Here is a 125,507-nt window from a genome sequence, read left to right as displayed (position 1 = left end):
AATCCATTTCAGGACTTTTAAAAGAATGACACTTAGCCATTGATTCTTGAAGAATATAACTGATGCATGAGCTTAGAACAACTGTGGTAACCCATCAGAACCCCAAATATAAGCTTGTTTTGTTTACTTCATTGATGGCAAACAATGTTCTTGTAAACAAATGCTGTATAGCCTCCAAACAACATATCATTTTTATCTCATGGATGGTCAGTCTCTGCATCCATAGCTCTGTTAATCAATTTGAGAGTGTTTACCAAAACAGGTGGCAGGGTTTCTGCTTTCTTTTTCTTTGAATACTTGCTCTAAAATCTGGATAAACTGACTAGATTGGTATGTGTCTGAAGAGATGTACAGGACAATATTTTCCTAAAGTGTTAGATGATTTTATGTAACTCATTTATAGTATTTTTAAATAGTTGTCCCACATTCGTCATTTTAAAAATAGGAGAGGACAGAATTAGACCAACATCTTGTCAGAATTTTAACTTTACAACATGAAACCAATACAGCCAAAAGGATGGAAGACCACCTATGTTTAAATGTAATTTAAGAAGAGATGTTACTATGCAGTGAGAGAGGTAAAAGAGACTGAGTGGAGTGTCTGACACCATCCCCCTTTGACTGATCTTACATTTAATAGCCTGTAAACACAGCCATGAAGTTTACAGTGTGAATTAAATGTAAAATATTGCTACACTTAATTTTACTGTCCCTATTAATCCGATTTTTTTTTTTTACTGTGTGACATAATTACCTAATAAATACTCGTGAGCTGTATTTTGGATTCTTTGGAATTTGAAACATACTCTACATTTTCAAAGTGAAAGAAAATGATATTTTCCAAATTATATTTTCTAAATTAATACATAAAAAAAAAAATGTCTTACACCTTGTAATGCAGCCATTACGGCTGTGAATAATTTTGAATACGATTCTACCGACTTTTAGGGCAACGTAACCCCCTCGTGTCGGCCCATGTTGACTCCAATGATTCCCGCAGTTGTGTCAAGTTCACCTAGTCAGTCTATAAAGTGTTCAATAGGATTTATTGGACTCCTCTGAGGTTGAACGGAATAGGTTTGACAGAATCCAACCAACGCTGGAGATGTCAGTCAGTTACAGGTGATGGGATCCATATGTTCTCTGACTGTCCCAGCTTGCGTACCTTTTGGCAGAAGGAAATGGAAAATATTGGGGATATTCCAGGTACCACAATACTTGGAAATCCTGAATATCAGGATAGTGATAGACTGAGAAGCTTGTGTTTAAACTGGCTAAAGGTTGCTCTAACCACAGCCAAAAGAGTCATATTGAGACATTGGAGGGAGAAGAACCCTCCCTCGTATAAGGAATAACCTTAGCAGAAACGGTTTCATATGAAAGATAGCCTTAGCAGAAACGGCTTCATATGAAAGATAGCCTTAGCAGAAACGGTTTCATATGAAAGATAGCCTTAGCAGAAACGGTTTCATATGAAAGATAGCAGAAACGGTTTCATATGAAAGATAGCCTTAGCAGAAACGGCTTCATATGGAAGATAGCCTTAGCAGAAACGGTTTCATATGAAAGATAGCCTTAGCAGAAACGGCTTCATATGAAAGATAGCCTTAGCAGAAACGGCTTCATATGAAAGATAGCCTTAGCAGAAACGGCTTCATATGAAAGATAGCCTTAGCAGAAACGGTTTCATATGAAAGATAGCCTTAGCAGAAACGGTTTCATATGAAAGATAGCCTTAGCAGAAACGGTTTCATATGAAAGATAGCCTTAGCAGAAACGGTTTCATATGAAAGATAGCCTTAGCAGAAACGGCTTCATATGAGAGATTGATTTATAAAATTCACGGCAAACTCAATCACTTTTCTGACATCTGGGGACATTTTCTCTCCGAGATAGAAAGAGAAAACAATATGTAATGGCCTGGTAGTGTCACGCCCTGGTCTATATTTATTATGTTATCTTCATTTATTGGGTCAGGCCAGGGTGTGACATGGGTTTATTTGTAGTGTGTTTCGGCTTGGGGTTGTGTGGGGTGTATAGATTAGTCTATGGCTGCCTGAGGCGGTTCTCAATCAGAGTCAGGTGATTATCGTTGTCTCTGATTGGGAACCATATTTAGGTAGCCTGGGTTTCACTGTGTGTTTGTGGGTGATTGTTCCTGTCTCTGTGTTTGTTGCACCAGTCAGGGCTGTTTCAATTTTCGGCGTTTGTTGTTTTGTATTGTTCGTGTTCTTCATCATTAAAGATGTATCGAACGAACCACGTTGCATTTTGGTCCGATCCTTGTTCCACCTCTTCGTCAGAGGAGGAGTTGGAAGAAACCCGTTACAGGTAGACTACAGACATACTGTACATAGATGACTGGTAGGGGTAGGGTCTTTTAATTAAAAGGAAAAAAGAAAAAAATGAAAACAAAAATCATTTTGTTGTAATAGCTGTTATGGAGATGGGGAGGGGGTTGTGGGTGATCAATTTAAAGTTTGTTTCCTTTTCTAGCTTCTTTATTGTATTTATAGTCACGTCTGTCAAGTTATTGCTTAGTGTTAAATGTAATTCAATTGCTTTGTTATATTGTGAAAGGAAACAATAAAAAGTGTAATTACAACCAACAAAAAAGAACAGGTGTTCGTAATGTTTTGTAAACTCAGTGTATATCCTTTTTTTGTCAAAATTGCTCAGGCTCAGTAAATTTGGTTGGGAATCAATTGCGGACAGCGATATTCAAACCTGGTCCCAGATTTTCAAGAACACTCAACACCTCTTGGAAAGCCATTCTGGTGTGTCTTTATTCATTTGTGTAGTTGTACACTGAAATATAAAACTTGATCCCAGGGTTAGGTTTCCAGAAGACTGAGGTGGGTTTTCATCTAACTTTTTACCTGGGCTTTGCTCCTTTTATATATTTTTTTATCTGGACAAACTCCCCAGTTTCTGCCAATGACAAGCATACCCATAACTCTGTATTGTGTTAAATTTGACCCAAACCTGTAGTTTGGGTCAAATTGTCTTGCAGTATTGCCTTATTGCAAACAGAACAGATGATTTGGAGTGGATTGTTTTTTAAATCAGGCTTCCTCCCTGTTACTTTTTCATACAGGCCTGTAATGTGGAATGAAGGCAATGTTGTTGATCATTTTTGGGGGTAGAAATCCCCCCCCCCAAATGTGTATTTTGAGGGATTTAGGCAGCAAAATGTGAAGACTGTGCAAGGGGTGTGTAGATTTTCACTAGTGACTAAGTATCGGGTATCTATTGTTACCACACAATGCTATGGTAAATGTCAGGTGAGTACTGTGTGAGAAACATTTTTTTTTTAAAGACACCAACAGTATTGTTGTGTTGCATTGGTATCCAAATCACTGCAATGAAAATGTAGGTACGTCAGTGACTCCACGTCAGTGATTCTTAAAAACCTCTTAAGGATCGGACACGTTCTTCGAATTTTCGCCTACAATGACATAGCCAAATCTAACTGCCTGTGGCTTAGGAACTGAAGCAAATATATGCATATTCTTGATACCATTTGAAAGGAAACACTTTGAAGTTTGTGGAAATGGGAAATGAATGTAGGAGAATATAACACATGAGACCTGGTAAAAGATACATTTTGGTATTTTTCCATCTTTGAAATGCAAGAGAAAGGTCACAATGTATTATTATTGGTTAATTGATACATTTTCAAGTTCATAACTGTGCACTCTCCTCAAACAATAGCATGGTACTATTTTACTGGAATAGATTTAAATTGGACAGTGCAGTTAGATTAACAACAATGTAAGCTTTCTGCCCATGCAGATACGTCTATGTCCTGGGAAATGTTGTTGTTACTTACAATCTCATGCTAATCGCATTAGATCAACCGTCCTGCAGGGCGGCCACCGATCCTGTAGAGGTTTTAACCAAACCTAATAGATTCTGGTCTTATTCTTCGTAGTTTCCAGTCTAACTAGTCACCTAATCAGGTTTCAGGTATAACCCAGATGCAGACAGTGTCGAAGAAACAAACGTTTATTTCTAGTACAGGGGCAGACAAATGCCAGGTCAAAGACCGGCTGAGGTCAGTAATCCAGAGGGGGTGCCGAAGTTCCAGAATTGCAGGCAGTCTCAGGGTCAGGTCAGGCAGGGGTCAACATTCCAGTGAGGTGGGGCAAAGTATAGAAAGGCAGGCTTAGGGTCAGGGCAGGCAGAACGGTCAAAACCGGAAAGGACTAGAAAACAGAAGCAAGAACAGACAGGCGCATGGGAACAAACGCTGGTAGGTTTCGCAAAACAAAACAAACTGGCAACAGGCAGAGAACACAGGTATAAATACACAGGGGATAATGGGGAAGATGGGCGACGCCTGGAGTGGGGTGGAGACTAGCACAAAGACAGGTGAAACAGATCAGGGTGTGACACACATACACATGTACAATCTCAAAATATGGTTAAATGGTTTACGTCCTGCACATTCCCATCCACCTTATGCTTCAATACCAATTTTCCAGTTGCATAAAGTACCAGCCAAACGTTTGGCCACACCTACTCTTTATTTTTACTGTTTTCTACACTGTGGAATAATAGAAAAGACACCAAAACTATGAAATAACACATATGGAATCATGTAGTAACCAAGAAAAGTGTTAAACAAATCTTTATTCAAAGTAGTCACCCTTTGCCTTGATGACAGCTTTGCACACTCTTGGCATTATCTCAACCAGCTTCATGAGGTAGTCACCTGGAATGCTTTTCAAATAACAGCTGTGCCTTGTTAAAAGTTCGTTTGTGGAATTTCTTTCCTTCTTAATGCGTTTGAGCCAATCAGTTGTGTTGTGACAAGGTAGGGGTGGTATACAGAAGATAGCCCTATTTTGTGAAATGCCAAGTCCATATTACTCTAAGACATAGTCAGTCAATACGGAACATTTCAAGAACTTTTAAAGTTTCTTCAAGTGCAGTCGCAAAAACCATCAAGCGCTATGATGAAACTGGCTCTCATGCGGACTGCCACAGGAAAGAAAGAGTTACCTCTGCTGCAGAGGATAAGTTCATTAGAGAGTTACCAGCCTCAGAAATTGCAGCCCAATAAATGCTTCACAGAGTTCAAGTAACAGACACATCTGAACATCAACTGTTCAGAGGAGACTACGTGAATCAGGCCTTCATGGTCAATTTGCTGCAAAGAAACCACCACTAAAGGACACCAATAAGAAGTGACTTGCTAGGGCCAAGAAACACGAGCAATGGACATTAAACCGGTGGAAATCTGTCCTTTGGTCTGATGAGTCTAAATTTGAGATTTTTAGTAACAACCACCGTGTCTTTGTGAGATGTCGAGTAGCCATCCCATCTGGTTTGCGCTGAGTCAGACTATCATTCGTTTTTCAACAGGACAATGACCCAAAACACACCTCCAGCCTGTGTAAGGGCTATTTGACCAAGGAGAGTAATGGAGTGCTGCATCAGATGACCTGGCCTCCACAATCACCTGACCTCAACCCAATTGAGATGGTTTGGGATGAGTTGGACCACAGAGTGAAGGAAAAGCAGCCAACAAGTGCTTGGCATTTGTTGGAACTCCTTCAAGACTGTAGGAAAAGCATTCCGCATGAAGCTGGTATGAGAGAATGCCAAGAGTGTTCAAAGCTGTCATCAAGGCAAAGGGTGGCTACTTTGAAGAATCTCAAATCAAAATGCTTTCTTGGTTACTACATGATTCCATACGTGTTATTTCATAGTTTTGATGTCTTCACTGTTATTCTACAATGTAGAAAATGGTAAAAATAAAGAAAAACACTTGAATGAGTAGGTGTGTCCAAACTTTTGACAAGTGACATTAATAAGGGATCCTGGCTTTCACCTGGATTCACCTGGTCAGTCTATGTCATGGAAAGAGCAGATGTTCCTAATGTTTTGTATTCTCAGCGTATATGTACCATACAGGCTCATTGAAGACCACATTTTTAATTAACGTCCATAGTGTATGTTTCATGAAAACACATTTAAAGACTGATGCCTATTTAGAAATGTTGAGGACAGCATTTTCAGAACGCTTTATTTTCTAACGTTTTCAGAGTCCTGTTCCAGACACAATGCTCTGTCCCACTGTATCATATTGCTCCGAGACTCTTTTCCATCTTCAAACATCCACAACGTTGACTATGTTGATGTCGTTGTTGATTAAGCTGCTGACAGGGAAGCCACGTTCCCGAAACATACTAATATTCTGTTCCAGTTCCATAGTATCTCTTTTATTCTAACCATCTCCGTCATCAATCCCCTTCTCCTCTAACTCTCTTTCCTTTCACCTCTGTCTGAGCTGGTTACTGGGTCTTACTCCAGTTCACCCCTCTCTGAAATTCCAATCTATTTCCCAAAGGTTTTAATGGAAGTGCAAAGTCTTGCTCTGGTGTGGTTACTGAAACAAAAAGGGCTTGAACTGAACAGGTCCCACAGGTCCCATAACTGTATCTGGTTATAAGACTTAGTATCAAGTACTGTTAAGTTAAAGTGGTTACCTATGCTCAGACCATCCATGGAAAGGTGTCTTTCAAACAAGTCATCAACGTAGGTCAAGTTCCTCAGGCTCATGGAGGTCAACGCTTGACTTAACCTCTCTGGTACAAGTGGGACGCAACCGTCCGACCTCGACAACAGCCAGTGAAATTGCAGGGCGACAAATTCAAAACAACAGAAATCCCGTAATTAAAATTCCTCAAACATACAAGTATTTTACACCATGTTAAAGATAAACTTCTTGTAAAATCCAGTCACAGTGTACAATTTCAAATAGGCTTTACCGCGAAAGATCACCAAACGATTATGTTAGGTCAGCACCTAGTCACAGAAAACCATACAGCAATTTTCCAGCCAAGGCTAGGGCTCACAAACGTCAGAAATAGCGATTAAATTAATCACTAACCTTTGATGATCTTCATCAGATGGCACTCACAGGACTTCATGTTACACAATAAATGTGTGTTTTGTTTGATGAAGTTAATTTTTATGTCCAAAAACCTCATTTGAAATTAGTGTGTTATATCCAGAAATGCATTGTCTCAAAAAAACATCCGGTGAAAGTGCAGACAGCCACATCAAATAACAGAAATTCTCATCATAAACATTGATAAAAGATACAAGTGTTAAACATACGAATACAGAACTTCTCCTTAATGCAACCGCTGTGTCAGATTTCAAAAAGGGTTTACGGCGAAAGCACACTTTGCGATTGTTAGGTCAGCTCCAAGCCACAGAGACCCATACAGCCTTTTCCAACCAAGGAGAGGGATCACTAAAGTCAGAAATAGCATTAAAATGAATCACTTACCTTTGATGATGTTCATCTGGTGGCACTCCCAGGTCTCCATGTTAGACAACAAATGTTTGTTCGATAAAGTTAATCTTTATGTCCAAATACCTCCGTTTTGTTGGTGCGTTTAGTTCAGAAATCCAAAGGCACAAAGCGTGCTCTCAACACCAAGATGAAAAGTCAAAAAAGTACAATTAAAGATGGTAGAAACATGTCAAACGATGTTTAAAATCAAGCCTCAGGTTGTTTCTGTCATAAACAATCAATAATATTTCAACCGGACAAAAGCTTCGTCAATGGAAAAGGTAAACAAGAAATGCGTGCTCTCGATCACATGCTTGGTTCATGTCTGGAAATTTCCATTGTCCTCTCATTGAATTTGGTGTATCTCCCTCATTTTTCAGATTAAAAGCCTGAAACAATGCCTAAAGGTCACATGTTGAGGAAGTGAACTGGGTCCTAAGTCTTTGTATGGTGGATAGGCTTTCAATGGAAAAACAGCCTTTCAAAATAATAGTACCTCCTGGTTGAATTTTCCTCGGGTTTTCGCCTGCCATATCAGTTCTGTTATACTCACAGACATCATTTTAACAGTTTTGGAACATTTAGAGTAATTTTTATCTAAATCTGTATCCAAATCTACTAATTATATGCATAACCTAGCTTATGGGCCTGAGTAGCAGGCAGTTTAATTTGGGCAAGCTTTTCATCCGGAGGTGAAAATACCGCCCCCAGCCCAAGACAGACTAACTGGGTCAATTGGATTAACTTCTTCATGTGGCGTCACCTTACACCTTGGTTGGCAACATTAGATTTTCTGTATGTCTCTTCCCCCCATCCACCAGTAGTGTTGACACATCAGTGTGATGCCCAGCCACTGAATCTCACATTACAAATGTGTACAGGAGTTTCAAATGTCCGAGTTAACCTCATTGTTTCTTTACGTGTTTACCCATAGTTGCCCATGCTCAGACCATGCATGGAAAGTTGTCTTACAAACAAGTCCTCGATGTAGGTAAAGTTCCTCCGGTTCTATACAGCGGCTCTTGGAGGTCAATGCTTGACTTATCACGGACTGGGTCAATTGGATGAACTTTTTCATGTGGTGTCACCTCACACCTTGGTTGGCAACATTTTATGTTCTGTATGTCACTTTCCCACCCATCCACCAGTACTGTTGACACATCAGTGTGACATTACAGAAGTGTCCATGTTATAGCTTTTTTAGAGAGATGCTTTACAGGAGTTTCAAATGTCCTAGCTAACCTCATCCACTCAACTTTCCTTCGATCCAGACACCCCCAAATGCCCCCACCTCTTCTTCTCCAAGGGTGTAAAAGTCTACCCCCTTAAGGGCATGTAGCATCTATTCCTCAATGCCAGAAACACATAAAATAGTAACTTAGAGCACCCCAAGAAAACCTCCCCAAATTACAAACTCTTAAATAAATTATAAATACTGTAATATTGTTCTAAAAGTTTGGTTTGAGGTTTTCTTCAAATCAGCTCTAACTTCGGGAAAACAATCCCACAATGCCCCATAATCAGCATCACACAGTGAGGAAATATAAATACATGCTCACCCTTCATATACTCAAAAAAAACAAAAACAAATCTTGTTGGTTAGTAGTATGGAGCTAGCTAGCAATTGCATTTGTATTCATCAAGAAGGCCAAGCTTTGTGTGATAGTAGGATGTAGCAACACTTGTTATACAAATGTGAGTATGCCTATATGGTCATGCAAATCAAACACTTCATAAAAAGTGAGATACACTTGTGAGGAAGAGGTGGGAAAATTGGGCAATCTGCGGGGCACATTTCATCCTTGAGAACTTCCACGGCTATCAACAACAAAAGGAGGGCTTCAGCAAAACACTGCTGTCCATACCAACAACGTGGCTTATAAAGTATCACAAACAGCCAGCAGAGACAAAGCATTATCAGGGCCTCGCCGGGTAAGAGAAAAGAGCTAGCTTACTACCTCTATGCTAATGTTAGCTAGCTATAGAGCTACCACATTTAGCTCAAGGCCTTCCATCTAAATAACACGGATTGAAGCTGAAGTAGCACACGCATCGGCCATGTATTTGATTGTGGATCTGCTGGCATTTTGGAGAAAGTAGCCAGGTGTTAATAATTAAGAGGGGGGGTGGATTTTGCTCAATGGGATAGTTGATTTCGGGAGCTTGCCGCATGAGTTGTGTTTTGGGAGCCGCTGGCTGTCTGCGCACTCTCTGTGTGTGGATCGGCTCCCGAGGGAGTTTTCTATAGAGCGGCGTTTCTTAATGTATGGGTCGGACCTATTGATGGTGGGTCGCGACGTAAATGTAGAATTATTTCATTAATTACTGGAATTGATTTGGCCAAGCTGCAACTGAGAACTCGGTTGAGTGCGCTCTCTGCTCAGTTTGGCAGCTGCGTGGGAGGGAGATAGCCATGTGCTTTACGGTTTTACAGGATCTTTTTTTCCCCTGCTGTTTAGTTGAAGATCACTCCGCCACCCACACGCTGCCGCGCTGTCGTTCAAACCACTGACTTGTTATCCCCACTCGCCATCATGAACTGGACTCATTCTAGCCACGAGTTCCGACAGAGCTCCGTCATCATGAACCTCCAAATACACTGGTGACTTTCTGTCTCTGTCTTACAAACTCTGAGAAATAATGAGGAGCCCCTACCACGTGTAACTGTGTTGTATGTGTCGAACTGCTGTGCTTTATCTTGGCCAGGTCGCAGTTGTAAATGAGAACTTGTCCTCAACTGGCCTACCTGGTTAAATAAAGGTGAAATAAAATAAATAAAAATGTGTTTTGTGTGGTGAAGTGCTTAGTAATGAGTCTCTCAAAGTGAACACGTTAATAAAACGACACGTCCTGATCAAACAGCCAGGCACAACATGACGGTAAACCCAGGGAGTTCTTTCAGAACAGGGCAGAATGCTTCAGGAAACAGTGCTTCGAAAATGGGAAAGTAAGTCAACTAACAAGGCATTGTTGTCATTTTATAACAGGTGATGAAAAGCAGAAATAAGGGAGTACTAGTACTTTCTCTTTCAAACAATCCCCATGGCCTTGTAACGTTACACAGCTAATAACTAACGTTAGCAACCCTAAGAAACGGCACAGATGAAGATGAAAAGTGATCAGGCCAACTGTACATTTTACTGTAGAAATGATTGTTGAAAACAAGTCTAGGTTGGAACTGTTGCTGTTACAAGTAAAACTTTATTTTATCCTGAACTGGAATAAACTGATTGACGCAAGATAATTTTTGACGCAAACACTCACACAGTTCTGGGTTGCTCATCTGCAGCAGGAAGCGGTCTGCCTGACTGAGAAAGCAGTAGATGTTCTGATCCAGTTTGGCACCACATAACTATGCAAGTCAGGGTTCTCAAGTACAGAAACAGTGTCAATGCTGAGCATGACCTCAGCGTTGCACTGTTAAAAACGGAGCCCAGAATAGACATGCTTGTTGAAAACTTCAACCAGCCACACACCTCTCACTGTGTGTATGTGTGTGTTTTCTTGTCTACATCTGTGTGATGTGATCAATCAGTTTATTCCAATTCAGAATACAAAAATGGTATTTTAACAGCAACAGTTCCAACCTAGACTTTCTATCAACAACAATTTATACAATATTTTTTATCTGTACTATTAGGGTTGAACGATCAAAAAGCCTGTGTGTGTGTGTGTGTGTGTGTGTGTGTGTGTGTGTGTGTTCAGTCATACATCTGTGCGAGGTGATCAATACATTTATTTCAGTTCAGAATGAAATTATTTATTATATTTTAACAGCAACAGTTCCAACCTAGACAGGTATGTCAGAGTGTTGTTAATGGGGAAAAATAAACATGAAAAGATATTTATGGGTATTTCATTATTTGTGTTTGTCTATACTGCATTTTTTTAGGCATAAGGGCAATGAAATGTATTGACATTTACAAATAGTTGCATATTTTCCTACGCTTGGGTCCCAGGAAAACACAGAATTTCTCATTTGGGTACCAGGCAGAAAAATTGCAAGAGCCCCTGATATAGAGCCTTCCTGCGGGCTAAATTGAAATGTAACACTTTGGTCATGGATCTGATGACAGATCTGTGGTCATTTTGGAGAAGTCCTGGAGACAGGCTTTATTTGGAGGGTTGGATTGTGGATGTTGTTAATTGGGAAAGTATATATTATTAAAAAAATAATCTTAGAATCAATGTTGTTAAAGAGGTATCAGCTAACGCTAGCTTGCTATAGCTAGCTATCCTCTTCCCCCGTTTCTGAATTAATTTGTGGCTGTTACTTTCTAGCTGGTAAAATGAGGGAGCTAGATTTTGTTTGTGTACTGCCATATGTCGAAAACATGGCCGAGTTTGTCACTGGTATGGAATATTAAATATGAGATAAAACCAGGGCGAGAGGCAGGAGAGAATTCACTTTCTGTTTCATTTGCTGCTGGCTTGATCATATTCACTCAAATACTTTTTTCCCACGTGTACACTGAACAAAAATATAAACCCAACATGCAACAATTTCAACGATTTTACTGAGTTACAGTTCAAATCAGTACATTTAAAATAAAATTCATTAGGCCCTACTCTATGGATTTCACATGACTGGGAATACAGATGTGTATCTTTTGGTCACAGATACCTTAAGAAAAAGGATCAGTGGATCAGAAAACCAGTCAGTATCTAGTGTGACCACCATTTGCTTCATGCAACGGAACACATCTCCTTCACATAGATTTGATCAGGCTGTTGATTGTGGCCATTGGAATGTTGTCCCACTCCTTTTTAATGTCTGCAAAGTTGCTGGATATTGGTGTGAACTGTAACATGCTGTCGTAAGCGTCGATCCCGAGCATCCCAAACATGCTCATTGACTGACGTCTGGTGAGTACGCAGGCCGTTGAAGAACTGGGACATTTTCAGCTTCCAGGAATTGTGTACAGATTCTTGCAACATAGGGACATGCATAATCATGCTGAAACATGAGGTGATGGCAGTGGATGAATGGCATGACAATGAGCCTCAGCATCTTGTCTCTGTGCATTCAAATTGCCGTTGATAAAATACAATTGTGTTCGTTGTCCGTAGCTTATGCCTGCCCATACCATAACCCCACCGCCACCATGGGACACTCTGTTCACAACGTACCATCAGCAAACCACTCACCCACATGACACCATACACACTGTCTGCCATCTGCCAGGCACAGTTGAAACTGAGATTCATCCGTGAAGAGCACACTTCTCCAGCGTGCCAGTGGCCTCAAAGTTGAGCATTCCCCGAACTGCCGTCAGGTCAAGACCCTTGTGATAGCGACGAGCATGCAGAGACGGTTTCTGACAGCTTGTGCCAAAATTCTTCGGTTGTGCAAATGCACAGTTTCATCAGCTGTCTGGATAGCTGGTTCCAGACGATCCTGCAGGTTAAGGAGCTGGATGTGGAGGTGATGGGCTGGGCTGGCGTGGTTACACGTGGTCTGCGGTTGTGAGGACAGTTGGACATACTGCCAAATTCTCTAAAACAACATTGGAGGCGGCTTATGGTAGAGAAATTAACATTAAATTCTTTGGCAACCGCTCTGGTGGACATTCTGGCAATCAGCATGCCAATTACAAGGTGCACCTTGTTCTGTAATGAGCAAGCTGTTTAATCAGCTTCTTGATATGCCAGGGCTTGGGGGTAGAAGAAGCTGTTTAGAAGCCTCTTGGACCTAGACTTGGCGCTCCGGTACCGCTTGCAGTGTTGTAGCAGAGAGAACCGTCTATGACCAGTGTGGCTGCAGTCTTTGACAATTTTTAGGGCCTTCCTCTGACACCGCCTGGTATAGAGGTCCTGGATGGCAGGTAGCTTTGCCCCAGTGATGTACTGGGCCGTACGCATTACTCTCTGTAGTGCCTTGCGGTTGGAGGCCGAGCAGTTGCCATACCAGGCAGTGATGCAACCAGTCAGGATGCTCTCGATGGTGCAGCTGTAGGATCTGAGGACCCATGCCAAATCTTTTCAGTCTCCTGAGGGGAATAGGTTTTGTCATGCCCTCTTCAAATCAGTCTCTATTTGTGTCCTTGGTCATAGCCTAACATATGGAATGTTCTTATAAAAGTTTCCTAGACATGAAGTTACCAAGTGTCCATATTTTATTCCTTTACCCTCATCTTTACAGTTAGGAAAACAACTAAATCTGGCAAGACTGCAAAGAAACAAGCAAGTAAAGGACACAATACAGAAATTAAGCCATGCTCTAAAAATGCTGTGTTAAAAACAACCTAAATATAGGACAGAACACATGCTGGGTTATCTTGACCCAGTTGGGTTGTTAGAATTACCCAAACACGGGTAAATTTAAGCATTAGTTGTTGTTTTTATAACCATCAGTTTGGTTGAGCCAGCATCTGGATATTTTTGTTATGAAATCCATTGGTTAATTTCAGGTGTGGCTCATTAGGGTTTTTAAAAATGTATTTTATGAAACCTTTATTTAACTAGGCAAGTCAGTTAAGAACAATTTATTATTTACAATGACGGCCTACCACAAGGAAAAAGACCTCCTGTGGGGACAGGGGCTGGGATTATTATTATTATTATTTTGAAATAAATAACGTGTAAATATAGGACAAAACACACATTAAAACCAGAGAGACAACACTACTTAAAGAGAGACCTAATGGTAGCAACAAAACATGGTAGCAGCACAAAACATGGTACAAACACTATTGGGCACAGACAACAGCACAAAGGGCAAGGAGGTAGAGACAACAATACATCACGCAAAGCAGCCACAACTGTCAGTAAGAGTGTCCATGATTGAGTCTTTGAATGGAGAGAAAAAACTGTCCAGTTTGAGTGTTTGTTGCAGCTCTTTCCAGTCGCTAGCTGCAGCGAACTGAAAAGACGAGCGACCCAGAGATGTATGTGCCTTGGGGACCCTTAACAGAATGTGACTGGCAGAACGGGTGTTGTATGTGGAGGATGAGGGCTGCAGTAGATATCTCAGATAGGGGGAGTGAGGCCTAAGAGGGATTTGTGAGTAAGCATTAACCAGTTGTGTGGCTTTGAGAATTATTTTTGGCCACCCACAATGTCATTCCTGTTCATCATGTTAAGTTTGTACGCGGCAAAGTTACATTTTCCTTTAATATTTTTTCACATTAGAATATATACATCTATAACATTATTATTTACTAATCCCAACATTGAGCTATGCATAGGCTCTTGAGAAACTCATACACTTGTGTAAGCCTCATTAAAGTTTCAATAGTGTCAGTGTTCAACCATAACATGTGCTAACAACAGAACAGATGAACCGGAATTACATTTACACTCACGGGTGGTCAAAAAGAACGATCTGAAAGCCACGCCCCTACTAAGCTACACCTCCAGTTTTATCATCTGACCTGCTGGGTCATATGTCAATAACCCAGCACCCAGCATCAATAACCCAGCACCCAGCATCAATAACCAAGCAGTTTTTAAGAAAACAACCCAACTAAGTGACCCCCCAAACCAGCGTTTATTAGAGTGTAGAACAGATATTGATTTGTATAATGAGTAAATGTGTTGCACATTGATGCCAAATTCCTCTTGTTCCCGTTTGACACTTTCTCTTCCCTCTCCCTCGAGTCACAGAGAAAGCACCCGTCTATGACACCCAATGTTCCAGAGCCAACATGCCGCGCGTCTAAAACATAAGGATGTGCGTGCACCTTTTTCAGCAAATGTTTTCAAATATGGAATAATATGAATGCATTTGCCCCATTTTTCTTTCATCTAGACTGGATCAACCTGTCTCTGAATGACGAGACAGCCAATAGGATGCTGTGGATTTCTGAGGACGGGGCCAAGGTGTCTCGTAGGGGAGATGATACCATGTGAACCGTCCTGAACAGTCCAAAAAGATATGAATACTCCCCTCAGGTAACTCCTTCTTCCTATTTATTATACCTTTATTTAACTAGGCAAGTCAGTTAAGAACAAATTCTTATTTTCAATGACAGCCTAGGAACAGTGGGTTAACTGCCTGTTCAGGGGCAGAACGACAGATTTGTACCTTGTCAGCTCGGGGTTTGAACTTGCAACCTTCCAGTTACTTGTCCAACACTCTAACCACTAGGCTACCCTGCTGCTCCTAAAGCACAGGGGTTTCCTCACAATGCTCGCGCTGCAGTATAATGCACATATTATAGCACATGAATACACGTTTGCATAGTGTTATTTTTATATTACCCTTATCACGAACAGCACTGTTGTCTTATCTATCATCGTATCTAACTTCCTCTCTTAGAGGGGATTTGGGGCTTTAGGGGCTACTGGGAGGTGGAGTACACATGATGGGTGGTCATCGGCACCACATATGAAGGAGCAGGGAGGCGAGGAGGGTCAATGCTGGGACGCCCAGTGGCCTGGGGAAGAATGAGGAATTCTGGCGCTTGGGTTAGTCCGGCTCCTGCTACCAGGTGTGGTTCAAAGCGAGGATCAAGGACACCTGGGACATCCCACAGTGCTCCACCTTTGGTGTGTATGTCGACCTGCTTGCCGGCGTCGTGAGCTTCTACCTCGTGGAAGAAGGCGAAAGAGGAGAAGGAGGTGAAGCTGCTTAATAGACATGAGGGCCCTATTAAGGCGAAGATTCTGCCAGAGTTCTGGGTTGGGGTGCAGTCTTCCTGCATGACACTGAAGAAACCAGAATCATTTTCTGAGGGGGAAGTTCATTATTAATACGTTTAAAAAAATGTTTTGTAAAATGACAGGGGGTAGTCACGACAAATGTTTGTGATATCTTGTATTACACAGGTGAAAGGTTTAAACAAAGAAAGAGAGAATATAAGGTGTTTTGAAAAGACCCTAAACTCTAGAAAAGGGACATAAAAGCTATGGGAAAACAAGGATTGGAGGATGAGCTTGTACAGGAGAAGAAAAGCTGGTCTTGAGTTAGATTTGTAGTCACGAATTGGGGAATACCTTTGCTCAGCATTTCCCAACTCGGTCGTCGTGACCCCAAGGGGTGTACATTTAGGTTTTTGCTCTAGCCCTACACAGCTAAATAATTAACTCATCAAGTTTAGATTATTTGAATCAGCTGTATAGTGCTTGGGCAAAAACCAAAACGTGCAGCCCTTGGGGTCCCCAGGACGGAGTTTGGGAAATGCTGCCTTAGCTAATGGTTGAGACAAAAACATCATGACGCGTGTTGTGCATGAAGAATTTAAACTCCTGCAAAGGCCTCTGAGCTTAAATAGCTTCTAGCCTAGTTTTTATAGCTTCTCGGCTATTTTTGGTCTCTTACTGTATCCGTACGACACTGTTGCACCATTTTCTATGTGAATATATTTATGAATGTGGTGATTGTTCTCAATTTATTTCTGTATAAAGTGTTCATTTCTATGATTGCAATGCTTTTTTATCCTGGTTAATGTGAGTCTTGATACAACAAAACATGGTGTGTGTCCATAAGTTAAGCATAAGTTCAAATAAGGTACTTGTAAATTGCTGATCACTCAAATACATTGAATTTTGTTATATAATTATTGTATGTCAATTTCTGAAAAGTCTATCAAATGAACTACTCATATTTCATGATGAAACCAAAGCTAATTAGCAACTTATATGCACATAGTTAAATCTTTAAAAGTGGACACTTAAAATAGTCACCAAACTTTCAGCCAGAGAGTACAAATTATCTCAAATTATCACAAGAAGGGTACTTAAATCAGACATACAATACAACACATTTGACGGAATTTTACACAATACCTGCTAGTCTTTATTCTGTCTCTGCACTGCACTCATCCACATCAGTGATTGATTGTACAGACTCACCTGGATATCCCTAGCCCCAAAAGAAATGACTATTTCTTAATGAGGAAAACTTATGTGACCTACAGTATGAGAACTCGGGGTCCTCACGCCTGAGAAACCCTCTGAAACAGGAATGGGCAACTTTGAAAATCTGAACTCATTGTAAAATTGGCCTCGTGGGGTTGTGTACCTTTTTCTATAAAGCCCCACAGTGGAGGTGTCATAATACCCATAAAACCTAGCAGTCAAACGGAAGTGTTCCAATCGTTTTTCCGCCATTTATTTTCACCACAGGGGATTTTAGATACACTTGAAATTAGGGCCGTGTAGGCTTACCCTGGCGTGACATTTTGATCACTATGTCAATCAGTCTTGGACAAGGTGACTTTTATCAATATATTCGGCTCTATTTAATCTCAGATTTGGAAATGCTAAACAGCGTCAAAGTAGACAATCATGCAAGACGACAAATCCCTGCAAGCTCCTGCATGTCATCTCTAGCTGACAATTTTGCTAACAGGTCTTCTGTCAATCAATTTAAAACTTGCACAAGAAAGTCCACAGAATTGTCCATTTAAAGAAATATTGACAATTTATTCATGACTATACTTAGTTAACATTTTAGTTCATTCAGAGATTCTCACCTTTGCCCCGACTCGTCAAGTCTCGTATAGATCATCATGGCATTTGTAGATCTTTATGATAGCCGCATTAGCAGCTGATGAGCATTTTTTTTGGGGGGGGGGGGGGTAAGCCTACACGAAACAAAGCCCTTATTTTAAGTGTTATACCCCTTGACTTATTCCACATTTTTTTTGTGTTACAGCATGAATTCCAATAGATTAAATTGATTTTGTTCCCCACTCATGCACACACAATACTCCGTATTGCCATGTTTTAGAAATGTATGCAAATGTGTTGAATATGAAATGCAGCAATATGTCATTTTTATAAGTATTCACACCCCCAGAGTCCAGACTTTGTAGAAGCAGCTTTGGTGGTGATTACAGCTTTGAGTCATCTTGGGTATGATTGTCAGCTTTTCACATCTGAACAATTTTTTGGGCGGTGAACAGCAAGTTCCAAGACTTTCCACAGATTTTTTAATGGGATTCAAGTCTGGGCTTTGGCTGGGTCACTCAAGGACTTTCACATTCTTTGTTCTGAAGCCATTCCAGCGTTGCTTTGGCTGTATGCTTGGGGTCATTGTCCTGTTGGAATGTAAATCTTCCTCCACTCTAAGGTTATTTGCACTCTGAAACAGGTTTTCATCAAGGATTTGCCTGTATTTGTCTCCTTTCATTGTTCCCTCTATCCTTACCAGTCTCCCAGTCCGCACCAATGAAAAGCATTCCCCATAGCATGATGCTGCCACCACGCTTCACGGTAGGGATGGTGTTAGATGGGTGATGAGCTGTGCCTGGTTTTCTCCAGACATAGCGCTTTGCATTCCGACCAAAGAGCTACATTTTTGTCTCACCAGACCACAGAATCTTTTGCCTTATGCTCTCAGAGTCTTTCACGTGCCTTCTTACAAACTCCAGACATGCTGTCATGAGCCTTTTTTTCCAGGACTGGCTTCCGTCTGGCCACTCTCCCATAAAGACCGGAACCGTGTTGTAATTCTGGCAGGTTCTCCCATCTTAGCCAAGGAACCTTCTGTCAGAGTGGTCATTGGGTTCTTGGTCAACTCTCTGACCAAGGTCCTTCTTGCCCGGTTGCTCAGTTTGGTCAGATGGCCAGATCTAGGCAGAGTCTGGGTAGTTCCACATTTCTTCCATTTCCCAACGATGGAGAACACTGTGCTCTTGGAAACTTTCAACACACTAGAAATGATTTCATACCCTACCCCAGATATACATATGCCTCATCACAATTTTATCTTGTGGATCTATGGACAGTTCCTCAGACTTCATGGGATAGTTTCTGCTCTGACATGCACTGTCAACTGTGGAACCTTATATAGACAGGTGTGTTTCTTTCTAAATCACATCCAAACAATTGAATTGGCCACAGGTGGACTCCAATCAAGTTGTAGTGCCGTCTCAAGGATGATCAAAGGAAATTGGATGCACCTGAGCTCAATTTGCAGTGTAATTGCAAAGGAGTGTGAATACTTATGTAAATGAGATATTTCTGTATTCCATTTTCAATAAATTTGCAAAAATGTCTGAAAACATATTTTTACTTTGTCATTATGGGGTATTGTGTGTAGATGGGTGAGAAAAACAATATATGTAAACAATTTTAAATACAGGGTGCAACACAGCAAAATGTCAAGGGGTATGAATACTTTCTGAAGGCACTGTATGTCAAGTGTGACTGTTATTTACCGGTAATAAAGTGAATAGTGTCTTGGTTGAGCAGTTTAACAAATAGTACAGTAGTTGTTACTGTGTGTGTGTGTGTGTGTGTGTGTGTGTGTGTGTGTGTGTGTGTGTGTGTGTGTGTGTGTGTGTGTGTGTGTGTGTGTGTGTGTGTGTGTGTGTGTGTGTGTGTGTGCGTGTGCGTGTGCGTGCGTGTGCGCGCGTGGGTATTCTTGTGTGTGTGTTTGTGTGAATGTATGTGTATGTAGGGTTGGATGTGTGGAGAGTCAATGCAAATAGTCTCTAAGGTGCAGATAACTAGCAGATCTGAGCAGGTAGACTGCTAAGTTTAGCTGTTCAACAGTGTAGTAGAAGCTGTCTCGGAGGCTGTTTCTCCGGTACCGTCTGCCAGATGGTAATGGGGTGAACAGTCTGTTGCTCGAGTGACTGAAGTCCTTAATGATCTTCCAGGCCTTCCTCAGACATCTCCTGGCGTAAACGTCCTGAAGGGCTGGCAGCTTGTCCCCCACTGATGTACTGGGCCATCCACACCACCCTCTGTAGAGCCTTGTGGTTGAGTGCGCTTTGCAAATGCCATATCAGACCATGATGCAGCCAGACAAGATGCTCTCAATGGTGAATCTGTAAAAGTTATTGGGGATCTGAGGGGCCATGTCACATTTCTTCAGTTGCCTGAGGTAGAAGAGGCACTGTTCAACCTTCTTTAACAGTGTCTGTTTGATGGGTCCATATCAGGTCTCCGGTAATGTGCTTGCGGAGGAACGTTAAGTTTGTGACCCTCTCCACTGAAGCCCTGTCGATGTGAATGGTTGATTTGACTGTGTTGTTATTGTTGTTGTTGATTACACTAAGCAGGAAGTCACCCGCTGTGTATGATGGTGTCCTATAACTGACTCTACCTTTAAGGAACATCACTGTTCACCCAGTAATGCCTAATCCGCTCACCAAGCGCTAACTAACTGCAAAGAACCCATCGTGAGATGCACACTGCATATAAACAGCTTTATAACACTTAGTTTAGTAAAAGTTATTTGGATCAGTGGGTTGGAGTTGTGTTCCCCAAGACTACAGAATTATCCAATCCAACACATCACAAATAATACAGTCCAAATAATACAGTCCAAATAATAGTACAACAGTGGTGTGTGCAGAACTGCATCTCGGAGCGCACAACTCGTCGGTCCTTGTCACAGATGGGCTGTTGCAGCAGACGACCACACCGGGTTCCACTCCTATCAGCTCAAAACAAGAAGAAGTGGCTCCAGTGGGCACACAATCACCAAAAATGGATGATTGAGGTGTAGAAAAACATTGCCTGGTCCGACGAATCGCGGTTCCTGTTGCGTCATGCTGATGGCAGAGTCAGGATTTGGCGTAAACAGAATGAGTCCACGGCCCTAACCTGCCTGGTGTCAACGGTACAGGCAGGTGGCGGTGGTGGAATGGTGTGGGGAATGTTTTCCTGGCACACAGTTCCATTGATACCATTTGAGGAACGTTTCTGTGCCCCAAAGTATTCCGTCTGTTCTGGAGGCAATGGCAGGTCCGACCTGGTACTTGACTGGTATACCTAATAAACTGACCACGGAGTGTACATACTGTATGTGCAATTAACACCTACTTAAATATATAGAGGTGAGCCATACAGTAGTCCCGTTATAATGAGATTTAGAATACTATGTGCTGTATGTTAGTGTGACAGTACCACCCTTATGACAGGGACAACAACATTGTTGATCTAAGAATAAGGGCTCATTAATTCCAGAGCCGTACATATGTGTGCCTGTATGTGTGAGCGTGTTTTAGTGGTAACTCAAAGCCCATGCATTGATAGGTAACACGTATGACATGAAACTCAGCCCTGGAAGCTCATAAATATTCCATGCATTCGGAAAGTATTTTGAGTATTTTATAGCCTTATTCTAAAATGGATTAAATAAAAAACATGTCCTCATCAATCTACACACAATACCTCATAATGACAAAGCAAACCCAGGTTTTTAGAAATTTTTACACAAAAACAAAACAAAACAATGAAATACCTTATTTACATAAGTATTCAGACCCTTTGCTATGAGACTCGAAATTGAGCTCAGGTGTATCCTGTTTCCATTTATCATCCTTGAGATGTTTCTACGACTTGATTGGAGTCCACCTGTGGTAAATTCAATTCATTGGACATGATTTGGAAAGGCACACACCTGTCTATATAAGGTCCCACAGTTCACAGTGCATGTCAGAGCAAAAGCCAAGCTACGAGGTTGAAGGAATTGTCCGTAGAGATCTGAGACAAGATTGTGTCGATGCACAGATCTGGGGAAGGGTACTTAAACATGTCTGCAGTTTTGAATGTCCCCAAGAACACGGTGGTCTCCATCATTCTTAAATGGAAGAAGTTTGGAACCACCAAGACTCTTCCTAGAGCTGGCCGCCCGGCGAAACCGAGCATTCGGGGGAGAAGGGCCTTGGTCAGGGAGGTGACCAAGAACCCAATAGTCACTCTGACAGAGCTTCAGAGTTCCTCTGTAGAGATGGGAGAACCTTCCAGAAGGACAACCATCTCTGCAGCACTCCACCAATCCGGCCTTCATGGTAGAGTGGCCAGACGGAAGCCACTCCTCAGTAAAAGGAAAATGACAGCCCGCTTGGAGTTTGCCAAAAGGCACCTAAAGGACTCTCTGGTCTGATAAAACCAAGATTTAACTATTTGGCCTGAATGCCAAGTGTCACATCTGGAGGAAACCTAGCCCCAACCCTATGGTGAAGCATGGTGGTGGCAGCATCATGCTGTGGGGGATGTTATTCAGGAGCAGGGACTGGGAGACTAATCAGGATCGAGGCAAAGATGAACAAAGCAAAGTACAGAGAGATCCTTGATGAAAACCTGCTCCAGAGCGCTCAGGACCTCAGACTGGGGCAAAGATTCACCTTCAAACAGGACAACGACCCTAAGCACAGAGCCAAAACAATGCAGGAGTGGTTTCGGGACAAGTCTCTGAATGTCCTTGAGTGGCCCAGCCAGAGCCCGGACTTGAACCCGATCGAACATCTCTGGAGAGACCTGAAAACACTCCCCATCCAACCTGACAGAACTTGAGAGGATCTGCAGAGAGGAATGGGAGGAACTCCACAAATACTGGTGTGCCGAGCTTGTAACATCATACCCAAGAAGACTCGAGGCTGTAATCGCTGCCAAAGGTGCTTCAACAAAGCACTTTGTAAAGGGTCTGAGTACTTATGGAAGTGTGATGTTTCAGTACATTTATTTTAAAATTTGCACAAAAAAATGGGGTATTGTGTGTAGATTGAAGAGGGGAAAACGATTTAGTATGTTCTAGAATAAGGCTGTAACGTAACAAAATGTGGAAAAAGTCAAGGGGTCGGAATACTTTCCAAATGCACTATACATTGCACATCATTGACTACATCTCAGCGTTCAACACCATAGTACCCTCAAAGCTCATCACTAAGCTAAAGATCCTGGGGCGAAACACCTCCCTCTGCAACTGGATCCTGGACTTCCTGACGGGCCACCCCCAGGTGGTGAGGGTAGGTAGCAACACATCTGCCACGCTGATCCTCAGCGCTGAGGCCCCCAGGGGTGCGTGCTCAGTCCCCTCCTGTACTCCCTGGTCACCCACGACTGCATGGCCAGGCATGACTCCAACACCATCATTAAGTTTGCAGACGACACAACAGTGGTAGGCCTGATCACCGACAATGACGAGACAGCCTGTAAGGAGGAGGTCAGAACCTGGCTGTGTGGTGCCAGAATAACAACCTGTCCCTCAACGTAACCAAGACTAAGGAGATGATTGTGGACTACAGGAAAAGGATGACCGAGCACGCCCCCATTCTCATCGATGGGGCTGTATTGGAGCAGGTTGAGAGCTTCAAGTTCCTTGGTGTCCACATCACCAACAAACTAGAATGGTCCAAACACACCAAGACATTCGTGAAGAGGTCACGACAAAGCCTATTCCCCCTCAGGAAACGAAAAAGATCTGGCATGGGTCGTGAGATCCTCAAAAGATTCTACAGTTGCAACATCGAGAGCACCCTGACTGGTTGCATCACTGCCTGGTATGGCAATTGCTCGGCCTCCGACCGCAAAGCACCACAGAGGGTAGTGGGTATGGCCCAGTACATCACTGGAGCTAAGCTGCCTGCCATCCAGGACCTCTACACCAGGCGGTGTCAGATGAAGGCCCTAAAATTTGTCAAAGACCTCAGCCACCCCAGTCATAGACTGTTCTCTCTACTACCGCATGGCAAGCGGTACCGGAGTGCCAAGTCTTGGACAAAAAGGCTTCTCAACAGTTTTTACCCCCAAGCCATAAGACTCCTGAACAGGTAATCAAATGGTTACCCAGACAATTTGCATAGTGTCCCCCCCCCAACCCCTATTTTACGCTGCTGCTACTCTGTCACGTTCTGACCATCGTTCGTGTGTGTTTTCCTTGTTTTAGTGTTGGTCAGGACGTGAGCTGGGTGGGCATTCTATGTTGTTTGTCTGGTTTGTCCATTTCTATGTTAGGCCTGATATGGTTCTCAATCAGAGGCAGGTGTTAGTCATTGTCTCTGATTGGGAACCATATTTAGGTAGCCTGTTTTGTGTTGGGTTTTGTGGGTGATTGTTCCTGTCTTTGTGTTTGTGGCACCAGATAGGACTGTTTTGGTTTTTGCACGTTTCTTGTTTTGTAGATTGTAGTACTTTCATCTTTATTAAAGATGCACAAAACTAACCACGCTGCATTTTGGTCCGCCTCTCTTTCCCCACAAGAAAACCATTACATACTCTCTGTTTATCATACAGTATATGCATAGTCACTTTAACTATACATTCATGTACATATGTACATACTACCTCAATTGGCCCGATCAGCCAGTGCTCCCGCACGTTGGCTAACCGGGACATCTGCATTGTGTCCCTGTTCATCATATACGCATAGTCACTTTAACCATATGTACATACTACCTCAATCAGCGTGACTAACCGGTGTCTGTATGTAGCCTCGCTACTTTTATAGCCTCGCTACTGTATATATCCTCGCTACTATATAGCCTGTCTTTTCACAGTTGTTTTATTTCTTTACTTACCTATTGTTCACCTAACACCTTTTTTGCACTATTGGTTAGAGCCTGTAAGTAAGCATTTCACTGTAGGGTCTACTACACCTGTTGTATCCGGCGCACGTGACAAATCAACTTTGATTTGATTTGACATTGAAAAAGGTTGAAGGGATAATGAATGGCATGGGGAGAGCACTATGACGTACCACTGTGCTTACTGCGCTAACGTGTCCGTGTTTCTGACCATGACATAGCTCATGAGCTGCTGCTCAACAACAGGTCCACAGCTGACCTTGAGAATGCACTCTCTTATTTATGAGGCTGTGCATGCACTCTATAGTAGCCAAGTGTGCCCAATGTTATACCCAAGGTTATTCGCTCCGCCGTCACAAATGTATGTTGTCAGTTGACTAAAACTTACACGGGAATGATTCCAGGGCAGCGTTGTAAATTCCGTAGTTCTTACCACGGTTTATTCTGTTTTCCAAGAAAATACAAAATGTGAGAGGAAAAAGGGAGGGATAAATATTGAACATGTGCTTGCACTTACTAGCTCATTACAAGGTAACACATGTTAATGGTAGTTACACTGGTACAGGCTTAGCGATGTAAAATGTGCTCTCCTGTTGTGCCTATGGCCCGTTAGGACGAGGTTGGACAATAGCCTAATGTCCACTCACTCTCAACACACCAAGTTCATTTACACTTCTACATTTTTTTAACCAGGTAAATTGGCTGACAGCAAATTCTCATTTACAGCAACAACCCGGGGAATAGTTACAGGGGAGAGGAGAGGGATTAGGTGGCCATGATGTTATGACAGCCAGATTGGTAATTTCACCAGGACACCGGGATTAACAACCCTACTCTTACGATATGTGCCATGAGATCTTTAGTGACCACAGAGAGTCAGGACACCTGTTTAACATCCCACCTGAAAGATGGCACCTTACACACGGAAATGTTTTTTTGGGGGGGACCAAAGGAAAGACTGCCTCCTACAGGCCCTCCAACACCACTTCCAGTAGCATCTGGTCTCTCATCCAGGACCAATCCTGCTTAGCTTCAGAGGCAAGCCAGCTGTGGGATGCAGGGTGGTATGCTGCTGGCATAATATGCACCCCTCTGTCCCTACACACAATCCTATCACTGATAGGATGGCCATTTATTCTGATACTATTGGTCTCTGTAGACTTACTTCCTAACACTGCTCTATATACATGTGAGTTCCTGTGGTCGACTGAGACTGTTTGTCACCCGTCTCCTACACTGTCTTTTTCCTCTCTCTCTCTCTCTCTCTCTCTCTCTCTCTCTAGGAGGACCATCTCTCTCTCTAGGAAGGACCATCTCTCTCTCTCTCTCTCGAGGAGGACCATCTCTCTCTCTCGGAGGACCATCTCTCTCGGAGGAGGACCATCTCTCTCTCTCTCTATGAGGACCATCTCTCTCTAGGAGGACAATCTCTCTCTCTAGGAAGACCATCTCTCTCTCTAGGAGGACCATCATTCTCTAGCAGGACCATCTCTCTCTCTAGGAAGACCATCTCTCTCTCTAGGAGGACCATTTCTCTCTCTCGGAGGACCATCTCTCTCTCTCTCGCTTTCTCCTTCCCTCTCCCTTACTGGCCACCACACATTCTCTGTGGCTAGCATACACTAAATCAAACACAATTACACATACCAACAAAGGACAGATGGAGGAAACCAGTCTCTCAAGTTGGTTTGGTGTGGACAGTTCATGTGCCCAAGCTGTGGTCAACGACCCCGTTTTTTTTCTCGTAACTTTGTTTGTCTGTCATTATTTTGGCATTTGATGAAAACTTCTAGCAGACAAACAGTTGCTTATCCCCCCCTCCCCAAATGTGCAATACATGTGCACTGTTGTCTTTTGTACTCGTCCAGATATTAAAACAGCACTAGTGAGCTGTATAGTCGAACTCTAATTCATTTATATTCATGTTTAACCTCTCAAAAAGCCTCTTCAAGGTGAAGTGAAATATAATGTGACAAAGATGCGTTGACATGAAAGTGGAATGAATATCTAGAAAGTGGTGCACTACATGCCAAAACTGTTGAAGGACATTGTTGAATGTGTATTGTTTTGTATAATTAAATGTTGAATGTTTATTTGGCGAATTCTAGAAAATGTGCATGTTGCAATCATATCAAATCAGGTAAGGTAAGTACTATCTATGTAAACAGGTAAGTACTAGCTATGTAAACAGGTAAGTACTAGCTATGTAAACATGTAAGTACTAGCTATGTAAACAGGTAAGTACTAGCTATGTAAACATGTAAGTACTAGCTATGTAAACAGATAAGTACTAGCTATGTAAACAGGTAAGTACTAGCTATGTAAGCAGGTAAGTACTAGCTATGTAAACAGGTAAGTACTAGCTATGTAAACAGATAAGTACTAGCTATGTAAACAGGTAAGTACTAGCTATGTAAACAGATAAGTACTAGCTATGTAAACAGGTAAGTACTAGCTAAAAATGTGTACCTACACTGTGTAAAAATGTGTACCTACACTGTAATTACTCTGTACCCGACTCACTATCTACTGAGCAAGAGCAATGGTACATAGTTGGTGTTGTATGGACATTGGCTTTCCAATCCTCTGTCAAGACAACAGCCTCATCTACTGTTAAGACGATGTATAACAACTTTGCAGGACAAGGATTATGTCATTCGGCTGGGTGCTGGATCGGGTCTTCATATCAGGGGAATGGCTCCTTTTGCTGGTCTATGGTTTTCCGTAAATGGACCCCAGGTTCACCTCCAATAGCTGAATGTGACATGTGATTCTTCTTCCTCCTCAGCTGCTAATCAAAGGGAAATTCTTTTACCTTCAAAATTCTCCCGAGTGGCACAGTGGTCTAAGACACGGCATCTCAATGCTAGAGGCATCACTACAGACCTGGTTTGATTCCAGGCTGTATCAAAACCGTCCGTGAATGGGAGTCCCATAGGGCGCCGCACAATTGGCCCAGCTTCTTCTGGGTTAGGCCTTGGCCAGGGTAGGCCGCCATTGTAAATAAGAATTTGTTCTTAACTGACTTGCCGAGTTAAATAAAGCTTAAATAAAAATACAAATGTTTATCTGATATTTTTTAACATGTATCAAACCCAAAGCTTTTAATCCATAGCAGAGAGCTAATTCAATAGCAGAGTGCTAAAGCTAAAGCTTTTTAAGTTGTAAATCTGAACGAATTCTCTAGAATCCATACCCCAGAATGGGTAGAGGTGAGCAATGTAACTTTGGGACATCGTTCTTTTGGGCATTGATGTCCAGTATTATGCAAGGTATTCCAAACATACACTACCTGTCAGACGTAGGTGTATAGGTGGCAGGGAAGTCAGGCGCAGGAGAGTCAAAAGGAGTGTAAAATGGAGTCTTTTAATAAAGTCCACGTAGTATGCTCCATCACACAAAAATGTACACATACAAACAAACATGGGTACGAGGACCCGACGCGCACCTATACAAATAAGCAACTACACTGACAATAGAACAATCTCTGACAAAGACATGAGGGGAAACAGAGGGTTAAATACACAACAGGTAATGAATGGGATTGAAAACAGGTGTGTGGGAAGACAAGACAAAACCAATGGAAAATGAAAAAAGGATCAATGATGGCTAGAAGACCGGTGACGTCGAACGCCGAGCACCGCCCGAACAAGGAGAGGCAACGACTTCGGCAGAAGTCGTGACACTACCATTCAAAAGTTTGGGGTCACTTAGAAATGTCCTTGTTTTTGAAAGAAAAGCACATTTTTCATCCATTAAAATAGCATCAAATTGATCAGTAATACAGTGTAGACATTGTTCATGTAAATGACTATTGTAGCTGGAAACCGGCTGATTTTTAATGCAATATCTACGTAGGCGTACAGAGGCCCATCATCAGCAACCATCACTCCTGTGTTCCAATGGCACGTTGTGTTAGCTAATCCAAGTTTATCATTTTAAAAGGCTAAATGATCATTAGAAGGCCCTTTTGCAATTACCTTAGCACAGCTGAAAACTGTTGTCCTGATGATGGAAGCAATAAAACTGGTCTTCTTTAGACTAGTTGAGTGTCTGAGCATCAGCATTTGTGGGTTCGATTACAGGCTCAAAATGGCCAGAAACAAAGAACTTTCTTCTGAAACTCATCAGTCTATTCTTGTTCTGAGAAAGGAAGGTTGTTCAATGCGAGAAATTGCCAAGAAACTGAAGATCTGGTACAACGCTGTGTACTACTCCCTTCACAGAACAGCGCAAACTGTCTCTAACCAGAATAGAAAGAGGAGTGGGAGGCCCTTGTGCACAACTGAGCAAGAGGACAAGTACATTTGAGTGTCTAGTTTGAGAAACAGACACCTCACAAGTCCTCAACTGGCAGCATCATTAAATAGTACCCGCAAAACACCAGTCTCAACTTCAACAGTGAAGAGGCGACTCGGGGATGCTGGCCTTCTAGGCAGAGTTGCGAAGAAAATGCCATATCTCAGACTGGCCAATAAAAAGAAAAGTTTAAGATGGGCAAAAATGGGCAAAAGAACAGACACTGGACAGAGGAACTCTGCCTAGAAGGCCAGCATCCCAACATTTCTAATTGACCCCAAACTTTTCAACGGTAGTGCTTGTGTCCTCCCGACTATTTGAAATATTGCAGTTGTTTGTGTTAAGATTTCCTGACATTATCACTACGTGCATGTACAGTAAACATTTGCGAACTATAGTGATTATCACAGAAGTCTACTTTTCCCTTTCTGCTACAGGCAAATGTTTAGGGACATTACATAGGTAACAGGAGACTATAAGTAGTTTTAAGCAGCTATCCATCAAAGAGACTGATTTGGGTGGTAGTGTACTGTCTAGTTGTACAATGTTAAAAGGGAAGGATTGCAAATGGCAGGAAGAGGACTGATTGCCTTCCTTTGCTTTGGTCACTATGGACATCTCGGGGGTCCGGCTACAGTACCCAGTCCAGAGCTTCCGGCTACAGTACCCAGTCCAGAGTGTCCAGCAACAGTCTACAGTCCGGATCCTACCACAACGGGTCGCAGTCCGGAACCTACCAGTCCGGATCCGCCAGAGTCTCCCTCCAGTCCGGATCTGCCAGAGTCTCCCTCCAGTCCAGATCCTCCAGAGTCTCCCTCCAGTCCGGATCCCCCAGAGTCCCTCCGGTCCTGAGCCGCCAGAATCTCCCTTCTGTCCTGAGCCGCCAGATTCTCTGGGCTGTCCTGAGCCGCCAGAGTCTCCCGTCTGTCCTGAGCCGCCAGAGTCTCCCGTCTGTCCTGAGCCACCAGAGTCTCCCGTCTGTCCTGAGCCGCCAGAGTCTCCCATCTGTCCTGAGCCGCCAGAACCGCCAATCAGCCAGGAGCCGCCAGAGCCGCCAGTCAGCCAGGAGCCGCCAGAACCGCCAGTCAGCCAGGAGCCGCCAGAGCCGTCAGCCAGCCAGGAGCCGCCAGAGCCGTCAGCCACGCCGGCGACCAGGTCCGGAGCTGCCAGAACCGCCCTCAGTCACGCCAGTGGCGCCCTTTACGATGATCTTCATCTCCGCTCCTGTCCGGAGCATCACCAGAAGACTGAGATAGAGCGCTCCTCCAGTCCAGACCCCCCCTTCTGATTAGGTGCCTCCGCACCTTTGTGGGGGTACTGTCACGTGTGACATGGGTGATGTATGTGTTTTGTACTGTCTAGGGGTTTTGTAGGTTTATGGTGTTGTTTACCATCTTGGTGTTTATGTATGTCTATGGTTGCCTAGATTGGTTCTCAATTAGAGGCAGCTGTTTATCGTTGTCTCTGATTGGGAACCATATTTAGGCAGCCATGTTCTTTGGGTATTTCGTGGGTTATTATCTATGTCTATTTCTAGTTGCCTGTGTCTGCACATTTAGATTATATAGCGTCACGTTGGTTTGTTGTTTTGTAAGTTTGTTTCAGTGTTCTTTCTTCATTAAATATAGAACATGTATTCATATCACACTGCGCCTTGGTCTCCTCACTACGATGACCGTGACAACTACAGACATTCTGGTTCGATTCCTGGCTGTATTACAACCTTTCCGTGATTTGGATGAGTCCTATTAACTTCTTGAAACTCCCCATCCCGGATCGGGTACAAAGCCTCAGGCTCATTTGCATAAGTAAGAATTTGTTTTTAATAAATCTTCTTTTGATGGCTGGGGTATGCAGTATTGAGTAGTTTGGATGAATAAATAAAATCATTTACCTTTGAAGTGCTTCTGATGTTTTCAGATTAAACTGCCTGCTACTCAGGCCCAGTTGCTAATATATGCATAGTAGATATTAGTAGATTTGGATAGAAAACACTCTGAAGTTTCTAAAACTGTTTGAATGATGTCTGTGAGTATAACAGGCAGGCAAAAACCTGAGAAAAAAATCCAACCAGGAAGTGGGAAATCTGAGGTTTGTAGTTTTTCAACTCTTTGCCTATCGAATATACAGTGTCTATGAGGTCATATTGCACTTCCTAAGGCTTCCACTAGATGTCAACAGTCTTTAGAACCTTGTTTGATGCTTCTACTGTGAAGGAGGGGGGAATGGGAGCTGAATGAGTCAGAGGTCTGCCAGAGTGCCATGAGCTGACCACGTGCGTTCACGTGAGAGTTAGCTTGCGTTCCATTGCATTTCTGAAGACAAAGGAATTATCCGGTTGGAACATTATTGAAGATTTATGTTTTTTTAAAATCCTAAAGATTGATTCTATACATCGTTCGACATGTTTCTACGGACTGTAACGGAACTTTTGACTTTTTGTCTGGACCTAGTGATTGCGCCTCATGAATTTGGATTACTGGGCTAAATGCGCTAACAAAAAGGAGGTATTTGGACATAAATTATGGACTTTATCGAACAAATCAAACATTTATTATGGAACTGGGATTCCTGGGAGTGCATTCTGATGAAGATCAACAAAGGTATGTGAATGTTTATAATACTATTTCTGACTTATGTTGACTCCACAACATGGCGGATATCTGTATGGCTCGGTTTGTTGTCTGAGCACTGTACTCAGATTATTGCATGGTGTGCTTTTTCGGTAAAGCTTTTTTTAAATCTGACACAGCAGTTGCATTAAGGAGAAGTTTATCTAAAGTTCCATGCATAACACTTGTATCTCTATAAAATCCCTGGATGTTTTGGAACTACTGAACATAACGCGCCAATGTAAACTCAGATTTTTGTATATAAATATGAACTTTATCGAACAAAACATTAATGTATTTTTTATTTTACCTTTATTTAACTAGGCAAGTCAGTTAAGAACTAATTCTTATTTTCAATGACGGCCTAGGAACAGTGGGTTAACTGCCTGTTCAGGGGCAGAACGACAGATTTGTACCTTGTCAGCTCAGGGGTTTGAACTTGCAACCTTCCGGTTACAAGTCCAACGCTCTAACCACTAGGCCACTAGGCTACGCTGCCGCCCTGTAACATGAAGTCCTATGAGTGTCATCTGATGAAGATCATCAAAGGTTAGTGATTAATTTTATCTCTATTTCTGCTTTTTGTGATTCCTCTCTTTGGCTGGAAAAATGGCTGTGTTTTTCTGTGACTAGATTCTCGCCTAACATAATCGTTTGGTGTGCTTTTGTCGTAAAGCCTTTTTGAAATCGGACATCGGTTTATCTTTAAAATGGTGCAAAAATACTTCTATGTTTGAGGAATTTTAATTATGAGATTTCTGTTGTTTTGAATTTGATGAATTTGATGCGTTAATAAAGACATCCTCCAGTCTCCTTTTCACCTCATTTAACACCTACTTAACAAAAGGCACATCTCAATAGGCGGTCCTCTATTATTCCTGTCAGCAAGTGGGAGGCCGATGACATCACATCAGACCTACTCCTTGATTGCCCTAAGCCTTGAATGCCCTACTCCTTGATTGCCCTACTCCTTGAATTCCCTACTCCAAAACTGTGTAAGCCAACTGAGCTAAATCCTGAGCATTTGCTTGGGGAGCTAATGCAAGTCAGGTTACTCATCCTTCGTGTATGGTCCGTTCCCCGAACCACCTCCGTCAGACCAGGTTAGCAGCCAGACACTGTCTGTTCACTAGGAGGAATATTAGATTTGGTAAGTGTTCCTGTTTTTCTTCTCCTCTTATCGTGGCCTAAAAATACACTCCCTGTTCATGTGTTATTGTATGATAATACCACTGTTCCTGCAGCATCGGTAGTGGTCAGGCTGAAAGGCTCCACTCTTGCTCATTTGACCCTCCCTTCCCTGTCTTGGTCATGATGTCAAGGCAGCAGGTAGCCTAGTGGTTAGAGTGTTGGGCCAGTTACCAAGAGGTTGCTAGATAAAATCCCTGAGCTGACAAGGTAAACATCTGTCTTTCTACCCCTGAACAAGGCAGCTAAACCCACTGTTCCTAGGCTGTCATTGTAAATAAGAATTTGATCTTTAACTGACATTTTTTTTAAAACACACACTTTTTCTCACAACTGAAAGTAAAATAATAGTGTCATATTCCCTTGTTTTAACTCTCTTAAACATCAATTTCCCCAGAGCCCTTTATTACAATGTATTATAATGGAAGGCTCTGGACTCTCCTATGGCCCTCACTGACCTCTCTCTGGAAGGAAATTCTACTTGATAGTATGGGAACCATGAAGTCTAAACTGGATGTTGAGACAGTATTCATTGTATCAATGGGACTGTGCAGTAAAACACCAACTCGATACAATGACAGTGATATTACAAGAGTAACAAGGGTCAAAACCAAGTGCACGGTTAAACTAGAAAGACTCAGAACACCATCATTGTGTAGTGAAACCATGAAAAGTAGTTCACCTAAGCTGAGATATGTGTTTTGGAGGGTGTTTGAACATAAACCCAATGTTTACTGAACTAAAATATAAACACAAAAATTTCAACGATTTTACTAAGTTACAGTTCATAAAAGGAAATCAGTCAATTAAAATAAATTCATTCGGCCCTAATCTATGGATTTCACATGACTGGGCAGGGGCGCAGCCATGGGTGGGCCTGGGTGGGAATAAGTCCACCCACTGGATGGACAGGCCCACCCACTGGGGTGTCAGAACCTGCCAGTCAGAGTTTTTCCTCACAAAAGGGCTTTATTACAGACAGAAATACTCCTCAGTTTCATCAGTCCAGGTGGCTGGTCTCAGACGATCCCGCAGGTGAAGAAGCCAAATGTAGTGGTCCTGGGCTGGTGTGGTTACACGTGGTATGCGGTTGTGAGGGCGGTTGGACGTACTGCCAAATTCTCCAAACATGACGGTAGAGAAATTAACATTTAATTATCTCGCAACACTTCTTGTGGACATTCTTGCAGTCAGCATGCCAATTGCAAGCTCCCTCAACTTGAGACATCTGTGGCATTGTGTTGTGTGACAACTGCACATTTTAGAGTGGCCTTTGAATGTCCCCAGCACAAGGTTCACCTGTGTAATGATCATGCTGTTTAATCAGCTTCTTGATATGCCACACCTGTCAGGTGGATGGATTATCTTGGCAATTTAGAAATGTTTACTAACAGGGATGAAAACCCATTTGTGAATAACATTTGAGAGAAATAAGCTTTTTGTGCGTATGGAACAATTCGGGGATATTTTATTTCAGCTCATGAAACATGACACCAACATGTTTGCATTTATATTTTTGTTCAGTGTACATTAGTGTTAGGATACACAGAATGTACACTGCTCAAAAAAATAAAGGGAACACTTAAACAACACAATGTAACTCACAAATGTGCATGTGTCTGCTCAAACGGTCAGAAACAGACTCCATGAGGGTGGTATGAGGGCCAGACGTCCACAGGTGGGGGTTGTGCTTACAGCCCAACACCGTGCAGGACGTTTGGCATTTGCCAGAGAACACCAAGATTGGCAAATTCGCCACTGGCGCCCTGTGCTCTTCACAGATGAAAGCAGGTTCACACTGAGCACATGTAACAGACGTGACAGAGTCTGGAGACGCCGTGGAGAACGTTCTGCTGCCTGCAACATCCTCCATCATGACCGGTTTGGCGGTGGGTCAGTCATGGTGTGGGGTGGCATTTCTTTGGGGGGGCCGTACAGCCCTCCATGTGCTCGCCAGAGGTAGCTTGACTGCCATTAGGTCACGAGATGAGATCCTCAGACCCCTTGTGAGACCATATGCTGGTGCGGTTGTCCCTGGGTTCCTCCTAATGCAAGACAATGCTAGACCTCATGTGGCTGGAGTGCGTCAGCAGTTCCTGCAAGAGGAAGGCATTGATGCTATGGACTGGCCCGCCCGTTCCCCAGACCTGAATCCATCTGGGACATCATGTCTCGCTCCATCCACCAACGCCACGTTGCACCACAGACTGTCCAGGAGTTGGCGGATGCTTAGTCCAGGTCTGGGAGGAAATCCCTCAGGAGACCATCCGCCACCTCATCAGGAGCATGCCCAGGCGTTGTAGGGAGGTCATACAGGCACGTGGAGGCCACACACACTACTGAGACTCATTTTGACTTGTTTTAATTAAGGACATTACATCAAAGTTGGATCAGCCTGTAGTGTGGTTTTCCACTTTAATTTTGAGTGTGACTCCAAATCCAGACCTCCATGGGTTGATAAATTTGATTTCCATTGATCATTTTTGTGTGATTTTGTTGTCAGCACATTCAACTATGTAAAGAAAAAAGTATTTAATAAGAATATTTCATTCATTCAGATCTAGGATGTGTTATTTTAGTGTTCCCTTTATTTTTTTGAGCAGTGTATTTCAAAACACTATGGGAGTACTGGTGTTTTAAAGAGAATCTTCTGAAAACCATTGTTGTTGTTTCAGTGGATGTAAAAGGCAGGATCAAAACACGAAAAGCTCATTCAGATATGTCTTCATTTCTTGTTCTTTTTTTTACACTTTTGGATTTTGTGTGTATTGTTATTGTATTGCTGGATATGGCTGCACTGATGGAGCTTGAAACATAATCCTGTGTTAACATCTATACAACTGTGTACACAACCGCTAAACCTTGATTTGATGTTTTGGCAGACTGTGTCTCATACAATCAAATGGTTTTGAAATGCCAATGGTTATAACGTAAAAATTGATTTATGATGATTTTCAGAAAACATTTTGATTAAGATTGTTGTACTTTTCCTAGGGTAGACAATGGCATTTATTATAGGCTACAGTTGCCAGGCCCATTGTGAGATGATAAATTATGTTACAATCAAAATGTTTAGGGCTACTGTATATGTAAGTTATAACAGGGCTAACAAGTATAAAAGTTGGCTGGGATGTGTGAAGATGCATGCGAACCTGGGTCTCCTGCTTGCCAAAACACTGATTTAGTCCACCTAGCCAATCTTCAGGATTAAATTACTGTGCTGAACAATCCTTGTTACATTCAGCGCATTGGGCCCGATTCAGACTTGAGATAAGTAGACTTAACATGGGTTCAATAAATCATGGATTTAAATGGGAATGGAAACACTTTAGCAAGTAAATCTAAGCAAACAGATCTATTCAATCCTAACACTAAACATCTCTATATTTAGTATTTTGATCGACAAGGTTTAATTTGGACTCCCAAGTGGTGCAGCGGTCTAAGGCACTGCATCTCAGTGCTAGAGGCATCACTACAGACCCTGGTTTGATTCCTGGCTGTATCACAACCGGCTGTGATTGGGAGTCCCATAGGACGGCGCACAATTGGCCCAGGGTCGTTAGGGTTTGGCCGGGTTAGGCTGTCATTGTAAATGAATTTGTTCTTCACTCTTGTGCCTGGTTAAATATATAAAATAATAATTTGAGCAATTTATTTTGCCATAGTAATGACTGATGCCAGTGCCTCACTGGCAGGAATCATCCAATTGTCTGTGGTATTGAGTTTTCGCGCAGAGAGTGAATCAAAGTGAGGTTAGGTACGGACAACGAAGATACCACCAGGCTGTATGAATTGTCTCCGAAAAAATCCCCTGGTAAGCTACCATCGGCTGCCCAAGGACCCACAACTTGTGGCTCCATGTCCTGAAGAGGAAGGATGTGCCAGCTCGAGCTACAGGATGTGCAGACAGCACTTTGCGGAGGCAGACTTCACGATGAAGGGCACTTTTGATGTGGCAACCGGGAGTTTCCTTATGGAAAAGAGTCATAGGCCTACATTGAAGCCCTCTTCTTGCACATCCGTTTTACATTTTGAGGGTTATAGTGTAGGGGTTACCGACCAACCATCATCAATTATATCATCATCATATAGTATTAAAAGTCTACGTTTGACTCTGCCAACTAGCTGTCCATTGTAGTTACCATTCCTTTCCAATAGATGGAAGCCAAAGCTAATTGAAGTCACTACTCTAGTGACAGGGACACAGGATTAGTGCAGGTTGAAAGTAGTTTTATCTTCAAAGCAAGATTATCTGGTTACACTTGAACCTGTTGTTATAGTGGACAAGCTAACTAATACTATTTTTACATAAGGCGCAGGCATTAGGTCTATGTCTTGAGAAAAATTACAGCAGGCTAGATTTACTAAAGGAACTGTTTTTATTCAAACTCAAACCCTATGAAAAAGCCTTTGCTTCTGGGTATGCGTGCCTTATGGAAGAAATGACAAACGCAGTGATGAGACGCCACACACCTTGTCCAATTCTCCCTTGTGCCCATAGGGCGAACTGATAAACTGCCAGGCTACAGTATATGCTCTGCAAAATAAATCATAAGAAAAGTTAGTCTGATACCGAAAATAAATCACTATGTATTTATAACGAGCACGCCCCATTATTGGTTAGAATGAGATTTCATGGATCATAACACTGTCTGCGATTCGAACTCCAGTCATCTAATCTAAAGCTAAATGTGTTTCCATCATCATAGAGCTGGTGATAAACACTGACTATGTATATTGAGCTCCTACCCACTACTGATATTAACCTTAAACAAATTATAATCAAGCAAAAGGTCACAAATATTTGAACTGGCATATCGGCTGCTGATTGGTCGAGAAAGCTCCTCTGCCAGGAAGTCCTTCATAAGGATTAGTGACACGTCCAATAAATAAATTGCCATCCAGACAGATTGACAGGAACCTCTGACTGGATGTAATACAGCCACCATCTGCCGGGATTTTGTGCTGTATCACCACCATCTCTCTAAAACACACACTCATACTCAAGCCATTATCTGGCATTATTCCCACACCAATTTGTGTTTGGCTAGGCCGACCCTCTAGCTGATGTGTTTCAGGCGGCATGTCTGTGTTGTTACTCCTATGAGAACAAAACTCTTTGATCTGGGGAATTGATCGGCTCAAACATGAACGGCTTCAGTAGGTTTATTGGCTCCCTAACTAACATGATTTAATTCTCTGTAATAAACTCATTCTCAGACTCGGAGCTACTCTGTAAATTCAGCAGTTTTTGGGAGTTCAAAAATGTTCTCTCCTGCCAGTGATGCAACAATGCAAATACAGCAATTTACAGTGACAGTTAGCTGCCGTTCTAAAACCTAGTGTTTCTATTCCTCTTTAAGGTTACATTTTAAAAATAAATCCATGTTAAATCATCTCAAATCCCATCTTTATTTTTTTCAGACAGATTAGAAGCAGGAGAAAGTGGGAAATAAAGAAGCAGGAATCAAACCGAGGGCTGTTACGGTGACCATATTACGACACCGCCGGTCACGAGTCATGATGGCAGTCAAATTCCATGTGACCGACTCGTCACGGTAATTAGGCTTCTCCAAACTCTGATGCTGATGATGGTCATTAGTAGCCTACCAAACTTGCTAACTGCCTGGTACTCTGCACTCTATTGTCCCTCTAATCACTCTGACATCAATGCAAATGTGTTCAAAAATCGAATCAAACACTTGAGCTCATGTTGCACAACATTTCTATAGGCTCTACAATTGAGTGAGACAAAAGAGTGACGGCCTTGTCATAACTCTATCTCCTGTGTGAGGATCATGGGTGCCAGACTAACCCAAACCCCTCTCTCCCATATGAGAGGGGGAAGTTGGTCCGGATTTATGACTTAACAACCGGATCGTAAATACCTTGCAGAAACTCTCCCTTTGGCTCTGCAGTATGGAGTAAAACATCCTTTGCGTGTAGAGAGAGACTCTTGCTAAAAACTCCAACATCAAAATATTGGACTTTGGAACATTAGTTTTGAAATCCAAACATTTGGAATGGTCAGGGGGTATTTAAAGAACAATCCTGTCAAACGTTTATTATTTTGTAATATCAATAACTAAATAACTATCTCTGAATCTCACATTCTAGTTATCAGGTGTGCATCTAATTGTTGTACTATAAATATTTTTATATTTTCAAAATACTTTTGAAAATATAACAATGTGATTTTTGCCTTCTGAATGAGAAAATTGTTTTTCATATAGACTTTTGCTCAGTCAGTAACCACGCCCAAGTGGGCACAGACATTGAGTCACTGTGATGGAACCGCCCTCCAAGGCGAGTGTTTAAAAGGAATCGCTGAAGAATTAACATTAGACCAAAACATGCCGGGTTGCTGCCGGTGTGAAAAGTGTTCCTAGCTGTACCCTGAATAATCAACCATTGAGACCAGTCTACGTGCAACGCAAGCTGAATATGTAACAAAGAGTTTAAAACTACAAGACCAGAAAATGGTAAGACCCTCTGAAACTCTCGACGGGTGAAGAAGTTGAAGACGAGACTACACATTCACAGTCTGCAGCTGTATATGTAAAATAATCTAGGAAATTTGACCAGACATTGTGACCTCTGGTGGACAAACCAGAGTCTTACATCCCTCAAACTAATCGCCAAAGACAGACGAGTGGCTTCAACAGAGCGACGACAGAGAAAGACATCTAAGTGTAAATGTATGTTGCATTTCTAAATCCGAATGAGCGGTTGTTAGGGTGCTAAATATCCATATTTACGATGAGTGTATTTTCCAAATGAATGTATGATAAGTCCACTCTCTTTGTCTCTCCCGCTCTTTCTTTCCAACCACCCCGTTCATTGTGTAATCAAACGGTCATGTTTTTGTTGTCCACTAGGGACTTCTCATTGCCTTATGTACAGTGTGTGTGTTTTATGTATTTCTTTGTGATTATTTAGTTAGTTAGTAAATAAATAATTAAGCCAATCTGTGTATCTCTGAATTATCACTTAGGCTAGTGTTTCTGCAGATTCACAAAGTCCACAACATGAAGCTGATGAGGTAATAACACATTAATAAGTGACTGTTATCTATAGATGTGAATATATCTTATAAGAGTTTAATTCGGGAGATGGTAACTTGTTAAATAAGTTTTCCCGTGGTGCCCCAAGTTACTAATGAGTTAATTGTGACATGATTCATTGAATCATGTGATAATTAAACATAGTTAATTGATTTGATAAAATAACAGTCCTCACATTAATGATAGTCACATCTAGGCAGCCTCTATTGAAAAAAGGATGATCTCATCAGCTTTCTATAGACTATGTCTACTATATCTATTTATCAACCTTCCTAATATTAAGTACATTCATTATAGCCTACCTGGCTGGCATGAAAATTAACCACGGGAAAGGCGTCCTCCATTCACAATTTAAGTGCATAGATGACATGTTTTTTCATGCTGCCCATTCTGAGATAGGTGCATGATAATGGTCCATTCTAAATCAAAACAAATTTCACAAACGTATTATTTAGTATAGGTAAAGACAAGATTAAATCATGAATATTGTGATAGTTGACAATATTAGCCTGAATGATATGTTTACGTTTAAGGCAAACAGTGCATGCTTTTTTGGGAGGGGGACTTTTTCAAATCATAGTTACACAGCTCATGTAACATACCCCATAGGCCTATATGTTTTGATAAGGTTTGTATCACAACTAAAGTGGCCAAATAACTTCTTAAAATGAAGCACATCCATCCACTTTACAAGGGGTTTAGAGCCCAACTGTCAAAATATACGCAGCGCCGTTAAGTTCAAGTTTAGGGAAGATCATTTTCACCATAAAAATGCACCTTTGTAATAAAAGCATTACATGTATAATCACATTTGTGGTCACTTTTGTGAATGGTGTTTTACTGCTAATGGAACATTTGCGCTTCTAGCCTACTGCCGTGTGCGCATTGCTGTGCCTATAATGGGAAGAAATAGCCTACAGTAATAGTTTATCAATATTTTAAGCTAAACATTCTCATCTGTTGTGTCAGGCTCATTGCTTAAAAAAGGTTTATTGATGCCAGTGGTTGTATTAATTTGGGATCTATCGTATCCCACAACTGTCCCAGACTATGTTAGGAATATTTCATTCTCGCACAGAATAGGTAAACTTCTGCACCATGTGGGATAGTAAATTGACATAGGCTTGTGCTCTTGGTGTTCATTAGGCCTTACTCATCTTGTTGGCTGACGAAAAGTAAACGTGGACAGTTCGAATGGTGTAAAGTACTTAAGTAAAAATACTTAGTTGTTTTTTTTAGGGTTTTTGTACTTTATTATTTACACTTTTGACAACGTTTACTTTACTCCACTACATTCCTAAAGAAAATAATATACATTTTACTCCATACATTTTCCCTGACACCCAAAAGTAATTGTTACATTTTGAATGCTTAGCAAACAGGAACATGGTCCAATTCATGCACATATCAAGAGAACATCCCTTGTCATCCCTACTACCTCTGATCTGGCTGACTCACAAAAACACAAATGCTTTGTTTGTAAATTATATCTGCATGTTGTACTGTGACCCTGGCTATCCATAATTTAAAAAACAAGAACATTGTGACATCTGGTTTATTTAATATAAGCTATTTGAAATTATTCATACTTATACTTTTGATACTTAAGTATATTTTTGCAATTACATTTACTTTTGATACTTAATAAGTATATTTAAAACAAAATACTTTCACTCAAGCAGTATTTTACTGGGTGACTTTCACTTTTACTTGAGTCATTTCTATTAAGGTATCTTTACTTTTACTCAAGTATGGCAACTGGGTAATTTTCCCAACACAGTTCTTCCAATATCTTCAGTATGCGCCTCGGAATTAGATAAGGACACGTGCAGTTGCGTCCCCCGATGTGTCTGTCTTCACTTGTAGCCTTGAGAAACACTCAATCACGTGACTGAGAGACATGGGAGTGAGAGGCAAGGAGTGGGGAGAAGGGAATTATAATGATAAAATTCAGCCCAAGGGCATTACGGCTACTGGCAGCAAAATGAGTGTTCTTTTTAGAGGGATTATTTGGCCTCATAAAGGGGATGCAGCCTGGAAATTCGAGGCATTTTCAAGTGCTTGTCAATAATATAAATTAATGCCACGGAATTCGAAGCAAATCTTGTTTGCTAAATTAACTAGTGTAGCCCACAGCCATCAGGGCCTAACACAAGGATAAATCAGAGTACGCTATTCTGTTCTTCTGAAATAGACTACATGTTTTTTAGACCTGTCAAAAATAAATAATGGATTTATTGTGATGGTGTAGAATATTTTACATGGATCTATTAGAATTTTTAAAAGGATGTTCCCAAGGTCTGTGTCAGTGGCTTGTATATGCGTGGTAGACAGGAGACGCTAAATGTGATTATGTAAATTCAGCCATTTGACTGGCAGTTATTTGCTTGACAATCGCCACCTGACAAAATTTAATGACCACCACAGCCATAATTTAACTCCCAACTTTTGGGGCAGTAAGATGGCAAATTTATTTAGAAATTTACCCACTCAACCACACAGCCATGTGAGGAATTTGGGCCCCATATCAGAAGACAAATATGAGATTAAAGGATAAATGTCACCTTCAAACATTTTGCTGCCATATTGTTCAGAATTCCCCCAGTCTGGGCATGGAGGTGGAAAAGGGGCATTGGTATCAGGTGTGCCCTCTTGCAAACTCTATAGTCAAGAATAAAAACAGGCACGTTTGGGGGCGCCTCCCCTGTATTTAGGTCCTTCACCAACTAAGACAGGAAAGAGCTCATCAAACACCCAGGTGAAACTCTAAAGCCAAAAAGTTTGTGTCAATAACAATGTAAATACAAATCGCCACTACATTGAAGAAGGAAACAGAAAAGGAATTCAATCGACAAGAACGTTTGTTTTGTGTAACATTTTGGCTGCTAATGGTCAATGATAATCCAAATCAAACAGCCATTTTGAATAATTGATCCATTTTCTTGATGTTACATGTAGTTGTAAATTGGCACAATGTCAATGTTTGCACCTTTCGTGCACTTGTTTTTTATGCAAATGAAGGCCTGTTTTTCAGTTAACACTGCTGGTTTGTTAGCCTTCTAGTTTTATGAGCTTGATATAGTGTTCAATGGTTGCCCCACATACTAGAGTGCATGACCAAAAGTATGTGGACACCCGCTCGTTGAATATCTCATTCCAAAATCATAGGCATTAATATGGAGTTGGTCCCCCCTTTGCAGCTATAATAGCTTCCACTCTTCTGGGAAGGCTTTCCACTAAATGTAGGAACATTGCTGCAGGGAAAATGCTTCCATTCAGCCACAGTCTGCATTCCAATTCATCCCAAAGGTGGTTGAGGGGTTGAGGTCAGGGCTCTGTGCAGGCCAGTCAAGTTCTTCCACACCAACCTAGACAAGCCATATCTGTATGGACCTCACTTTGTGCACAGGGGTATTATCATGCAGAAACAGGGCCTTACCCAAACTGTTGCCACAAAGTTGGAAGCACAGACTCGTCTAGAATGTCATTGTTTGCTGTACCGTTAAGATTTCCCTTCACTGGAACTAAGGTGCCTAGCCTGAACCATGAAACGCTACCTGCCCCAATGCACTATGCAGTGTTCTCCAGGCATCCGCCAAACCCAGATTCGTCTGTCGGACAGCCAGATGGTGAAGTGTGATTCATCACGCCAGAGAACGTGTTTCCACTGCTCCAGAGTCCAATGGTGGTGAGCTTTACACCACTCCAGCTGACGCTTGGTATTACACATGGTGATATTAGGCTTGTGTGCAGCTGCTCGGCCATGGAAACTAATTCAATGATGCTGCCGACAAACAGTTCTTGTGCTGACGTTGCTTCCAGAGGCAGTTTGGAACTCGGTAGTGAGTGTTGCAACTGAGGACAGACAATGTTTACACGCTGCGTGCTTCAGCACTCGACGGTCCCATTCTGTGAGCTTGTTTTGCCTATCACTTCCCGTCTGAGCCGTTGTTGCTCCTAGACGTTTCCACTTCACAATAACAGCACTTACAGTTGACCGGGGCAGCTCTAGCAGGGCTTTTTCCACATTTTGTGGATTCAATGGATTCAATAAAAATGTTTCCTCATCTCCACACAATACCCCATAATGACAAAGCAAAAACAGGTTTTTAGAAATACCTTATTTACATAAGTATTCAGACCCTTTGCTCTGAGACTCGAAATTGAGCTCAGATGCATCCTGTTTCCATTGACCATCCTTGACTTCATTGGAGTCCACCTGTGGTAAATTAAATTGATTGGACATGATTTGGAAAGGCACACACCTGTCTATAGAAGGTCCCACAGTTGACACTGCATGTCAGAGCAAAAACCACGTCATCAGGTCAAAGGAATTGTCTGTAGAGCTCTGCCAGAATTGTGTCGAGGCACAGATATGGGGAAGGGTCATTGAATGTCCCCAAGAACACAGTGGCCTCCATCATACTTAAATGGGAAAATGTTGGAACCACCAAGACTCTTCTTAGTCCTTTGACTCATACAATCACGTATTTGTGATCATTGTTGAGTGGTCCCTGCAGCGTATGATCTCAAATACGTGATTGGAACAGTATCAACCGAACGTACAACGCAATAAACGGGTCTAAACACCATTGTTTTCTGAACACCATCTAAATATTTTTTTGGTACTGATGGAAAATAAAGGTCTTAAACTTTATTCCTCAATTTGACCTTTTATTGTAAAAGGTAAATGCAAATTTCATCATCCAAGCTTCACACGGAACACATCCACAGCCAAACTCATTCCATAAACCAGTCTAAATAATATGTTGCGCTGACAACAAACAAAACATAAGTTAGCAATGTAACAGCTAGACTAGTTCACAATGTACCACATCTGGTGAGCACAAGAGACTAATGTAATGCTGTTTAGAAAATAAATGAGTCAGCTAAGCTAATAGCAGCTAAATTCTTTATAACGGCAGCCATGGTGGTTTACATTTGACAAGCGAAAACTCCCTAATGCCAGAATGCAATTCATTATAAAAACACAAATAAACAAAGTCAAAGATGACTGCGCTCATTGCCTGAAAAATATTAACTTAGTTTAGCCACTTTCCAGCATATTACAAATCATTGATGTACTTGTTACAGTGTATACAAAAACCGGAGCACATGACTTGACAAGTCGTTTACCGTTTTTGACAATCACAAAGCAAATAAAATGTTTTTACCTCACAGATCATCATATCAAATACAAGCCTTCTCTTGTTCTTTTGTATTTTGTATTCATTAAATCATTATTGATACATGGATACATGGATACATATCACGCTGCGTTTTGGGCCGATCCTTGCAGAAGAGGAGGACGAAAACCCTTACAGAAACACCCACCACCAAAAGACCGAGCAGTGTGGTAACGGGCAGCAGCAGTGATCTCAGGGCTCCTGGTCATGTGAGGTGATTCTGGACGGCAAGAGACCCTGGGCACAGGCTGGGGAATATCTCCGCCCCAAGGCAGAGCTGGAGGCAGCGAAAGCTGAGAGGTATGAGGAGGCAGCACGGCAGCGCGGCTGGAAGCCCGAGAAGCAGCCCCAAAAATGTCTTGGCGGGGGCACACGGGGAGTGTTGGGAAGTCATGTAGGAGACCTGCACCAACTCCCCATGCTTACCGTGGAGAGAGGGACCGGGCAGGCACCGTGTTATGCCGTGAGGCGCACGGTGTCCCCGGTGCGCGTACATAGCTCGGTGCGGTACATTGCAGCGCCTCGTATCGGCCGGGCTAGAGTGGGCATCGAGCCAGGTGCCATGAAGCCAGCTCAGCGCATCTGGTCTCCAGTGAGTCTCCTCGGGCCGGGGTACATTGCACCAGCCTTACGCATGGTGTCCCCAGTTCGCCAGCACAGCCCAGTGCGGGCTATTCCAACCCACCGCACTGGCCTGGCTACGGGGAGCATTCAACTTGGTAAGGCTGGGCAGTCTCGGTGCTCGAGACCTCCAGTGCGCCTTCACGGTCCGGTATATCCGGTGCCACCTCCACGTACCAGCCCTCCGGTGGCAGCCCCCAGCACCAGGCTGTCTCTCCGTCTCCTCCCTACAGGTGCCCAGTGCTGCAAGAGCCTTCCTCCTGCCCAGTGCTGCCGGAGTCTCCCGCCTGTCTGGAGCTGTCGGAGTTTCCCACCTGTCCGGTGCTGCCGGAGTCTCCCGCCACTCTGGCGCTGCCGGAGTCTCCCGCCACTCTGGCGCTGCCGGAGTCTCCCGCCACTCTGGCGCTGCCGGAGTCATCCTTCACTCCGGCGCTGCCGGAGTCATCCTTCACTCTGGCGCTGCCGGAGTCGTCCTTCACGCCGGCGCTGCCGGAATCTCCCGCCTGTCCGCCGCTGCTGGAGTCTCCCGCCTGTCTGGCACTGCCGGAATCTCCCATCCATTCGGGACCCATTGCTATGGTCCCCAGTCCGAGGTCGGCGGCGAGGGTTGCAGCTCGAAAGAGGCCACGAAGGCGGTTGAGGAGGTGGACAAAGACTATGGTGGAGTGGGGTCCACGTCCAGCGCCAGAGCCGCCACCACGGATAGACACCCATCCAGACCCTCCCCTATAGGTTCAGGTTTTGCGGCCGGAGTCCGCACCATTGGTGGGGGTACTGTCACGTTCTGACCTTAGTTCCTTTTTATGTCTTTGTTTTAGTATGGTCAGGGCATTAGTTGGGTGGGTTGTCTATGTTCCGTTTTCTATGTTGTGTTTTTGCATTTGGCCTGGTATGGTTCTCAATCAGAGGCAGGTGTCGTTAGTTGTCTCTGATTGAGAATCATACTTAGGTAGCCTTTTCCCACTTGTGTTTCGTGGGTGTTTACTTTTCTGTTTCAGTGTTTGCACCATTCGGGACTGTTTCGGTTTTCATTTTTGATTCTCTTGTTCTTTTGTATTTTGTATTCATTAAATCATTAAGGATACATACCACGCTGCATTTTGGTCCAATCCTTGCTACTCCTCGTCAGAAGAGGAGGACGAAAATCCTTACAAACACTATATACAGAAAATAAGCCACTTTGATAGGAACGAACACATGACCAAAGTCCAATTTGTAAGTCAAACAACCACGAAGGCAATGTGAGCGCCAGCCAGAAAATGTGCTGTCAGAAAACGTCTGTGCATTGCCTGTTCTGACCAGAGATGCACAATGTCTTCATCCTTGATCTGGGGAAACACTTGGGAAGTGCTTGGGCTCACATTGAAGATAGAAGTTTGTCCGCTCAGTAAAGCCCCAAACATAAATTCTCCACAAGAGTGAAATGGGCTACGTCATATGCGAATTAACAAGGAGGTGGAACACACCTCAATCCAAACAGTTGTTAGAAAATAAAGCTTGTTAGAAAATAATTAGAAATTGACAAGTTGAAACAAAGCCTATTGATAATTTGCAGGCAGCGCGCCTTGGTTTGAGGGCTGCGCGGGTAACTGTTGTGTTAAGTAACAATGTCAGGGTTTTCCTGTGAGGAAGTAGAGGAGGACCAAAACGCAGCGTGGTTATATTGATTCATGTTTTAATAAAAACAGATAAACATGAACACTACAAAACAATAAACGTGGAAAACCAAAAACAGCCCTATCTGGTGCAAAACACAGAGACAGGAACAATCACCCACAAACACACAGTGAAACCCAAGCTACCTAAGTATGATTCTCAATCAGAGACAACTAATGACACCTGCCTCTGATTGAGAACCATACTAGGCCGAAACATAGAAATACCCCAAAACATAGAAAAACAAACATAGACTGCCCACCCAACTCACGCCCTGACCATACTAAATAAATACAAAACAAAGGAAATAAAGGTCAGAACGTGACAAACAATCACATTTTGGAACAGTGAGAGCATCCCGACGTCACGCGCATGGGATGTTTTTTTTTTTTTTTTTTCAGAGGCAGGCACTGTAACACTAGTCAGGATCAAGGGAAAGCAGTACGGATCAAAGTACAGAGAGATCCTTTATGAAAACCTGTTCCAGAGCGCTCAGGACCTCAGACTGGAGAGAAGGTTCACCTTCCAACGGGACAACGACCCTAAGAACACGGCCAAGACAACGCAGGAGTGGCTTCGGGACAAGTCTATGAATGTTGTTGAGTGGCCCAGTCAGAGCACAAACTTTAACCCGATCAAACATCTCTGGAGAGACCTGGAAATAGCTGACAGAGCAAGAGAGGATCTGTAGAGAATAATGGGAGAAACTCCCCAAATACAGGTGTGCCAAGCTTGTAGCGTCATACCCAAGAAGATTCTAGACTGTAATCGCTGCCAACAGTGCTTCATCAAAGTACTGAGTAAAGGGTCTGAATACTTCCACGTATGTAAATGTGATATTTCAGTTGTACATTTTTTTTTACATCTTAAAAAACTATTTTTTTTGCATTGTCATTATGGAGTACGGTGTGTAGATTGACGAGTGGAAAAAAGGATTTAATCCATTTTAGAATGTCCTCGGATGGGGCCACAGTGTCTCCTGACCCCTCCTGTCTCAGCCTTCAATATTTATGCTGCAGTAGTTTCTGTGTCGGGGGGCTAGGGTCAGTTTGTTATATCTGGAGTACTTCTCCTGTCCTATTCGGTGTCCTCTGTGAATTTAAGTGTGCTCTCTCTAATTCTCTCTTTCTCTCTTTCTTTCTCTCTCTCGGAGGACCTGAGCCCTTGGACCATGCCTCAGGACTACCTGACATGATGACTCCTTGCTGTCCCCAGTCCACCTGGCCGTGCTGCTGCTCCAGTTTCAACTGTTCTGCCTTATTATTATTGGACCATGCTGGTCATTAATGAACAGTTGAACATCTTGGCCATGTTCTGTTATAATCTCCACCCGGCACAGCCAGAAGAGGACTGGCCACCCCACATAGCCTGGTTCCTCTCTAGGTTTCTTCCTAGGTTTTGGCCTTTCTAGGGAGTTTTTCCTAGCCACCGTGCTTCTACACCTGCATTGCTTGCTGTTTGGGGTTTTAGGCTGGGTTTCTGTACAGCACTTTGAGATATCAGCTGATGTACGAAGGGCTATATAAATACATTTGATTTGATTTGATTTGAATAAGGCTGTAACATAACCCTGGGTTAGGGTTTGGCTGGGGTAGGCTGTCATTGTAAATAAGAATGTATTCTTAACTGACTTGCCTAGTTAAATAAAAGTAAAAAAAATAAATGTAAAGCAGTAAATTCATCAGGCTTAAGCCATGTTTCAGTCAGGCCAATCACATCAAGCTTATGATCAGTGATTAGTTCATTGACTAAAACTGCCTTGGAAGTGAGAGATCTAACATTAAGTAGCCCTATTTTGAGATGTGAGATATCACAATCTCTTTCAATAATGACAGGAATGGAGGAGGTCTTTATTCCAGTGAGATTGCCAAAGCGAGCACCGCCATGTTTAGTTTTGCCCAATCTAGATCGAGGCACAGACAATGTCTCAATGGGGGATGGCTGAGCTGACTCCACTAAACTGGCAGAACAGCCTGCTGCCTGGCCTGCACCCTGTCTCATTGTGGAGCTAGAGGAGTTAGAGCCCTGTCTATGTTCATAGATAAGATGAGAGCACCCCTCCAGCTAGGAATTAGTCTGTCACTCATCAGCAGGCCAGGCTGGGTCCTGTTTGTGGGTGAGTCTCAGAAAGCGGGCCAGTTATCTACAAATTCTATCTTTGGGATGGACAGAAAACAGTTTTCAACCAGCGATTGAGTGGTGAGACTGCTGTAGAGCTCATCACTCCCCTAACTGGGAGGGGGCCAGAGACTCTGCTGTAGAGCTCATCTCTCCCCCTACCTGGGAGGGGTTCAGAAACAATTACTCGATCTTTGTAGCTGATTTACACGCTGAAGCTATGTTGCGCTTGGTGACCTCTGACTGTTTCATCCTAACATCGTTGGTGCCGACGTGGATAACAATATCCCTATACTCTCTACACTCGCCAGTTTTAGCCTCAGCCAGCAGCATCTTCAGATTAGCCTTAACGTCGGTAGCCCTGCCCCCTGGTAAACAGTGTATGATTGCTGGATGATTCGTTTTAATTCTAATACTGTGGGTAATGGAGTCACCAATGACTAGGGTTTTCAATTTGTCAGAGCTAATGGTGGGAGGCTTCGGCGCTCAGACTCCGTAACGGGTGGAGGAGACCAGAGAAGACTTGGCTTCTAACTACGACTCGTTGCTTAATGGGGAGAACTGGTTGAAAATTTCTGTTGAGCATTCCTACAGCATTTACCCTCCAGAAGCCATGAGAAAGTTGTCCTGCTGCGGGGACCGTGCCAGGGGATTTATACTACTATCTGTACTTACTGGTGGCACAGATGCTGTTTCATCCTTTCCTACACCTACATTACCCTTGCCTAACGATTGCGTCTGAAGCTTGGCTTGCAGCGACGGCAATTAGAAGGCATCATGTTCATGTTACTACTTTGCTCTGGCTGGTGGAGGTCCTGTAGAACCACGTCCAGATAAAGCGCCAAGGGTGAAAAAGTTGAATGAAAAAAGTAGAGTGAGGGAAAAATGTAAATATAAAACGATTATTAAAAATGTAAAAGTAAAAACAAAAACGTCAAGTTGGCAGGTAGCAAAGTAGCAACAAACCGCACGGAAACAAGTCCGGAAGTTGTGCATCTGAACATCTGAACAACCTTCCATGTACCAACGCATCGCATTGAACTCTAGGCTGAATTTTTGTACACGTTTTTCAAGAGTGCTACTGCTAACATTAGCAGTCATTGCCTGTATTTTTTCCCCCAATGAATGTGGAATGTAATGCCATATTAAGGGTGGCAGGTAGCCTAGCAGTTAGGTGCCGGCTAGGTGAAACATCTGTGTATGTGCCCTTGAGCAAGGCACGCAACCCAAATTTCTCCAGGGTCGCTGTCAATAATGGTTGATCCCTGGCCATGAACACACTCTCCGGGGGTGTCTCAGGGGGAAGTGGGATATGCAACAAAAAAAGTCAAATTCACCCTTGTACATGTGTGAAATAGGACAAATGTAAGCACCCACCTAATTATTATTATGTGCCTAGATTTTGAATAATATGAATATGATAAATGCCTTACAGATTTTTGAACCGTCTTACTTTATCAATATAAAAATGGGAAAGCCCTGTCAATGTTTTGTTGTCATTTGATCATTTGCAAAGAAAATATAAAGTATTTGAAAAAGTCATGTCTTGAAAAAGGGATTTTGTATTCATTAATTATTATGCTGGACGAAAGTATAATTTGTGTTTTTACAAAACTGTATTTTCTCGTATCCTTAGTTTGAACATAATATTGTACAATTGAGCTTCTGTAATGACCAATGAGAAGTTTAACAGCACACAATATAAGAGCTTACAGTATTTACAGTATTTGATTACAGTATTACAATACTTACAGTATTTGTAAACTCCAGAAGAAGGAGGTAAAAGGTAAAAATCTGTCCTTCTGCCCCTGAACAAGGCTCTTAACCCACTGTTCCCTGGTTGGCCATCATTGTAAATAATAATTTGTTATTTACTAACTTGCCTAGTTAAAATAAAGGTTAAATAAAATGTTTTTAAAAATAGTGGTGTTACAACACACCATGTCATGTTTCAGAACACCTTGGTGGCAGTTCAGTTGCCACTAGTTTTACTGTTACAAAACACTTCATTTTAACAGTGTGCACATCAGTGTCCCCAGTTCCTTAGCACAAACCTAGATTCTGATCAACTGGGGAATAGCAATAAAATGTCACTGAGGGCAGAGAGGAAGAAAGAGAGAGAACAGCTGTTTAAAAAAAATGCCTAAGTCACAATCCCACACTCAGCGAAAGAGAGAGACTGCCAAGGGCAGGGAGGGAGGGAGGAAAGGAAGGAGGGAGGGAGGAAGAGGGAGCACACAGAGAGCCCACTGTTAGAAGGAAGAAAGGCAGATTGAGTGTCAATGGACAGCGTAGGTAGATTGCCGAACAAATTGTGCAGATAAACCCAGCACAGAAGAACATTTGGGATAGAGATAGAAAGAGAGATTACCACATTAGGATATTGAAGTACAGTAGAGTAGGATAGTGTTGTGACTGAAGGGGCAACAGGCGATTGTGATAGCCAGGACAGAGCAGCCAACCCTGGGAAGATGCTGTGAGGACTCAGGACTAGAGCCAAGTAATGGAGGTTGAGACAGCCAGCAGGCAGACACGATTGGTCAGGTACAGCAATATGGCATCTTTATGATTCATTGAGAAATTAATATGAGATGGTATGTTGAGAACTCTTTTAAGGCTTAATTTGACCAACAACCAAAAAAAAAACAGACTAGTCATATTTAATTCAGTTCAATTTCAAAAGCAGTTGTAAAGTGCTTCTTTACTATAAAAAATAACAACTAAATTACAAACTTAAACTGTACCCAAATGAACTTTTGTTATTATTAATTAACATATTGATATTTTGATCAAAAGTCACAGTGCACAATTCATTGTGGGAAATGAGTAGTTGTAATATCAATAGATAAATGACAAACAGCCGATTAGACAGATAACACCTGTCCTTATTTATTGTGTATCCATTGGTTGACGAAACAGGTCCTCGTGATTTTCACCATTTTCTCAGTAAATCAAGTTGATCTGGTTGATCTACAATGCCCTTATTGTATTGATATTGTGTTACAACACATATCCTACTTGTATTTTCATAAAGTAACCCATACTCTGTATGAATTCCAAGTAAGATCATCTGCATTTTGAAATGTTATATACTGTATATGACCCATTGTTTGTGGTTGAAATTTGTGACCATGGTACCAAACTTATTTTGAGCTAAGCTGAAAAACACTTGATATGTAACAATTGTGTTTAGCCATAAACTAGTTTGTTTGATAGGCTTCAGAGTCATACTACGTCATGCTGTCTATCCAAAGCCATTGTTCCCCCTCTCATTACCAGTAACAAGGTCATTATAAGATCTTCATAAGTCAAGAGGGTCGTCACTAGTGTGTTGAGTGTTGAAGGTCACGATTTTCAGACTTTGATGAACACTGTCAGCATACAAGTGTCTCCGTTAGTGAGATATTGTGTTTAGATGGAAAGAGATGATTTCCTTGTGTGATTTATTCAACATAATCGTTGTCGGCATTCTCACGATGCTCCCGGCTCCTTGAGCGCAAGGCCCACAAAGCCCACTCTGTGTGGCACACAAACACTCTGTTTGTCTTCGCTAGCACTCTTTAGCATTTTCCGTTTCTGTTCCCCAAGCTAGCAAGCGACCCCCACCAGGTCAGAAGGAGATTCTCCAAATATTTCACCACACCCACATAAACTCTGGTTGGCTAGGGCCAACATCCCCTGACAATGGCTTCTTGTTGTCTTCTCTCACTCCATGTCTCGCTTGTTGATAGATTAGATAGTAGATGAATAATGTTACCGTTCGGAATAACCGGGGACTCCCACGACTGTGGCTATGGAGCTTTCTAGCTAGGAACAGGATTCAGTAACAGTGACATAACAAAACGCACACAAAATGGACGGATTTCCAATGACTTCCTGCTTCCTTGCCTTCAACATGTTACCCCATCCCCCATGTCCACCCCTTTTTTAAATATTCCCCTTTCCTGTCCTCCTCAGCAGTGCAGTCTAGTGCTGCCGTCTTGCGCTCCCCTCGCATGTCTCGCATACCATCTTTGCTTCCTGCGCCATATTGATTTTCACACACGACCCAGAACCCCACCTGCTACCATGGCTAAGCAGCTGTCACCTGTCAGTTTCGCCATAGGGCGGCGGGGCCTGCGAGGGCTCAGAATAGAACCCTGTGAGAGAGAGTTGGGGGAAAGGGTTGGGCAAGTACACTCCGGTACCCCCCTCTCATAAGGAACGGATAGCGGATAACAGTTCGGGTATGGATATGTGCTTGTTACATGTCACATTTTGTACTTGGTAGCAAATTACATTGGTTTTTTGAAGGGAATTCATTTGTGGGAGTAACACACTGTTTGGTTTGTACAGTTGTTTAGTTGTATGCAGTAGTGTGTTGGTAATGTTGGTTGTGTCTGGTGAGGCAAGGCCTGTTGAGTACACTCGTTGTTATTGAGAATCAAGTTTAGGCCTACTTATCGCCATTGACTGTTGCTTTTGATTTGTTACTTACCAGTGTTTGTGCTAGCTTGGTGTCTTCTGGTTGGTATTGCCACTGTCAGTTCTTCATAGAAAAGCTGTATAGTACAAACCATTATGGGCCTCTTGCTGTTATGATCACAGTTTGCCTTTTTTTAGGTAGTGAAGAGAACCACATGTACATGTATTGACTATGTAAAATTAGGCATCAACGTATCATTCTTTCATGACAAATCTTTCATACGGACACTGAAGTGCATAAAATTGTTAATCAATGTTTACCTTCCTAATCTCCTCTCCTGTCCCTCATCTCCTATTCCTCTTTTCTTCTCCTCTCTCTCTCTCTCTCTCTGTCTTTTTCTCTTTGTCTCTCTCTCTATCTGTCTTTCTCTCTTTGTCTCTCTCTCTCTCTCTTTGTCTTTCTCTCTTTGTCTCTCTCTCTGTCTCTCTCTCTCTCTCTCTCTCTCTCTGTCTCTGGCTCTCTGTCTTTGTCTCTCTCTCTGTCTCTGTCTCTCTCTCTCTCTCTCTGTCTCTCTCATTCTCTGTCTCTGGCTCTCTCATTCTCTGTCGCTCTCTCTCTCTCTTTGTCTCTCTCTCTGTCTCTCTCTCTCTCTCTCTCTGTCTCTCTCTCTCTCTCTGTCTCTGTCTCTGGCTCTCTGTCTCTCTCTCTGTCTCTGTCTCTCTCTCTCTCTCTGTCTCTTCTCATTCTCTGTCTCTGGCTCTCTCATTCTCTGTCGCTCTCTCTCTCTTTGTCTCTCTGTCTGTCCCTGGCTCTCTCTCTCTCTCTCTTTGTCTCTCTGTCTGTCCCTGGCTCTCTCTCTCTCTTTGTCTCTCTGTCTGTCCCTGGCTCTCTCTCTCTCTCTCTCTGGCTCTCTCTTTGTCTCTCTGTCTGTCCCTGGCTCTCTCTCTCTCTCTGTATCTCTCTCTCTCTCCCTCTCTCTCTCTCTGTATCTCTCTCTCTCTGTATCTCTCTCACAGAATGGAGGACCAGGACAGAATGAGCCATGCCTCAAGTGTGGTCACAATCTCCTCTTTTCCTGTCAGAAGCAAGGTTTGTCTCTCTTGTCCTGAACCACCTCTACCTTAGCTTAGTTTTGTTTAAACAAGCTCAACGCTCATTGACGCCACCGAACGCCACGAAGGCCAACATTTACTGAGGTTATTTCATCAGCAAAGTTATCAAAGGTTCTCTCTCAAACTCTTACAGGACGGCGATGATAGGGTGCAAACGTTTGGGAAGAGATGTAGGGCGGCGAAGAGAGACCCCAACTGCCCCGTGGTGATAAGAGGTTGGCTCAATAAGAAGGTACTGTTCAGTAAACAGAACATCCAAGATCATGTGTTGATCACTAGAAGGTAGCAATGAAACAGGCATTGTATTGAATGGGGATGTAGGACTTTTAGGGGGAACACTATATTGGAACTCATGAATAATCCATTGATGCTTGTTAATGTTTAGTCACGCTCATAGCTGCGTCAGAATGTGTTTCTACTTGTCATTGTAAATCGTATCATTCTTATAAATGTTTTGGCCCATGTAGGACAGCTCTGGGCTGAAACTGTGGAAGAGGAGATGGTTTGTCCTGTCTAACTACTGTTTATTCTACTACAAAGGCAAGCAAAGAATACTGTTGTCGTGTGTGTACCTGACATAAATAGTGCAGTTTTCGTCCAGCTTTTTTTCTCCAGCTTCTCTCATCTCTTTTCCTCTCTCAACTCGTTCTCTTCCAGACAGCAGAGAAGAATCTGTTTTGGGTAGCATCCCACTACCCAGCTACAACATTCTCTTCTGCACACCGCGAGAATGCAAGAACAGAAAAAACACTTTCAAAGTAAGTAACCCCGTATACATTCCACTTTCCACTATGTCGACTGTAGGTTCAGTATCTGTGTGTGCTTATACTGTATACACAGTATATATATGTGTGTGTGTGTGTACACTGTAAAATAATGTATTAACATGACATTAGGTGGTGCACCAGGGAATGCGCTCCTACTTCTTCAGTGCAGACACTCAGGAGGACATGCTGGGCTGGGTCAGAGCACTCAGTCAGTCCGCCTGTATGGAAGCAGACGGCTCCATCAACAGGTACCTGTATAGAGCTCTAATTGGACACTTCTTTATCTTTGGATTTCCTTAAATAAAACCTTTATTTAATAATAACACAGGACTCAGTTAGAACTGTATTGTATTTCATTATAAAGAGGATATAATCCGGTCATTATGCAAAAAAATATTTGCTAAATATTTTATTTTTTATAAATGCGTTATCCTTCATTTTGTCCGTTCTCTCAGGCGTTGCTCAAGTTATCAGGACTTCACGCAGATAGGTGGCAGCAGTGAGTCTGTGGATCTCCCTCATTCCCCCTCTCTCAGTGGTCCCCGGAATGCTGCGCACACCAACACATCACAGAGGAATCCAAGTCAGGTCGCCAGGGGGAGAATGGGGGCACCCCATTCGGAGCCAAGAGGGAGGCGGAGCGTGCGGCGAAGGTAGAACGGGAGGATTTGCAAGCAGCCTCAATGTCTCGACATCTGTCACCTGCCACTGTCTCTGTCACCAAGCACATTTAGAAAGTCGCACGGTTATTCTGTGGGAATTGTCAAAGGGGGAGGAGGTGACTTCTGTGCATTCTGTGCTATTTTGTGTACTTAGCCCATCGCCCAGAACACCCAGTCCAACAGAATTTAGCAGCAGAAGGAGAGACCGGACAGATGAGGATTCCCTCCCCTTCCATTCTGGTCCTAACACACCACCCAAGCCCACAGAATTCATGGGGACAGGTTCTTTGACCCCCAGAGGTCAATTGGGATCGCGACCCCACACACCAGTCGGGCGGGTTGACATTCGACCCCAGGAGGATCCTCCCATGTCGCCACAGACCCTGTGTTACACCCCTGCGTCTCCCAAGATGGAGTTTAAATCCGCCCCCCACACTCCAGGGACTGACAGATGGCACACAATCAACAGGGTGAGGAGGACACAATTTGTTGATTTGTGGTGTTATTCTACACCTGTAAAGGTTTAGATGTCGGGTAGAGACTCAAATAATAGAAGGATTCAATGAGTATGTGGCGTGTTATTGTGACAAGGTAAAGCTAAAGCGTAGACAAGACTACATAATTAAAGAAGAAGATGGTTAAGGTTGGGATTAAGGTTGGGATTAAGGTTGGGATTAAGGTTGGGTTTTTCATTATTTAATTATCTCAATCTCCATGTTGACTTTTTTCCCCCCTAGCCCACGCCTGTATATTCCTCCCTCCACCATACTCCAAGCGGACGAAGAGCTTTCGGAAAGGTACAAACCAGTGTGAATATACACAGAGCATAATCTCTTTATGTACAGTGTACAGTACACAGTGCATTTGAGAACGTATTCAAACCCCTTGACTTTTCCCACATGTTGTTACGTTACAGCCTTATTCTGAAATGGATTGAATCAAAAATAAAATCCTCACCAGTCTACACACAATAACCCATAATGGCAAAGCGAAAACAGATTTTTAGAAATGTTTGCAAATGTAATTCAAAATTAAAAACAGAAATACCTACGGAAGTCTTCAGACCCTTTGCTATGAGACTCGACATTGAGCTCAGGTGCATCCTGTTTCCATTGATCATCCTGGAGATGTTTCTACAACTTGATTGGAGTCCACCTGTAGTAAATTCAATTGATTGGACATGATGTGAAAAAGTACACACCTGTCTATATTACGTCCCACAGTTAACTACCATGAGGTTGAAGGAATTGTCTGTAGAGCACCGAGACAGGATTGTGTTGAGGCACAGATCTGGGGAAGGGTACCAAAACATTTCTGCACCATTGAAGGTCCCCAAGAACCCAGTGGCCTCAATCATTCTAAAATGGAAGAAGTTTGGAACCACCAAGACTCTTCCTAGAGCGGGCCGCCCGGCAAAACTAGGCAATCAGGGGAGAAGGGTCTTGGTCAGGGAGGTGACCAAGAACCCGATGGTCACGCTGGAGATGGGATAATCTTTCAGAAGGACAACCATCTCTGCAGCACTCCACCAATCAGGCCTTTGTGGTAGAGTGGCCAGACGGAAGCCAATCCTCAGTAAAAGGCACATGACAGCCCGCTTGGAAACAAGATTCTCTAGTCTGATGAAACCAAGATTGAACTCTTTGGCCTGAATGCCAAGCATCACGTCTGGAGGAAACCTGGCACCATCCCTATGGTGAAGCATGGTGGTGGCAGTGTCATGCTGTGGGGATGTTTTTCAGGGGCAGGGACTGGGAGACTAGTCAGGGAAAGATGAATTGGAACAAAGTACTGAGAGATCCTTAATGAAAACCTGCTCCAGGGCGCTCAGGACCTCATACTGGGGAGAAGGTTTTACCTTCCAACAGGACAATGACCCTAAGCACACAGCCAAGACAATGCAGGAGTGACTTCGGGACAAGTCTCTGAATGTCCTTGAGTGGCCCAGCCAGAGCCCGGACTTGAACCCGATCGAACATCTCTGGAGAGACCTGGAAATTGCTGTGCAGCGAAGCTCCCCATCCAACCTGACAGAGCTTGAGAGGATCTGCAGAGAGGAATGGGAGAACCCCAAATACATGTCTGCCAAACTTGTAGTGTCATACCCAAGAAGACTCGAGGCTGTAATCGCTGCCAAAGTTGCTTCAACAATTGAGTAAAGTGTCTGAATGCTTATGTAAATGTCATATTTCACTTTTTTACATTTTGAATACACTTGCAAAAATGTCTAAAACATGTTTTTCCTTTGTCATTATGGCGTATTGTGTGTATATTGATGAGAAATAAATTGTATTTAATCCATTTTAGAATAAGGCTGTAACGTAACAAAATTTGGAAAAAGTCAAGGGGTCAGAATACTTTCCGAATGCACTGTACATCAACAAAGAATATACACTGTCTGTGCACAGAGAGTTAATAAATACCTACAGTATGTAATTATGTAATTGTAATAACATTATAATTCATCGTAGTGCATTTATAGGCAAATAATTGTATAGCTTGATTGTAAAAAAGTATTTGTATAACCATCCATATTAGCATGTAGACATTGTATAATAAACCATGTTATTGTATATTGCCTGTATAGCTCTATATTCTTAATTACGTATTGTATTGTATATATTTTTGCCCTGTTTCTCTATTCAGAGCTACTCCACAGGGGGGGAAACAGACTTATTGCCCCCTTTGCCCCCATCTTCAAGAGTTCCCCATGCTCCTCACCCCCCACACCACCACCATCACCACCACCATCACCATCGCAGCCATATGTCTGTCTGTCTGCTACCGCCACCTATGGTACAACCCGTCTGTCTGTGGTCTGTCTGTCTGTGGTCTGTGTTTGACTAGCTTTTTATGTTGTTACTTGTTAATGTTGTGTTTTGTCTGTAGCACTTTAGATGACAATAAGCCATAGACTTGTAATTTAGTACCTGCACTGATGACAAGTTATACCAATAATGACACTTGGCTTGCACGTATTTAGGGGAACACTTTCATGTTCAGTACTATTCAAGAGATAGGTATATATATCCCCCTAGAGTCAGATGAACTAGTGGATACCATTTCTGCGCAGTTGCTAGTTTATGTGAAATGACTGGAGGTCTATGGAACAGCCAGCATCCTAGAGAGATGTTTGCCGTCTGTCCGCCCTGTTGTTGTCTAGCTACTGGCGAGTGTGTCCAATAACCGTAAAACTGTCTTGTCTAGCGATATCCTTTGTGTTCGGTATTTGTCTTTTTTTTTCAATCTCTGTTCGTCACATACGTTGTTTGACAATTATGTTTTATGTTGTTCGTGCCACATGTAGCTAGCTGCAGTTTTGGCAACACGAGGCTGTCGTAGATTCAGTGTGTTCAGATCAATGTGCTGTTGGTGATTGTGAAATGAATTGCCTACTACACTCTGTTGAGGTCAAAGTTTATGTTTCAACACCATTGTATTTCTGCAAAGGAGAATACTGGCAGTAGCCATACAGCCTGTTTTGTCATGCACTATAAAGCATGTGTCAACGACTGTAGAGTTCATGGGCAAACTCATTTCATAATAATTGAACTTAAAGACATACTATATCTGAACGTATATCTTGTCTCAAAAAAATATTTCGATGTTTTGTGTAGCATTACGAGACGATGGCTCTACAAAACACAAAAAGAAAACACTCACTCAAGCAAACTTGATTCAAACCCAAACATGTACACACAAACAAGGATATTCTTTTCCCAAGGTTTCCTTTTACTCTTGCTGGGAGTAAAGGGCATTTGGGGTACACTTTCTAATGTACACACATACATTCCATTATTCATAAGGAAGTCATACGTTGATACCTTGTGTGATTTGGGATTTCATTCGAGTTATAGGAGGAAGTGTGTCAAAATCAGTTATGAAAAACGAATTGGTTAGGTCATGAGCTGTCATGAACTCTCTGCTTACAGTCTTCCAAGTCCGAGATGTTCAAAGAGAAAGAGACGCCGCCACCCGTCAGGCCTCTTGAGAGTGAAACAGACGTAAGAATATTTGTATTTGCGCCCTTTAATGAAATGTAGTCAATATATCCTTCTTATTGTTTCAATGATTTCTATATTGTAGTTTTTCACTAATTGAACCATAGCCTCAGGGAGTAGAGGTGCTGACAAATCTTTAAACAATTATTTTTTTTAAATGGATGCCCGCAAAATGTGTAAACTAGGCCTTTATTACTCCTGTATTAGTGGAGAAAAATACTTGTCAGCACCTCCCCATCCCGTTGTAAAAAAATATTCCTCAGCACTCCCCCCCCTCCATATTGAACTGTGTTTGATTGATGAACTGTTTTTTTTTTGATTGTGTTAGGCTGTGCTGACTAGACTGTGTGGGTGTGACAAGCTTCTCCAGTCTCTCTCTCTAGAGCTGGCCCATCTACAAGTTGACAAGGTCAGTACCTTCAGCTTACAGTTTCCTTTCCATGGCCCACACAATTGTTGTTATTCACTCAACACTTCACACATACTCTGTCTTGACTTGACTGTGTAGTCGATGGTTTCATCTGGTGACATTTTCCATTGTAGCGCCTGTTGTCGCACCGCAAACTTTGACCTTTGGAAGCTTCTACAATCCTTTCCTGTATTGCGATGATGTAGTATGTATTGCGCAAACTTTTTGACCTTTCCCATCTCTCCCTCTCTTCTAGGACAGTGTCCAGTGCGCCTTAGAGATGACCAGGCTGCAACTGGACGAGTGGAGGAACCAAGGACTCCGAGGACAGGAAGGAGCACTCACCCAGAAGGCCTTGCTCCAGGAAGAACTGGTCACTATCCGAGCAAGGATGTGCGATGTCTCATTGGTGATGGAACTGATACCTTTTAAAAAAAAAAGAATTCTTTAGGAATTGTTTATGATTTTTATGATGTACCAGCGTTGAACAAAAATGTTCATTGATATCCACATCAGCAAGATCATATTATGAACCTGAACTTGATTTCTTAACCCCGAATTGACGTACATTTGTTTACTTTTTGGTACAGGAAATGGATAGAGTGTGGAGCCAGTATGAGAGGATGGAGAGCGAGCTGTCTGTGTTCCGATCACACCTGCAGCACGTCTGTAATTTCGGGATGCCACAAGTAAAGACTCCTCAGTTTTGTCACACTTTACAGATTCTCTCGTTCTCTTATAACATTCATATTATTGCAATGTTCTTGAATTGGATTTACAGTATGTACACTGCAACTCATAAAATGTTTCCCATACCCACAATGGTCGGTTTCACCCACACAAGGTATATTCCTGATGGGTCCCCGCGACATTCTGAAATTCAATTTGTATTATTTCACAGTAATACAAAAAGAAGCACCGCCAGCATGCTTTTAAAACCAAACATTTTGGGAAAGATGAAATACACAATGATTGCCTGAGGATCTTCCTTCTGCTTTCCTGAACTTTCCAACACATGCCTGATGCATTCCAGTCCCTTCAAAGCATACGTCATTCAGACTGAAAGTTTGGCACAACCTGATTAGACAGTGTGTTATTTACAAGGCCAGATTGAAAAAGTTTCATCAAATCATTTCTACACATTGTTTCAGATACCCCCCCCCCCTCCCCCGTCCAGAAATAGACAGTACAACAGTGTGACGGTCCATGTTATCACTATCATAAAAACAAATATGTGCTAATAGGGTACTAACATAATACAGAAAATGCGTAGTATTCAGAGGAATGTACTGTACTGCAGCATTGGAAAGATCTGCCACATCTGGCTCTCACCATCCCTAAAAGGTAGTTATCAATCAAAGCCCTAATAAAGGTGCTCGTTGGACCTGATAGATCGACGTCATCACAAAATGCAGGCTAAATCACACGAATCAGCCAAGAACTCCTCCTAAACACATTATTTGATGATAAGCTGAGGGTATGAAACTAGCCTAAAATGTTGTTCTAGGGATAAGGTGTTTTAATGGGTGTTTTTTTATTTTACCTTTATTTAACTAGGCAAGTCAGTTAAGAACAAATTCTTATTTTCAATCACGGCCTAGGAACAGTGGGTGTTTTTGAAGGGACCAAATCAAATGTCATTGTCACTTTTTTTTGTTGAAACTTCTATTTTTCCATGTACCCTGAAAGAAGTCTATGGGGCCAGGAAAGAAGTCTATGGGGCCAGGAGAGAAGTCTATGGGGCCAGGAGAGAAGTCTATGGGGCCAGGAAAGAAGTCTATGGGGCCAGGAAAGAAGTCTATGGGGCCAGGAAAGAAGTCAGGGCCAGGAAAGAAGTCTATGGGGCCAGAGAAGTCTATGGGGCCAGGAAAGAAGTCTATGGGGCCAGGAAAGAAGTCTATGGGGCCAGGAAAGAAGTCTATGGGGCCAGGAAAGAAGTCTATGGGGCCAGGAAAGAAGTCTATGGGGCCAGGAGAGAAGTCTATGGGGCCAGGAAAGAAGTCTATGGGGCCAGGAGAGGGGCCAGGAAAGTCTATGGGGCCAAGAAAGAAGTCTATGGGGCCAGGAAAGAAGTCTATGGGGCCAGGAAAATCTATGAAATGAAGTCTATGGGGCCAGGAGAGAAATCTATGGGGCCAGGAAAGAAGTCTATGGGGCCAGGAAAGAAGTCTATGGGGCCAGGAAAGAAGTCTATGGGGCCAGGAAAGAAGTCTATGGGGCCAGGAAAGAAGTCTATGGGGCCAGGAGAGAAGTCTATGGGGCCAGGAAAGAAGTCTATGGGGCCAGGAGAGAAATCTATGGGGCCAGGAAAGAAGTCTATGGGGCCATCCACGGCTTTGTTTTGTTTCAAAAGCCACGGCTAACTTGGGGACACAAAAATAGATATAGGGGCAAGCTCACCGTGTTCAATGTTGCATGATCAATTCAACTCAAAGACAAGCAATGCAGGTGTAGAAGCACAGTGGCTAGGAAAAACTCCCTAGAAAGGCCAGAACCTAGGAATAAACCTTAATTATTATAAACATGTTTAATAATTATATCTTACCCAGCTTGATGAATGTGGCCATTTTGTTTATTTATGTTGTTCTAAAAAGAACTGGTTAGAAGGGCCATGGGTCATGTTAAATTTTGTAGAAAAAAAACAAAGTTCATCTCACCCCTCCTCAGGAGCAGTCCCAGGCCCAGAGAGAGCTGTGGATGATGGACGACATCCTCTCTGGACTCAGGGTCAACAGGGATAACTTCCGGGTCCTGCTGGGCTTCCAGAGGCACACAGGTAACGGTCAGAAACACTCCTACTTTGTCTGAACATTTCCTCATATTGCTCATGCTTAGGAACAAACAGGGTATGTACACATTGGAAGAGGGAGCAATCAGATGCAGGTATGTAGAGATACAGTGTACAGTATGGCTCTTGTATCAACTTATTCTCTTCACCTTGTGTGTGTGTGTTTTCTCAGTTCCCACAGCAGTATTCCAGAAGTCATCCTCACACCCGGGGACCCCTGGATCTCCAACAGAGAGGATGCCGGGTGAACTGCCAACGGTACAGTACGACGACCATACCACAATACCAGTGCCCTAGTAGGTTATTATAGTGCTGTGGAATGATACCAAGTCAGAGTGGAGTCTCTGCACTCTGTCAATATATCCAAAGGAATATTGGATAAGGCATATGATTCAATGTTCTTATAAGGGCGCTGTTGGTGTAATGATAGCAAACAATGAGCTTTGATTGGTTAATGATGTTTATGATTTTGTCAGGGGGTGGAATCAGAGCCTCCGGCCCGCCCCCCTTTACCCCAGGAGCTCCAAGACACCAATCAGGGAAGAGACCAGGGGCATGTGTGGATGAATCCGAACTACGAGGTGAATATAGAGAGAGACATAGGTTGCATCCTGATTTTCTACCCTTGTCCCGAATTGGGCACTTGCACTCCATTTTGTAGATCTAGCAATAGTGGAAACTCCCTCCGTGATTTCTGTGTATGTACTCCAGGGCATTTACGGTGGCCCAGGAGATCCATTGGACAGAAGAGGAAACAGCCAATCTGATCTCCATGGTGACAGGACACAGAGAGAGACATCAGGTAGCTAGTATGATATGGGGTTTATGACTATGTCTTTGACTATCAAGTACTTGAACTACCTATCTACACTCTTAGGGGGGGGAAGGGTGCTATCTAAGAACCTAAAAAGGGTTCTTCGGCTGTCCCCAATAGGAGAACACCTTTGAAGAACCCTTTTTTGATTCCACGTAGAACCCTTTTCGGTTCTGTGTAGAACCATTTCCACAGAGGGGTGCAACCTGGAACACAAAATGGTTCTACCTGGAACCAAAAATGGGTTATCCTGTGGGGACGAGCCAAAGAACACTTTTTTAATCCTTTTTCTAAGAGTGTACCGTTATGGTATAACTACGGCAAACAGCAGCATAGACTTAATGGTTATTTAATTGCCTTGGAGACAATCGTCCCTTCTGATGGTGGTACATTGTACTGTACTTTCTTGGTCAGGTTTTCTTCATGTTATCAATTACTAATTCTTATACACTCCTTTTCCCTCACTCCCTCGATCTCTGTCACCCACAGAATCTCAGTCTAGTTCAAGATGGTCCACACCAGACATTACAAATAAAGTAAGATGGTCTAATTAATCTACGTCCCCACCGTCTGCACCTTTTCCAAATGCAAATCACTTGATGGAATACGAATACAGTAACTGAAAGGTTAAAAAAAATACATATTCAAAGTCAAATTCAAAAACAAGGTTGACTCTTATTGTCATGAGTTTTGCCCTGGGGGGTAGAGGACTGGGTGGTTTACGCTTGATGGGCCAGCTGCAAAGTCAAAATGGGCTACATCGACCAATTCATGAAAACAAAACTGATCATTACGGTTAGCAGTGTGGTTAAGGTTTACATTTACATGTTTAGTCATTTAGCAGATGTTTTTATCCAGAACGACTTACAGTAGCGAGTGCATACATTTTTCATACTATTTCATGCTGGTCCCCTGTTGGATTCAAACCCTCAACCCTGGCGTTGCAAGCACCATGATTTTAAACCTTGTGGTTAGGGTTAGGTTTAAACTAGGATTGTATGACTTTGCGGCTGTGCCAGCTAGTGACAACTCTGCAGAGCTTCCTTCAGTACGTGAGTCATCTCAGTAAATGCCAAACTGCATTTTTTTATTGTCTTGATCAGGTTCCTTACAATTAGGGCATGTTGCAATACCCCTGACAGTCAACAGAGGGAAGCAGGGACACGCGTCTCTCTCTCTCTCTCTCTCTCCCCTTCTCTCTCTCTCTCTCTCTCTCCTCTCTCTCTCTCTCTCTCTCTCTCTCTCTCTCTCTCTCTCTCTCCCTCTCTCCCTCTCCCTCTCCCTCTCCCTCTCCCTCACACAGTATCACAGATTTTCTATTAGCACTATTACCGATGCGTGCTCGGGCATTCTCAGTCGTTCGCGACAACCAGTCATGACTTCTGTGTATTGGAGTCGTACACGTTGTGCTAGAGCCTCCTTTTTTTCCCCTCAGAAGGGAAGGATGAGTGAAGAGGAGCAGATTGAGAGGATGAGGAGACATCAGGAAAGGGTAGCCAGTCGGAGGAAACCGCCTATGTCCGGTCCCACCAGCCAAACCCAGTATCAAAGTTCAGAACCGAAAGAAGAGGTTGGTTCTATGAGGATTAGTGTGTAATGGATTTATGTATGATCCAATATGTATGTGAACCTATGATCCAACATTGTATGGATATATACAGTGCGCTGAGTATACCAAACATTAAGGAACATCTTCCTCATATTGAGTTGTACTCCCCCCCCCTTTTGCCCTCAGAACAGCCTCAATTCATCTGGGCATGGACTCTACAAGGTGTCGAAAGTGTTCCACAGGGATGCTGGCCCATGTTGACTCTAATACTTCCCACAGTTGTGTGAAGTTGGCTGGATGTCCTTTGAGTGTTGGACCATTCTTGACACACACAGGAAAACTGTTGAGTGGAAAAAACCCAGCAGCGTTGTAGTTCTTGACACAAACCGGTGTGCCTGGCACGTACTATCAGACATCCTTTTCAAAGGCACTACCGTTTTGTCTTGCCCGTTCTCCCTCTGAATGGCGCATGTACACAGTCCATGTCTTTATGGTCTCAACGCTTAAAATCCTTCTTTATTAACCTGCCCCCCACCCTTCTTCATTTACACTGACTCAGGTGGATTTAACAAGGGACATCAATAAGGGATCATAGCTTTCACCTGAATTCACCTGGTCAGTCTGTCATGGAAATAGTGTTCTTAATGTTTTGTATACTCAGTGTACACACTACTGTATGTTAATATGAAGTTTCATTCCAAGACGCTTATTATCCATAGAATTCAAATCAAATCAAATGATCAATAATATGAGATCTGTGTGTAAAACATTTACATTTGACATTTTAGTTATTTTGCAAGACTCTCTTATCCGAAGCGACTTGCAGTTAGGGCATTGATTTTAAGGTAGCTAAGTGAGACAACCACATACAGTGCCTTCAGAAAGTGTTCACACCCCTTGACTTTTCTTTCACATTTTGTAATGTTACAGCCTGAATTTAAAATGTATTACATGTAGATGTGATGTCACTGGCCTACATTCAATTAACCCATAAGTGGAATTGTGTTTTCAGAAATTATTTTATTTTTTATAAAAAATGAAAAGCTAAAATGTCTTGAGTCAAGAAGAACAACTCCCTTGTTATTTTCTATTTATTTATTTATTTCACCTTTATTTAACCAGGTAGGCTAGTTGAGAACAAGTTCTCATTTACAACTGCGACCTGGCCAAGATAAAGCATAGCAGTGTGAACAGACAACAACACAGAGTTACACATGGAGTAAACAATGTGGCAAGCCTAAATAAATTCAGGAGTAAAAATGTGCTTAATTAACAAGTCACATAAGTTGCATGGACTGCATTGTCCCTCAGTCAAGCAGTGAATTTCAAACACAGCTTCAACCACGAAGACCAGGGAGGTTTTCCAATGCCTCGCAAAGAAGGGCACCTATTGGTAGATGGGTAAAAAAAAAAAAAAAAAAGCAGACATTTGATATCTCTTTGAGCATGGTGACGTTATTAATTACACTTAGGATGGTGTATCAACACACCCAGTCACTACAAATATACAGGCGTCCTTCCTGACTTAGTTGCCGGAGAGGACGGAAACCACTCTACGATTTCACCATGAGGCCAATGGTGACATTAAAACAGTTACAGAGTTTAATTGTTGTGATAGGAGAAAACTGAGGATGGATCAACAACAATGTAGTTACTCCACAATACCAACCTAAATGACTGAGTGAAAAGAAGGATGCCTGTACAGAATAATATTACTCCAAAACATGCATTCTGTTTGCAATAAGGCACTAATGGAAAACTGCAAAAAATGTGGCAAAGAAATTAGCTTTATTTCCTGAATATAAAGCGTTATGTTTGGGGCAAATCCAACACAACACATCACTGAGTACCACTCTCCATATTTTCAAGCATGGTGGTGACTGCATCCTGTTATGGGTATGCTTGTCATCGGCTTGGACTAGGGATTTTTTGGGGGGGGATAAAAAAACAAACAGAATGGCCTCCCCCGAGTGGCGCAGCGGTCTACCAATTTGACAGAGCTTGAACAATATTGTACAATCCTGGTATGCAAAGCTTTTAGCTTTTCTTACCTAAAAAGAGTCACAGCTGTAATCGCTGCCAAAGATGATTCTAACACGTATTGACTCAGTGATGTGAATACTTATGTAAATGAGATATTCCATTTTCAATACAATTTAAAACAATTCTAAAAATATGTTTTCCCTTTGTCGTTATGGGGTGTTGTGTATAGATTGGGGAGGGAAAAATGGATTCAATCAATGTTGAATTCAGGCTGTAACACAACAAAATGTGGAATAAATCCAGGTGTATGAACACTTTCTGAAGGCACCGTGTCCAATATACAGTATACAAACATTCCATTCCAGCTAAACAATGGATGTGTAGAGTTTTGCAACAACAAAAAAATGTTTTTATCTACGAATAAAAAAATCTTAGAACAGTAGTATTTTACACACACATGAAGAAAAACTTGTGAATATTATTTGGAAATAAACTTCATATATGCATATATGCAGGCCTAAACATGTGAATGAGTAATTTTTTTGTTTTAGGCCCCCTTTCCTCTGAGGGTGACTAGAGTCCTCACAGCCGTCTTGCCGTCCTCTCTGGTTGCCCGACGCGTTTCTGTCGAGGACCCCCCTCCCGAGTTGGCCACTCCGCTGCCTGAGCAGATTCCTCAGGAAGATTGACAGAGCAAAGCAAGCAAATACCCCAGAAAGCATCTAGAAGGCAGTTATTTGAGATGCCTGATAAAAATTCCAATTGGTCCCAGGCAGAGATGAGAGAGATGAGCCAGGAGCAGCCGCCGGCCAAACGGTTGGCTAGGGCTCTACAGGAGCTAGCTTCAGCGAGGCAAGAGCAGAACTCCTATGGGCTCAATGCAACTAGGGCCCAGCAGAGCCACAATGTCACCACCAGATCCTTCAGAGAGGACCCCTGGAAAGAGGCGTCCAACACAGAGTCTGCTGTGGAGGCCCTGAGGCCCCAGCAGGGTCAAGACTGGGCCGTTGTGGGCAATGGGGGTGTGGCCTCTATTGGAGGCGGGGCATCTGATCCCAGGGTAAGAAAGGAGGATAGGGGTCATGACACTACAAGAGAAGTGTTGGGAGGATGTCAGAGGGAGGAAGAGAAGGTGAGATGAGTACAGTTCATTTCATCTCATCTCTTATTTCAGTTATGAAACACGAGTCACATTCTAATAAAGGCTTTTTACAAACTAATTAGCCAGTGATGGCCAAACAACTGCGACACCACAGGAGGCTGGTGGCACCTTAATTGGAGAGGACGGGCTGGTGGTAATGGCTGGAGCAGAATGGTATCAAATACGTCAAACACATGGTTTCCATGGTTTCCAGGTGTTTGATGCCAGCCCATTCGCTCCGTTCCGGGTCGTTATTATGAGCCGTCCTCCCCTCAGCAGCCTCCTGTGTGTGACATTAGGTCATCCCTAATGACAGTTTCACCTTTTACTATTGTACAGCTAAGCATATCACAAAGCTCAAAGTCACAATTTGGATGATTTCCTTCTGTTCAACTGCAATTTCAAGTAATGATATACACCCATTGATTCCGAAAGAATATAACTTATGAATGATCCATGAAACACAGACAAAGACTCAGGATTGTGGCTTTCATGTCACAGGTTGAGGGACACGCCACTCTCCTAACATCTGCCCCGGACCCTGACCTCACCCCTGAGCAGAGAGAGGCCAAACTGAGACGTGTGGAGAGGATCAGGGAGAGAGTCATCCGGAGGTGGGGTTCATTGTTCATTCAGTGTGTGTGTGTGTGTGCGTGTGTGTGTGTGTGTGTGTGTGTGTGTGTGTGTGCGTGTGTGTGTGTGTGCGTGTGCGTGCGTGTGTGTGTGTGTGTGTGTGCGTGTGTATTTATGCTGGGTTATGATGAATCCCTTCTGTGACAGATCAGTGTGTTTAACTATGTAGAGAGACACTTATTAGAAGGGATATCAATTACTCTATATATTATACTGTACATAGATAGATTGCAGTGGAGGCTGGTGGGGGGAGCTATGGGAGGACGGAGGTCATTGATGACTGGCTGGAATTGAATAAATGTAACGGTATTAAACACATTAAACACATGGAAGCCGCGTTTGACTCTGTTCCATTTACTCCATTCCAGCCATTACAGTGAGCCGGTCCTCCTATAGCTCCTCCCACCAGCCTCCACTGATAGATTGTGTATACCTGTCTCTGTGTTGCTATACGTTCTTGTCATGTGTTTTCTTTATGAGTTTGCATGCATCTACGAATCTAGCTTTAATCTCAGGGGCTTTCCTTCCATCTCCTCTTTTTGTCCCTCCGCCACCCTGTGCCTCTCTCTCTCTCTCTCTCTCTCCCTCTGAATCTCCTCCCCTCTCTCACTTAGTGCAGTCAGAGAGAGTGCCGTGGTGCCCGGACATCCACTGACCAGGATGGAGAGACAGGAGCTCCACAACACCCCTTCTACACAGAAGACCTATGACAAGGCCAGAAAGAGCCGGGAGATGCCAGGTAAGAGAAAGGGGGATATGTAGTCAGTTGTACAACTGAATGCATTCAGCTGAAATGTGTCTTCCGCATTTAACCCCTCTGAATCACTCATAATGTCCTAAGTACAAACACTCATGTTGGCTTGATGTGATATGAGTTATTTTGATAAATGTATGCTGAAAGTTTGCGCTTTCTGCTTTGTTTGCTCTCGGTAATTATACAGTCTATGCTCTTCTACTGTCAGAGAATCACACCAATTCCAGAAATGTTTGTACTTTTCAGTTTCTGGGCCTTGTGAGGATGTCTGCGGAGGCTGGTGTCATGGTGACGGGAGGGCTCTACGTAGTAACAGGACAGTAGAACCTCCGACCCCTGGAGAGAAAACTCTTTATGAAGATGAGGGGAAGGGGCACATTAAAGGTCATGAGGGTCATATTGGGAACAAAACACTGCACAAAGGTCACGGTGACAGAAAGGGTATCATGAAATGTAAAAAAGAAAAGGCACCATCCACTTCCTCCAATAAGATCTCCTCGATGACTGTATACCAAACTGATGGAGGCCTGCAATTCAAGAGGTGTGAAGACAAAGAACAGGAAGAAGACCAAAAGGAACTCTTATCCTATCACGTTGAAAGCAGTTCTCTGTCCACCAATCTGAAAGCAGAATGGTTCCTCTCAACCAATCAGTGGCGAGAGTTCATACCTTTACGAGACCACGGAATAGAGACATTGTGCCAAAAGGAAACCTTGAATGTGGACAATGATCCAACAGCTCATGATGTAGGAACTGATTCCAATGGTGACATGTTTTCTGTCAGTGAAAGTTTAGAGAAAATGTTGGAAAATCATTCACTCTTCTATAAAATCACAAGTGACATCAATCTGTCAGACACGGACATTACAATGACTGATGGGCAATCAGTATCCAATCAAGGAGAAGAGATTGAGGGGGCAACCAATGACATTTCAACAGCAGATGAAGTGACCTATAGGGTGGTAAGACCAACAGACCAACAAATCGAAGGTTGTCACCATTCAGAATCGTCCACAAGTCATGGTATAGCCACAGACGATAGCGGAGACATCACGACAACCAATGAGCCGCAAGATTTAACATCTAAGGACCGGAACGCACCACTATCTGCTAATCAAACATTGTGCGTCTCATCCAAACCAGGACATGACCTATGCATCTATGAAGAGATATCTGACAATGACGCTTTGCCCAAAGCAACAGAGGAACCATCTCAGGAGAGTCAAGGGAAAATCATGCAAAGTCAAGAATGGAGGAGACCTAATCCCGAATCGTGGAATCATCCTGAATCAGAACAGGTCCCCTTTATGCATATGTGTGGAAGGGCAGAAACAGGACAAGAGAATTGTGGAACAGTAGATATGAAGGTAGAACAGGAGGGAACTGGAGAGTTGAAGGTGGCCAATAGCAGTGTAAGTGGAGAGAGAAACCACGCGGTCCAAAATAGACGGAGCCCATCCAAAACCAACTCGCTAGGCCTGTACGAGGAGGAAAGGGCGGATCGAAGTGCCTCATTTGGAAGAGGCAGAGTAACAGTGCTGCGGACAAGTTTATAGAGGGACTACAAAAATGGAGGATGACAAGGAAGATGTAGTACAACAGAGACTGGAGTGAGCTAGATGGGGGGGGTGAAAGTGATAGAGAGAAATAGTGTATTGAGGAGAAGAGAAGAGAGATATCTGGGAAAGGAGAATGATGATGATGTTTCCCAATGAAAACAGTTCAACATCTAAAGTTATTTTAAAGGTTAAGTCCGGAAAAAGCGTGTGATCAGAAAAGAAATCGATAATCAGGATATGCTACCAACAGAAAATGGAATTCACCACAAGACCTGCATGTGCGTATATACTGTGATCATATGAATACAATGTAGGGTACAGTACTAGCAATAAACGCATGCACAGTACATGTCAAACGGCCGAGGTTACACAATTATGCCACCCGGTTTACATATCTAACACTGAGCAAATACACCCCTATGTATCACAGTTGGATGGTTGTTCATTGTTCACCAATAACACGTATTATTGTTCTCACTATATAACATGAATTGTGCTCGCGTTTTGTATCTCAAATGTCCTAATTAATAAACGTATGTCCGGCATTACCATATGTTGCACTAAGGCTGTGTTATTATAACATTACGAATATATATGACATATTTCCTCTCCTTTCATCAATAGCGCTTTCTTTCCTCAACACTGGTCCTTTAGACTGCTACTCCTCTGATTAACTCTTCTCTGACCAGGCCTAACGCAGAATGGAACTGGGTTTTTAATAAGGTCTTTGTCACTTTAAATCCTTGCTGTGTCTCAGTCGATGACATCATTGTCTGAGAACACATTACATCACCTCTTGCCGGGCTTCCTCGCTCTTAAAGACAGCCCTACCTTCTGTTTTCCGACTCAACCCGGCTCATCTGTTTACCTGAGATATGCTATCAATGTCTTCATAAACCTATATATCAAACAATGTCTTGTTTGTTTATTTGTTTTACAGGAACATGCAATGAAATTGAACATAGGCTAGTATACTGTATATACATGGTATATGGTTCTACTCACACGTCAACATATCCATAAAACAACATGGTAACTAAATGTACAAACTGCTCACTTGATGTAATAAACATATAATAGCATTCTTGTCATATTGTATTGCCTGTATTGGTTTTCTTACCATGCTCAGCACGGAATGGATAGTTTCACATACTTTTGTGTCGTGTATGTCTTCAAATAAAATAAAACACTTACTCCTGCATAATATTAGCAACATAAATACGTGTCATCTAATTTCATTGCTATGCAAAGAACTGGCCGGGTCAGATCAAGGCACAAACAACTATTTAGAAATGTACATTCTGCTACATATTCACTCTTGATTGGTGTCGTGAGTGAAAATACAAATATCATGGCCTATGTTCAAAACTAAAAGTGTTGTTTGTACAAGTAGCGTGTAGCTTTTGATTGCACCGCATCTCCTCCTTCCTGCGGCCTAATTCTGATATGGTTACACCATCACAAAAATGACTTATCTGGTGAAGTCAAATCGCGCACATTTGTGACACCAGAACATAGGTGATATGTGTCTCAGAAGGGCTATAAACTATGTGCCAACTCGCCTAATGCACACCAGGTTCACTTTCATTCGTTCTGTTCGTATCATATTGAGGATGTCGCAAGTCTCCATTATGCATGGTGTGGTCCATGTACGATGGTTAAGTTTGTCTGTCTGTCAACATGGCCTAGCTGTCTCTCATAGCCATTTACAGTAGACTATAATTAATCAGGTGTTTGTTTGGCCTGTGTGTGTGTGTGTGTGTGTGTACGTGCGTGTGCGCGCGCGCGTAAATCACAGAGAGATGCGGAGAATGCTGAGAGAATGTTTCTTTAAGACCCATTACCTTCCAATCCGACAGAGGGGGATGCTATGGTAAGGTGGTGTAGCGTTGCTCCCCGCTCCCTTATGCCGTTTGTGGAAAGGAGAGAGACGGGGGGAACCATATATCCGGGTTTTTGAAAGAGGCAAAATCAGCGGAGATGGATCCGAAGAATATTTAACGTCAGATTTGAACAATATGGATGTCGCGTGATGAATGTGGTAAGGATGGAACTTCCACCACTCCTCGCAACCCAATTTTTTATGGCATGAATTGAGAAAATATGCACGCGTTATTGTAACGGTCCAAATGAGTCCGTGAAAATGTGTGCGCGTTTGTGTGTAGCCGATAACGAGTTATGTTTATTGTATTGTCGGAAGGGAGGGGGAAAGCGTTTTGGAGGGAGGGAAATAAATAAAATAAATGATTCAATGCTCGGAATGTCAGGCATTGACAGGTGCGTTAGCAACACACACCGCGATTTATTTAGGGCGCGCGCGCTCGCTCCCTTTTGCGTTTGCATACAGTTAGGTGAGGTGATACCTAGAGAGAGAGAGAGAGATAAATATAATGTTGTCTACATTTAACAGCATATGTAGCCGTTATATGCAGTACCTAGTTTATTATAAGCCTATAATAAACGAATAAATCGTAGCCTATATGCTACCTTTAGGAAGCAACCAATTCCAAGAATATTCTTATCACCATTCTTGTCTCTTGTTTGTCTCTGGACTAAATTGTATCCAAAATGTGTGACATGCAATTTTCGAACCCGTTCTGTGTATTTCTGTTGTCCATATACCGAGTAGTTTATATCCTATGCCATGATGAGAGTTAACCATCGAGATATCTTAATGCAAACTGCGGATGTTTTTATGAACATAGGCATGTCTCAAAATCATGGACAAATACAGGTAGTGCGTCGAGGCTATTCGTTTATACGAATGTAGTAGTAGTTGTCTGGTGCTGTTTGTGTTTCATCAAATCGTCCTTTTTCTTCCATACATTCAGAAATGGAGGTATATCTTTGCCTAGCATGTCCAAACGCGTCATTTTCAGCACTGAAACACCGTCGGGGATGCGATTAAAGGCATGTTTGATTGGTTTCCGTTTCTTTCATTCTGTCTGCCGAGCTGCCAAAAATCAGTTATTGATTCCAATGATGCGTTTCGTGGTATGAGATGGATGGAAAGAGGCTATGTTGTATTCGCTCTTGTGGATAATGTGCCACAGGACAAACAACTGCCATATCAGTCATCATTAATGCGTAAAAATGTAAAATATATAATTGTTCTGTGTGTGGAATTGCTGTGTATATAGACTCAAATGTATGTTGAACAGATCATGCCCCTCTTTCTTCCATTGTCGGCAATAGTGAAAGCCAGGAGCCACACTCATCCCCGCCCCAATGTCTGGTGAACAGTGCTGTTTTTGCTGCCTTGCTCTTTCCTTCCTTCCTCATCTCACTCTCTCTCTCTCGATCATTTTATATTTCCCTTAACCCCCCATTGGTATACAGCTTATATTTTAGTAACCTAATGCGGTTCAAGATTGGGGCCTGCTCCTAATTGGCCATATAGAGAGCAACCATGAGATAACTCACTATTCTCGACTGGGAACAACCACAACCAGCAACGTGAGAGCTGTGGGTTGTTGACAGAGATTATGAGGATGATGAGGATGATGACAATAATGATGATAAATAGTATACAGAGATAATTTAGTAACTCTTTGATGATATTAGTCCACATGACATATTAGTCAGTGTGTCAGGCGCAAAAAGACAAGGTGCTAGATGACCAACTAGCTTTCATAAGCCGAGTATGCCTAAAAGCAGTTGGCCCTATTTGTCCTTTTCTTGCTATAAAAAATGATGGAAATATTATCACAAGCCCAACTGTCTTGGACTCTATATAATAACGTGAGCAGGTTTGTCGCCTTTGTATCCTTGTGTCAGCTATTTGTATTGCCATTAACATGTTTGAATAGCCTACCGCACAAATATAATGAAAGTACTACTACATTAATTTTGGGATGATGTTTTGAGGAGCCTGGCTTGGGACATGTCTAGTACTGGTCCTGAAGTGCAGAGGCTAAAGGGCAAAGGGCAATATGCCTGGTTGTCCAGTCTGTTTGTGCTTTGAGCTTATGGCAGTGTTCTACATTGCTTATCAATGTGTCACTGTTAATATCCATCTCTCTAGTCTGTCTCTCTAGTCCCTTTTACAGGCAGTGCACTGGGCATCACTACGTTCCTCTACCTCAGAGCTGAATCAGGTGTGTCATTGCTGGGCTGGAACAAAAGCCTGCACATCCAGTAGCTCTCCGGGACCAGGGTTTGAGACTACTGCATGAAAGAGGGCCTTGGTGGTCCTCCTCAGCACTTCCGGATGAGATGGAAGAGGCTGATATAGCAGCAGCAGTAACTCAGGTCCAATAGGTGCTGGGTGGGTTACAGTTAGCCAGACATCACCCTCCTGGCAGGTCATGGAGGGAATGCTGGCTAAAGTGGATACCCAGACTGACTCGTGGTTCTGATGGTCTGACTTGCACTATCTCCAATTGGACAGGTGTGAGAAATAAGCTTGAAGTTGTAGTCTGGGAGTTGTAGTCTTCCCGGACAGCCCATTGTTGTTACTGTACCAGTACTAGTTTCTCTCAAAAAGACTACAGAACCAGCATGTGCCGGTGTGCTCCCCGGTCTGGAGAGGCGAGGTTCTGGAACCGCCTTTAGATTACGTTACATAAGTCCGTGTGGTCACAAAAGCCTGAACACTCATTTATTTCATATTTAATGGACTATATTTATTTATTTAAAATCTTAATTTAGATAATTTTGGGATAAAAAAAAAACTGGGGATTAACATCATTACAATACCTTACATCACATTTACATTTCATAATGCAGAAAGATTGAGAATAAATTTAAGGGAATCAAAAGTCAAGAACGTTCAACGGTTCACCCACTACCACATTTCGTTTCAATGGCTCTTCCCCCTTTCAGTTCCAATCAAATTTGTTGAAAGACTATCTCGCTAGAAACCAAAATATTTTTCATTGTCATTTGGCACTGGGTTTTCCATACTTGTGTGTTTATTATACAATGAAACAGAAAAAAAACTCTGCAGCTTTCCAGGACCAGGCTTGGTGACTTCCGGTCTTGTTTTGGCTCAGTTCATCACAGAGAATACACTAATACATATAACACGCACTTCCTTGAGCCTGAGGTGTTTGGGCCATTCCTGCATGTTGTCAATAACAGGGCCATGTTCAGTAGGAAGAAAACATTTTGAAATGGGGAGGTGCCACCTGAACTTGTCCAATAAGAAAACCGTTTGTTTTGTTTTCCATTGCAAAACATTTAAAACATTCGCCCTTGTCACGTCCTGACCTTAGTTCCTTTTTTATGTCTCTGTTTTAGTTTGGTCAGGGCTTGAGTTGGGGTGGGCATTCTATGTTGTGTTTTCTATGTTTGTATCTCTGTGTTTGGCCTGGTATGGTTCCCAATCAGAGGCAGCTGTCGATCGTTGTCTCTGATTGAGAACCATACTTAGGTAACCTGTTTTTCCCATTTTGAGTTGTGGGTGATTGTTTTCTGTTTAGTGTATGTCACCTTACAGAACTGTTTAGTTTCTTCCATTTCACTTTGTTATTTTGTTTTGTGCGTTCAGTCAAATAAATTATGAGGGACACTCACTTGGTCCGATATTTCCTACTCCTCCTCAGACGACGAAGAGATTTGTTACAGAATCACCCACCAAAACGGACCAAGCAGCGTGGTAACCTGGAGCAGAGGGTTCTGGACTCCTGGATTTGGGAGGAGATTTTGGACGTTAAGGGACCCTGAGCACAGGCTGGGGAATATCGCCACCCCAGGGAAGAGCTGGAGGCAGCAAAAGCCGAGCGGCGGCGATATGAGAAGTTAGCATGGCAGCGCAACAGGCACAAGGGGCACATGGGGAGTGTGGCAGAGTCAGGTTGGACACCTGAGCCAACTCCCTGTGCTTACAGTGGCGGGCATCGTACTGGTCAGGCACCGTGTTATGCGGTCAAGCGCACAGTGTCTCCAGTGCGCGTTCTTAGCCCGGTGCGCTACATCCCAGCCCCTCGCAAGTGTCATGCGAGAGTGGGCATCCAGCCAGGGAGTATTGTGCCGGCCCAGAGTGTTTGGTCTCCGGTACGCCGTTTCGGCCCAGGGTATCCTGCGCCGGCGCTACATGCTATGTCCCCGGGGCACTGGGAGGGTGCAGTGCGCCCTATGCCTGACCTCCGCCCGTGCCGGGCGAATGTGGGCATTGAGCCTAAGGGAGAGGTGCGAGTGGTAAGCATCAGATCTCCAGTGCTCACCCACAGCCCGGTTCAACCTGTGCCTGCACTCTGGAGGGTCCGGGCTAAAGTGGTCATCCAGCCTGGAAGAGTGGTGCCAAGGCTGCGCACCAGATCTCCAGTGCTCCTCCCCAGCCCGGTCCATCCGGTGCCTCCTCCACGCACCAGGCCTCCTGTAGGTCTCCCCAGCCTGGTGGGTCCTGTGGCAGCCCCACGCACCAGGCTGTCTCTCCGTCTCCTCCCTCCAGGTTCTCCAGTCTGTCAGGAGCTGCCAGAGCCGCCCGTCTGTCAGGAGCTGCCAGAGCCGCCCGTCAGTCAGGAGCTGCCAAAGCCGCCCTTCACTCCGGAGCTGCCGGAGTCTCCCGCCTGTCCGGCGCTGCCAGAGCCGCCCATCAGTCAGGAGCTGCCAGAGCTGCCCATCAGTCAGGAGCTGCCAGAGCCGCCCTTCACTCCGGAGCTGTCAAAGCCACCCTTCACTCCGGCACCGCTGGAGTCCCCCGCCTGTCCGGCGCTGCCGGAGTCTCCTGTCTATTCGGGGCCCGCTGCAAGGGTCCCCCGTCCGAGGTCGGCGGCGCCACTTCAGTGGGCCAAGACTATGGTGGAGTGCGGCCCACGTCCCGCGCCGGAGCAGCCCCCGCGGACAGATGCCCACCCAGACCATCCCCTATGGGTTTAGGTTTTGCGTCCGGAGTCCGCACCTTTGGGGGGGGGGGGGGTACCTCCTGACCTTAGTTCCTTTTTTATGTCTCTGTTTTAGATTGGTCAGGGGCGTGAGTTGGGGTGGGCATTCTATGTTTGTATTTCTGTGTTTGGCCTGGTACAGTTCCCAATCAGAGGCAGCTGTCGATCGTTGTCTCTGATTGAGAACCATACTTAGGTAGTCTGTTTTTCCCATTTTGAGTTGTGGGTGATTGTTTTCTGTTTAGTGTATGTCACTTTACAGAACTGTTTCGTTTCTTCCATTTCACTTTGTTATTTTGTTTTGTGCGTTCAGTCAAATAAATTATGAGGTACACTTACCACGCTGCATATTGGTCTGATATTTCCTACTCCTCCTCAGATGACGAAGAGATTCGTTACAGCCCTGCTGAATACGACCCATGCCCTGTACATTAAATTGCATATTCCAGGTTATTATCTGTCTACACTTACAAAGAGTTGCAGTACAAGGTTTCTGTTTGTGCCATTGTCTTACAGTAGTAGTAGTATTGGCCTAGCTTCTATTTTGTTGTATACAGTGTGTTAACTAAGGTGGGACTAGTGTGACACTTCGTCTATCTTCATTTCTTTCAGTTATCTCTCCCGGTGCTGTGAAGACCCAACCAGTGGACCGAGTCGGAAGGCGGGCGTTCCTCTCCTGCGGCCCCTCCCCTTCCTCACCCTCAGCCAATCCTATATTCAAACCACAGCCAAGTTTCCCATAGATAATTTCTTACTGCTTTGGTCCTTCAAGATCACATAGTTCCATCATGGTAAACAAAACTCAGACTGTTGCATAGTAAGAAAAAGCTGTGAGAGAGAAAAATCCACTAGGCCTATTTGTTGGTGTTGTTTTGGAGAAAATAATTAAGGCAATAGATAAAATTAGAGAGAGTGAAGAGGAAGCGTTGAACACGACTGGTTGAAAGCTATTTTTGACGAAGAAAAAAAGCAACGATTTCTCTTTTTAACACTGTCATTTCAGTGATGAGATTAACAGGCTCAAACAGAAGCTCGCATGCAAGTGAGGTAACAGATTGACATTCTGTCCACGAATCACACGTACACGCACTTTGACCTACGGAACCCCTGCACACAGGGCTTTTGCGTAAACAAGCACTCCTAACATAGACGTTTTCTCCTGGAGCCCACCACACTCTCTCCAGTCTCATGATGATGTGTGAGGTGATGCCCACCATTTCGGAGGACGGGCGAGGAGGAGGCCCCTCCTCTCCTGGGGTTGGGGCTGGGATTGGAGGCCCTGGTGGGGCCATGGGGGGAGGGGGCTACGGTAGCCGAGGGGAATCCAGGGGCGGGGGTGACGAGGGAGGCAGCACAGGGAACCTGGAATCCCTGATGGTCAACATGCTGACCGAGAGGGAGAGGCTGTTGGAGAGCCTGAGGGAGACCCAAGACAGCCTTGGGACGGCCCAGCTACGCCTCAGAGAGCTGGGCCATGAGAAGGACTCCCTCTCGAGACAGCTGTCCATCGCCCTGCCACAGGTACAGTATAGTGTGTGTGTGTGTGCGTGCGTGTGCGCGTGTGTGTGTGTGTGTGTGTGTGTGTGTGTGTGTGTGTGTGTGTGTGTGTGTGTGTGTGTGTGTGTGTGTGTGTGTGTGTGTGTGTGTGTGTGTGTGTGTGTGTGTGTGTGTGTGTGTGTGGTGCAGTTGTGTTTGGGTGTGTATGGGGTACAGTTGGGCGATAACCAGATTTTCATACCGTCATATTGTTTCTGTACCATGTATTACCGAATTTGCACACAGGGGGACGCTTTAAAAAAAAAATGAAACAAAAAAACATTAGGGATCTTGATCTAGGAGGAGATTGAATCTGCTGTAACCAAGAAGCTTGATCTTGACATCTAGCCACTTAGCTAGCAAGTTAGCAAACCGAATGCATAGCTGGAGGCCTGAGCTGGATATCATTTATTACATCTTTGATTGCTTATATGTATACTTAATTTATAGTTCGAAGCAGAGGCGTAGCACACACCCACCAACCCCGTCAGTATTTTGAAATATCCCGGTATACGGTATAAACGATATATCACCCAGGCCTAGTACAGGGGGTTGTGTATAGTACATCGGTGTATGAGTGTGGGTACTGTCAGTATATGTTCATGTGACAATGTGGGTGTGATTGGCATGTCTAAGTGTGTGTGTGTGTGTGTGTGTGTGTGTGTGTGTGTGTGTGTGTGTGTGTGTGTGTGTGTGTGTGTGTGTGTGTGTGTGTGTGTGTGTGTGTGTGTGTGTGTGTGTGTGTGTGTGTGTGCGTTGTGTGCACGTTGTGTGTGCGTTGTGTGCGCACGTGTGTGTGGTGCGTGCGTGTGTGTGTGTGCGACCGCATGTGTGTGTGAGTGTGTTCGTACGTGCGTGTGTATGTGTCAGTTGCAGAGCCAAGCTGGCTCGAAAGAAGTCCCTGTAGTGACAGATCAGTGTGCTCCATCCACCACGTAGAGAAATAACTATAGGCTGTAGACAGGGACATCAATTCATTCTACTACTGCCTTTTTAGAATAGCCACACTAGTATTGTGCTTACACATGGAGAGGATTTGTGCTTGTGTTCCCTTTTTGTATTTTTGCTCCCTTAGTTGTTTCAGCATTTTCTTTTAGCAATTTTTCATCTCAGAGGGAGGGATTTTTTTGTTTTTTGTTTTTAGCTCGGTAATAACTATACAGTTATTGGCAATAGCTTAATAGGGAATTAGACAGTAGTACCATATTCATATTTTTCATTAGATTGACCTTCATGGCCACCGTAGGTGGAGGGCTAATCTTCTTCAGTGGGTATATTCTCCCTCAAAAAGATCATATTTAAATCAGGTTCGATGAAACTTATCTTTGTTAACCTATCCTCTACCTGGGCACACACACAGCTTATTGTGAAAACTAGATTGTGGAACAGTACCCCAACACCGTTCTGTGATTTGAGATTGGAGCTAATACGTTTCATATATAAGTACACAACACACATTCCGTAGAATAAACAAACAAACGTATGTGAACTGTACAGTATACATAGCACACGACAACCTATTTGGACCATGTGATAAAGGGTAAGTTTGTATGCTACTCTTTCAATATGAGTGCTAATGAATGGAGCCCATGGTCTATCCAATGACCATACAGTCAGAGAGCGAGAATAAGAGAGAGATGGAATAAAAAAGAAATGAGAAGAGATGCCAAGTGAAATTCAGAGCTTTAACCCAAACGAGGACCAATCCCAGAAGGCCGAGCGCCAACGGTCCGACTGTGTCACCATCTGTATACTTCCCCTTCTCTTATCTCCGATTTGCATTTCCAATTCAACTGTTACTGTGGCTTTGTGTTGCAGCGTAACACGTCGCCGTTGCAGTCCTCTAGTCTGAAGGTAGTCAAGTGGTTCTTGTGCCTCAACAACAAAGGTTCTAAACCTTGTGCCTACAAAATGAAGCTGAAGTTGTTGGTGTTTTTTTCCCCCTCCAAGTAATAGAGATCATGTTGTTTTTTTCCCGGGAAGGCTTGTGATCATAAAGAATAATTAAACGATGGTTGCATGTTATATTACCTTGTGATGGCAATACATTTGACTCGCACTGTTGTTGACAGTGTGTTTCCAGTTTTGCACTGTAAGTGACACGTCAATGCTGTGAGCGTCTCTCGCCTCCCCATTGCATTTCAGTGCAGTATCATTGTGTAACACAGTGATATAATCCTTGAAGGCCAGTTCACAGAGGAGGTTACGAGCCTGAGACTGTGTGTGTGTGTGTGTGCGTGTGTGTGTGTGTGTGTGTGTGTGTGTGTGTGTGTGTGTGTGTGTGTGTGTGTGTGTGTGTGTGTGTGTGTGTGTGTGTGTGTGTGTGTGTGTGTGTGTGTGTGTGTGTGTGTGTGTGTGTGTGTGTGTGTGTGTGTGTGTGTGAGTGAGTGTTAACAGAGTTGGTTGCACACCTTGCAGGTCAAAGTATATTTCCTGTCATTTTGCATCTACTTTGATTGTGTGCATGTGAGCATGTTACAGGTCGCCCATATTGTTCATGAATGTTATGTTGCTTGGGGGCTTTGCAGGAGTTTGCTGTGCTGACTAAGGAGCTGAATGTTTGCCGGGAGCAGCTACTGGAGAGGGAAGAGGAGATTGCTGAGCTCAAGGCGGAGAGAAACAACACACGTGTAAGATGTTTATCGGCCATTTTACTGGCTAGCACTCTCACAGCAGTTGTGTTTGTTCTTTCTCACACATCATAGTTGTGGCATCGACTTTGAAATACTCGTTCTTCTCCTCCCTAGTACTCACTTTCACATTTTCTCCTTCCCTCCTTTTTTCTCCACATGTTTCTCCCTCTTCTCTTTCTGCTACATGCTCTTCCAACCCTCTCTGCTCCCTCTAAACAATCGTACTCGGTCTTTCTGCCACCTTTTCTTGTCTCTCTCCCTCTCCTCTCCCCCGCCTCTCTTACCTTCTCTCTCCTCCCTTTTCTTTCTTTTTCCTCTCCTTTCTCTTTCTCCCCTTTTACTTTGCCTCTCTCTCCATCTCTATCCTTGCATCTGTTACTCCTCTGCCTCTCTTTCTTTCTCTCTCTTCTTCTACCTCAATCACTTTATCTCTCTCTCCTCCCGCAGTTGCTACTAGAGCACCTGGAGTGTCTTGTGTCTCGTCATGAGCGCAGTCTGAGGATGACGGTTGTGAAGAGGCAGGCCCAGTCCCCAGCGGGGGTCTCCAGTGAAGTGGAGGTCCTCAAGGCCCTCAAGTCCCTGTTTGAGCACCACAAGGCTTTGGATGAGAAGGTGGGCGACCAGGCTGCCATTTTGGGGTCTTCATCCCAACTCATAAGCAGCTACTGTAGCTTTCTCTCAACAGTCGCTTTTGTTGTTTGTTGCTTTGATGGAAAAGATCTATACAGACGTTTCTCAGTGTTTCTCAGTCATTTCTTGTTTTTCCATAAGGTTCGAGAGCGACTCCGTGTTGCCCTTGAGAGAGTGACCCTTTTGGAGGATCAACTACAAGCATCCGCTCAAGAGGTAAAAGCCATACGGGATACACATGTTTTATTAGAGCACGTTAATGCTCCATTTCACGATAATAAGAAAATGCATTCAATATATTTTGTTCACCATTTACCTCTCTTGCAGGTGATCTCTTTAAGAGACCAAATTAAAAGACGACAACAAGGGTTGGACGGCGGGAAAGACGTAAGGGGGGGTTCATGCACGTCGTTTCCAGTGTTTGTGTTTGTTTGTGTCCTAAAGTTAACAGCAGCACATTAGCAGATAACTGGCGTTATGATGCCGTTTTCTTCTTTAGTCTGTCTCTTTGATCTTCAACCGTCTGATGATGGGTCTAATTCATCTTGTTCCCCATCGCTCTCCTTTCTCGATGCCATCTCCCCGGCGACAACAGCGCCTACCCAATGGACCCTCCTCTGGATTGGACGACGGTGAGATCGACAGACAGAGAGAAACGGAGATAGAGCGGCAGAGAGCCGAGCTCTCCCAGCTGAAAGAAAGATTGGCCCTTATGTGTCGACAGGTTGGTTTGAGAGAGAGAGAGAGAGAGAGAGAGAGAGAGAGAGAGAGAGAGAGGGAGGGGAGAGTGAGAGAGAGAGAGCGAGAACGAGAGTGAGAGAGAGAAAGAGACAGAGCGAAAGAGAGAGAGAGAGAGCAACAGAGAGAGAGCGAGAGATAGAGAGAGAGAGAAAGAGAGAGAGAGTATGTAGCCTGCCCTACATGTATATATATGCATTGCCTAGTTTATAATGAATCATAATCTAGCCTATACCGTTATGAACCATTCCCAAGAATAGTGTGTGTGAGAGAGAGAGAGTGACAAGGGTGAAAAAGAGAGAAGAGAGAGAAGAGCGATAAAGAAAAATAGATTCGGGTTGGGGGTTGTATGAAGATTGTTAAAACCAGTTCCCCTCTTCCCTCTTGTGGATAGTCATAGCATTGCATCTGTTCTGCAAAAACCACACAGTGCATGACAGTCTTTTTCTATGTAGCTAACATAACCCTGCCTCTGCCCAAACCAGTGCTTCACGTCTTCACTCATGAAGGCCCTCTGTTCTGTTATGGTCCCTTATTGTCCCTTAACCATCTTATTGCTCTTCCTTGTGTCACGTCAGGTTGGGGAAATAGAGGAACAGCTTGCAGCCGCCAGGAGGGAAGTGACGAAGTCGGAGGAGGCCAATCAGAAGCTCCAGAGGGATGTGAAGGAGGTATGTCAGGCCAATCTGTTCTTGGCCAAGGCCTTAGATCAGGGGTGGGCAAACCTTTTGGCTAGAGGGCCACATCGGGATTATGAAATTCTACTAGGGGAGGGGGGGAGGGGGGGTTTCTTTGTCAAAATTGATTTGCAGGCCAGAAATAAGGAAGGTATTTACAAAGTAAATACGCCCATTATCATTTCTACATACTCTCTACTTAGTTTTAGATGTTCAAATGTAGCCTGGAGCATTTATTTCATACAAAACAACCATTTCCCCCCCCAAAAAATAAAATAACAATAATTGGCTGGCGTGCCAGATGCGATCCACGGGCAGTAGTTGGCCCACACCTGACTTAGATTCTATCAGCTCCCGGGCCTCTCTGTTCCAGCGACTGTTCCATCCCACTATGTTCATCCAAAGCAAATATCTCAAAGCACAGTGCATTGGAATGCCTAGTATGAATTTAGGGAAAAGAGGCATTTATGAGTCATATTCATCATGGCTATTCATTTCAAAGTCCAAACAAATGGCTGTACCAATCCCAGATTGCTCCTTTAATAGTAAATGGTTTATAATACATAATACAAGGCCTATTTAGCTACTTATATTACACATGTGTGCCTATATTGTGATACCGATACTAAAGTTGTACCTCTTGGATAGAAAACCAAAGAAGAACCGTAAGTGACAAGATAGACAAGAGGACCTGTGCACGTATACAATGACAGAACACACGTGATAATGAATAGTCAATCAGTAGTCAATTCTGAATGTGCACATTCCCCTGTTAGATGTTTAGGTTGCCATTTGATGCTGTTCGGAGTGGTACAGTGTGCCATGTATAATTGATGTGTTTCTTTGGATGTTTTAAACATGCTTCGCTATGTCTCTGCATCATTCAGGCTCTGTGCCAAAGGGAGGATATGGAGGAGAGGATCACTACATTAGAGCGCAGGTAACCCTCTTTTTAACACCGTTTCTAACACCTGGGACTATGGTGCCAAACCACCAGGTGTTTTCCTCGTTATCGGAAAAGTTGTCACCAAGGTGTCACCGACACCTGTACCTCGCAGCTTACCTCTTTATCTCGCCGTTTTATCTCACTGTTTGGGTATTTTCAATTGTCGCAGCGCACTGCAAGAGTTGGCTTCGTGTCTCTACATGCTGTGAAGAGTGGAAGTTCATAACTAATGGTCAGGGATGTAGTGGAGCATAAATGCACTTAAACATCATTTAGGCGCCATTAAATTGGTGAAAAGCATTTACGTTCCATTCGTGCCAAATAGCTTTTGCGTTTACAATGCTCGCTGCCGGTCATCTTGACCGACGTTCATCGTTGGTAATATCTCCCCCCCCCCTGATAACAATGTGTCCATGTCGTTTGTAGGTACCTCAGTGCTCAGAGGGAAGCAACCTCTCTACATGATGTCAAAGACAAGCTGGAGAATGAGCTGGCCAGCAAGGAGTCACTGCACAGACAGGTGATTGGTTAACGAACGACCACGAGCGTGGCTTACATAGATGTACAGTAACCCTGTGCAAATGGATAGGTTATATCCAGAGTAACGTCTTTTAATACTCAGAGCCTGATTCTTATGGCCAATTTCCTGGATCTAGATTTATCTTTGACAGGTAAATCATTCTAAATGGAGAATCTCCATTGAAAGCGTGTGTTAGTCCAAGGCAAGGCTTAATCCAGGTGCAGAAAAACGGCCCTCGGACTCAGACTTGGATTTTAGTACAACGTATCAGAATATCTCAGACTTCATCCGCTCTCTTCCCTCCTCTCTTCCTGTGTGTTGTCAGAGTGAGGAGAAGAACAGGCAGCTCCAGGAGCGTCTGGATGACGCCAAGCAGAAGCTCCAGCAGACCCTGCAGAGGGCCGAGACACTGCCAGAGATAGAGGCCCAGCTCGCCCAGAGAGTGGCTGCCCTCAACAAGGTACTGTCGTGTACGGGATGTCTGCGTTCACGGTCTTGATCCTGTTATCAAGTGTGGATCTGAACTGTCTGTCCGTGGAACTGTTTCTTTTGTCCATCCGTCTCTTTTCCACATTCTACCTGAACGCGTCCGTCTCTGTTTCAGTTTTTGTCGGTCTCCCGTGTTTCCTGTCTGTCCGTCTGTACGATCCGAGTTGTCCTCTTATTGGCAGCCAATCTATCATTCAATGTGTTAGTCTGAGTTTATGTTTGATCCCATGTACAGACACTTCCTCTCGCTTCTCTTTTATAGGCAGAGGAGCGCCATGGGAACTTTGAGGAGCGACTACGACAGATGGAGGCACAACTTGAAGAGAAAAATCAGGCATTGCAGAGGGTAACAATGCTCTGTTTGTTTGTCCACTTGCCTTTTACTGAGTCTCATGCGGGATTCTGACAAGTTGCGACACATTATGCCGCCGATACACCAATTTGTAAGTCGCTCTGGATAAGAGCGTCTGCTAAATGACTTAAATGTAAATGTAAATGATAAGTGGTGAAGTGTTACATTGTGTTCCGTCCCCTCCGTTAAAACCCAATCGTGTCTTTGTGAACTGTTTGAACTCTTATTGCTACTCGAAACCAAAGTTGGTTATTATTTTTCTCCTTCACATCTGTTTTCTGCCTTGACCCCCCCGACTGTGTCCTTTTGTCTACGTTTCAGGCAAGGCAGAGAGAGAAAATGAACGACGAACACAACAAACGCCTCTCGGACACGGTGGACAAGCTACTGTCCGAGTCCAACGAGAGACTGCAGCTTCACCTCAAAGAGAGAATGGCTGCCCTCGAGGAGAAGGTGCTCTAAAGCTTTGTTAACCATACGCTAAGTTAACCTAAAATTACCATTAATGCTCAGTAAGTATTATTTTTTTTAAATCAACGTAATCAACAGCAAACATGTGTCAACTTGGCACAATCACTCCTCCCCTCATTTAGAATTCCCTGTCAGAGGAGCTTGCAAACATGAAGAAAATCCAAGATGATCTGCTAGCGAACAAGGTACATATCTTCCCCTTATTGTAATCCAGTCGGGTCAGGTTTCATTATTTATGTTGTTGCTGCACTTTACATCTGTATATACATGTGATGAGCACATCAGCTGTACTTTACATCTGTATATACATGTGATGAGCACATCAGCTGTTCTTTACATCTGTATATACATGTGATGAGCACATCAGCTGTACTTTACATCTGTATATACATGTGATGAGCACATCAGCTGTACTTTACATCTGTATATACATGTGATGAGCACATCAGCTGTACTTTATACCGATTTAAAACTGTCAGGAAGACTTTGGACTGCATTTTACGGCTATACACTGACTTTTGCAAACCCTTTTTGGAATAATAGGGTAGGTAGTTTATGCTCACTCTAAAAAGAACAAGGCTCCTGGAGTATCCTTTGGGAGTTGTTCAAATTGAAACTGTGGGGGGGACCCCTATAAGTTCTTCCTTTCAATGGATACTCACTGAACCTTTTGAGGAATCTCTTTGGGGTTAATATTTGAACTACCCCCCCCTGTTATTATTAATAATAGAAATAATAATAAATAATTATAAATAATAACAATACGCACAACAATAACACAGTGTTTTAGTTTTCCGCGTTTATTTTGATTTTCGTGGCAAAGCGGAATTCAAATATGAAATATGAGGTAAACTCCCAGCAGAGCCCCAAGTCCAATGGGTATTTCATCTGGCATGTTGATGCTAATGTGTTGATGTTCTCCATATCCATAGCCAGAATGAATTTGCAGTGCATGTTGATCGAACAGGTTTCATGTTGTATTCATCGGAGGTTGAGGGAGGGTGAAGTCTGTGAATCCACAAATGTTGTAATTATACAGATTAACCAAAACATGCAATCGACAGCGTTCGTGCCTTGGTGTTTGTGGTGAATGTGAGCGATGAAAACTGTTCTGATAATGGTTTTCATACCCACACCGTGTCCATAATGTAAAGGCCGATGGGATATTCATTGAAGAGGCAAGGGAGGAGGATGGTAAATGGGATCTGCATGACGTACCAATACCAATTGACATACCTTTGTATGCCGCCTCTTCTACCTGCAGACACAGACACAAACGTGAGCGGTTAGCCACCCAACACAGCTAGCCTCCAACATATTGTTATAGCCTACATATTCATACCTTTTTGCTTGATTGATATCCACTGGATTGTGTCCATTTTAGAAAGATTTGCACAAATATGAAAAAATAAATGGTATCATAGAACAGTATGAGTTGAGATCATAACAAAATGTACCTTAAATTGAGGCGATCTTTACATTTTTTTAGTTAAGTGCCTGCACCTGCTGTCTTTCAAATCCAAATGTTTCAGTTTCCTGCAAGAACCCCCACCAACTAAGGAGGTTCCTCGATGAACCCCGCCTCCTATGGGGTTCATGGAAGAACCTTTTGGGGGCAATCGTCAGTGCCAAGAACCCTAAGGATCTTCGAAGAACGTTGAGGATCTTCGAAGAACCCTTGTTGAACCACCTATTTTTTTGAGTACTCCCTTGTCTCGATATGCAACTTCCTCTTTATCATCGCAAGGGTTTATGTGTTTTGCTGCAAGAACCGGAGACAGATCACACTGCTCTGCACCGACAACAGTGTTTTGAGACCGAGACTTTTGTGATCAATTAGTTCTGTCTGTTCTTTAGTTATTCTTGCCTGCTTCTGTATCCATGCTTTGTTGTGTTCTTTTAATAGGGCAATAGATGCATGTGAAAAAAAGTTGAAATTTTCTTTACTGGAATATTATGTAATCCTGTACTGTACTCTGCTCCTGTCTCTCTCTCCTAGGACCAGCTCATAGCTGAGCTGGAGAGGATTCAGCTGGAGCTGGATCAACTGAGGGGCAGGCCTGGCTCTTCCTATTCCAGGTTAGCCACAATGGAGCTTCAAGGGTATTTATAAATACATTTTTTTTAATAAACGCATCAAATTTAACACATTTGTTCTCTCTTTCGAGGGAAAATGAACATTTACCCTTCGTAAAATAGACTTTCTAAATGTTTTTTCAAAAAATATTTAGCAAAGAGACGAACAGGACGAAGAGTTGATTTTAAGTTTACGTTGTTATTCTCACTTTCTGTCAGTTGATGTAGAATTAGATTTTTTTTCTAATGTAGTGAATGTAACAAATAAACCATTGTTGTGATTAAGGATCAAATGTCATAATAACTCAATTTGTTTGAATATTTGAAAAATATTTTCATTCAAAAAGTTAATTTTATTCAGGAAATGGCGGCATTACATAAAATAAAAAAAAGTGCTATAACGAATAAAGCAATTTTATTTTCTCATCTCATAAAATCTCACAAACTCTGTAGGACGAGCAACGTGAGCTCACTTCCCTCCACCCTTTTTCGAAGATCTCTTCCAGGGAGTGCCTCCGAGCTCCGTTACCCCCAGGGTGGTGGCTCCCTCCCAGCCGGCTACGGCAGCTCCTCCAGTGGCGTGGTGGTCCGGAGGGCACACCGCGGCCGATGGGCTCCCCCTAGGGATGACAGCAACAAGGTGAGGATCTCATCGACTTCCTACAGGACTGTAGCTCCCTGGTGGCCTGGTTCCATACTGCAAGGGCTATAGCCAACCTCCAAAAAGAAAACAAAAGAAATTGCGCACACTTATGGCTCCAATGCAAAAAATATATATAAATACCAACGTTTCGACAGCTATGCTGTCTTCATCAGGGTTTCAACTCCTATATAGAACCAGGCTAGCTACCTGTGTGGTGCCTAATGTGTTTTCATTATTTGTGATTGACTGAGTGACCTGTCACTCCTACACATGGGGGCCATTTTGTTTGTGTTGTGACTTTATATGCAAGGATAAAAGTAGCTAACAGCATTCCAAGTCATGTTGAACTGCCTGTAGGAAAAACATGACGAGGCAACCTTTCATTTAATCATCTCTACTTTTTCCCCTTTCGCTTAATTCTTTCATACTTAATTCTTTCACCCCTCCTCTCTCTCCTCCCCGGTCTCTCGACAGTATGGAGAGTGGGACAGTGGCAACATGCTGGGTCCCGGGTTCGAGGGGGGAGTCGAGGGGGGCTGCTCAGATGACGAGGACGACAGGGAGACCCTGTTTGGCTCGGAGCTGCTCTCGCCCAGCGGACAGACGGACGTGCAGACCCTTGCCATCATGCTGCAGGAGCAACTGGAGGCCATCAACAAGGAGATCAAGTAAGTATTCAGCTACACCGCGAACAGGAATAATGGGTTTTGAGGTCTTTAAACACACCTACAAATGCCTCAGAACTACCAAAGAAGATTTGTGAGGCGGTAAAGATAAGTAGTGTACGCCAGTCCAGGTTCAAACCAGAGCCTGGGGAGCTCTGCCTAACCAGTCAATCACACTACTCTCTCACTTGAGTATCTTAACAAGTTATTTTCTGACAATCTCATTTTGTAGCTTTGGCAAGGATGTGTGTGTTTCCCATCCCAGTTCACTCCTCGCCCTGCAGGTTTTTACAGACGTCTCCCCACCCTATTTCTGCAACCCTTTTAGCTTCGTTTACCTGCACGCACAACCCATATGGAATTCTGGGTCGCTGGTAGTGTCTGGAACTGGCGATCTACGGCCAATAAGGCTGAGTTCATCTCGGCCCACGTTGCCCTTCAGTCCCGACACTTTTTGTCCCCGACTGTGACATGGGTTTCCCCAGAGAAAACTGCGACTCCAGCTGCTCTCTCGTCGTCAACGTGTTCTCTCATAGTTCGAGGGCATCTGGTCGTCAGGGTGGTGGCACAGGGCTACTCATTTCTTCTAAGTGGAGATTTTCTCTTCCTCTCTCATCTGTCCATCATCTCATTTGAATTCCATGCTGTCACTGTCACTTGTCCACTCAATCTTAACATTGTTGTCATCTATCGCCCACCAGGTGCCCTTGGAGAGTTCCTCAATGAGATTGACACCTTGATAAGCTCCTTTCCCGACGATGGCTCACCACTCATTGTAATCGGTGACATTAACCTCCCGACGCCTGACTTCAGTTTATTTCTTTCCACTCCTGTTCTTTTTTGACCTCACCCTTTCCGGTCACCTCTCACTCACAAGGCAGGCAATACGCTTGACCTCATCTTCACTAGAGGCTGTTCTCTTACTGATCTCGCTTTATTTCCTCCAACCCTACCCACTCAGCCCTTACCCGGGCAGCTGAGTGGAAATGGAGTAAAATTAAACTTCCGAAGGACCTATCATCCTCCCAACTCCCTCCTCTCTACCTTCTCTGCTGGCGACATCCGTTCCCCCACACACAGAACTGCGAATAATGATGCCCAGCTGCCCGACAAAGTTAGTCAAAGCTGACTCTCTATCCTCTGTTCTCATCCTCCTATATCTTTCCGCTGTTATCCATAAGAGCCTCCTCTCCCCTCTCAGGGTTGGGCGTCTCAGGCTCTGCACACTCCTGGATTGCATCCTACCTGGCAGGTTGCTCCTATCGGTTGGCATGGAGAGGATCTGCATCTGCACCACATGGTCTCACTACTGGCGTCCCCCAGGGCTAAGGTCTAGGCCCTCTCCTCTTTACACAATGTCACTCGGCTCTGTCATATCCTCACATGGTCTCTCCTATCATTGTTATGAGGATGATACTCAATTACTTTCTGCCTTCCCCCTTCTGACAACCAGGTGGCGACACGCATCTATGTGTGTCTGGCAGACACCTCAGCTTAGATGTCGGCCCGCCACCTTAAGCTCAACTCTGACAAAACAGAGCTGCTCTTCCTCCCAGGAAAGGCAAACACACTCCAAGACCTGGCCCTCACAGTTGACACCTCCACAGGTTTCCCCTCCAAGAGTGCAAAGGAACTTGGCGTGACCCTGGACAACACTCTTGTCGTTCTCTGCAAACATCAACGCAGTGACTCGCTTCTCCTCACACTCCACTGGCTTCCAGTCGAAGCTCGCATCATCTTCAAGACCCTGGTGCTTGCCTACGGAGCAACAGGGGGAACTGCACCTCCTTGCCTTCAGGCTATGCTCAAAACCTATATTCCAATTCGAGCACTCCGTTCCTCCACTTCTGTTCTCTTGGCCCTCCCACCCCTCGGGTAAGACAGCTCCATCTCAGCCCAGTCAAAGCCCCTCCTCTGTCGTGGCACACTTAAAAAAAAAAAATCACTTCTCTTTTCCCAATAGCACTGACTTTGCTGATAAATACTTTGTTCAGGGAAAATGTACTTACCTAGCTATCTTAAGATGAATGTATTAATTGTAAGTCGCTCTGGATAAGAGCATCTGCTAAATGACTAAAATGTAAATGTAAATATAGACATAGCTACAAAAACAACACTAGTTCCTAGAATAAGTGGATGCTCACACTGCTCACCACATGAAGAAGATGAGACTGGAATAACATTCTGATATTTATTATGGACAACTTTTTAAATTATTGTTTTATTGTTCATCTCATTATTTTTCCAATGCCAATGAAGATAAAATACACAATAGTGTTCAATCCTTGTTGACAATGCCACTGTAAGGTAGGCCCATAGTGCAGATTAGCATTAGTGCACTCGAGGAACGGGCTGTGGCGAAAGTTCCGAGATCTAGGAGAGTCGAGTCAAGGCCACCCACAACATCCTCATAAGAACTGCAAGACAGAACTGGTGACAGTTTGACGTCTGAATCACTGAATAACTCTGTCTGTCAGTCTATGTTAAATCATCAGGAACAATAGCGAAGTGAAGGACTAAACCAAATCAAAGTAGGGGGTGCCACAACGACGGGACATAATTACAATCTAGAACCTAAACTCGCTCCACTAGTCAAGAACACACAAGCACACACACACCAGTAATTCTACCACCATCTACTAGTAAGCTACCACAGCAATTCCTGGCCTCGTCTTCCTCAATTATGTTCGCCTCCACACTTCAACACACACAGTGTTTGGACAAGCTCACCAGATTCCCAGTAGTCGATGGACCCTGTCGAACTCCCAGTGAGCGTGGTACACGTGCCCACCATCTGCTTCTTTCCATCTGCTTATTTTCGTCTGCCTCTCGTCCGTGCTTGCTTCGTCACTGGTTCTGTTAGACTGGTAGCTAACTGGCTGTGGCTGTTGCGGTAGCGTTTGATGCTGTAACGAGTGCGGGAGGAGGGAGAGAGAAAGGTGTATCCTTCCCTCGTTACAAGGGGATCCAAGCAGGTGCGCCCGTTCAGATAATCAGAGGCAACCTAACATGAGTTAGGTTCACACAGCAAAGGGGCCGGGTTAACAGCATGAGATTAACACATTGTATACAAATCACAATAAACCCCTTTTGCCACATATGAAATATCTTCTGTTCCCATTCAATGGGTGATCCTGAGGTCAATTCCACATACAAAAACACATATCTAAAATTGACCTCTGCCTTTGCTTTGTCCAAACCAGGAGTGAATTCCGCAGATACAGAAAGAAAGACTCACACCTCCTTTGCTTTACTCAATCCAGAGGTTTATTCCACAAGCATATTATTAAGGTGTCCACATCACCAGCAAACTATCATGGTCCAAACACACCAAGACAGTTGTGAAGAGGGCACGACAAAACTTGACCTCGACTAACCTGTATAACTACAAATGACCTCGACTAACCTGTACCCCCGCACATTGACTCGGTACCGGTACCCCCTGTATAAAGTCTCGTTATTGTTATGTAATTTTTATTGTGTTACTTTTTGGTTAGATTATTATTTTAAAAATTCACTTGGTTTACATAGTAAATATTTTCTTACCTCTACATATTGAACTGCAATGTTGGTTAAGGGCTTGTAAGTAAGCATTTCACAGTATGGTTGTATTCGGGCGCATGTGACAAATACAATTTGATTTGATTTGATTTTGATACCACAAACATTTATTCCTCATCTCATTGCGGCTGTCCTCAGTTTAGGAGTAAAATGATAAACGTGAGTTATGTTCACTCTTTTTGTACCCCCTCCTCTCCTTAACTCCTCTCGCTCTGCTTTCTCCCTCTCTCTTCTCCTTTCCTTACTTTTCCACTGACCTCCACTTGCTTCCTCTGTCTCATCTCTCTTCCTCTCCTCTCCTCCCCTTTCTCTTTTACTCTCTCTTTCCTCATCTCCTCTCAGGCTGATCCAGGAGGAGAAGGAGAGCACTGAGCTGAGGGCGGAGGAGATCGAGAGCCGGGTGAGCAGCGTGGCCCTGGACTCCTCTCCTCTCCCCCCCTCCTCACTGGGTGGGGGCAGGGACAGCGTGGGGAGGGGCTACATGACCCCCTCCCTCACCTCCTCCACCCTGGCCTCCCCTTCACCCCCCAGCTCTGGACATTCCACCCCCCGACTGCCACATTCCCCTGCCAGAGAATCAGACAGACAGGTACAGTACCTTACGGCTGTGGCTATCTGGGATTGGAAGCATCTTGCATTTCAATGTATGTCTTCGTGGTTGTGGCAACCCAACGGGTAAGGCTAATTGAAATTACATCATAATGTCAGTTTACATTAAGAACTGGTTGAGATGGTGCTGACGGAGATGGTCGACTTGATAACAAGATGGATGAGCTTCGTTTTTGAGTTTCCTACCAATGGGACGTGAAAAGTTGCAATATTCTATCCTTTTCAGAAATGTGGCTGACGGGTGATATGGACATAAAATTCAAGTGTTTCTCCATGCCTCGTTGCGCCTAGACAGCAGACTCAGGCAAAACCCAAAGGGGAGGGGTGTTCCTCTTTGTAAACAACAACTGGTGTGCTGCTTCAAGCTTTTGCTCACCTGAACTAGAATACCTTATGGTAAATTGCGTACCTTTTTATCTACCAAGAGAGTTTTCATCTCTAATCATCACTGCTGTCGACATTCCACCACAAAATGAGAATGGCACTAAGCAGGCACTCAACGAGCATACAAGGCCCTCCCTTGCCCTCCCTTTGGAAAATCAGACCATGGCTCCATCATCCTGCTTCCTGTTTACAAGCAAAAACTCAAACAGGAAGTACCAGTGACATGCTCAGTACAGAAGTGGTTCGACGAATCAGATGCTAAGCTACAAGACGGCTTCACTAGCACAGACTGGAATATGTTCAGGGATTCATCCGATAGCATTGAGGAGTTTACCACATCAGTCACGGGCTTCATCAATAAGTGTATCAATGACATCGTCCCTACAGCAACCGTACATACGTATCCTAACCAGAATCCATGAATTACAGGCAGTATCCTCGCCGGGCTAAATGCTAGAGCTATACATTTTCAAGGAACAATACACAGACATGAACACTCTCTCTCAAACATGGAAAAAAATCAATATAGGACTAAGATAGAATCCTACTACACCGGCTAAGATGCTTGTCGGATCTGGAAGGGTTTGCGGACTATTATGGACAACAAAGGGAAATCCAGCCGTGAGTTGCCCAGTGATGCAAACCTCCCATTCGAGCTGAATGCCTTCTATACTCGCTTTGAGGAAAACAACACTGAGCCAAGAATGAGCGCTCATGCTGTACCAGACAACTGTGTGATCTTTCTCTCCTTGGCAGATGTGTGTAAGACTTTTAAACAGATTAACACTCGCAAGGCTGCTGGGCCAGACAGAATACCAGGGCTCATTCTCAGAGCATACACAGACCAGCTGGCAAGTGTCTTCACGGACATTTTTAAAACATCTCCTTGTCCCAGTCTGTAATCCCAACATGTTTCAAACAGACCACCATTGTCTCTGTTCCTAAGAACTCAAAGGCAACCCACCTAAATGACTATTGTCCTGTAGCACTCACATCTGTAACCATGAAAAGCTTTGAAAGGCTGGTCACATCAACACCATCATCCCAGATACCTCCTGTACTCCCTGTTCACCCACGACTGTGTGGCCACGCATGCCTGCAACACCATCATCAAGCTTTCTGAAGACACAACGGTAGTAGGCCTGATCACCGTCGACGATGAGACAGCCTATAGGAAGAAGGTCAGAGACCTGGCAGTGTGGTGCCAGGACAACAACCTCTCCCTCAACATCGACAAGACAAAAGAGCTGATTGTGGACTACAGGAAACAGAGGGGTGAGCACACCCCTTCCACATTGACAGGGCTGTGGTGGAGCGGGTCGAGAGCTTCAAGTTCCTCGGTGTCCAAATCACTAAGGACTTAACATGGTCCTGTCCCCCAGCACAGTCGTGAAAAATGCACAACAGCACCTTTTGGCAGTCCCCTCAGACCCTCAAAAAGTTTTAAAGATGCACCATTGAGAGCATCTTGACTGGCTGCATCACCGCTTGGTATGAAAACGACACCGCCCTCAATCACAAGGCGCTACAAAGGTTGGTGCGGACATCTCAGTACATCACTAGGGTAGAGGTCTTCACAGATCCACTGGTAACGGAGTGGGTCCAGATGCAGAATTCAAAATAATGTCACGGGTCTGGGTTGGATTTGATATGATTGTTACGGGTCTCGGGTATGTGTAATTTTAACTGACTTGCCTGGAAGGGCCCATACAGATCCAAATGTGACTGCTGCAGTAGAGAGAGAGAGAGAAATGTTATTCTTTATGCTGCTACTCTTGCTTTTCACGAGAGTGGAGCATGGCACGTGTAGCTTGTGGTTGGCCAATCATGAGTCATCAAAGCAGTAATAGGCTACAGTCATAGAGCCTTCCTCCGTGTGTGGTAAAATGTGGATATCAATGGAAGGTGGAATTAAAATGAATTAAAATGGCGTCTATACAGAATGGGTCTGGATGTCCTCGGGTCCATTTGGAACAGGTCGCTATATTTTAAAAATGAATTTATGCATATTGGGTTCAAGTGGGAAAGCCCCAGGTCCATTTCGGAATGGGACCCATTAAAACCTCTACACTGGGGTCGAGCTCCCTGCCATCCAGGACCTCTATACCAGGTGGTTTCAGAGGAAGGCCCCAACAATGTTTCGAAGACCTTAGCCACCCAAACCATACAATGTTCATTCTGCTACTGCACGGCAAGCGTTAGCGGAACGCCAAGTCTGGGACAAAAAGGCACCTGAACAGCATCTACCCCCAAGCCATAATACTGCTGAACCGTTAATCAAATGGCTACCCGGACTATTGCGTTGAACCTTTTTTGCAAACTTATACAAATGAAAAAACGGAAATATTTTATTTTCATAAGTATTCAGACCCTTTACTCAGTACTTTGTTTAAGTACCTTTGGCAGCAATTACAGCCCTTGAGTCTTCTTCTGTATGGCACTATATGCTCAGCACATCTGTATTTGGGGAGTTTCCATTCTTCTCTGCAGATCCTCTCAAGATCTGCCAGGTTGGATGGGGAGCATTGCTGCACAGATATTTTCAGGTTTCTACAGAGATGTTAGATCGGGTTCAAGTCTGGACTCTGGGTGGGCCACTCAAGGGCATTCAGAGACTTGTCCCAAAGCCATTCCTGTGTTGTTTTGACTGTGTGCTTAGGGTCGTTGTCCTGTTGGAAGGTGAACCTTCACCCCAGTCTGAGGATCTGAGCACTCTGGAGCAGATTTTCAAGGATCTTTCTTAATTCTGCTCCGTTCAACTTTCCCTTGATCCTGACTAGTCTCCCAGTCCCTGCCTTCAAAACCATGCTTCACTATAGGGATGATGCCAGGTTTCCTCCAAATGTGATGCTTGGCATACAAGCAAAGAGTTCTATTTTGGTTTCATCAGACCAGAGAATCTTGTTTCTCATGGTCTGAGAGTCTTTAAGTGCCTTTTGGCAAAGTCCAAGCGGGCTGTCATGTGCCTTTTACTAAGGAGTGGCTTCCGTCTGGCCATTCTACCACAAAGGCCTGATTGGTGGAGTGCTGCAGAGAAGGTTGTCCTTCTGGAAGATTCTCCCATCTCCACAGAGGAACTCTGGAGCTCTGTCAGAAAGACCATCAGGTTCTTGGTCACCTGCCTGACCAAGGCCCTTCTCCATTGCTCAGTTTGGCCTGGCGTCCATCCCTAGGAAGAGTGTTGGTGGTTCCAAACTACTTACATTTAAGAATGATGGAGGCCGCTGTGTTCTTGGGGACCTTCAATGTAGCAAAAAAAATGTGGTACCTTTCTCCAGATCTGTTCCTCGATACAATCCTGTCTCTACGGACAATTCCTTTGACCTCAGGGTTTTTTTTTTCTCTGACATGCACTTTCAACTGTGGGACCTTACAGTGCCTTGCGAAAGTATTCGGCCCCTGTGAACTTTGCAACCTTTTGCCACATTTCAGGCTTCAAACATGAAGATATAAAACTGTATTTTTTTGTGAAGAATAAACAACAAGTGGGACACAATCATGAAGTGGAATGACATTTATTGGATATTTCAAACTTTTTTAACAAATCAAAAACTGAAAAATTGGGCGTGCAAAATTATTCAGCCCCCTTAAGTTAATACTTTGTAGCGCCACCTTTTGCTGCGATTACAGCTGTAAGTCGCTTGGGGTATGTCCCTATCAGTTTTGCACATCGAGAGACTGAACATTTTTCCCATTCCTCCTTGCAAAACAGCTCGAGCTCAGTGAGGTTGGATGGAGAGCATTTGTGAACAGCAGTTTTCAGTTCTTTCCACAGATTCTCGATTGGATTCAGGTCTGGACTTTGACTTGGCCATTCTAACACCTGGATATGTTTATTTTCGAACCATTCCATTGTAGATTTTGCTTTATGTTTTGGATCATTGTCTTGTTGGAAGACAATTCTCCGTCCCAGTCTCAGGTCTTTTGCAGACTCCATCATGTTTTCTTCCAGAATGGTCCTGTATTTGGCTCCATCCATCTTCCCATCAATTTTAACCATCTTCCCTGTCCCTGCTGAAGAAAAGCAGGCGCAAACCATGATGCTGCCACCACCATGTTTGACAGTGGGGATGGTGTGTTCCTTGTGATGAGCTGTGTTGCTTTTACGCCAAACGTAATGTTTTGCATTGTTGCCAAAAAGTTCAATTTTGGTTTCATCTGACCAGAGCACCTTTTTCCACATGTTTGGTGTGGCTTGTGGCAAACTTTAAACAACACTTTTTATGGATATCTTTAAGAAATGGCTTTCTTCTTGCCACTTCCATAAAGGCCAGATTTGTGCAATATACGACTGATTGTTGTCCTATGGACAGAGTCTCCCACCTCAGCTGTAGATATCTGCAGTTCATCCAGAGTGATCATGGGCCTCTTGGCTGCATCTCCGATCAGTCTTCTCCTTGTATGAGCTGAAAGTTTAGAGGGACGGCCAGGTCTTGGTAGATTTGCAGTGGTCTGATACTCCTTCCATTTCAATATTATCGCTTGCACAGTGCTCCTTGGGATGTTTAAAGCTTGGGAAATCTTTTTGTATCCAAATCCAGATTTAAACTTATTCACAACAGTATCTCGGACCTGCCTGGTGTGTTCCTTGTTCTTCATGATGCTCTCTGCGCTTTTAACAGACCTCTGAGACTATCACAGTGCAGGTGCATTTATACGAAGACTTGATTACACACAGGTGGATTGTATTTATCATCATTAGTCATTTAGGTCAACATTGGATCATTCAGAGATCTTCACTGAACTTCTGGAGAGAGTTTGCTGCACTGAAAGTAAAGGGGCTGAATAATTTTGCACACCCAATTTTTCAGTTTTTGATTTGTTAAAAAAGTTTGAAATATCCAATAAATGTCGTTCCACTTCATGATTGTGTCCCACTTGTTGTTGATTCTTCACAAAAAATACAGTTTTATATCTTTATGTTTGAAGCCTGAAATGTGGAAAAAGGTTGCAAAGTTCAAGGGGGCCGAATACTTTCGCAAGGCACTGTATATAGACAAGTGTGTACCTCGGGCCTATTGAGTGGTGCAGTGCTCTAAGGCATGAGTGGTGCAGTGCTTCACAACCAGGCATGACCGGGAAACCCATGAGGTGGTACACAATTGGCTCAGCGTCGTCCAGGTTAGGGGAGGGTTTGGCCGGCCGGGATTTCCTTGTCCTAACACGCTCTAGCAACTCCTTGTGGTGGTCCGGGCGCCTGCAAGCTGACTTTGGTCGCCAGTTGGATGATGTTTCCTCCGACAAATTGGTGTGGCTGGCTTCAGGGTTATGTGAGCAGTGTGTCAAGAAGCAGTCCAGCTTAGTAGGGTCGTGTTTCAGAGAACGCATTGCTCTTGACATTCGCCTATCCTGAGTCAGTACGGGAGTTGCAGCGATGGGACAAGTGTTACGCGGAGCAGCACAGGGGAACCCAAGAGCAGACTCAGACCAGGAAACAGGAATGAATGAACCAATATATTTACTGCAACACAGGGAGAGAGGAGTGCAGGTCAGACGAAGCTTGGGTGGGTTGTAGGAAACCAGATGTGGAGGCTGAGGTTGGAGTGAGCTGGGTTGAGACAGGGTTAACAGGTCCGAAGTGAAATCCAAGGAAGTGATGGTGAGCTGAATCCTAAACAGGGTAGTAGGGTGGTGAGAGGAGACGAGTACCAGAGTCAGAGTGGCAAAACTGCAGTGAGAGGATAACAGCGACAGGCAGGGAAACAGGCACAGCAGGGAAACTGGATCTTGAATAATCATAAAAGGCTAGAAGCATAATACTGACTGAGCAGAGATTATGATCTAGCAGAGTGGAAGTGGCAGGACTGAGTATTTGTAGAGGTCTTGATTATGGAACGGGTTGCAGCTGGTGGGGAACTGCTCTCATTCCAGCACACCTGTCTCCAACCACACACACAGAGAGAAGGGGAGAGGGAGAGGAACTGGGGGAATGGCTGCAGGTCAGTGAGACACTGGATGTCCACTAGGGGGTGTGGCAGGAGCAGATGTGACAACAAGACTTTAACTACCAATTGGATATCATGAAAAAGGGTTAAAAAAATACCAAATAATAATAATAATAATATATATATATATATACTGTGCCTTGCAAAAGTATTCATCCCCTTGGTGTTTTTCCTATTTTGTTAAATTACAACCTATAATTTAAATAGATTTTTATTTGGATTTCATGTAATGGACATACAAATAATAGTCCAAATTGGTGAAGTCAAATGAAAAAATAACTTGTTTAAATCAATTCTAAAAAAATTAAAACGGAAAAGTGGTGTGTGCATATATATTCATCCCTTTGCTATGAAGCCCCTAAATAAGATCTGGTGCAACCAATTACTTTCAGAAGTCACAGAATTTGTTAAATAAAGTCCACCTGTGTGCAATCTAAGTGTCACATGATCTGTCACATGATCTCAGTATATCTACACCTGTTCTGAAAGGCCCCAGGGTCTGCAATATAAGGGTTGGGTTATAAAACATATCTGAAACTTTGAACATCCCATGGACCACCATTAAATCCAATATAAAAAAAAATGGAAAGAATATGGCACCACAACAAACCTGCCAAGAGAGGGCCGCCCACCAAAACTCACTGACCAGGCAAGGAGGGCATTAATCAAAGAGACACTCGACCACTGCTACTCTAACTTCCACGATGTATACAAGGCCCTCCCCCGCCCTCGTTTTGGCAAATCTTACCATGACTCCATCTTGTTGCTCCCCTCCTATAGGCAGAAACTAAAAACAGGAAGCACTCGTGCTTAGGGCTATCTAACGCTGGTCTGACCAATCGGATTCCACGCTTCAAGATTGCTTCGATCATTTGGACTGGGATATGTTCCAGGTAGCCTCAGACAATAACATTGATGTATAGGCGGACTCTGTGATGTTGTACCCACTGTGAATATTAAAACCTTCCCTAACCAGAAATCGTGGATTGATGGCAGCATTTGCGCAAAACTGAAAGCACATGCCACCACATTTAATCATGGCAAGGCGACTGGAAACATGACCGAATACAAACAGTGTAGTTATTCCCTCCGTAAGGCAATCAAACAAGCAAAGTGTCAGTATAGAGACAAAGTGGAGTCGCAATTCAACGGCTCAAACACAAGAGGCATGTGGCAGGGTCTACAGACAATCACGGATTACAAAGAAAAAACTGCCCCGTCTCGGACATCGACGTCTTGCTCCTAGACAAATTAAAAACTTCTTTGCCCGCTTTGAGGACAATACAGTGCCACTGACACGGCCTGCTACCAAATACTGTGGTAGCTCTTCTTCTCCGTGGCCGACGTGAGTAAAACATTCAAACGTGTTAACCCTCGCAAGGCTGCAGCCCCAGACGGCATCCCTAGCGGCATCCTCAGAGCATGCGCAGACCAGCTGGCTGGAGTGTTTACGGACATATTCAATGAATCCCTATCCCAGTCTGCTGAACACACATGCTTCAAGATGGCAACCATTGTTCCTGTTCCCAAGAAAGCTAAGGTAACTGAACTAAATGACTAAATGACTAAACGACGAGACAGCCTACAAGGGAGGAAGTGAGGGCCCTCGGAGTGTGATGTCAGAAAAATAACCTCTCACTCAATGTCAGCAAAACAAAAAAGATGATCGTGGACTTCAGGAAACAGCAAAGGGAGCACCCCCTATTCACCGACAGGACAGCAGTGGAGAAGGTGGAGTTTTAAGATCCTCGGTGTACATATCACCGACAAACTGAAATGGTCCACACACACAGACAGTGTGGTGAAGATGGTGAAAAAATGTGGCTTGTCACCGAAAACCATCACTAACTTTTACAGGTGCACAATTGAGAGCATCCTGTCGGGCTGTATCACCGCCTGGTACGGCACAACCACAGTGCTCTCCAGAAGGTGGTACTGTCTGCACAACACATCACAGGGGGCAAACTACCTGCTCTCCAGGACACCTATAACACCTGATGTCACGCGCTCCAGCAGGTATATCTCTCTGGTCACCCCCAAAACCAATTCTTCCTTTGGCCGCCTCTCCTTCCAGTTCTCTGCTGCTAATGACTGGAATGAACTACAAAAATCTCTGAAACTGGAAACCCTTATCTCCCTCACTAGCTTGAAACACCAGCTGTCATAGCATCTCATAGATTACTGCACCTGTACATAGCCCATCTATAATTTAGCCCAAACAACTACCTCTTCCCCTACTGTATTTATTTATTTTGCTCCTTTGCACCCCGTTATTTTTATTTCTACTTTGCACATTCTTCCACTGCAAATCTACCATTCCAGTGTTTTACTTGCTTTATTGTATTTACTTTGCCATCATGTCTTTTTTTGCCTTTACCTCCCTTATCTCACCTCATTTGCTCACATCGTATATATATACTTATTTTTCTACTGTATTATTGACCGTATGTTTGTTTTACTCCTTGTGTAACTCTATGTCGTTGTATGTGTCGAACAAACTACTTTGCTTTATCTTGGCCAGGTCGCAATTGTAAATGAGAACTTGTTCTCAACTTGCCTACCTGGTTAAATAAATAAAAAATAAAAAAATGTCACAGGAAGGCAAAAAAAGATCATTAAGGACAACAACCACCCGAGCCACTACCTGTTCACCCCGCTTCCATCCAGAAGGCTAGATCAGTACAGGTGCATCAAAGCTGGGACAGAGAGATTGAAAAACAGCTTCTATCTCAATGCCATCAGATTGTTAAACAGCCACCACTAGCACAGAAAGGCAGCTGCCTACCTACAGACTTGATATCATAACCCACTTTAATAGATGGAAAACTAGTCACTTTAATTATGCCACTTTAAGAATGTCATATGTATATACTGTATCCTTCACTATCTATTCTTTACTATCTATTGCATCTTAGCCACTCTCTCACTGCTCATCCATATATTTAATACTTATATATTCTCATCCCATTCCTTTACTAGGTTGTGTGTATTAGGTTTTGTGGGATTTGTTAGATATTACCTGTTAGATACTGCTGCACTGTCAGATCTAGAAGCATAAGCATTTCGCCACACTCGCAATAACATCTGCCAGCCATGTGTATGTCACCAAGACTATTTTATTTTATTTGGGATTTGATTAAAATAGTTGTCTACGGTGACTCACTTGAGCTGATTGTCTGTCAATACAGAACAGCAAAGAGGGCGACGACTGCCGGGCGCTAGCCTTGATTGACTCCACCCCTCCTCCGGTTCCTCGTGCTCTGCGATTGGATAGAATGACTCACACACACCCAGGGGCTGGGCTGGATGATCACCGCGAATTCCGCAGGTACAGTTGTTACTTTAGTCAACATTGAGACAATGTGTGTTTGCTGGGAAGCTAGGTAATGGAAAGTATATCACTCTGTATTGAAATGAAGGTTGAATAAAATAAAATATAAAATATATTAATGCCAATAGAATGGATATAAAGTAGACTGGATAACCAACTATTTCAGTGACCATCATGTATAATGATCAAAAATATGAACTCAACATGTAAAGTATTAGTAAGTGTTAGTGAGCATTTCTCCTTTGACAAGATACTCCATCCATCTGACAGATGTCACATATCAAGAAGCTGATTAAACAGCGTGATTATTACACAGATGCACCTTGTGCTGGGGGCTATAAAAGTCCACTCTATAAAATGTGCAGTTTTGTCACACAATGCCACTGATGTGTCACGATTTTGATGAAGTGTGCAGTTCGGCATGCTGACTGCAGGAATGTCCACCAGAGCTGTTGCCAGATAATTTAATGTTCATGGTGGTCACACCAGATACTGACTGGTTCTTCTGATCCACGCCCCTACCTTTTTTTAAAGGTATCTGTGACCAACAGATGCATATCTCTATTCCCTGTCGTGAAATCCATAGATTAGTGTCTAATGAATTTATTTCAATTGCCTGATTTCCTTATTTGAAATGGTTGCATTTTTTGTTCACCAGTGATGTTCTGTGATTAATTTGTAAACACCAGTAGTCAGGACTCTCTCCACAAAGCCAGCAAGAAGAAGAGCATCAAGTCCTCCATTGGACGCCTGTTTGGGAAGAAGGAGAAGGGGAGGATCGGAGGACCTGGGAGTCAGTCTGCCTCTCTGGGTAAGTCAATTTAGAGAGTTTACCACAGTGGTGGAAAAAATACTAAATTGTCATACTTGAGTAAAAGTAAAGATACCTTAACAGAAAATGACTCAAGTAAAACTAAAAGGCACTCAGTAAAATACTACTTGAGTAAAAGTCTAAAAGTATTTTTTTTAATAAAAACTTAAGTATCAAAAGTAAATGGAATTGCTAAAATGTACTTAAGTATCAAATCATTTCAAATACCTTATATTAAGCAAACAAGACAGCACCATTTAAAAAAATGTTTTTTTAACACATCATTTCCAAATGAAGCATTTGTGTTTTGTGAGTCTGCCAGATCAGATGCAGTAGGAATGACCAGCGATGTTCTCTTGATAAGTGTGTGAATTGGACAATTTTCCTGTCAAAATGTATCTAGTACTTTTGGGTGTCAGGGAAAATGTATGGAGTAAAAAATACAAATTGTTCTTTCGAAATGTTGTGAAATAAAAGTAAAAGTTGCCCAAAATGTTAATAGTTAAGTAAAGTACAGATACCCCCCAAAAATACATAAGTAGTACTTTTAGTATTTTTCCTTCAGTACTTTTCACCACCGGTTGACCATGTGTGGGGTGTGAGGGTTAGAAACAATGTAAGGTCACCTGTATTTTGCACACAAACTGTTTACTTATAAAGTATACACTATTATACACTAAGTATACAAAACATTAAGGACACCTGCTCTTTCCATGACATATACTGACCATATCACGTTTTAGGGAAGACCCAGATGCAGACAGTGTCGAAGTAACAAAAGTTTATTACTAGAACAGGGGGTAGGCAAAACGACAGGTCAAGGGCAGGCAGAGGTCGGTAATCCAGATCAGAGTCCAAAAGATACAGAATGGCAGGCAATCTCAGGGTCAGGAAACAGGAGACAAAGGGCTGTGAGACATGGGTTTGATTCTAGACACATGAAAAGTGTGATGTATACGGAGGGTACAGGGCAACAGAAGATGAACAGCAGAGGGGCTAATGACCTTGGAGATGGGGAAAGGGCCGATATACCGGGGGAAAGTTTGCGGGACTCCACACGGAGGGGCAGATCCCGGGTGGACAGCCATACCTTCTGCCCATGACAATGCCAGGGTCCGGTGGCGGTCCGCTTTTGTTGATATGTGTAGGTGGTCTTGAGAAGGGCTGACCGGGCTCTCTTCCAGGTACGACAACAGCGGCAGACAAACATCTGAGCTGAAGGTATGCCGACCTCTTCCTCTTGCTCAGGGAAGACCGGAGTCTGATAACCCAGGGAACGTTCAAAGGGCGAGAGACCCGTGGCAGAACAAAGAAGGGTGTTGCAGGGGTATTTGATCCACACTAGTTGCTGGCTCCAGGTGGTGCGGTTGGCGGAGACCAGGCAGCGAAGAGTCATCTCCAGGTCTTGGTTGGCTCGCTCCAACTGGCCATTGGACTGGGGATGGAACCTGGAGGACAGGCTGACCGACGACCCAATGAGTGTGCAGAACGCCTTCCAGAACCGGGACGAGAACTGAGGACCCCAATCGGACCCATGTCCACTGGGAGTCCATAGATCCAGAAGACTTGCTGCACCATGAGCTGGGCCGTCTCTTTGGAAGAGGGTAGCTTGGGGAGAGGAATGAATTGGCCGGCTTTGAAAAACCGGTCCACCACTTTCGGGATGTTGGGATTGCCTTCAGATGGAGGGAGACCCGTGACAAAGTCCAGGGATATGTGAGACCAGGGACGGTGAGGAACAGGCAGAGGTTGAAGGAGACCAGCCGGTGCTTGCCGAGGTGTCTTGTTCGCTGCACAGATCGTACATGTGTCAACAAACATGGAGATGTCAGGAACTATGATGTCAGGAACAACTCTTAGTGTGAAGCCTGTATATCCATTCAGCTGGAGACAGCCCTGCTCTGCCTAGTTGCAAGAGTTGAATCGGCAGACTTTGTAGACTCACGGGGGAACTCGGTTTCTCTCGGTAACGGAGCCATTGGGGTCGTCAGGGATGCCTCGGAGGCGAGGTGGAATCCTTGGGCGGGCGAGTGAAATCAAATCTCCTCTCCTTCCTTCGTTTCCGTAGTTGCCCATCGATCTGAGTGGTCAAGGCGATGAGCGAGTCGAGATCCATCAGTTAGCTCGTCTTTTACTTCCTCCGATACTCTGTGCAGGGACATGTCAAAAAGTGTTTCTGGGTTCCAGGCTCTCAGCTGCCAACGTGCGGAAATCCACAGCATAGTCTGCCACGCTGCGGGAGTCTTGCCGAAGCTGGAGTACCTTCTGGGCAGCCTCTCTCCCGGACAACAGAGCATCAAAAACTTCCTTTACCTCCGCCACGAACTCCTCCAGACTGAAGCATATGGCCAACTGTTTTTCCCATAATGCCATAGCCCAAAGGTCAATAATCCAGTGTGGTGTGACAAGGTACAGAATGGCAGGCAGACTCAGGGTCAGGGCAGGCAGAATGGTCAAAAAAACTGGAAAACTAGAAACAAACAGGAGCAAAGGGGAAACAGAGACATACCCAAAGAGACTTGCAGCTGTAATTACTGCAAAAGGTGGCTCTGCAGAGGGGGGTGAATAGTTATGCACGCTCAAGTTTTCATTTTTTTTGTCTTGTTTCTTGTTTGTTTCACAAGAAAAACTATTTTGCATCTTCAAAGTGGTAGGCATGTTGTGTAAATCAAATGATACAAACCCCCCAAAAATCTATTTTAATTCCAGGTTGAAAGGCAACAAAATAGGAAAAAATCCAGGGGGATGAATACTTTCGCAAGCCACTGCATGTGTGCCATTCAGAGGGTGAATGGGCAAAACAAAAGATTTAAGTGCCTTTGAAAGGGGTATGGTAGTCGGTGCCAAGTGCACCGGTTTGTATCAAAACTGCAATGCTGCTGGGTTTTTCACACTCAACAGTTTCCTGTGTGTATCAAGAATGGTTCACTACCCAAAGGACATCCAGCCAACTTGACACAAGCATTGGAGTCAACATAGGCCAGCATCCCTGTGGAACGCTTTTAACACCTTGTAGAGTCCATGTCCCGACTAATTGAGGTTCAACTCAATATTAGGAATGTGTTCCTAATGTTAGGTATACTCAGTGTACACAGTTATACTCAATATTCTTTTAAATAATCAACCAGGGTAGCATTTTTCTATGTTTTTAGAAGAAAAACAAAAGATTTATGGCAAGAGAGATTGTCCAGTAATCATGGGGAGTAGTTTCTCACATGACCTTTGACCTCAGCCTCCACACCTTCCGATGACCTGGGCTCAGCTGACCCCCTGGCCCTGGCCAAGATGGGAACTGGCACTGTGGAGAAAGATCGCCGCAGCAAGAAGAAGCACGACCTGCTAGAAGAAGCTTGTCGCCAGGGTCTTCCCTTTGCTTCATGGGATGGCCCCACGGTGGTTACATGGCTTGAGGTATGAAGTCTCATTGGTTAACTATCTGGGAGGATATCATGTGCATTGTTTTACCTGAAGGTGCTCCATCTTACTATGAATGAATCTGAATAATGTACTGTACATGATGAACATATTAAAAGCATCCTTATTGGCAGGGAATATTTTTGTAAATATTCCCAAAGCAGATACATCTTCCCCCTCCCCTTCCTTTTCCTCTTCCTCTTAGTTGTGGGTGGGCATGCCCGCCTGGTATGTGGCAGCATGTCGTGCCAATGTGAAGAGCGGTGCCATCATGGCCAACCTGTCGGACACAGAGATCCAGCGGGAGATTGGCATCAGTAACCCCCTGCACCGCCTGAAACTGCGCCTGGCCATCCAGGAGATGGTGTCCCTCACCAGCCCCTCGGCACCGGCCAGCACACGCTCCGTAAGTGTAACAGCATATACACTCACAAACACGCACACAAACATTAGCATATGTTCAGTAACATACTTGCTGCACATATAGAAGTTTGAATAAGTCTGAGTGAAAATGTATGCAAACTGTAAACATATCCTTATTATTTTTTCATCTGAATCTCAAATTGTCCTCAATGACATCACAGTCGACGAGTGATATATGGATGACTCATGCCGAAATGGAGTCACTGACTGCTGCCATAAAACCAGTAAGTTGTTTTGCCTGTCTCTATCTTTTTATATTTGCTTTTAGTTCTCCTACACACGATCTTATTTCAAAAGTGATTTAATCTATGTTTGACCAATTAAGACATCCCAAGATTTTGGTGCAACTCAATTATCTAACAATATTCTATTAATTCCTAACTGTATAAGAATTGATGGTACAGATCCAACTTGCTTGAAATCAACAAGCAACTTGAGACTATGCTGAATGAAATTCCATTTACAATTTGTTTTCCTTGTCTTTGTCTCTGATTAGGCATGTGTCGCTGCACCTTTTCCCCACTACTCCCCCAAATTCTCTTTGAGTGTAGTGTTTCTCCAACTAATTTTCATTCACTAACAAACTATTCCTCCTTCTGCCTTTCCTTCCTTACATCTTTTCTTCTCCATAACGCCTCCTGTCAATTACCGTAAAAACACATCCTGGCAATCGTTCCTTTCCCTCTCCCTCCACCTCTATCCCCTTCTCTCTCTATCCCTTTCCTTTGCCTCCACTGAAGGAAGTGAAGGAGTTCAGCTGGGACCAGGTGAGATATTATTGTAGTTTTTGTCATGAATACTATTGTCATGAACAGGAAATTAAATCAATTATATCACATTGTAAACAGACCATGAATCCGATACAGCAATTTGGGCATTTTCCTTAGATTTTGATCAATACTTTTTTACAGACTTTTTGTCCACTTCAAAATAAAGTATCGAATATACTCAGGACTAGAATTGAGGTTAACTCTATCTATCTACAGTACCAGTCAAAAGTTTGGACACACCTACTCATTCAAGGGTTTTTCTTTATTTTTACTATTTTCTACATTGTAGAATATCACAACTATGAAATAACACATATGGAATCATGTAGTAACCAAAAAAGTGTTAAACAAATCCAAATATATGTTATATTTTAGATTCTTCAAAGTAGCCACCATTTGTCTTGATGACAGCTTTGCACACTCTTGGCATTCTCTCAACCAGCTTCACGAGGAATGCTTTTCCAACAGTCTGGAAGGAGCTCCCACATATGCTGAGCACTTGTTGGCTGCTTTTCTTTCACACAGCAGTCCAACTCATCCCAAACCATCTCAATTGGGTTGAGGTCGGGTGATTGTGGAGGCCAGGTCATCGAATGCAGAACCATCACTCTCCTTCTTGGTCAAATAGTGTTTTGGGTCATTGTCCTGTTGAAAAACAAATGATCGCTGCAGAATGCTGTGGTAGCGAGGCTGGTTAAGTGTGCCTTGAATTCTAAATAAATCACTGACAGTGTCACCAGCAAAGCACCATCATACCTCGTCCTCCATGCTTCACGGTAGGAACAAACATGTGGATATCATCCGTTCACCTACTCTGTGTCTCACAAAGACACGACGACTGGAACCAAAGATCTTAAATTTGGACTCATCGGAATAAAGGACAGATTTCCGGTCTAATGTCCATTGCTTGTGTTTTTGGGCCCAAGCAAGTCTCTTCTTCTTATTGGTGTCCTTTAGTAGTGGTTTCTTTGCAGCAATTGGACCACGAAGGTCTGATTCACGCAGTCTCCTCTGAACTGTTGATGTTGAGATGTACATTGAGATGTACAGTGTTGAGATGAAAACTTATTATGGCTTAGATCCCACTACCGGGATCGGTATGACAACAGCCAGTGAAAGTGCAGGGCGCCAAATTCAAACAACAGAAATCTCATAATTAAAATAACTCAAACATACAAGTATTTACACCATTTTAAAGATAAACCAATTTCAAAAAGGCTTTATGACGGAAGCATGGTAAATGATTATGTTAGGTGAGTCACAAAAAGCAGAAATAGAGATAAATGAATCACTAACCTTTGATGATCTTCATCAGATGACACTCATAGGACTTCATGTTACACAATACATGTATGTTTTGTTCGATAAAGTTCATATTTATATCCAATCTCAGTTTACATTGGCGCGTTATGTTCAGTAGTTCCAAAACATCCGGTGATTTTGCAAAGCCACATCAATTTCCAAAAATATTCATAATAAACATTGATAAAAGATACAAGTGTTATACTTGGAATTATAGATCCAATTCTCCTTAACTCTTGATACTCCCCATCCCGGATCCGGGATCGTGAATACAGCCTCAGGCTCATTAGCATAACGCAACGTTAACGATTTCTGAAAATCGCAAATAAAATGAAAATAATGCGCCTGCTCTCAAGCTTAGCCTTTTCTTAACAACACTGTCATCTCAGATTTTCAAAATATGCTTTTGAACCACAGCAATTCACTAATTTGTGTAAGAGTATGCTAAGCTAGCTTAGCATTTTGAGTAGCATTTAGCACGCAACATTTACACAAAAACCAGATAACCAATTAAATAAAATAATTTACCTTTGAAGAGCTTCGGATGTTTTCAATGAGGAGACTCTCAGTTACATAGCAAATGTTCAGTTTTTCCTGAAAGAATCTTTGTGTAGGAGAAATCGCTCCGTTTTGTACATCACATTTGGCTACCGAAACGAACCGAAAATTCAGTCACCAACAACGTCAAACTTTTTCCGAATTAACTCCATAATATCGACCGAAACATGGCAAACGTTGTTTGGAATCAATCCTCAAGGTGTTTTTTCACATATCTCTTCATTGATATGCAGTTCGTGGAAGCCTGCTTCCCCCTCAGAATTGCATGGAAATATACCAGCAGCTGAAAAGACGCACCAATTTCGACGGAGGACACCGGGCGGACACCTGGAAAATGTAGTCTCTTATGGTCAATCTTCCAATGATATGCCTACAAATACGTCACAATGCTGCAGACACCTTGGGGAAACGACAGAAAGGGCAGGCTCATTCCTCTCGCATTCACAGCCATATAAGGAGACAAGGGAAAACGGAGCCTCAAAAATCCTGCTGGTTTCCTGGATGCCGTTTCATCTTGGTTTTGCCTGTAGCTCACGTTCTAGGGCACACACAGAGAATATCTTTGCAGTTCTGGAAACGTCAGAGTGTTTTCTTTCCAAAGCTATCAATTATATGCATAGTCGAGCATCTTTTTGTGACAAAATATTGCGCTTAAAACGGGCACGTCTTTTTATCCAAAAATGAAATAGCGCCCCCATAGCATCAAGAGGTTAATGCAACCGCTGTGTCAGATTTTTTTTTAACTTTACGAAAAAAGCACACCATGAAATAATCTGAGTACAGCGCTCAGACACAAAACAAGCCATACAGATATCAGCCATGTTGTGGAGTCAACAGAAGTCGGAAATAGCATTATAAATATTCACTTACCTTTGATGATCTTCATCAGAATGCACTCCCAGGAATCCCATTTCCACAATAAATGTTCGTTTTGTTTGATAAAGTCCATAATTTATGTCCAAATACCTCCCTGTTGTTCACGCATTTTGTTCACAAATCCAAATTCATGAGGCGCGATCACTAGGTCCAGAAGAAAAGTCAAAAAGTTCTGTTACAGTCCATAGAAACATGTCAAACGATGTATAGAATCAATCTTTAGGATGTTTTTAACATAAATCTTCAATAATGTTCCAACCCGAAGAATTCCTTTGTCTTCAGAAATGAAAAGGAACACAGCAACCTCTCACGGGAGTGCGCGTGATCAGCTCATGGCAGACACCTGATTGAAAGAGCTCTCATTCCCTCCTCCTTCACAGTAGAATCCTGAAACAAGGTTCTAAAGACTGTTGACATCTAGTGGAAGCCTTAGGAAGTGCAATATGACCCCATAGACACTGTATATTCGATAGGCAATGAGTTGAAAAACTACAAACCTTAGATTTCCCACTTCCTGGTTGGATTTTTTTCTCAGGTTTATGCCTGCCATATGAGTTCTGTTATACTCACAGACATCATTAAAGCAGTTTTAGACACTTCAGAGTGTTTTCTATCCAGATTCCCCCCCAGCCATTAGAAGTTATAAAAACTTGTTTTTCAAACACTCAAAAATTGTCTTTTTAACAAACTACAGTTTTGGCAAGTCAGTTAGGACATCTACTTTTTGCATGACACATGTCATTTTTCCAATCATTGTTTACAGACAGATTATTTCACCTATACTTCACTATATCACAATTCCAGTGGGTCAGAAGTTTACATACACTAATTTGACTGTGCCTTTAAAGAGCTTGGAAAATTCCCCCAAATTATGTCATGGCTTTAGAAGCTTCTGATAGGCTAAATGACACCATTTGAGTCAATTGTAGGTGTACCTGTGGATGTATTTCAAGGCCTACCTTCAAACTCAGTGCCTCTTTGCTTGACATCATGGGAAAAACAAAATAAATCATCCAAGATCTCAGAAAAACTATTGTAGACATCAACAAGTCTGTTTCATCATTGGGACCGATTTCCAAACACCTGAAGGTACCCGTTTCATCTGTACAAACAATAGTATGCAAGTATAAACACCATGGGACCACGCAGCCGTCACACCGCTCAGAATGGAGACGCATTCTGTCTCCTAGAGATGAACGTACTTTGGTGCGAAAAGTGCAAATCAATCCCAGAACAACAGCAAAGGACCTTGTGAAGATGCTGGAGGAAACAGGTATTAAAGTATCTATATCCACAGTAAAACGAGTCCTATATCAACATAACCTGAAAGGCCGCTCAGCAAGGAAAAAGACACTGCTCCAAAACCGACATAAAAAAGCCAGACTACGGTTTGCAACTGCACATGGGGACGAAGATCGTACTTTTTGGAGAAATGTCCTCTGGTCTGATGAAGAAAAAATAGAACTGTTTGGCCATAATGACCATTGTTATGCTTGGAGGAAAAATGGGGAGGCTTGCAAGCTAAAGAACACCATCTCAATCGTGAAGAAAGGTGGTTGGCAGCATCATGTTGTGAGGGTGCTTTGCTGCAGGAGGGACTGGTGCACTTCCCAAAATAGATGGCATAATGAGGGAGGAAACTTAAAGGAATATATTGAAGCAACATCTCAAGACATCAGTCAGGAAGTTAAAGCTTGGTCGCAAATGGGTTTTCCAAATGGACAAACAACCACAAGCATACTTCCAAGGTTGTGGCAAAATGGCTTAAGAACAACGAAGTCAAGGTATTGGAGTGGCCCTTACAAAGCCCCGACCTCAATCCTATAGAAAATTTGTGGGCAGAACTGAAAAAGCATGTGCGAGCAAGGATGCTACAAACCTGACTCAGTTACACCAGCTCTGTCAGGAGGAGTGGGACAAAATTCACCCAACTTATTGTGGGAAGCTTGTGGAAGGCTACCCAAAACATTTGATCCAAGTTAAACAATTTAAAGCCAATGCTACCAAATGCAAATTGAGTGTATGTAAACTTCTGACCCACTGGGAATGTGATGAAAGAAATTAAAGCTGAAATAAATCATTCTCTCTACTATTATTCTGACATTTCACATTCTTAAAATAAAATGGTGATCTAACTGACCTAAAACAGGGAATTTTTACTAGGATTAAATGTCAGGAATTGTGAAAAACTGAGTTTAAATGTATTCGGCTAAGGTGTATGTAAACTTCCGACTTCAACTGTATCTGTTAATTGAACTCTGTGAAGCATTTATTTTGGGCTGCATTCTAAAGTGCAGTTACAGTAACTCTAATGAATGTATCCTCTGCTGCAGAGGTAACTCTGGGTCTTCCTTTCCTGTGGCGGTCCTAATGAGAGACAGTTTCATCATAGTGCTTGATGGTTTTTGTGATTGAAGAAACTTTCAAAGTTCTTGAAATGTTCCAGATTGACTGACCTTCATGTCTCAAAGTAATGATGGGCGGTCGTTTTATTTGATTTTTTTAGCTGTTTTTGTCATTATATGGACTTGGTCTTTTACCTTGTCACAACACAACTGATTACCTCATACGCATTAAGGAGGAAAGAAATTACACAAATGAACTTGTAACAAGGCACACCTGTTAATTCAAATGCATTCCAGGTGACTACCTCACAAAGCTGGTTGAGAGAATGCCAAGAGTGTGCAAGGCTGTCTTCAAGGCAAAGGGTGGCTACTTTGAAGAATCTCAAATGTATAATATATTTTGATTTGTTTAACACTTTTTTTGCTTACTACATGATGCTGTATGTGTTATTTCATAGTTTTGATGTCTTCACTATAATTCTATAATGTAAATAGTAAAAGTAAAGAAAAACCCTTGAATGAGTAGGTATGTCCAAACTTTTGACTGGTACTGTATCTCACAGGAGATTTTGGAAGGATATTTTAAATAAACTGTCTCTCAGTGGACATTGATTCTCTCTCTCTCTCTCTTCCCCTATTTAGATCCTTGCCTATGGGGACATGAACCATGAGTGGGTAGGGAATGAGTGGCTTCCCAGCCTGGGTCTACCCCAGTACCGCTCCTACTTCATGGAGTCCCTGGTGGACGCCCGCATGCTGGACCACCTCACCAAGAAGGAGCTGAGGGGACAGCTCAAAATGGTGGACAGCTTCCACAGGTTGGATTCAAATCATTTCAATCAATGTTTAGTGTCATCGAAAGGCAATCCGTGTATGGAAGCAGATTCATGCCAAAAATGTTGGTATGGATTTGGCACAAATCTGTTTCCTTCATTTGTGTGCCGCATGAAAACACCAAAGCTAATATCGGATCGTCTAGTGTCCTCTGCTTAGTTACACATTTCTACCGATGGTTTTTCCAACATTTCTTTCATTCCTCTTCTCTGTTTCAGAGTTATTTTTTTCTCTTTTCTTTTCCACCTTAATTTGTCTGCATCAGGATTTTATAGTGGTTGTGTCTTTGGTTGTGAGGACATTGACAGTAACACTATCTCTTTCTCACTCTCTTTCTCTCTCTCAGGGTAAGTCTGCATTATGGCATCATGTGCTTGAAGCGTTTGAACTACGACAGGAAGGAGCTTGAAAGGAGGAGGGATGAGAGCCAACATCAGAACCAAGGTGAGAAGTTACTGCACACAGGTAACTTGAGCCGTGATATATTTCGGGGCACGTCTGGGATTTGGATTTTGACATTGCAAATGAATGTTGTATGGCAAAATATTCTATTATTTCAGTCTCTCAAATGCTTTTTTCACTGTATTAGCTGTTTCGCTGTATTAGCTGTTTCACTGTATTAGCTGTTTCACTGTATTAGCTGTTTCACTGTATTAGCTGTTTTGCTGTAGTAGCTGTTTCACTGTATTAGCTTTCTGCCCCCTCCGTAGATGTGATGGTATGGTCCAATGAGCGAGTGATGTGTTGGGTCCAGGCCATTGGGCTAAAGGAGTTTGCAGATAACCTCACAGAGAGTGGGGTACATGGGGCCCTCCTAGCCCTGGACGACACGTTTGACTACACTGACCTTGCCTTGCTCCTCCAGATACCCAATCAGAACACACAGGTACCTGAACTTAGAAGTCAGAACATGCGGGTACTCACCACTATGCTCGAAAGTCAGAGCACATGCGCTCAATTCTACTATTGTAGTCTAATCACAATAACCCTCATTCACCACAATCACCAACCTACTTAATTTCCCTTACCTGCAACTGTTTGGACATTACATTTTAATCAAGATAATCTTAATCATGAAATCCACTTGATAATCTTAATTATAATCTTAAAACACTCATTATTTCTCTCCCAGGCGAGGCAGATGCTGGAGAAGGAGTACAATGCCCTCATCTCCATGGGAACTGAGAGAAGACCAGATGAGGTAAAACGCATTTTAAAAATTTAGTTGGTTACTTAAGACTATTGCTCATAAAGACAGGCACTTTTTTCAAGATAGGCCATTTTGCTTCAACCAACATTAACTGTTTGGGGGGAGGTGCTTATATTTGTCCTGTCACACACTAGATGTGTAATGGAAATGTTTTTTTTTTGCATATCCCAACTCCCCCTGAGAAACTTGCAGGGAGTGGGTTCAAGGCCAGGGTCGCCATTGTACAGCGACCCTGGAGTAATTAGGGTTAAGTGCCTTGCTCAAGGGTACTGTAATTATTTTTTTTTTTTTTTTTTACCTTGTCAGCTCCAGTATTCAAACCAGCAACCTCAAGGCTACCTGCCCATGTGCATGTATTTTTTCCACATGCTGTTCTTTAGTATACCTAACTAGCACTTGGGAAATATAATGAATTGGATGGTACAATATTTTTTGTGTGTCAATCCTCTGCGTCTTGTTGACAGGACGGCACTAAGACGTTCACACGCTCGCCCTCGTGGAGGAAGATGTTCAGAGAGAAGGACCTCCGGGGCGTGACCTCTGACTCCTCAGAAACATTACCCGCCAACTTCCGTGCCTCCGCCATCTCCACGCCCTCCGTCACCCTGAGGAAAGTCCAGAGTGAAGGTGAGGGGCTCCTCTTCTTCATGTCTTTCCCACTGGAAACCTGCTCTATGAGTCATTGGTTCCATGCTGACCACTCATTTCAGTGTTATTGACTGGAGGTCTAGTGTCATTGACAGGTGTTTGAAAACTGCTGTCTGTTTCAGTGAACTCTGGGCCCAGGGGTGAGTCGGGGTCAGTGAGAACATATTCCTGCTAGAGATAAGCACATCAGGTGAGAGAAATACTTGATTGCCAAAGAATATCATGAACGTTTTCAAGTTTGCAAAGTAGTCCGAAATAATTCCTTAGGGTCTTGGCTCGACAAAGCATCAACTTCTAAAAAATGGGAATGGTTTTTTGTCACCTTCTGTAAGATTGTCTGAATTTCAGTCACCCAAGCATGTCATCCAAGTACATTTCAGTAATTTCAGTAATCTCATGCGTCCAAACAGACTGTATTTCAGTCATTCATATCAGTTATTGAAACTCATTTAGCTCATTTCAGTGTTCTCAGTCATCCTAAAAACAATTCAGTCATTTCAGTAACCTTTCATCCAAACATATCTCAGTCCTTTCAGTAATCTCAGTTTTCCAAACACATTTCAGACAAGAACCGACCCATACTGAAATTGAGTTCTACTTTATGGTTGCATCATTATTTATCTATCCTGTCTTTGTTTTAGAGAGCCCCCCCCCCAAAAAAAAAAAATACGTTTTTGAAGAAAAAAAGATGAAGATCATCAACAAAATGGAGAATAGAACACAAACAAAAAAGAATTCCACTGGAATCCTTGAAGAAACAAGGGCAATGTGAGAGAATGAAAAGATACTAAAATAGAGTGAATGTATGTCTGTCCATTTTTCTCTCTCTCTCTCTCTCTCTCCCTCCATCTTAGTCCACAGTTGTGGCATGAAGCTGTTTGATGCTGTAAAAAATGACTCCATCTCCCAGTGTGAAGTTCTTCTTCCATGTGTGAAATGGGAAAATTGACACAATGACTCTTATATTTTTTCATTGGGATGTAAAACTGCATTTCCATTTGGATCAACAGAATGATGACCCTGATAGACGTTTCTTTGATTTGAATTGTCGATAGAACATGCATACCCTATCTCAGTAACTGGTATTAGGATTTTGTTTCTCAACCTTTTTCTACCGTGGACAGGCGAGCTAAGGTATTTCCTTTACTCAGGACCCACAAGCTATGGTCCTTCTCTTTTGGGGAGGCACTTACATTAAAACTAGCATTTGAGTACTCACTATGGTCAGGTACAGCTAAACATCTGAGGGATCGGTGAGAATCACCATAGGGACTGCTGTCGGTCCAGGGACCAGAGGTCGAGAAACAATGTACTGTATGAGGACAGAGTCATAAGGGTTATAAAGTGTTATGAAGGGAGAGGATGCGAGGGAATGAGGGAATGGATTCGTATGTTCTTAAGCCATAAACGACACCATGAGATGAGAAGGACCTTGGACAATTGGTGAAGTGCATTATGACAAAGTCCTGTTAAAAAAAGAGAAAATAATTGAACGTTTGTGTTAATATGCATGCCAAAACAAAAACATAGAGTGAGAGTAATGAAATCAATCATCTGATGACGTGAAAACTTGGGTAAGGAATTTGTAAAATGGGTGTATTTTATTTTTTATCATTTTTTAAAAATGATAACCTCTATTGTATGTAGGTAGGTAAGTGTGTGTGTGTGTGTGTGTGTGTGTGTGTGTGTGTGTGTGTGTGTGTGTGTGTGTGTGTGTGTGTGTGTGTGTGTGTGTGTGTGTGTGTGTGTGTGTGTGTGTGTGTGTGTGTGTAGTATGTATGTGTGTGTACAGTATGTATGTATTGGATGGTATTTTAATTTCATACTTAGTTAAGATTGACTGTAATTTCATTTTAGGTTGAAAAGTAAATACGTTTCAAATTATGGACATTAAGATATACTACTTGTATGTGTACATTTTAAAAACAAATTGTGTTATGATTTAAACTAATATCAATAATGAAGAGTAGTGAGGATAATTAAATATAATATGATAACAATAATGATAATGATTGTAAAAGCTGTAATTAAAAAAGACCTGTAAAATGGATGGGAACTGAGTGTTTGTTCATTTTCTTCCGTTTTATATTTTCTATTCCAAATAAAGTCACGGGAGGTCAACAGGAAATGACAGGTTACTTGATGATTTCCTGATTTTCATCATTCTTCCCTCTTATGGTTGTGTGGATGTTTACACTGTATAGTGATGATATTTACACGTTTTCTCCCAAGTCCTCAGTTTGACTCACATTGCTAACATTGACTTGTTTTCTCTCAATTAAAGGCGCTCGATGTAACAATTCCACCTGAAAATAGCCCTTCGTGTCAATAACATACAGTATCCGTTGTTTGAAGCTATAGAGTAAGTTGTTTACTGGCAGGTGGCCACGTTCGTTGCATCAAAACAGCAGCTTCTTCCTGTTTCTGAGGCTGAAGACAATAACACTACTTCGTGTTCGTGTGTTACATGGGATTTCTCTGGAAACTTGAAGGCTGGGAAATTCCCCCTTATTCCTCCTCATGCTCTGTACACGCCGAACTGTGAGGAAAACAAAATGATCTGTAAATTGTTTCATAGAGCACATTTAAATCAACATTTTACACAGCTTTTAACCTAATTTTTCATAGTTTAACCAAGTGTTTTGGCAGAGAATCTAAACAAATCGGGAAGTTCTCTAACCCCAATAAACTTGTCTAGGGCAGTGTGGAAAACATCCTTACATAGGTACACTTTCTCTGGGTGAATCTGCAGTGACGATAGGACTTTGTTGGTGGGACTCCATCCTTCATTCGTCATCATGAAGACACGTCGATAGAGATTTCTTCACTGCTCGGCGTCAATTAGTCTGGCCTACGGTAATGTGCAAAACTTCTTCAATGAAGCAATGTCACTTTGAGCGAGTTCAGAACAGTGAAGTGTGCCTGTATTGGAAAATGTCAAAGGGCAAATTCACCCGTCATTCTACAATGACGTACATTCCATGACACTCGTATCGGAGAACATCAGATTCAGTCAAAGTTCAAGCCTTGTTATTACGAGAATGGTCGGAAGGTGTCATCCACGCTAACTGGATCCCCGTCCAACAAGATGACTGCGTGTGCACGTTCATTCAGGAGAATACAGCGCAGTGGTCATGTCCTACATTGTTCAGAAGTGTGCTCATGCATGTGTGACTGTTGCAGGCTGACTGTCCTGGACCCCGTTAAAGTGTCTTACTGCAGCTGGAGTTCAGTAAACAAATACTTAACGACGGTTGTAAACCCCACAGCATACCCCCTGTCTTATACACACTCAAAATAATACAAACATTGTCATCAGTACCCGACATTTCCCCGTCTTCAACTAACACAGCCGCCATGACGTTGAGCAATCGGTATGGAAGAAAAACAACGAGGATGTATTTATTTGAAGACTCGTGAAAATGGTAAATGTTTGAATCCAACCGAAACACTTTCAAATAAGTGTTTAGCTGTTTCACAATTTAACACTTGTTTTTTAACACTTGAAAAGAGCATTAAACATATAGGAAAGTTGGAAACCATAAGCTCTAATTTGTTACCAATTTTGCTGTTTGACACTGCCCACAGTTTTCTAGTAAATACCAAGATGCGTACCATGAGCATAACATGCTGGAAATAAATGTCACTGTAGTAAAAAGTAATTCTATTCATATTAGAAGGAGCCGACAAGGAGGAAGCCCTTATATAGCCACTGTGCATTTCCTACCATGGGCTTTTCACATTCTCCAGGTCCTGACAATTTTATGTTATTATATAAACTCCTTAGAATTGACCTGACTCATCCTTATACCGTCAATCCCTGTGACCTCCCCCTGACGTTCTCCATTACCTCCTTTATAAGGATGCACACCGTGCTACATTTTAGAATTTGGGGTGAAGACAGCTTTGTAGTTATTTCTCTATTTATTTGTTATTTATTTAATTTATTCTGTTGATATTGCAGAACCAGATTATTATTTTTTTTTTGTGCAAGAGCTCTCTCGTCAATTTCATCTCGCAAATGTCCTTGTGTGCACACATCTCCCTGTTCTCCTGCTCCCTTCTGGGCCTCCTATCTCTCTCTATATCATCATATATTCCTGACTCCAACCCACTCCTGCTCTTCAATGATCAAGTCAGAGAAAGACATCTCTACACAGGTATTAAGCTCACTTCTCTTCTGTCTTATGTTCATTCACTTCAAAAACAAAACTTATTTCAGGTGTGTACTTATCGATCCTCCGGTTTATGCTCGCGGTATGGAGGCCATCTTTCTTTCCTAGTAGTAATAGTTATTGCCTCTTAAATACTGTTTTTGTCGTTGTTGTTGTTGTTGTCATGTTTACATGTAATGTCCCCCCCCCCTCACAGATAATCAAAGAAAAGAACTGTTTCTGGAGATGACACCAGATGGAAAAGTGACAGGAAGCCCTGCTCAGACCTCTCACAGTAAGTCAGTGGCTGTCGGTGCCGTTTAAGATTAGGGAGGACTTTTTTTATGAGCATGGGCTTATTTCTATTACAAGGTAGGTGCACAGGTCGAGAGAAAATGTGTATTAATCAAGTTAACAGACAATGACACATTCAATATCGCCTTGCACACTCTTGCCTGCATCTAGCTAATCTAGGGTGTAATCATTACTCCAAACAGTTGCAAAGAAGAGTTTATTTTGGACAAATTCAGGTATGTTTATCCCTGTTTTGTTCCATTTGCTTCCGTTTAAGAAACGGTGGAATTAAAACACCTCTGATAACCCGCACACACAGTTCACTTTCATAGCAGCCACATACAAACAACATGATCACTTTGCTCGTTGTATAACTATTTTTCGCATCTCCGCGCTGTCCTCCTTTCACCTTTTCCCTTCACTTGTGGACTTCAGTGCACAACAAAACAGCTGTCTGTGACCAGGCAGAAAAACCTTTCCAAGCCAAACCTTCATACCATAACTGCTAACAGCTACACACAGCCTACATCATTGTCACCATATTAGCTAACGTCATAGTCAAAATAGCTACTCCAACTTACGCGTTAGTAAACTACACTCATGCAGTACTGTGTACAGCAAGCAGTTTAACAGTTACACTGGCGGGCCCCAATGGCAATAAATTAATAAAACGAAAAGATTACCTTGGCTTGGAAGAGTTCCAGTGTTGGATAGCATAGCCAGCTAGCTAAAACAGCATAGCTCTCTGTTTGAGCCAGGTGTTTGTGTAGGCTAAATTAGATAGCTGCATTTTCTAGCTAAGTAAGTGAATGTGAAAAAATACTATGAAATATAGCTAGCTCTCTATCTTTCTCTCTCTTGCTTTTCCTTTATTTTGGAAGAAATTAATTTGTTCAAAACTGTTCAACTATTATCTTTCTCTCTCTTTGAGCCAACTACTCATCACATTTTATGCATTGCAGTGCTAGGTAGCTGTAGCTTATGCTTTTGGTACTAGATTCATTCTCTGATCCTTTGATTGGGTGGACAACATGTCAGTTTATGCTGCAAGAGCTCTGATAGGTTGGAGGACGTCCTCCTGAAGTCGTCATATTTACTGTGTAAGTCTACGGAATGGGGTAAAAATGATGAGCCTTCTAGGTTTTGTATTGAAGGGGACGGAAACTAGCTGTGCTCCGGCTATACTATTTATTTAACTAGGCAAGTCAGTTAAGAACAAATTCTTATTTACAATGACGGCCTTCCCCGGCCAAACTCTAACCTGGATGACGCTGGGCCAATTGTGCGCCGCCCTATGGGACTCCCAATCATGGCCGGTTGTGATACATCCTGGAATTGAACCAGTGTCTGTAGTGATGCCTTTAGCACTGAGATGCAGTGCCTTAGACCGCTGTGTCACTCGGGAGCCCACCAGAAAGTGCTGATGAGGCTACTCCAGACCTTTATTGCAAAACAGTGTGTTTTAATAAATTATTCATTGACATGAATATATTTAGTATAGTTTAATCTAAAAGGGATCACTTTTTTATGTTTCACTATTTGTTTTTCTGAAATTCACTGAGGTGAGTGCAGTGAGTGTTTGACAGACAGATAGACCTTACAGAATTTAGTATTATGAAGTTTATACTTTTATAAGTCATCTCCCAAACACCTGAATAATAGATGACATTTGTATTGAATGTGTTTACTGTGTGTTCTCAGGTGTGTTGGAGATGAGGTCAGTTCGAGAAGGTGAGACAGTTATCAAGGGTGTGTCCTCATCCCTTTTCCTCTGTGTGGACAGCATTGGCCAGTTGAGGGGACAGGTGGGCAGTGGACAAATATAATCTACTATAGCATGAAATATGGCACAGCTAAAGGCCTTGCTTCACTGCATCTAACACATTTCTTTCGATGTTATCCATTTCCTCAGAGCCACTACACAGAGACTGACTGCACCTTCAGAGAGCTGCTGCTAGCTGATGGATACTCTCGTTTCTTCTCTTCACATCACAAACTTTATGTGTCCCTCACCTCAAAAGGCTCCACACCGCAACATGGGCTCCCGTTCCATCGGTTCCTACCCCTGAGAAACATTTTGGTATCTAGAAGTATGACGAATATAGCTGAAAATCAACAACAGAATCAGCAACAGCTTGACCTGGACTCAGATAACCCTTTCGGCAGGGGTCTCACTGGTGTTGTCAGTCCACAGTTCTCCAGGGATAAGTGAAGTTGAAAATTGAGTTTGTTGATGGAAGTATACAATGAACCGAGTATATTTATTTACAGGTATACTGGATTGTATAACCATGTTAATTCCTAAAGTGATTTTTTTTCACTTGTAGTAGAAACACTGTTACTTTTATTGGCCCGTGGCAAATGTTTTGGTTCGAAGAGTTCAGTAAGTAGATGGTGAACTTTAGTTCCATAATTCTATGATGGGACTGACTGGTGTGTATATGGTCTCACTTTGAATGTCATGTTGAATATGTTATATGCAGTATATTTCTCTCTTGTGTTTTGAATTCAAGTTTGAATCATTGTACTGTAGCTATAATTTATTTCCGTTATTTATATTTTTAAACCTTTTAAAGCCTAAATGCAACCTAGTCTCAGATCATTTCGCATTAATCTGTATGTAAATCCAAGACACACTTTTTATTATGATCTGTTACATTTCGTATGAATGTAGTACTTTGTGGAGGTCCAGCATCCATTTCGTATTATATGTTACAAATTACAATTTGTATGATATGATACTAATTTGCAAACGTACAATATGTAACGCTTTTGCAAAAATGTATGATATGTTATCAATTCCAATTGTTTGGTTGCCAACGTTAGCTAGGTGGCTAAGTGGCTAACACTAACATTAGCTAGCTGGCTAATGTTAGCTAGGCTAGGGATTAGGGTTAAGGATAGGGTTAAGGTTAAGGTTAGGAGTTAGGTTAATGGGTAGGGTTAAGGTTAGGAGTTAGATTAAAGGTTTAAGGTTAGGGGAAGGGTTAGCTAA

At 43.1% G+C, this 125,507-nt stretch overlaps 3 protein-coding genes across 11 annotated transcripts; all 3 read left to right on the top strand.

The window, feature by feature from the left end:
* Positions 1-51,492: 51,492 nt before the first annotated feature.
* On the top strand, positions 51,493-72,922 carry si:ch211-234p6.5 (pleckstrin homology domain-containing family A member 4). 5 transcript variants are annotated; one of them, XM_064923779.1, is made up of 23 exons: positions 51,493-51,807; positions 54,685-54,757; positions 54,914-55,012; positions 55,248-55,320; positions 55,438-55,538; positions 55,677-55,795; positions 56,003-56,200; positions 56,364-56,679; positions 56,947-57,006; positions 58,856-59,005; positions 60,142-60,213; positions 60,539-60,619; positions 60,876-61,028; positions 61,210-61,308; positions 63,287-63,395; positions 63,580-63,665; positions 63,884-63,988; positions 64,119-64,209; positions 64,711-64,757; positions 65,660-65,791; positions 69,396-69,508; positions 70,142-70,266; positions 70,528-72,922. In XM_064923779.1, exons 1-23 carry the CDS (start codon positions 51,767-51,769, stop codon positions 71,835-71,837), a joined length of 3,753 nt encoding a protein of 1,250 aa, XP_064779851.1. In that variant the 5' UTR covers positions 51,493-51,766; the 3' UTR covers positions 71,838-72,922. The 5 variants fall into 5 exon arrangements, with proteins under 5 accessions (XP_064779851.1, XP_064779849.1, XP_064779853.1 ...); XM_064923777.1 differs by having other exon boundaries at positions 65,657-65,791; XM_064923781.1 differs by having other exon boundaries at positions 65,657-65,791; positions 70,147-70,266; positions 70,528-70,615.
* A 777-nt stretch (positions 72,923-73,699) lies between these two features.
* On the top strand, positions 73,700-120,114 carry LOC135504870 (liprin-alpha-3-like). 5 transcript variants are annotated; one of them, XM_064923775.1, is made up of 31 exons: positions 73,700-73,881; positions 79,280-80,188; positions 82,732-82,833; positions 83,284-83,448; positions 83,608-83,682; positions 83,794-83,853; positions 84,062-84,190; positions 84,783-84,875; positions 85,769-85,821; positions 86,254-86,347; positions 86,673-86,807; positions 87,099-87,182; positions 87,510-87,641; positions 87,782-87,844; positions 89,659-89,762; positions 90,231-90,375; positions 90,853-91,046; positions 94,947-95,193; positions 104,731-104,870; positions 105,563-105,684; positions 108,917-109,095; positions 109,304-109,504; positions 109,683-109,745; positions 110,262-110,288; positions 116,015-116,190; positions 116,553-116,650; positions 116,917-117,092; positions 117,339-117,407; positions 117,881-118,043; positions 118,187-118,254; positions 118,706-120,114. In XM_064923775.1, the coding sequence occupies exons 2-30, from the start codon at positions 79,856-79,858 to the stop codon at positions 118,237-118,239; spliced, it is 3,675 nt and encodes a 1,224-aa protein (XP_064779847.1). In that variant the 5' UTR covers positions 73,700-73,881; positions 79,280-79,855; the 3' UTR covers positions 118,240-118,254; positions 118,706-120,114. The 5 variants fall into 5 exon arrangements, with proteins under 5 accessions (XP_064779847.1, XP_064779846.1, XP_064779845.1 ...); XM_064923774.1 differs by having other exon boundaries at positions 90,189-90,375; positions 105,566-105,684; XM_064923773.1 differs by having other exon boundaries at positions 90,189-90,375; positions 118,919-120,114.
* Positions 120,115-121,971: 1,857 nt separating this feature from the next.
* fgf21 (fibroblast growth factor 21) lies at positions 121,972-125,254 on the top strand. The gene is made up of 4 exons (XM_064921873.1): positions 121,972-122,224; positions 122,436-122,513; positions 124,214-124,317; positions 124,425-125,254. Exons 1-4 carry the CDS (start codon positions 122,086-122,088, stop codon positions 124,722-124,724), a joined length of 621 nt encoding a protein of 206 aa, XP_064777945.1. The 5' UTR covers positions 121,972-122,085; the 3' UTR covers positions 124,725-125,254.
* Positions 125,255-125,507: the final 253 nt, after the last annotated feature.

Source organism: Oncorhynchus masou, chromosome 18 (genome assembly GCF_036934945.1).
Source record: "Oncorhynchus masou masou isolate Uvic2021 chromosome 18, UVic_Omas_1.1, whole genome shotgun sequence".
Lineage (NCBI taxonomy): Eukaryota > Metazoa > Chordata > Actinopteri > Salmoniformes > Salmonidae > Oncorhynchus > Oncorhynchus masou.
Note: the sequence above shows the minus strand (reverse complement) of the source record. Positions and strands in the feature narration are given on the sequence as shown.

What these genes read in the sequence shown, in the direction of transcription:
- LOC135504870 (XM_064923773.1), top strand. Translation starts at nt 79,856, where the DNA reads ATGATGATGTGTGAGGTGATGCCCACCATTTCGGAGGACGGGCGAGGA. An exon ending in CCAGAGAATCAGACAGACAG is followed by an intron (nt 95,194 to 104,730) that starts GTACAGTACCTT and finishes CTGTCAATACAG; the next exon opens with AACAGCAAAGAGGGCGACGA. An exon ending in CACCGGCCAGCACACGCTCC is followed by an intron (nt 109,505 to 109,682) that starts GTAAGTGTAACA and finishes ATGACATCACAG; the next exon opens with TCGACGAGTGATATATGGAT.
- fgf21 (XM_064921873.1), top strand. Translation starts at nt 122,086, where the DNA reads ATGTCCTTGTGTGCACACATCTCCCTGTTCTCCTGCTCCCTTCTGGGC. An exon ending in CCCTGCTCAGACCTCTCACA is followed by an intron (nt 122,514 to 124,213) that starts GTAAGTCAGTGG and finishes GTGTGTTCTCAG; the next exon opens with GTGTGTTGGAGATGAGGTCA. An exon ending in TTGGCCAGTTGAGGGGACAG is followed by an intron (nt 124,318 to 124,424) that starts GTGGGCAGTGGA and finishes CCATTTCCTCAG; the next exon opens with AGCCACTACACAGAGACTGA.
- si:ch211-234p6.5 (XM_064923777.1), top strand. Translation starts at nt 51,767, where the DNA reads ATGGAGGTTGAGACAGCCAGCAGGCAGACACGATTGGTCAG. An exon ending in GCAGACGGCTCCATCAACAG is followed by an intron (nt 55,796 to 56,002) that starts GTACCTGTATAG and finishes CCGTTCTCTCAG; the next exon opens with GCGTTGCTCAAGTTATCAGG. An exon ending in GACGAAGAGCTTTCGGAAAG is followed by an intron (nt 57,007 to 58,855) that starts GTACAAACCAGT and finishes TTCTCTATTCAG; the next exon opens with AGCTACTCCACAGGGGGGGA.